Source organism: Psittacula echo (assembly GCF_963264785.1).
Source record: "Psittacula echo genome assembly, chromosome: 10".
NCBI classification, from domain to species: domain Eukaryota; kingdom Metazoa; phylum Chordata; class Aves; order Psittaciformes; family Psittacidae; genus Psittacula; species Psittacula echo.
Window position 1 is genome coordinate 3,348,485 of NC_137741.1, and position 142,273 is coordinate 3,490,757.

Genomic DNA, 142,273 nt, shown 5'->3' on the forward strand with positions numbered 1-142,273 from the left:
AATGGACGGAGAGGTATCCCTTAAGGATGTGATCCATTTAATCTCAAATACGTTCTTCAGGATGGGATGAACCATCCATTCATTTTCCACTGATTACAGAAGCAATGTGGGGAGGCATCTTATACTGCCAGTCAAGACTAGACAGAAACTGAATATCAGGTAATGTGAAACACATTCCAGGTTCTTGGAAGGGGAAGTCTGAGAAGCATTTCTGCTTGCCCACTGTTCATTTCTGCCTATGCATGGCCCTGATGGGTGAGTTGTTGCACATTTCTCTTGGGGAACGTTCAGCGAACAGACTGGGGAAAAATCCTGGGTAAAAATACAACCTTTTTTTTTCTCCTGAGTGGGGTTTTTTTTTTTCACCAGAATCTGCTCCTGCCTCTTGGTCTCCATGGTTACTCAAATACTTATACTGGTAACTTTGTTATTGCCACGGGAAGAAAGGTTAGGGAGAAGCTAGCAGAAGGCTGCTGAAGCTGACAGTGCTGCAGAAAGGGAAATCCCATCAAACTGTGCTCTGAGATTTCACAAACCTTTCCTTTGCAGCAGCTCTGATTTAAGAAGTTCCCATCCCCCAGTCACTTCAGCAGTGCCCAGCTCTTTGTGAGTAAAAAAGCATCACCCTCTCTTCAAACAGGTACACTGGCACAACTGGAAAGGGAGTGGGGCAGGGCGGGGACAGGAGCACACGCCAGCAGGTGCGGAGACAGAAGGGCTTTGTTAGCAGGCTCTGCTGCCAAAGGACAAGTCATGTCACACTGAAGCCATTTTCCAGGATACAGATTCTGAAAAATGAGTCAACTGGAGCTGGCAGAGAGCTCACACAGAAGATGTAATGTTGGGGGAGTGTGGAGGGAGAAAGTGCTATTTGTAGTTTGGTGTTGAAGACTCCGAAGAACAGAATGGACAGTGCTGTGATTTCTCCCTTTTCCACACAGCATGAAATGGATGAACTGCATAGATCCAGTTGCTCTCCAGCATCAGAGAAGACTTTGCAGAAAACCTGTACCTACTTCTTAATATAAACAAAGTTAGTGTGCCTCTGGGGAAGCTGTCAAGAGCAGTGACATGTTTTTAAACGGATTTTTTTCATATCTTGCTTTTTGACTGTATTACTCCATTAGATCTGTATGCAGAATCATTTCAGATTCTCACATCAGGCTTTTAGCTTCAAACTGTAGTGCTTCTCAAACCTGAAAGGTCTCTCTCCAGCATGCCAACACTTCCCATGTCACCACAATGCCTGCTATCAAATGCAAGTTAGGATACACCAGCTTAGAGCATACAAACATTCTGCATGTCATCCAGTGTATTTGAGCAAGAATGTATTATTACACAATTAGTTCATTAAAATTATATTCAAATGATGCATATATATGTGTGTATGTTTTTATTATTGAAAATTATATTTTATGTAGGTCAAGTCAAATGTTAGCTGATATAAAGAAAATAAGCTAATCTCAACCTTCTTTTTCCACTCAGTCTTGAGTGGTGCTCCTGGTTCCTTCTATATCCCTTCTACAGCAATAAAATGGACCTTGCTTCCAACATTTGATCACTACCTGATCATCAATAATAATCGGGTTTACAATACTTTGTCAGATGCAGGCTCTCATTTGCTAACTGTACTTTCAAATGATGAATGAAAAGATTGATTAGAAAAATGTTTTTCAGGTCACTTTACTATACATCCTTCAATGTTCACGGACCTTTCCAGTCTATTACATACTTCAAAGAAGCTTATGATTACCTACTCAGGAGCTGTTGAAAAGCTGGAGGTTCCTCTTTACTACCTGATCCATTCAAATGGAGTTAACTCGTTTCTATTACATTTACTATTGTTTGCCTCAAGAGCAAGCATACAATTTTACTTTTCTAATGCATGCTTGCAAATGGAAATGATCACTGCTGTGCTATTGTCTACAGGCCTGCCTAGATAAGTCATTTATAAGTCTAGACTCAAATGCATCAATACAAAGTGCACTGTGCCCGCAGAATTTAATTCTCAGTGTTTATATAACAAAGAGAGTTGAATCAGGCATAATTAAACTGAAAGGCAAACTACATCATAACTGTATCTGCTGGCACACTTGCTTCTGCACTTCCAAGTATGCAGATCTTCTCAAGCCACTTACCTTAACCAGCCATTCAGTGCAGTCTGTGCCATGATGGTGTCTTAGATTAAATACTAAAGATTGAGCCTCTGAGTCCACAAATGGTGCAGTCAGTATCTTGCTAACACACTTGCATTCTGTATTTGAGAACTTTGGGCCACTCTTGCCCCACACCTGTCCTTAGTGTTCCGATCCTCTTACTCTCTCATAAGAAGTGGAAGTGCAGGATATCCTTGTCTACATTTCTGGTACACATTTCTGAAGATATTGCTATGATGATAGTCACAGGCTAAATGTTGTGAAATGCTGGATAAACACGCTTTGAAGAATTTCAAAGAGGTTTAAACTGTATTAAAGACAAAAGCACATCTCTGCAGTCAAGCTACCTGTCCACATCAAGCAAGGCAGGGAAGATCTAAGCAGCAAAGCTTTGCTAGAGACAGTTTAGTCCAATTCAGCCAAGCCAGCTGTTGAAATCGCAGCCAGTTTTCAAACTACTTGTTAGAACCTGCTTCTAGCATGCCTTGCTCACTGCTCTCCTGGGAACTGCATTGCCTATCCTCAGTTCAGCAAGCCGTCCCTCCTCCTCTACCTGTGCAGGCGGGGAGCTAGAATTTCCTGCCTGTGTTCCCATAAAGGGAGGAGGGACAGTTTCTGATGGCATCTTACTACTTGCCCCATCTTTTCCCTACATGTCACTTGACTGGCATGCCATGCGTGGTATGAGATGACAGCACAAGCTAACACCTTATTCCAGAGAGAGTGTGGATTTGAAGTTACAGGGACTGATAATACTGCATGTGTTCTCCAAAGATCCCAGAACATCTCACTGCACAAAAACCTGACAAATACCCTGACAAAGACCCCACACTGGCACCCAGTATCAGCCAGGTTTCTGTGTATGAGAGCAGCAAGGCAGCACTGCAAAGAAGAATGCCAAGCACTGTTATATTTGCTTTTCTCCAGAAGCCATGCTGAGACGAACACTTGGCATGCATCTTTCCCTTGGTGCTTGATGTTACTATCATGGGAGTCCAAACCACACAATCCCTCCGCCCATTCAAAGGACTGACTGCGGTGTCTCCATTCCTCCTCTCTCCCAGACACCTTTGCCATCCTCCCCATGAGCCCCTGTTGTTCCCGTATGTATAAAGCTCCAACCCCATCCCAGGCCACACGTAACAGCACTTTTTTCCTCTCCAAGCATAAAGTCCTAGCCCTTTATTGCATCCTTTTAATCATTCTCAGTTATCAAAGCTAGATACAAAAAAGAAACCAAAGACTGTTTCGTGAACACCCAATTCCTATGTATCTGTAACAAAATACGTACTGTGTTATGAAAGTAGAGAAAATCATACAGAAAATCAGAGCAGGCTGTTAGGTTTGCCAAGTTCAACACTGAAACTGCACAACAGCATTGTTGTACTAAAATCTAAGAGTTTTTAACTATCATTTTTAATCCTTTTTTTCTATGAAACTCCTCTTAGAAAGCCTTTTTTTCTATCAACACAAAGTGGCATTTTTGATAGTATAATCTATATACACTTAAAAATACCATATGTCACAAATTGTCATATATAAAGCACAAAAAGCACATTAGAAAGCAGAAATTACAAGACATAATCCCACTCTAAATGCCATATATTGAGTGCAAGCCCACATTAATAGTGCAGACAACTTTGAGCGTATCTTCTGGGTACATAAATCCATTTTTGTGACAGAAAATGGCCCGATAACTCTGGCAAGATTGGGAAGTTTCATCCATGAGCATATAAGGCCTTGAAAGCTGAAAAAAGGACTTAGTTATCTCCATGGTACCCAGGAACTGGGTCTGGATATAACTTCCCAAAACTGTAGGAGGGGAAAAAAAACTTTGGTACCATGGAAACAGAGCAGGGGATATAAGTGATTGTTACTTGTCTGCCTTCACAAGCCTGATCCCTGAAACGTTCAGACCCTCAGTAACATGGGTTTATTCCCACCCAAGATGTAAACCTGCTAGAAAAGAAAAAAGGACAAGCTGCTGAGCGAGCTCACCAGGCAGGGCAGCGCAGCTCAGGAATTACAGGTATTCCTAGGAAACGCTGAGGATTAGAATGGAGAAGGAGAATGAAAGAAAGCTCTAGAAGGAAACTACCATGATGCCAGGAGAAGCAGTGAGGAGGGGGTTGGTTTGACCAGCAAGGCAGCAAACAGTGCCTCCACAGTGAAGGGCTGGATGCTGGCTGTACTTAACCAGAACCTGAATAAACAGGGCAGTGGATGCCGGGTGGGTGTTACCTCGCCCTGGCTCCCGGAGCGCACATGCAGCCTCAGCAAAGCACAGCTTGTGGAAGCCATGCACATCCTCTGGTGATTTCTTCAGTTACTTTTCCTTTGCTCTTCATTGGCAAACCACACCCTCTTTGGGTGCATCTAAAGCGTTCTAACAATTAACAGCGCTTGGACTTTCCTCACTGTTTGCTGGGTTGTGCAAACAGAGCCATGCACTTTTACGTCACTGGAAGTGTTCCTTGTTCCTGCTAAATGTCCTGATTGTCAATTGCATATTGTTCCCCTCATCTCACGTTTGCTCTCCCTGCCTGCCATGCCTGGTGCACAAATAACACAGGTTCCTTTTCTCTTTTAAATTCCATCAGCACACCCAGAGATCTCCTCACAGCCCAACACCTTCACACCCTCTGTGGCAGCAGATTAGCTGTGGTTTGGGGAGCTCTGAGGGCAGGAGGACCACTGACCACCCGGAGCTAAGGTGAACGTGTACCGGGGCTCTCATTAACCGTGGCTCCCCTTCCTGAAGTGAGCCCTCAAAGGCACGCTGGGCCTCACAACCGCACCCCTCAGCGCCGCGGCGGTTCCTTTAAGAGAGAGCCCTTCGCCATCTTAGGTTCCTCCGCCCCCCTCCCGCCACGTGACGCGAGCGGCCGCCATCTTAGGCTGGCCGCGCCGCCGCTTCTGCTCGCCTGGGTCACGTGGGGCGGGGCCGGTGGCGGAGCGGAGCTGAGGGGAGCGGCGCGGCTGGAGGCTGAGGGGCGGCAGGCGCCATGGGGCAGTGCGGTATCACCTCATCCAAAACCGTCCTGGTCTTCCTCAACCTTATCTTCTGGGTGAGTCCGTGGGCGGCTGGGGAGGGTCAGGGTCTCCGGTCGCGGGGATGTCTCTTCCTCAGCTGTGAGGGGAGGGCCTGAGTCGCGCCTTCTCGCTGCTGTCCGGTTCTCGTTCACGTACGGAGGCAGCTGGGCGCTCCCTCCCGCGTTCCACCTCGCTATTTCCTTGCGTGTTTAAAAGCTTTATGTTTAAGAAGCGTCCTGAGCCCCTTTGCAGGGCCCCTGCGTTAGCGATGGGCGCAGTGCCTTCCCTCTCAGTCCACCCCCCTGCCAGCTTCGGAGGTGGATGGAGCTGAATCTCTTGTCTGAGTCGTCTGTCAGTAAAGGTTTAACGGGTATTAGAGGTCTTGAGGTAAAGACACTTGTGTAATTGAATGCAGGTTGAGTTAGATTATTGAGATTTTCAGGTCTGTGAAGGTTTAATTTTTGCAGTGCTGTTATGGCCATTTAGGGTTTGGCCACCTACTTTAAGGACGTCCGCCCCAAATACATAGCGGTAAGTGTGGAGCACTGTTTTCTTCCTCGTATTTTTAACACAAAGTGAGGACATGCAGTGGTCAAGGCCAGGTTGGACAGAGCCTTGGGCAACGTGGTCTGGGGTGAGTCCTCCCTGCCCATGGCAGGGGGTTGGAACTGAATGATCTTAAGGTCCTTTCCAACCCTAACTATTCTATAACTTAATAGCCCAAAATCAGGTCTTGCATTCCACTCTTCCAGTAACCACAGCTGCACTGTAGTATTTATGGGTCACTTAAACCTCCCACAACTACAGTCATGCTGACAGCAAGATAGAAGCTTACCTGGGTTGGTGGATCAGAAGGTTGCTCTAAATGACCTTTCTCAGGATCATCATACAGGCCGCAGCATGGCATTGTATTCACTGTAATAATTGGGCTGTCAGAATGACATAACTCTAAATAAATTAAATAATACTTAGTAGACTTTGAGAATTCATTTTCTTCATTTAGCTATTGCATTTCTCATCCTCTAATCCCAGCTACAGGAACAGAAGATCTGTAGTCCCAGCTGTCCAAAGATTTCAGCTTTGAAAAAGTAATAGTGGGTGACAAGATATTAAAGCATAAAAAGGTAGCTATGTATAGCTACTTCATTTAATACTGAAAGCCACGTGAAATCTAACAAGTGTTGCAGGATGGAAGTTTTTGTCTAAATATTTACAAAGGAGTATCTCTCATGAGTGCTTAAAAATTAATTGTGGTCAGGGGAAGCGCATATCTGTGTAGTCTCACCAGTGTTTGTCTATACAGCTCTTCAGAGATGAGCAGTAAATATGAGGCATATTTGACTCTAAGTGGTGTATTATTAGGAGGCTGTAATTTTGACTGAGATGCGTAGGCTCCATTCTTTATCTTTGAAGTATGAGGCAGTTACATCAACCTTTCAGTACAGCTTCTTGTTTGGAATCTGCTTTGTTGGGTGTGGCTTTTTGTTACATGCATAGCTGCAAATGCCATTAAAAAAGCTATTTAATAGCTGCTATGTCATACTTAAAGTTTTGGACTAGACAGTTGTTGCGAGTTGCGTTATTAATGGTGTCTTGAAATAGGTTTTTCTTTAGTTGCTGATGGAAACTAGGCTCTGTTCTGAATAAATGAACACAAATTCTATATGCAGTTTCTCCCTCACTCCAAAAGCTTAGTGATAGTTTTCATAATTGATAGGTTTGAAAGGTAATTTTTCTTGTTTGCTGCATTAGTAATTTAGTAGCATGTTGAAGTTTACAGTTACTCAGCTTAAACAGTGGTGGGTACAAAGTTATTTTGTGTAATGCTGAATCTAGCACTTCAGAGTTGTTAATGACTTTTTTTGTTTGAGACAAACTTGAGTGAATTAAAAATGGACAGATTGTATTTAGGTAGAATGTACTTTGTGTCAGATTAAAATGTCACCAATTTTGTATTCTGTCAACCATCTCCAGCCTAAGAAGTCAACTAGCGCTGATAGCTTTTTGGCAGGGAGGTAAGTGGGTTGCTTGTGCTGGAACAACCTTACGGCTCATCAGCTGCATGTAGAATGAGGCAGGCTTTCTAAAAGTGAGAACTGCAAAAATCAGCATTTTTCTTCTCTTTAGCAAGCTGTAGCATAAAATAAGAAATCTACATGCTTTCATCAAAAGTAGTACATCTTCATTTTTAAATGGCAAGAGACAGAAGAATTTCAACTCTTGATCTAGCACATTTCGTTTTCTGACTTAGTTGACTGTGTATTTAGTAATTTGGTGCCTAACTAATTGACAGTGTGGTTGCTTCTGTGATGTTACAGAAATCTTCTGCTTGATTCATATGAACTTCCAGTTTTGAAACTTCCAGATTTCCACTGAAACTTTGCAATAGATAACTGCCTATAATTGGTCAAATAAATATGAAGTCTCCTATAAATGCTTTTATAAATTAAATGTCTCTATTGGGTGTTGTATGTAAGTCTTGGGTATTATGGTCATGAGCTTCATGGTCAACTGTAGTAATAGCAGAATGCTTCTGCATAGTTTGCTGTTGAAAGCTCTGCAAGAGTGGCTGGTCAAGATGATTTATAACTTTCCTGATCCCCCCCCCCCCACACCTTTCCCCATGGATCTCATATTTGTAGGAAGATGTGGATGTTCAGAGTGCTTTGGTAGGTATCTTATGTGATTTGTTCAGAAAATTGTGTTTACTGCTGAAGAAAAGGCAGAGATATTTTTGTTATGCTCTGCAGTCTAGGATGTAACTTTATTTCTTTCAAGCCTTCTGAAGAAGGAAGATCAGCTGAGGCTTGCTCACAGGTCATACATAGCCATACCCACTCATTTATCATGTATGACTGTTGACTCTAATAACCCATACTCTATTCAGTTTGTCAGTGAATCTACAAGTCCATCTGCTTTTGAGAAGTCCCATGTTACTTAATACATATTCTATTTGACACTATAAAAAAGTCGTCTTGTTTCTGTGTAGTTTTGTGGAAACTTTTTTCACATCTGGTTAAATTCTTATATTAACTGTACATTCCTAAGTATTAATTACTACTACAGGAGGTTTTGGGTTGGTTTTTTTTTAATTAAGAAGATGTGCTGTGGAAACTACCTTCCCCTTGCAGCAGGACAGGTGCTGGCTTATCAGATAGAAAGGCTTTACTCACCTTTCCAAGGTTCTGTTGTGATACTTTGACAGTTCAGCTGAGTTGCGTTTGCAGGGGTGTCAGGCATGGAGTATGTCTATTGTAGACACACATACTGCCTTAAAAACAAAGTTCTGCAGGAAAAGAGCATTATGAGTAATAGTCATCAAGAGTAGCATAATACAGATCTTGCATGAAATATGCATTTGAATTCTGGATAATCTGGCAGAGTCAAAGGTACTTCACAAAGAAATGCATTGATAAGAAACATCAGTTAAAACTTGCCCTTCTTGGAAAGATCAGAGGAATACAGATCAGATTAATAGATTTCTTAGTGTTTTGTTATGAATTAGTTTTGGAGTAGATATGATAAATGGCAAAGAAAAAGCAAACATTCAGTTGACCTTTACCTTGCCTTAAGTTTGCACAAGGTCTATCTGGTCAACTAGTGACTTCATTTTCATTTAGATGGTGCTAAGTCACTTTCTTTAAGGAAGGGTGTTGCATAGGAGGAATTGTAGTGTGAAAGACAATATGACTTTATGAAAATTAGATTATGAAATTGAATTATGAAACTTCTAGTACATGCATTCTCTGACATATTTTTGATGGCGTGGAAATCCCAACATTAATCAATCTGTCAAAAGGTTTAGCATGTGTGGGTTTTCTTCAGTAGGGAAATAAATGGTATGACAGCAAACCATTAAACTGTAGGCTTTAAAAAAAAGTCAAAATAGTTGATAAGAAGAAAGACTTTTGATATCTTGAGAATGGAATGCTGAATATGACCAATTACAAATAATTCAGTTGAAAGCAGTTTTGAAGAAATGAGATGACAAAAGTGCGAGGGAAATGTGTTCAGGCTTATGATTAGGATATAAGATAGAATATAAAAATATTCAAAGATGTTTGTAGTGTTGCTTCAGAAAAGGGAGTCTGTATCTTATGTTCCTGAAGAATGTACTTTGACAGCCTGCTTGGCTAAAACAGCACCTAATACCCTGTGCGTGCTCTGAGGTTTTCTTCACCTCTGTGTCCTCATCCTTGAGAAAAGGAATGAATTCTGCTTCTGTAACACTTTCAACTCAGTAGCTGCAAACTAACAAGTTGCTCTTGCAGTTATTTAACTGAATTGAAATTATTCACTTTAAAATTCTTTTGACTAAGTTATTCTAAAACCTTTGGTATGGTTGTTGAGAGAAATCTTAAGGCTTTAGTTCTGTACAGCAGGAATGTTATCTGTGCTGTCTTTAAAATGAGCTGTTGCTATCAATGTGCATGTAATGTGTTTTGGTTTCTGGTAGAAAAGAAGAAAGAAAATGCAACAATGGGAAAATAGATTAAAATTTAGCAGTAAAAAGCAAAAGTAGAACTGACTTCCCCTTACAAAGGAACAAGCCAGGCAATTTTTCTACTTTACTAGGCACTTGAGAATTGTTTCAGATCAGGACTTTAAAAGATGGGATAATGAAGAAACTTTTTTGAGAGGGTTTTAGTCATCAAAGACTCCAGTTGACAAATGATCCCAAAGGCTGCTGGTCAGGGATTACTTGACCGGAGCCTTTTATGTCTTGAAGGACAGTTACTTCTCAATGTGAAAATTGAATGGTTTTTGTGCTTCAGTAGTGAAGTGAGTGTATTGCAGGATTGTGTTACAGTTTGGAATCCTGTACATTGTATAAACTATTTTTTATAAAGAAATAAGGATTTAAAACTCAGTGTTGTGCCTCTGAGTGTTTTGGGTTGGTGGGGTTTTTTGGTTTTGTTTTTTTGACAATATTTGGACATGAATTTTCAGGTAGCAAACATAGGCCAGGCCCAGATTTTTATGTAGTCTTTGATTAGCTCTTAAGTAGCATATTACTGTCATTTATGTTTCTTTACAGGATAAGTTTCAAGTCTCTGCCTGAGCTTTTACAGGAGTTTCTGAATCTGGTTTTGTGATTAAAGTTAGAGCTAATACCTAACAGAACCAAAATCAGCTTGCAAAGCTAAATGTGATATCTTTTGGTAGTGTATGGAAATTGAAATGCAGCTTTACCTGGTGAAACTTCATAGCATGGATTAGTCACTGGTGTTCTTGTGCAGGGTTTCGCTGTCTGGAAACAGTGGAGCACCAGGCCAAGTTTACAACCCTGGTGACTAAATAGGAGTAAAAGAATGACTACATTGTTCATATCTGGTGCACTGCCTTTTGCAATTAGTGATATTTGGACTGTCAAATGCAAAAGAAGCCTAGCTTAGCCTTTTGGTTTAGCTGCAGAAACACTTGAATTTGAGGGGTTTATGCATAGGGTTACTGAATTGAATTTGCCTAGTATAGACAAATCAGTCTGGCTTACTTGAATTTTACATGGCTTTGTTTTATAAGCCTTTAAACTATTTCTAACTATGTTACAACATTGAATGGAATAGCTAGTTTTTTCTTCCAAAGGATTTTTTAAGACAATTAATAGCTCAGTGTTCCAATTGAATTATTATTAATGAGAACAAAGTAGAAGAGTGTCACGAAACCATTGGTTTCTAAGGTGGATGGGCATTAATTTAAGCAAGTAGAGAAAATAATGTCATGTATGCGTGTGTATTTGTTTCAGATGGAAGGGAAGAGTGAGAGACTGTAGCAAAGTGTTGAAAAGAATGTAAAAGAGAAATAAGCATCAGAGGGCCTTTGAAGTTAAAACTGAGTAACTAGATTTTTGAAGGACAGAAAGCTAAAAGAAAAACTTAAGATAGCAGATCCAGGAAATCTCTTCATCTGACAGTAATTAGGCTACGAATACTCTAGTGTTGGAGAGAACTGAAACTGTCAAAGAAATAGAGTAGAAGTCAAACAATGAAGCGTGAAAAAACACTTTTTAAGATACTGCTCAAAGAAGCCTCAAGACTGGGTAGCAAACCACTATACCAGTGTCCCTTTTTGTAGGTAGGAAACTTTCAGGCATTGGTATGTGTGGAGAAAAGTAACTATTAAAAATGAAACTAATCTAACTGTAGACATGCAAAAATCTCTCCTGGAATGTTTTTGGTTGGTTGGGGTTTTTTTTAATAAAAGAAGCTTGCAGCAGACTAGAAAGACAGTGAGAACAAAGGTACACTGACCTTTAACACAAGGAAAGCAATACATGGGTTTGGAAAAGTGTCTTAGGACAGGATCCAAGCAGAAAAGGTGAGGGACTGTTAGCCAAAATTTTAGCTTTCAAACTGCTGCAGTGTGTTAGCATTACAGAAAACAGGAAAAGAGGTTTTGGTGTTTGCAACCTACTTAAGGAAAAACAGCCAAATAGAAAAAACCCAAGCAAACAAAAAAAACCCCACAATGACACCAAAACCCAAAACTGAAACTGTTTCGAGGTGCATTTAAATAGTGTGTAGCCTTGCCTACCTCAGAGCATTTGAAAGCTGTCATTATGAAATAGGCATGGGCTTAAGAGGCTAATGTTTATCATTGCAGGTATCATTGTGTCATTAGAGCTTTCATCTTTCCCTTCAGTTCTTTGCATACTTTTTTGGCTTTTAATAACTCCTAGAGGCCCATGCCAAAGCAGTAACATCAAGCTGTTTCTGAACTACAAGAGGTCTATGCATTTTTTAAATTTTCCTCTGATGAGAAGGATGTCTGGTTGTTCAGGCCTTTTGCAGCAAGCTGTCTTCATTGACTGGACTTGTCATCTTTTTAAAGGTTAATTTAACATAAAATAAGAGTACACCACTTCAGGTTCACTACTACAGGTTAGATGCAAACAACTCTAAAAAGGATGTGTGAATGCTGAATAACCAGTCATCTCCCTGGAGCACACATGTGACCTGGCACAGATTCAGGAGCTGCTGCTGGCTCTATTCAGAGCCTTGAGCAGATTAAGTTTGAGAATTCTTCCTTCAAGCCTTGTTTATCAAAGACTTATTTGAACTGTGCACAATTCATATATTTAGCTTCCATTTAATGATAGCAGATGCATGACTGCAAATGTGGTAGCTTCTTATTTAAATGTCTTTGACTTGAGTGAGTTCAGACTTCTGCAGATTCACTGTTTACTTCACAGGATAACAAACTTAGAGATTCTTTTTAATTTATTTTTTAATTATCCTTTTCATACAGATTTCAGTTTCTCCAGATGATTCCCGTTTTGGGAAGGAGATTGTTTAAGTTCATGATAATGTTTTGGGGTTCTGATTTTCTTGTTGTGGGTTTTGTTTAAAGCACACATTCAATTTTATTCTGAGTTTGCAACAGGTAATGTGCATAATGGACTGCAGGCTAGTCTGGTCCCATCGACTGAACACATACTAGCCATTAGCACAGTAAATGCCCTTATCTTCTGGTTTAGTTTCTTCCAAAGTGAATCCTGATATACACTCCTAAGAGTATTCAGTGCTGCAAACCAGAAGGTAGTAAGTGAAATTCATCAGAAGATGAGCAGAAAAGATTCCTTCAAAATCACTTTCCGAATCCCAGCTGAAATACTGATTTAGAGACCTCCTCCCTTCCTGGTTTAAAGTAGGCTACAGAAAATATTAAACATCTTGAAGTTGCAATGTGAAAGGAAAACAGCAGGTATTTGAAACTTGTTTTCCTATAAATGAACAGGGTAGTATTGCTAGTTTTGTTGTTCTGTGATAGGCTAGGTAATGTGCCTGTTCAAAAATAGTGTTAAACTGTGCTACACAGGAAAGAAGTTTTAATCTCCATAGCTTTTAGAACTATTGAAAGCTCCAGCAGGTACCTCTGCTTTCAGGAGCTTGTTGAAGAGATTCTGAGGAAGAGTAGTTTTTGAGGATATGCTAACCTCAAGTAGACACAATGTCTTTATCTTTGACTTCCTCGTGATTCTAGTGCAAGGTTTATAGACATGAATGCACACTGCTGTTCCCAGAATTCTGTAGCTTCTTCCACAGAACCACCGGTTCCACAACATTCTTCAGAAGCAAAACTGATGCTGTTGTGGCTAGTTAGTCATTTTAGTATCTCCATGTGTAGAGTGGATTTAGTGAAGTCTTCAGACCAGGCTGCTTGAATCTGAGAAGTCTAAAGAAAAATCTGCCTTTCCAGCTAATTCTTTTAACAGGCACAGAGCGTGGCTTTTCTTAGTTTCCAAGATGATACTTAATCTCTGTACTTGTCAGACTCAGCTTGTCTGGCATAATACCAGAACGGCAAAGTTCTGTAAAAAGTATATGCATCTTAAAGTAAGGAAGGAAAGCTAACACCTGTAGACAGGGTTGTTTTTTTTTTTTAAAGGTTAAACTTTTTATGTTTCAAAAAGATTCATTAAATATATGTGCTCATGCAGTTTATGAGCCAGATTTGGCTTAGAGAAGAAGGAAGCCACTTAATTTTCACACAACAGAGAAGGACAAAGGGGTTCACAAATGGTTCTGATTTCACTTTTGTGGTATATTTTCTAAAGTGCCTGATGCCAGCCACAGCTGTGGGGTTTTTTTATGTGCTGCCTTGCAGTATAGCATGCTTCTGACAGACATGTTAGTTCTTAGAAATGAGAGATTACATCACTGTCCTGTCATTCACACAGTTCATTGCTGGGCAACAGTTAATGTAATTCCATTGTTCAGTGACACTACTTTGAGTCTTTGCTTTGTGTACAGAAATTGTATGTCTGCATTTTGCCATGCATTTCTGTAGCTAGATTAGCATTTCAGCATCTTTTGTTCAATGAGGCGATTTTGTAATAGCTTGTTCACTTCAGATAATCTTGTCTGGAGATGTCTTGCTTTTGGTCTTTGACTGTTACTGAATTTTTGGTGTCTCTACTGTTGTATCTACATAGCACCTTTTGTTGGATGAATGTAAGCTTCCTGAATGCTTTTAAGATTCCTGCAGAGTACACGCTTACCTTCACTGCACAAAGAGAGGGAGAGGGGTGAAGAATATTGCATAAATCCATGCAGAACTGATGATGCTTTTGAGCTGGCTCTTAATACCTTTGTCTTTGACATAGTGTTTCTGTAACAGAGTGTTATGGGAAATATTCAGTATATAAAGTATTATTCTAGTACTGTTTATGCAGTATTGTTTTATGGAAGTAGTTGCAGTAATACTGCAGTGTATCTCATACATAGTAGCAAACAATGCTGAAATCCTAGGAACCAGTCACCTTACAGCTTGTCTTGTTCTGCGCCACACTGAACAGGATGCCCAGAGCTGTGGAAACTCCATCCTTAGATTTTTCTTTTTCTTTTTTTTTTTTTTTTTTTTTTAAGACTTTGGACAAAGCTTTGAGAAACCTGGTCTGAATTCACTGTAGACCCTTCTTTGAGGAGGAGATTGGACTATATCATCCCCTGAGGTCCCTCCTGGCCTTAATTACTTATTGGTTCTTTGTTTCTACAATAGCATAGCCCAGTCTTGTGGTATTGTAGCAATTGGAACCAGCTAGGTGCATGTTTGCCTGCCCTCTTCTTTGCAGCACAAGGATAGGACATTTGTAAAGTAAAAATTGGGAAGGCCCTTTGAAATAAATGTCTGTTAGCTGGCTCCTCAAGCAACAGCTGCCTGTCCTTCACTAGATCTGCTCAGCTTAAAGTTAATGAAGGTATTGATGTGTTGGGATAGCTGTAAGGCGGGAGTAAGGTCACATTGGATTGATGAATGCTTTGTCTTAAGTATTCTAAATCTCTATAGTGGCAGCTCCATCCTAAAGGTCTTATTTGCAGGAACTTTAAGTGGACTTTTTGTATCTTTGTTTAATAAAGATCATTTTGTGATCCTTCTGAAAATCTATCTTTTAAAATTATCTTTTAAAAGTTCTGTGGTATGTGTGTCTGGGTGTTTGGTTCTGTCTTTTAATAACTAGTGTTTCATATTTGTTCGTACTTGCTTTGTTGATTAGAATTAATTTTTACAGTCCTGTGAATGCTTCAGAAATGCTGTTTCTAGCAGTTTATCTTTCCTTAGTAGAGGTTAAAGTCTGCAATGTGTGTTCTGTTCTAATATTAAATCATAGGTAGTAATTAGCGAAATGGAAGAATAGTAGGTAAATAATAGCAGGTAAAATTAACTGCATACCTGTTCTGAAAGCCTGTGGAATAGCAAATAACTTGCTGCTTGGATGGATTGGAATCCTGTTCTCAAAAATATGAGACAGTTTGTGAATGTTAGACTGCGTAGAAAGCTTAGTTCACAGCATGGGAAGGAAGTATTTGAGAGTAGGGGGCAAGATCTTGGTGTTCATAGCATGGTTACCATCATTTCTTGATGATGTGCTGTGACTTCCATATGACTTATATAATGAATGTAATTTGAAAACTACTGGTTGGCCTTCATTTGAGATGTTCCTAGTAAGCATATGCTGTAACTTAGCAAAGATGGCTAAACTTAAATTCTGAGGAAGACTGCTTTATGGAGTTTGATAGAACACTTGTACATCAGCCTTGCTGAAAGGAGGGTTTGGTGTTCAAAGGAACTTAGTGTGTTATTGTCTGTTGTAGGCAGCAGCAGGCATACTGTGCTACGTGGGAGCCTATGTGTTCATCACATATGATGACTATGATCACTTCTTTGAAGATGTCTACACGCTGATTCCAGCAGTTATCATCATAGCTGTGGGAACACTTCTTTTTATCATTGGACTTATTGGGTGCTGTGCCACAATTCGAGAAAGTCGCTGTGGACTTGCTACGGTAAGCTGCAGAGGTTTTATGTGATGGTGTTTGCTCATTGTATTTTTTGCTGCCTTCCCTTCTAATGGACTTCTAAAATATGGGGTTTTAAGCTTGTTCTAATCTTATTTTATGGCCTTAAATGTATTCTCTTTATATTGTGTTACGAACATCTTATTTTGATTTTCTGTTCCAAATACTGGTGTGAAATTAGCCACTCCTGGCAGCAGAAGGCTCTTAGTTGTACCTTTTTTAGAACTGTGGTTATCTCATTAAAAAATAAAGTATAAAGCCGTATAATTAAATCTCATCTTTATCTGTTGTGGTTGAAAAGCTGAAATTGGACAGAGAAAGGTGATCCAGGAGCCTTCTTGTTTTCAGTATTTTGTGTTGAGGTTAACTAAGGGTTGTTATGATTCCTAAATATTTTCCTGTATGGTTCAATATGAACACTTAATTTGTGGTATTTAATGCTATGTGTTTTCATGAATTTTTACTGTAATTTCAGCTTGAGAATTAAGTAGAAGAGAGGCTGATATTTAAACTGTCCCCTTGTTTTGTTTGTTTTTATCTTTGTTGGATGCTGTGTAGACTTCTTTAACAGTTTATTTTAAAAATTATCTTAAATATACCGAGAAAAATGTATAGCTTGCTGTCGCTGCCAGTTGTTACAGGGCTTTATGTCAGGAAACAGTCCTGTTAGTCCATCTACCACTCTTAGTAACAGCCTGGGGAGCTTCTTTGTTGTGGCATTCATGTTTGTCTTACAGAAAGAAGATTGAAAAGAAACGCTTGATGAAAGCACTCCAATATGGTGTTTTTAGCCCTAATGATCAGCACTTGCCTGGCTGGGCAGCTTATTATTCCTTGGTGAAGCTATGAATGCTAGAGATCCTTGATGCAGTTAATTCTGGACTCATTTGGTCAAATTAATTGCCTGCTTTGTTACGTGTTAAAACATTACCTGAAAAATTACTTGAAGTAGCAAAATCTATATGGCAGTTTTCAGAGAGTAAATGGGTAAAATTATTTGCACACTCTTCATTGTATTTTGCAGTTTGTGATCATCCTGCTCTTGGTTTTTATCACTGAAGTTGTGGTCGTTGTCCTTGGATACATTTACAGAGCAAAGGTAATAACTTCCCAATTTCAGCAAGTGCTTTGTTGTGAAACTGTGACCGAAATACAGAGGTGTTGACTTTATTGCATTTGCTTCTGTGGAACTGTTAAGAGGTATTTGTTAAGGGTATAAAACCAAATCTCTACATGGGTTAATTTGAGATGTCAGTATCTTAAAACTTAGAACATCGATATTCCTCAAAGTAAAGCAAAAAGTTTTCCTGTAAGTTAAAATCTAGCTGGAATGTGTCATTAGCAGTTGAATAGTGGAGGGGGTCGTGGTGACTCGATTGGGTACGTTTCCATTTTCCAGATGATCTTCTAATTTATTTATGCTTTGTGAATGATTTAGGTTACACAGTATTTGAACATAGAGCATATTGTTTTGATATGCAGTAACTTAAATGTTGTCTTGTGTTTTGGTATGCAGACTAACACTGCATAATAATAAAATCAAATAGATTGAATGTGTTAATGTATACTGTCTAGCTTTATACAGGTTGTTGACAGGAGGTGTGGCTAAAGAAATGATTTCTCCACTGTTTGTTCAATGAAAGTTAATAAACAGAGCCAGAAAAATTATTCGAATGGTATTTCTACCAGCACAGTATGTGGCAGAAATATACCATGTGCTATTACAGATACCACAGTGTAGCTTGACAATTCTAACTTGCACAGTTTCACTGGCTTTTGTTATATCTATATCTAAATTTTGCCCAAAAACTAGGAGAAAAGGCATTTCTAGCTGTGATATGTAGTATAATTGCAGTATAGGACACTCCAGTGATGGTTTAATAGCGAGCTGGACCACACCACAGTTAACCTTTCTTTGGTCTTCTGCGTTTATATAAACCACCCAGGTCTTCGTAGTTCAGTATTCTCTCCTCCTTGCTTTCTCCTACTATCATGGGAGAAACAGTGAGACAAACATGAAGTAAAACTCTAGAGTGTTTGCTTGGTTTACAAGGGAAGGCTGCCTTGAGTATGCAGTACACAAGAGGACCTTGAGCTAAGCATTAACATTCTAGCTTGGTAACAGGTAGAATGGGTTGTTAAAACAGAAATGCTCTATTAGCAGTGCTTAAATTCAGGATATGTTTTCCTCATGGTCTACATTTGATTTCTGGAATCTTGGCAGTGCACTGAGAAAATCATTTGGGACTCTGAAGCTTGTAGTGGAAGTAGTCCTTAGAAGCAACTGAGGAAGGCAGTGCAGTTCTTGGAGAATGGGAAATACGTTGAGTTCTTATACATTAACTTGAACGGTTGCCCTGTGCTTTTGTATTTAACAAGGATGTACTGTATTACAGTGTAGTTGTTATTCAGGAATTACCATGGACCTGATGTGGACTAAGCTGTGATCATCTTACTCTTTTCTGTGTTTGGTCTTTAAGTAGCTTGCTCTTTTCAGTTAACAGTATTCAAAGCAGATAGAAGTCAATGCACAGGTCTTTCTTTCCTAGCCTGTCTGAAATTGCATACTTCAAACACTTGAAACTTGGATTGGTCACAGCTTGCATGTTGCCTCATTTGTTTTGCTACCATGCAGTTTCACAGCTGTAGGTCAGAGCTTGGGGGAAGAGGGGTTATCTCTTTTTGGTGTCAGCATGGTATTATGTTAAGTCATTTGTGGGAGTCAATGTTTGAAAACAGAATCTTAAGTCTTCTGAAACATCAGACAGGTTTTGTTAGTAAAAAGGCAGTGTTCTATTACCCTATGGTACTTAACATCTTAAACTTGTTTTAGAGTACAGCAGGACTATGAGAAATAACTGAATTTATTACCAGTGAAGTAGGAAGTGAAATCTGCATGTATTTCTCATTGGTTTTGCCAGGATAAAGAAGGACTGAATATAATGTCTCAAAAAAGTGGCATTGTGCCCCTTGAAAATACAATGACTGATCTTGAAATCACTTAATTTTCATTCTGTAAACCTGGTGCCATTCAGACTCCTACTCCTTCAGAACGCTATGGAGCATGTCCAGGTCACGTTGTGATACTGTTGTGACCTGTTGCAGAATCTGCTAGCATTGACTCTTATTGGTAAAAGTAAGGCTTTTTTAAGTGGCAGTAGGGATTAAACAGACTGCCAGTCGGTTGAGGATTTAATGACTTTTTTCCCCCGGGTGGAGTAGTTGATTTCTCATTTTTTGTAAAACTTGGCAGTTAGCTCAAGCTAGTGGCTTCAGTTTGCATTGTATGTAATTTGCATGGTTTTTCAGGCATAATGTTGCCCTAATTGAACCATAAGCCAAATGATATACAAGGAAGCACAGAAATAAATGATTTAAAAACCTATATGACAAATTGAACAGCTGGTTTGTTATATAAATCAGAGTTGTAAATCACAGTAGTTAAATCATCAAACAATTGATTTTAAGCTGGTCTGAAACAAGCTGCCTGTGCAGGCTGAGTTGACTTTTATTCCTATCTATCTTGATACGGATTTACTTGTAAAGATAACCGGCATTCTGGGGTGATTGGGAATGAAGCTTGTGCAACTTCTTGTGTAGAAAATTGTTCCAGTAAAGCATTTAAGGGAATGATGTGTTGACAAGACCCTCCTACTGTAACTTGCAAATCTAAAGAATAGTTAATTATTAGAATTAGTTAATGCTCAGCCTCAAGATTACATTCCTGGGACATAATTCCTGTTGAATGTAATAGGAAAAAAATCAATTCAGAGCCTTACTATTGTACAAATGTTTAGCTACACCACACTTTATGTGCATTTAAATAAGTTTACAGTGAAACATATTATTAAGTGGTTCTAGTCAGATTTCTTCCAAAATGGGCATTTTAAGATACCTTTTTGGGGGATAAGTGATGATACTTGGGTGGCATCCATTTCTAACACATGTACTTGACAGCATCTTTAGCAGCTTGACTCATCTGCGGTAGCTGTAGGAGCTATTCCAGTATGTACACCAGTCATCAACGTTTCTCAGGAGGTGTGGGGGGACTGGCACTGAACAGAGAGCTTGGTAGAATAGTCAGCCAGAAGACCTCATCTTTGGGAATTTACTTGTGCTTCAGTCAGAATGGGAAGAGTAGGTGGTATGACTTACTCATATCCTTGTGGTCCCAAAGGGCATGAGATAGCCCTGGTTGGTATACTGGGTTTGGAGAGTCCTGAAGTTCATGAAATGTCTGCCACACTGTCATAATAAAAGCAATTTCCCTTGAGGTACATGGCAAAGCTGCTTTGTCTAAAATCTTGTGGGAGATAGCTGCTTGGGTTGTTTTCTTACCCATTTGCTGCAAACTAACAACATCTTTGCAGAAGTCAAGTTAGAATTTTAAGAAGCTGTGCCACCCAAATATGCTGATTTCAGATGATAGGGAGTTACCTTGGTTTCCTGCATCGCTATAATGAGCAGTGAAATAACTTTACCTAGCCCTGTACTACTTCTGTTGGTGTGCTAATGCAGATGCTTTCCTACTGCTTCACAGGTAGAGGATGAAGTTGATCACAGCATTCGGAAAGTATACAATGGATACAATGGGACAAATCCTGATGCAGCCAGTCGTGCTATTGACTATGTACAGAGGCAGGTGAGATGGCGAGAATCATGGAAACCTTGCAGTCTTTTCTGTCCTTAAAACATGAATGCGTTGTTGCTCTGCTAGTTGTGTAGCAGTTTTTCTTCCATTCTTACAAATCTAAGGAACAACTGATTGGTCAATAAATAGCTGAACTTGGTTAAAACTAGTGGAATTCTGACACTGTTGCTGCAGAGCTACATTTTGTGTTGTTGGCTGTTGAGTCAGTGTTTGGTTTAAAATACTTAGTACTCACATATTTTTCTGCAGTGGGACATGATCTTAATACACTTGCATATTCTTAATATTAAATAATTGTACATGTTTGGGTAATCTGAATATTTTTGGTATTGCAATTAGAATTACTGTCTCATCCCACTTCTTGACTCATAAACCCATTGGCTTTTTACCTGTGTGAACTTCCAGTTGCGCTGCTGTGGGATCCATAACTACTCAGACTGGGAGAATACCGTCTGGTTCAAACAAACTAAAAATAACAGTGTGCCGCTTAGCTGCTGCAAAGCAGCCCTCAGCAATTGCACTGGCAGCTTGACCCGCCCGATGGACCTTTATTCTGAGGTAAGACACCCAAAGTATGGCTTGTTAGCCACATGCTTTTGCTGGCAGTCATTTAATTTTCTTGTTGGTGGGAGTATGAAGTTTTGGGAATACTTGCTGCTTTAACAGGAAATAAACATCGTTTCTAGGGGAAAAATAAAACCTTTTTTCATCATACTTAGTGATACACTAATTAATGACTTCTTTAGTGTGTGGATTATCTTTCTGACCTTCTTGATGCTTTGGAGGCTTTCTTGGTATGCATGTCTATATGTGGTTGCCTCATGGGTATGTAAGAATTGTACTTTTTTCAGGGATGTGAGGCTCTGGTTGTAAAGAAACTTCAGGAGATCATGATGTATGTCATCTGGGCAGCACTAGCATTTGCTGCTATTCAGGTAAGAGAATATTCTTTATCTGTAAACTTTTTCTCAACTGCTGTCCAGGTTATTACAGGTATGCACAGAATCATGGCAGCTTTAGTCCCTGCTTGGTTTGGGGAGTAAATGGTCATCAGTCAAAAGGACCTAAACACTTTAACACAGAACTTTTCAACCATGCATGGTCTAAAACTACTGCTATGTGGTTGAATATTCTATTAGCTTTGAAGATAGCTGAACAGTCAATGGTATGTGCAGTTACCTGTTAGAGAGTAAGAGGTAAATTATTTCTTGAAAGCTAACTAAGTATCATGAATGTGCTCTGATATTTAACTCTTGAACAATTTGCATACTATTTAATTTCAAACTTTAAAACAGTTCAAACTTCATGCCATTTTAAAGGTAGGTCAGCTTCATTGTGTTTCATGACATACAGATAATGTCAAGCCCACCTAGGAGATACACCAGGGTTTTTGATAGCATGTTCAACAGAGCTTTGCCTTGTGGCTTAAAAATTTCTTGTGTTCTGAACTTTAGCAAAAAATGATGTCCTGAACTGGGAATGCTGCCTGCTTAAAATTGAGCACTGCCTGTCTCCCAAATGAACCTTAATTGTTACAGTTACCCTGCTTGTAAAAAAACTGAGGCAATAAACTAATGTGTATCTCAGTATTTATTTAAATTATTTAAAAAACCCAAGCCTAGGGCTGCCTTCTAAACATACCTGTAAAATTGGAATTTTGAATGCTGATCAATTTGGCAGGCTTAGTGCATTATCTGTATTATTTTCAGCCTATGCCAATGTTACGGCCTCTCAGAAATGTAGTACGTATGATGAATACCAGAGACTTGAAAACTAATTTCGAAGTTACTTTTGTGCCTTTAACAGGAATGATTTGAATCCGGCAAACATTGTATCTGTTGAGTTGAACAGTTTAGGCACTTTTGTTTTCAAAAGCAGCTTTTGAGCTGGAGCATATGTTTGAAGGTAAATCATCTTTGTAAACAGTCATATGAAAACATGGTTAAATTTCTATTTCAATGCTATAAGGATATACTCATAGGTAACACTGTATACAGTAATATTGTAGAACTCTGCAGAACCAGATTACTCCAGGTATGGAGCTTTAAATATGATGAGGTCTGTGCTTAGGCTTCTGAAGGAAGGTATTAATTTTAATTGCCATTCTTAAAACTTTGACTGTTAAAACAATATTTAATCTTCTTGAACACCAAAATGTATTTGTGTAATGTAAATAAAAGTATTTACCACAACCATGGCTACTCTTGCAGATTTTTATGTAGGAAGAAGTGTGTTCTGAGGCTGGGTAAGCTGAATCTCAAGAGAAAACATTATTCCTAGTTTTGGAGTTTGCAGGTTGATTAACAGGTACATCCCAAAATGGAGCACAGTTATAAACCTCCCAATGATTGGGCCACAGATGCTGTGGCTGCTTGTATCCAACTGTTATTCCTGGCTCATCCATTCTAGGCAAGCATGTTAGTTGTATCCTTTCTGCAGTGAGTGCTCTTTGCTTTGTCTCCTTGTGTCAGTAACCAAGCTATCGGCAGGAAGTACATCATTTCTAAATAGTTCATCAAGAAAATAAGAGCATCAGAGAAATGTCTTTGCTAATGCTGCAGTATGGCATTTTGAAATGTTTTGGCTTGAAGGTAAAACAAGCTACATGATACCTGTTTAGAAAATGAATGAAGGTAAGTATAGAATATACAAGGTGTTGGGAATACCCTTGAAATTCCTGTCTAGTAATACTCACTGAGTGGTAATCACATTTAAGTCTACCAGAAGTCATATTATTGTGTCTTTGCTCCACAGTTCAAATGATTGTACATTCACATGTTTTTAAAACAACATTAGTTTCAGTCAAGTTGGTACTAAACACTATTCCAATTGTTCTATTCATCTCCTGAAATGTAAGATGCAAGTTGTGACACCCTCGTGTTTGTAATACAGGATTTAAGTATGTATTTAGCCTGATTCTCAGCAAAATAGCCTGTGTGCTAATTGAACTGGAGGTGAGAATAGACACTTCAGCAAATGATCTGTGACCTACATAGTCATGGCCTGTAAACTTAGAGGAGTAATTACATTTTTCTTACCTTTTGGTGAATTTTACTACCTTTCCTAGACTCACTGCATAGAGTCCATTCTGAACTGATGGTTATTTCGTGTTATGCAAGAAGGCTGTCCAAAGTTCCTCACCTCTGATGGCTAAATTTGTTGACTGTAAGCTTTCAGTACAATCTTTGAAATGGGAAGACTGAGGAGAATTTTTGCAGGGCTTGGGAGTTGTGACAACTTAGTCTTCTCTGCACAGAAGTAATTGATATGCCCATGTCTCAGTTACCATGGGAATCTTCCAGCATCCAATAATTCCTTGGTCTCAACCACAGTGACAGCACAGAACTATTAATAAATAGATGGCAAACTGAAGGGAGCAAAGGCATTGCAGTGCAGTAGAAGTGCTGCTGGATTATCTGCAGAGTTCATCCTTAAAGATAGCTTTTGTAGTCAGTCATCATTTCCAAGATCCTGACCATGCCTGTTGTATATACAACAAGTGATTACAACAGATTAGTTTGGTGAGAGATTGCATCTAATTACTGCTTGCAGACAAATATTATAAAATAATAGAATTTTTAATAAACCCTAAAGAAACCTCCTGACTGTGGAAGATGTCTGAACTGTTCAAGTTGAAGGTAGGATTGTGCATGGATCCTTCCTCAACACAGATTTCTAAAATTCTTCTGTTCACAGTATTAAATAGCAGCTGAAGAGAAGCAGAATCAAATGCCTTAGAAGAGTTTTTAGAGGTGTGAGCATGTTTTTGAAAGTGACAGATTACAGAGGAAGTTGAAATAAAGGAGTTATTTCTGTTTACTTTGAATTCTAAGAGTATGATCAGTGGCCTCCAAAAGAATACAGATGGTTTAAATAATAACTGAAAAGTTGATTGCATGAGCTTTTGTTATAGTACCTGATGGTTTCGGATCTTACACAACTGTATAAATTGAATGTCTTGAGTCATTGAACGGGATTATCTTGTGTGGATAATTGTAAATGTGAATTAATGAATTGGCTAGAATGGATTATAACAAAAGACTAATGATGTTTCTCTGCAGCACACTCTTCATTTTATCCTTGTTTTGAATGGGAAAAAGCTGAAGTTCTTGTACTTGCAGGCTGTGAGCCTTCTTCAGAGTTCTGTAGTCAGTGGCATCTATCAAAACCTCTCCATTTCATAAGTCTAACTTAAGTTTGGGGTTTTTTTTAATTGTGGATGTTGCCTCCTCACTTAGAAGGGCTGTATCCATGAAGAGGACATGCAATTCTGTTTTCTCTGCCTCCAATATGACTATAACAACCTGAGCTAGTTGAAGATGTCCCTGTTCATTGCAGGAGGGTTGAACTAAGTAAACTTTAAAGGCCCCTTCCAACCCAAACCTTTCTGTGATACCATCTTTGGGAGTTAATCTGAACTGGAACCACCCCAGTACTGATGGGAAGTGAAGAAAGATACTGATTTTTACCAGCAGGCCTAAGTGCCACCCACTAGGTTACCCTCCATATACTTCTTTGAATTTGAGCTGGTTTCTGCTATAGATCCAAAGCAGGTGTAATGCACTCCAGACAAAGAATTTTATTAATCTTTGCTGCTTGTCTTTCTCCAGGAAATTGAAAGCTTAAATGAAAATTTTATCGTGCCTCTTTTTAAGTTGCTGCTTATTTAGAGTCAGAGTTCTTAAATTGTTCAGTCTTTGCGCAGACTGAGCTACTGTTACATGTGGCATCATTTAGTTTTAAAACATCTTACACACATGATGCTTGCATCAGACTTGATATTAAAAAGTTAGTAATTCTCCTTTTGTGTCCCAGTGCTGTATTTTCACTGGGTTTTTGCTGTTTTTGTGAAGAAGCTGTATACTTGGTTGTCTGCTCAGCCATTTCATTCTATTTGCTTTCTGTTCAAAGGGGTTTTGGGGTGAGTTTTTTTTTTGGAGGGATGTTTTTAGAAACTTACCTTCTAGGTGATGCTGTGTAATCCAGGGCTATGACAGAAGCCTCTTGAGGTATTTGCATCTGTGAATAAACTTCTATCTATATAACCAAATCAGGATAATATCTTACTTTACTAGAAGATATCGCTGACCACAGGACACAAGATTGTACCTGATCTTTTTTTAGTAGGTACAGTCTTATTTGACCTTCAGTAAATATGCAGCTTCTGAAGAATATCATGCCCTACATCCCTGCTTACATTCATCTGATTTAAGCCTTGTAAATATATACAGGCTGATCATACCATACTGTAAATTCCTGACAAACTTGTCAGCAGAGTCATGGTGCTGTGAATTTTAACAGCAAGAAAATGTCTTCAGAGTGAATAATTCACATTGGACTTAAGCTTTCTAATACGACATTGAGACTGAGCATTTGAAAGAGACTTCAGGGGTTAAGTTGGTTCATAAAACTAAAGTTCTGCTCTTTCTTATCATAGCAGTTGGAGGCTAATGCATTTGAATTTCGCTTGGATTTTTTAGACCAGATAGTGTCTAAAAATCTGTAGCTTTCATAAAGAAAGTCACTTCTTCCGTCTGAATTATAGAGGCAGAATGCAGATGGCTGACCAAAAAGCTTTTGTAAAAGACACAAAGATGATCTTGCAAGAAAATCAGACTGGAGTTTGTGGACCTTGTTTTTCACAGCAGGGCATGAAGCTTGCTCAAGAACAAGGCATTTGTTGCCATTTACCTTCTGGATGTTTAGTCTTGCAATGCATGCTGACAATTTTTGTGCTGAGGTTAAATCTCTTGAAGTACCTTCTTTGCACTCAGCTTGTTTTCTTTTTTCTGTTTTTCTCCATAGCTTCTGGGCATGTTGTGTGCCTGTATAGTACTATGTAGGAGGAGTCGGGATCCTGCCTACGAGCTTCTCATCACTGGTGGAACCTATGCCTAGAAGAGAATGTGAACATGCAGTTCAATCTTATCTCACTCATGTGGAAGGTGAACGGGCCAAGTCTACTGCAATAGCTTTCTTGCCCTAAGCTTAGTCAAAGCACACCTTTCACAGATGAGACAGCTGTACTGTACACTGGTGATGGGCAAAACAACTCAGCTTTACACACACCCATATAATTACCTGTGACTTTCACTGTTTTAGCCAGCTATTCATGTATCTAAATGTTTTAGTATACTAGTAAACTTTCTAATTTCAGAACCATTTGCAAGTTTGGTGTCATTTGGTTGATATGAAAGTCAAAGGATGTGTGCCTACTTTGGTAGATTACCTCTAAGCGTTAACTGGCTGATTCTTGCATACAGAGAGGATGTCTTAAAACCTTTGCTACATGAAACTTTTTCAGCCAAAGTTGTACAAAGGAAGCCAGCTGTATTTAATTGGAGAGAAAAAGATGTGAATCTTGCCCCTCACCAGTGTCACTTTTTAAAGAACACTTAAGTCCAGTACACTTTTATATAAATAAAAGGAAAATAAAAGACTAACCAAACCCCAATACTTTCGGATCATGTGACTGCAGTTTTGACCTTCCAAGAGCAAATCTTTCCGACATTAGTGGTTTAAAATACAAGCTGGCTTTTCAGGAGTATAATGTATGCACTACTGTTCTATAATGAAATATTTCATTTTTCTATGAAGAGCGGTTTTATGTGTTGAGTGAACTGTTAGACTGTAGATCTTCAACTGGTTTGGAAACAATGTAGCCATGTAGAGTAGAAAGTAGTTTGTGAAAGTGATCTCAACTGTAAATAGTAAACCTGATTAAATAAATCTCTGTATATCCTCCCTATGAGCATGTCTTGTTTTTCTGTTTAAGATTCCGGTGTATCTGTTCAAATGGAGTCCTGGTGCGCTAGAAGCGTAAGCTTTAGTACAAAAGCACCAGTTTTGAGTGGCTTCACTTAAATAGGTCTGCATTTAAGGTTTGGTAGAAGCTTGACTGTATCATAATAGCTCTTTTTATTTGAAACGGTGCCAGAGAAAAGCAGCACAACAAACTTGGTTGAACTCGGTGGAAAGTTAACATGTTGTGAATACAATTAAGAAAAAATCTTTTGCCTCTTAACAGTGGAGGATGAGTAGACCTGCTATAACTGCTGTATGTTAATTGTGCATTAATGTGTCTTGCATTATTCGGAAGCTTTGTCACTGCTCTGCTTTCCATGGCTTCAGTTGCCTCAGTCTTTGTGGATGCCAGGAGCATTCAGCATTTCTACCAGTTGTTTGTGTGCTTTATCATGCAAACCAGACAAGCTCAGCCAAACTGATACCAGCATAATCTTCTCAAATACCCAAGAAGCATTGCTCAGGAAAAGAGAATTCTGGTATGTATAGTCTGTTGTTAAGGTCAGCGTATCTTGGGGGGGAATTTAAGTTTCTCAAGAGTAGTTACACTGCTGTAGAAGTATGCTTTTGGAATTCTGTGTTAATTTCCCAAGGGTAAGTTTCAAATGATAGGCTCTTGAGGCTTAGGTTTTCATTCTTACTTTGGTATGTGGCTTAATAATCTGAAAGGCGTCCAGGGACTCTCGCATTAAATTTCCCAGATGTGGTAGCAAGCCTGCAAACTGAATCTACTGTAAGAAACATTGACAAATTTAAGGATTATCTTCACCATGTTGTATTGCAGATTGTAGATATGCTTGGTATTATCCCACACTAATAAGATTAACCTGACCCTGACTTGTAAAACCAGGGCAGGTTTTAAACAGGCTTCTGTGTTGCAAAAAAACAAAGCTAAGGATGCTTCAAAAAGTAGTCAGCTCTCACTAACTATGAGGCAGAAAGAAGCTTTACAGTCAACAGCTTGAACATATCTCTTTGAAGTGAGGATAGTTATGGAAAGATTACAGTGCATGTACTTGTTAATCTTACCAGAAGCCATGGATCTGAAGTAGAGATTACTTGATGGGGCAGCACAAAGTACTTGCATGTAGATCAGGAAAAACTCTGCTTTAGGAAATGCATTGCATGCTGCAATGTGGAAACTTCTGAATCTACTTCATATTTTACAGCATTTTGGCATAAAACACAATCTGGACAAAGCCAAATCAAACTTTTAACTGTTGTGAATTACTGTTTCTGGGAATGAGTGGCCTTCTGGCATTGGATGATGTCTGTTGGGTCTTGGATGTGTAGATAGTTATGGTCATGTGCTTTTAAAACTAAAATGGCAACAAAAAACTTTGCAAGTGTCTGATACAAAATGCAATGTATGATGCACTGAAGTTGGGAACAGGAGAAATAGTCAGACATGATTGCTGCTGTAGTATGATCTGACTGGTTTTGCTCCTTATGGTCTTTGAACCAGAGAATCACAGAATCAATTGGATTGGAAAAGACCCTTAAGATCTTCAAGTTCAACCACTGCCCACCACTGCTAAGGCCACCACTAACCCATGGCACTGAGGCCTCATCTCCACGGTGTGTGAACACTTGCAGGGACGGTGACTCCAGCCCTGCCCTGGGCAGCCTGTTCCAATGCCTGAGCACCCTTTGGGGAAGGAATTGTTCCTCAGCTCCATCTAAACCTGCCCTGGTGCAGCTTGAGGCCGGTTCCTCTTGTCCCATCCCTTGTTCCTTGGGAGCAGAGCCCAGCCCCTCCTGGCTCCATCCTCCTGTCAGGCAGTTGTAGGAAGCGATAAGTTTCCCCCTGAGCCTTCTCTTCTCCAGACTGAAACCCCCAGGTCCCTCAGCCGTTCCCATCACACTGTGCTCCAGGCTCTGCACCAGCTCCATTGCCCTTCTCTGGCCGTGCTCCAGTACCTCAATGTCTCTTTTGTAGTGAGGGGCCTAGAGCTGAACACAGGATTTGAATCATCCCGTACTGTAAATGTGCTTGGGCTGTTGTATGCTACTTACTGAGACAGTGGGATTCATACTCAAAATAGGGAGGCATGCACAAGTTCTTGTGTAGTGTTTGAGTTAATGCTGCCTTACCTTCTGTCTACTTCCAGTTATGTAGACTTCCTGAATTCTGAAGGTGATTGGAAGCCAGACTGCTTAAATATTTGTTACTTGGTTCAGTATACTTGAGCTTGGTTAATGTTGAGTATTACCCTATTACTAAAAGCCTTGGACTGGCTGTAAGTCCATCTTGCTTAGAATTCCAGAGCTGCAAACTGATCTGGCAGGCTTCTGACATTCAGTCTTCGGTCCTAATGTGTGTAACTCTGGAGAAGAATTTCTTAATCTTGAGTCCTGTGGAAAAGGAGGCAGTTTAATTAAAGGCAAATGACAAATGTGAGGCTTATCTAGCTGTAGGTCATGTATCTGTGTCCTGTTGAAAGCTTTAAACAATGAAAGCAAACCAGGCTGTTCTGTTTGTCAGGAGGGCTTTATACATTACCATGCATTATAGATTGTAAAGGTGCAGGTGTAGTGTGTTGCACCCATTCACGGCAGTACTGTTAGGTGTACCTGCTTCAAGGGGAATTGTGGGTTATTTGGCATTTAACTGTGCCTGTAGTAGAACAGCACTGTATTTGGGTAAATATGCAGAGACCTTACTCCGTTGTAAGTATATTAAAATACTAGTATTAAGATGAGTCTTGATATGCTGAGTTTCTTGCTGTCCATGTGAGCACTATTTCTTGGGTTTAGCTAAAGACCTTTGTTTCTCTTAGAACTAAAGTTCATGCATTTCCAAAAACCTGTTCTGTGTCTGAGAAGAGCTTCTTGACTTGTTTTCTGGCTGAATTCCCACGTATTCTGGATCCAGGCTGCCTGCTGCTGTTAATAAAACTCTGCTCTTAGCAAACTATTCATGTGCTAAGAAAAATGAGAGCAGAAGACTGGATTTCTGTCCTGTGGGTGAAAGTGCTATTACAAACAGCTGCTCTTTTTTGAGCTGGTGAAGCCATATGCCTTTCCTTGCCAAACAGTCTGAACAGGGTTTGCACCCCAGCTTTTTCTTCACCTGAATTAGAAGGTCTGCCTCAGCATGAGATTTGGGTTTTCAAGTTTAGGGGGGGTTTTGCTGTTGAGCAAGCAGTCATGTTAGTATTAAGCAGTGGAAAAGTCTAAAACAGTGTGGGCCTGTCTGTCAGGTAATACTCCGATAATCAAGTTTTCTGTTTTAAGTTACCTATATTGGGTTTCCTTCCTCTTAAATGAAGTTAGACCACAATAAAAAATGGGCTCCTGTAAGCATTCAAAGCAATATTTTCCAGTATGGACTTCATTGACATAATGAGCAACACAAAAAAGAAGAAAATACTAAGAACTTGGGTGTGAGCAAGCTGGAGTCTTCCTTTCCTCTAGTACAGTTTCAGTTGCTAGCTGTTTTTCTGGCTGGTACTGTTGAATCCTATTTAGCATACAGCTTTAATCTGCACTGTAGTATAAAGTTACCTCCACTAGCTAGTTTGAGATCAGCTCAGGTCTCAAAAGTAATTGAGCCATGGCAGCATGCAGGTTAGTAGGGACTACTTAACGTTACTGAGAAAAATAAAGATAAATTTAGCATGTGCTGGATTAAAGCTGGGAGTACCACAGGCTCATTTGCTTCCAGTACCAACTAGTCTGGTTTGTTCAATGGTGCTGGAGTTTGCAGTGTAGGCTCTATCCAAGCTACGTGTTAATTTTACTTGGTCTGTATCTCTGGTCTGCACTATGATCCTTTACCTTTTTCACTGCCCCTCTTCCTGTGTTTCCAAGCTAGTTCACAGTCCTGAAACTTAGCTCTGAACATGATTCTCATTAACGCTTTAAACATGAATTGTTAATGTTCTCCAACTTTAGCATCTTTAACTGCCTTTTTCTTTCTTCTGGCACAGAATCTACATGTATTAACTATTTATAAGGTCAGAATTCTAGCACAGGGATTAGTAAGTTTCTTCCCTCCCTCTTTGTGGAAGTCTTTCGTGTATTTGAAGAACATATTTTCTGTGACTGAAAAAACTCAGGGGCTTACATTGCAGCAAATGAAATGAGGTTGTTACATCAGGAAATGCATTTTGTTTTCTTACTGAAAGAATGAATAAGCTTTTGATTCATTAGACAGGAATGTTTGTGTCACTGTAGTTCGGCCTTTCTGTATGCTCGTATCTCCCAGTGCTTTTTAGGGGACAGGGAATGACTTAGTTTCATTTATTTCCTTGTCTCCTGTGTCTGTTGGTTTTAGTTCCTGTTGGATTTCCTTCTGTCTCTTAGCTGGGCATAAGGCAATCCTTGGAAACAAAATGTCACATTTCTTCATTTTCACATGTGACTGACTCTACCCAAGACATTTCTTCTGTGTATTTAACTTTCTTCAATATACAGTATGTAGGATGTTCCTATTCCCCTACTTAATCCGATGCAACTCATGTTCTGTTTGCAGTCTACTGAAATTCAGCTCTATTACAGTAAGAACTTCTAGCATAGGAAATGCAGAACCAATAAATAATCTGTTGATTGGCTTAATAGAAGCTCTGTAGGACTGATTATGCTGTAGTGTATTGATTACATCTTCATGTTTCACTATGCTGTTGAGTGCTGATAATGCTATCTATGAAGTCTAGCCACTTCCTTTCAGCAGTTATTGCTTTCACTGTTACTTCAGACAGTGAAGTTAATACCAGTAACACCAGGAAGGAGAAGGGTTTGTGTTTTCATTTAAGGGGGTAGCTGGATCTGTTCTGTGTTGCTTGGCAGTACTTTGATTCCCAACTTCAAACAGCTAGCAGTATGTGTGCTTTGCCCTAGCTGCACAGCTGAAGTGGCTGCTCATCCAAACCACCTGGGTCTGGTGCCTTCTGCTGAAGAGGCAAAGGAAGTCTCAGTGCAGACTGTGCAGGAAATTACTGAAAGAATGATTGAACATTGTGTATGCTACGTGGAGCACACAAGTATGCAGCTTCCCTGCAGCAATAGGCCTGACATGATCCAGAGCTTTCAAACACATGGGAATAGAATTGCCTTAAGGGTATTTTTGAATTGAGCTTTGTTTCTTGTTGCTACTATTAAAATGACTTTCAAGTACATTGCAGTGCAAGTCTGGTTCTTTGCTGACTTTCAGCAACCTAATAGGAGAGGCTCATGAGAATTCAGGAATCTCACTCAAACTGCAATCTAGGAAGGCATGATCAGTGTGTTTGTCGTGCTAAACACAGGGGAAATAATGGTCCAACAAGCTCAATGGAATGAAGTTAGTTAAAAAAAACCCTGTCTTGATAGCAAGAGGACAGCTCATGAAATATTTCAGTACTTGGAAGAGATGAGATTTGAGATAAGCACTTTTGGTGGTGGTAGCTTCCACAATACGGTGTTAGTGGAGCTTGTAACTGACTTAATCTTAGACTTGAGATAAATCCCACTGAAATGCAATAGAAGTCTAAGTGCAGTGGATCTTAGGTTTTCTTGTGCACCGTGTCCTGCAGCATAGGCACACACTTGGATGAATGCAGCGCTTAGCAGACTGCCCACCTGAGCCTCTACATTGTCAGTTTCTTGCTTTTTGGTGTCACCCTCGCCGATTGAAGCAGCTGCCCTTTCTACATATTAAGAAACCTAATTCCACATCCTTTTTTAAAGCTCATTTTGCTAATCTTTTCTTTGCTGATATCTGCAGTTTCTCATAGCTGATTTGTTTCCTCTGGAGCTGAATTGAGTAGAAGGAAAGGTCTTAATGGGGTCAGCATCTCTTAAACATGAGGTATGCTTGGGTTGTTGCTAAAAGGCAAGATCTGACATCTATACTACATCTAAACTGGTGCTAGCACGAACATTCCACTGTCTGCCAAACTGCTAAACTGGATGCAGTGATCTATGAAGTGGAGCAATATTTGTTGGTTGCTCTAGGCCATGCATGGCTGTTTGGGTGATAAGCTGCTGGCGTTCTTGTCCTGTCTCCCATATCATTCTCATAGCACTGAAGCACACTTGAAATGATATTTCACTTCTGTTGTAGGGCTGTCTTTCTTGGATTTGCTGTTGTCCATCTTGGGTTTGGTGATAATGTTCAGTAGTGGGACTGATTAGAGAGCAAAATCAGTAGCAGTTACCAGGATTGTTGCTGCTGCTGCTTTGGTGGAATTCTAGGTATGATCTGTGTCGTAGTTCTGCCTATGCAAAAAAAAATACCAAGGCAGCCCTGCAACAAGTCATATTTCCTTCTGTATAACATACCACAAGGATTAGTGCTCAAAACTTACACTGAATTACAGGCTACTTGTTAGTAGATGGAGGAGTAAGTGCTAAGGAAGCACATCTATACATCTGCTCCTCAGGCATGTGTTACACCCCAGGCAGGTAATGGCTGGCTGGGGTAGCAGAGGTAAACATCAGGTGTAGCTTTTGCCCACCTCGCTATGGCAGTTGCCTTCATGATACAGGTTTTGTTTTTATGATATATATTGAGCCCAGACACACACCTTTGACTTAGTCCTCACTGTGGCTGCAATGACCTCTGCTGGATCTGTGCCTGGCAGCAGCTGTTGCTTCCCCCCATCTCTAAGACTCCAGGGTTATTGTTCAGCTGTATTTTGTGTGGTGTATTTACATTGCAGATGAACATCAAGTACAGTTTACCCATAACCTGAAAGCATGACCAGATTTTGTAGACCAAACTTGGATGTGAGCTTTAACTACACAAATGAGAGATTATCAAAGCTCAAGTCTGGTGACCTGCTGAGACTCACTTAGTGATCCTGCTAGAGTGCTTCATTGCTGTACTTGAGCACTCCTGCAAAGTTTTAACTTCTTGGTGCTGTGCAGCACTTCTTTTTGCTCTCACCTGCTTCTCTTGACCCTGAATGACCATGCTTCACCTCAGAACTGAGTTAAAGCTTCTGATCTCTTTGCCAGAGGGAAGCCTATAAACATGGGTTACTACTGGTAACTGGTGAGCCACAGCGGTATAGGACCATGGAGCTGATCCTGCTGACACTTCAGGGAACAGACAGCTTTGCTTTCATCTTGGTTGTGTGGTGCTTCAGGCAGCAGCCCTTTTCACCAAATGGCTCCTGCCCCATTTCAAATATTAACATTAGCTTTTCCCAGCATAACAGTGGTGTCAAACCTTTGCTAACATCAGGCTGTGACTGAAGAACTGAAATTCATTTTCTTCATGCTTAAATAAAATGCTTAACCAAACCACTGACACTGGGGGAACTTGGGCGCATCTAGAATGCTTTGCCTGCAAAAGCAGTCTGTTTTGTAGGCCAAAGTAGGAACCTGTCTAGAAATCTGATTCTGAACAGTTGTGAAACTTTTCTCCCACATGGACAGAGGAAGCAGTGAGAGATGAAATGAAGTCGTGCTTGGCACTGAATGAGGCTGCCAGCAAATGAAGTGTTCATACAGTCTCAACTAAGAGAAGGGTAGGTCCTCTTTGGCAAAGACTGCCATGTGTAGTTCTGTGCCAGGCCTCTACCAAACACCTCAGAGGCAATAGGCAAGACTTTATTTCCTAGTACATGGTATAGAAGAGCCAGACACTCTTGGCATTTCGGAGACTTGGAAAATGCCCCGTATTTGGAAGCATGCCTGTTGCTAATAGTCTGCAAAATGCTCTTGTGCTATGAACACAATGTCCATTTAAAAGCATAAAACCACATTTTAGCCTAGCAGTGTTACTATACATGGGTGGGAAACAAAGATGTCTGCATGGAGACTCTGCAAATATATTAGGGCCTATGCTGATAAAGCTGTGGTTAAAAAGGTGGCAATGGACCTTGCTAAGTAGGGCGGATGTATTTCCCCAGATCCCTTCTATCCCTAGAATAAGGGTTTCTCTTGGGTTTTGAATCCCCCGCGTGGCTGCTGAACTGAGCAGTGACCATAGTAAAACCTTTAGCTGCCACTTAGGAGAACAAAGTCACTGTCTCCCCTCCCCAGAAGGGGTTCAGAAACAAGAAGGGCTGTGCAGCCCTTCTCTAAAGACAAAGCATTTCTCACGTCTATCAGTGCATTGAAAGCTTTCCCATTCATACTGATGTTAACATTCTTATCCTGGGAAGGTTAAAGTTCACCAGTTTCCCAAGAAGCTCCTCCATGGACTGCTTTCGGCTTATAATTTCAGAACAATCCTTCCCTGGATGCAGCTGTTGAGCATTTGTGCCCTTGTGAAGTGGAAGGGAACGTACTCAACTCCCCCACACGCTCCCTGCATTGAGTGTGAGTGTTCTGTCATGTCTACAGTCCCCTCCCTGAGAGCCATCCTGTTGTAGTACAAAACAGGCAACGGCACTGTGCACGTAATGCAATTTGTCCTTTTGTATAAGATTTTCCACTGCAGATATTGATCTGACCACCACCCAATGCTGCCTTGGTTAAACTGAGTCTGGAACGGAGCAATCACAAAAATACGTAGAGTGCCAGAAGGATTTTTCAGCTGGTGATGCCAAAGTGCTTTACGAATTCCCCATGATGAATGAGAAGTATGAGGTGTGACTTCTCCAAAGTCATACCTTTGCTTCACAAAGTCAGTCACTGCTTTATTAAAGGGTTTATCCTGGGCTCCTTGAACAATATAAGCACGGAATCCCACACTTGGGACATTTCACTCAAGTTTAGGCTGGAATTTCTTTAGCTGTACTGTGTGGCCATTTTCCCTGGGGCAGGGGTGCCTCAAATGCCAGGATTTCAGTCAAAGAGGATTTAAGTCAAAGCAGCACTGATGCAGTTATAGTTCATTCAGTATTGTACCAGTTAACACGCTGGTTACTTCTCTATATGTCTGCCCTTGGCTTGGGGGATTAGTTGAATTATGGTAAGGGCAGCAAAGCTCGGATTATAAATCCTGGTTTATGTAATCTGTACTACACTGGCTCTTTCAGAGCTGCTAAGTAAAATTCCTTCTGATTCCAAAGAACCTCTTAGTATAGCTGTTTCCTGTTCACCACCACACATGCACGTTCTCCCCCAGTTGTTTTTGTACCCTCCTTACCCTCAAGGTGATATGGGGACACACCTGGCTATAAACCAGTAAACCCAGTTCCATTCATTCAGTGCTTTTGCATGATTTTGTCTTTCCTAGTAGAAGTGTCATGGATGTTGAGTCTGATTTCTCCTGATTTTGCTGGGAGGTCTCATTTCTATTAGAGTTTTATATCTAAAAGCAAGATTTAGTCTGTGCTTTCAGTAGGAATACACCACCACAGTTAAATCTGCCTTTCGGGCCCTTGTGTCAGACAGCATTGCTGCAGCCACATGGCACACAGCAGTGAAAGGCTGTAAATGTGCTCTTAATGTTGCTCCAAGCAGCTTTGTGCCAGATCAGGTGTCAGCTGCCCTTTAGCAGCTGGTAGAAGTACACTGTACCATGTGCACTGGCTAATTTGATGGAAATACTATCTGGCCATTCTAGAAACAGATCAAATAAGTACTGTGAATGGTCCAGGAGTGCACAAACCTGGAGGTTGAGTGTGGCTCTGAGCTTCCCTCATCCAAAATGTAAGCTCCCACTGAAATTAGGTAATTGCTAACAAAGAGTAAGTAATGACTAACAGTTTGACTAAAACTTCTTTGCCCTCTCCACTTTCTTGCAGTAGATGGGGTGTTGCTGTGTTGTTAATAACCTAGTCACGGGTAGGATGCTAATTCCTCTTCCTCTTCAAAGTCTAATTACTCCACACAAGTATCCTTTCCTCTACAAAAACCAATCCATAAGGCTCTGCAAGCCCCTGGCAGCTGTTTGCTTTCCAGAAGCCCAGTGTGACCTAGCATCAGCCCTTGATCTCTTTCCTATTATCTAATAGCTCTTCTATTTCCTTTAAACCTCAGCTACAGTGAGCATGCCCAACACGTCACAGCTGCACTATAGGAACACCTGTGATGCATACTGTCATTAATTTAGGAAGCTGGTGAATGGTAGTGACTGATCCTAATGCAGGCTTTTAGGTTTGTCTTTTAACAGCCAGCTCTGCTTTACTTTCTGAGCTTGAGCACTTGATTGTGCCCACAGCCCCGTGGCAGCAAGGAGACATGAAGGCCAAGCTAAGGGCACCTTCCTGTTCTCCTTGCTCGCTAGTAATTGAGGACAAATGAAGCTGTGTGGCTGGTAACTGTCCTTGCTTTCAAGGCCCCAGCCTTTGCAAGTTGGAGAACAAAGCAAGGGAAAAGAGGTGGTGTTGAGCAGCAGAGGTTGCTGTTCAGGCCTTCGCAGTTTGTCGTGTACTGTGCAGGGTTGTTGCTAGTTCATATTGAAGGTTAACAGTGACCTTTCTGTGCAGCAGACTCTGTATAGTACTGATGTAGAGTCCCCTGGGTTCTCTGAGCCTGCACAGTTAAGCCAGCTAGCAATGATACAGCCAAGAGGTTACATAGTTCCAGAGGAAAAGGGGTGTTTGTTATCCACCAGTTTTTAGGTTAGGTGTTTCTTAATGCACAACCAGGCTTCAACCTGATGTTGGCTTGTAATGAATGTCCTCTTGGCATCCATGTGCTTCCACTTAACTGCACTCAGTAATCAGTGAGGTCTGAGCTGCAGCTGGGAATCTTTGCCTAGAAAATGACCTCTGGAAAGAAGATTCAGACATCGAATGTGCCTCTTGAAGAAACGGGATGCGAAGGAATCCAAGGTAAGACTTGCTGCTGTTTATGGCTTGTGTATGTGATCTGTCAACACTTTGGCTGAAGTATGTCTGGGTTGTTTGTAACGCAGAGTTCAAGCCAGGGTCCTCAAGGAGATAGCAAGCACTTCAGACCTTGAACAGCCACTGTGCTCCTGCTGTTGCTGACTGCTCAGCTGGAAAGGGATTGATTTCTTTGTTTTAGGTGACTAGTTGTAACAAATGCTAGAAGGAAGCTTGCTGTCTGTAGCAGTGGACCTGTGAGCTTGGCTGGAGGTCCATTCTTTGTAGTAAAGCACTGTCTGCATTGGCTGGCCTCAAGCTGGGTCTCCTGGATCTCTCTGTTTCTGGTCTGACACTACTTTGACCAAATTTTACTACTGGCTTGTGGGATCTTAATGCCATATACAGGAGCTGAAATGTGTTCTGGGCCTCATGCTGCACTTGCAGACATTTCCTAAGTACATATGGTTGTCTTTGGTTAAATGTTGTTTTTAAGAAGGTTTTCCTGTTCTGCTTTATATGGTAAAGGAGAATAATATACATATCTGTGTTGGGCAGATTGCCTACTTCCAACCTTTGAATTCTTGTTGTGGTTAAAGAAATAGTAGAACAGATTACCACTACACTTTTTCATATCAATCTTATGGTCATGTTCCTCCAATCCAAAATCCACCTCAAAGAACAGCAGGTGTCAACCCGAGTTCCTTCCTATTCTGTTGTTATTCGTGAGGGAAATGAGTCCAAATCTTTCTTGCCACTCACATGTAATGGACAGATGATGCCTAGTCTGGGAAGAGCTTGTGTGTGATCCCACCCAGAGCCAGAGCACTGGCAGTGTCAGTTAAAAGGTAGTTTGCTTATTGTGAATGGGCACTGAAATAAGAGTTAACTTGACAAACACACAACTTTGCCACTGTTGTTTTGTTCCCGTGTGTTGACTGGCACCACCTTGCCAAAAACTGGTAGTCACAATCAAAGGGGAGGCTCACCAGAAGTGTTATCCAAAAAGAATTTCAACCAAAAATGTTACACTTCAGCTTAAGAATGCCTCCTGCTGGAAAGGGCCCATTTCAGTTTCCCATTTCAGCTAAAAATTAAATGAGTACTCGAAGGGGTCAGTTTTGTTGCCCACGTGTGACCAAGCTGGAGAGGAAACACTGAAGGCGAGATTATGAGGGCAGTAACCTACATTTGACCTTCGTGCTTTTTCGTACTGATGGGGAGGGTGGGTGACACCTAAAATGTGGGTGTGCTCAGTGGGTGGGGTATTTCTTGGTATCTCTGTTCTATTTCTGACAAGTGCTGCCACACTGATAGGGCTAACTGCGTAGCTATGGCTTGGTAATTACTTACCAGCCACACTATGCAGCGTAAGGCAGAGGAATAATGAGAAGATATTGCTCCTGCTTTTCCTTTTCCGGAACAGCGTGGAGTTAGCATGTGGGACCCAAATGCTATGATCCTGGGTAGGTTTTGAAGAATCTATAGCCTTTTGCACTTACAACAGTATTTACTTGACAGAAGAGATAGGTAGAAAGGAAACCAGGTTCCTGAGTTTAACAGCAAAAAAAGAGAAAGATTTGATGGGGTAGAAGCAGCAGGCACCATCACACTGTCTGTCGGGGATGTAGACCGTATGGTACATGTTAGCAAAGACGATCTGTAGCAGGATTTCAGGGTAACCAGATCTGGGCATTGCAGTGGCTTGTGTGAGGCTGTCAGGGCCCCCAGAGTCTTAGCAAAACCCCTGTGTCATACATAAATTAGAGGAGATGCATCTCATAATCTGCAAAATATCCACCTAAATTTATTTCAGTATTCATTGGTTTATTACAGTTCTCTGGAAGGCTGAGTGTTGAAGAAGCCAGTATGTTACATCCCATGCTTTAGGTTTTCTCTCATGCTGTACACAAGGAGCAATGTGGTAGTTGTCTCTGATAGCAGCATTTACACTGTGGTGGCCTAGCTGCAGGTTATTGTGGTCCATCTTTTCATTACTGTTCAGTTCAGATGTGGTCCCAGAAATCTGTCATTAACACCTTCAGCCTGAAAGGAGCACTACTGTTCATACATCCTAGTGCCTTAAATGCCATTCAAATTCCTGCAGTTCCTCTGAGCCTCTGCTAATGTGAGGTACTAAGAGCCCTTCAGTACTGATGCATGATGACTTGGGGAACTGTGGGAAGGACAAGTGTGCCTGTGCAAAGGACGGAACTAAAGAAAAAGGGCTTGCAGGAACTTGAATTCCATTCTTGAAACAAGAAATTAGACCAAGGTACTGCAAGTACCTCTGACCTTCATTCTGTCTCATTCAAGGAATAAGTGCACTGACCATTATGGCTTTTTCTTCTGTGTAGCGTTCCCTTTGTTTTTCCTGCTGTGTCTTAGCTAACAGTTCCTCCCTGCTCCGTGCCTTTGCGTAGCAATTTGATTAATCTTCATTGCCTTGGTTCAGTTTTGAGAGCTGAAACCTTGGCAAACAAGGTCATTCTGCCCCAGAAACAGTGTGCTCTGCTTCAGATTACATCTTCTATTTTATTTTTTTCATTCTAACCATCTCGGAATACTGAAGAGGGAGAAGTGGCAGAAACTGCCTATCGATCCCTTGGGAAGTACAGCAGCAACTGGAACCATTCTTAAGTACTGAACTAGAAAAACTGATAGAGCTGAAATCTGTGCAAGACAGTTAACCTGCGCAGTGTGGCTCCTCTGAAGAGGGTTTGTTGAAGACCTAGCACATTAAAAGTGCCTGGAAAGGAACCAGAGCATGTCTGCACCAGCAATCCCAGAGGCTGGAGATAGACAGAGAAGCTGAAGGAGAAGCATCAGCCAGGTGGTCAGAGGCATTGAAAGGAGAATGCATTGATGACATGGGTATGCAGATTGCATGAGGAGGTGATTGGTGCTTCTTTCTGGTGCTCAGAGGAGAGGGATCAGCACTGCTGGAGTCTTTGCTTGTTTATTGTTTTTCTTGCTGTTCTTTTAAACGTGAAAAATCCCAGGGAAAGTGTCAGGGAAACCATCCAGCCGAGGCAAAAGCAAGCCTTGAACTCGTAATCTGCCCTTATTTTGCTGCCCCAGAATCCAGTGCAAAGCAGAGGCATGGGTAGCATGGATTTCATTGTATTAGGAGATGGTCGTGATCGGGAGTGCCTTGTGTAGTACTGGTACTGATGTGTGTAGGCTGTGCAGTGGTAGGAAGGGATCCATGACAGAGAACGTGGCTGCTGTGACTGTGAGGGTGGCTCACAGGCTGGCTGGAGGTAATCCTCCATCCAGGACTTGTAGCACTTGCTTCCTGGGTCTTTTTCCTTTAGTGCAGTTCAGTTCTGGGCAGGATTTTCCTCCCAGATTCATGAAGCTTTGCAACGCTGATGGCAGCACAGTGTGCTGAGGGGAGGAAGAGCCGTGGTAACGACCAAAATTCCTAATTGGGTTTTGCAGACAGTGTAGGCCAAGAGGCGCTGGGATGGAGCAGGAGGAAGGAAGAGGAAAGCGCGGTCAGTTGGCTATTATTTCCTGACTGGTAATTGTAGAAGACAGTATTATGAGTTGTCCTTGGTCAGCTGGAGTGACCTTGTGTGCTGTTTGTTTTCAGTAATAGAGTATTTTTGAAGTATGAGGACTGGGGCTTCTTTTCATCAAAGCTTTTCCAGATAAGAGCCTGGCACAAAGCCTCGCTGCCCATTCCGTTCTGCTGTCCACCAACCGTCCTCATTTTCTTCAATGACAACTACGATGTCTCCTTCACTGATGTCCAGCTCATCCATGTTCTGAAAGGAGACCAGAACGGCAATGTGGTTATTAGCCTGAGAGCACAGGAGGGACCAAACATGTGCCTGCTCATTTGGGTTTGGGTTTTTTTACCCTGCCTTTCGTCAAAAGTCTGCCAGTGCCCTTCTGGTTGGGAAAGAGCCTGAAATACTGGGCAGTGAGGGGATTAAGCACTTACTGAGATGGTTGTTTCCTTACTCTCCTCAAATTTTCCCAGCCTCCTTGGGAGCAGCTTGACTGGTGTATCATTGGGGAAGGCTGGAAGGGGTTAAATACAACTGTCCTGAGCCAGCTAACCCTGACCCTTGTGTAGTCTGCAGGTGTTGCTAAATAAAACAGTGCACAGCTTAATTCCCAAGGGAGATGATAACAGTGTCTCTGCTAATCCAGGCCTTAAATAGGTCTCTCAGTTCTTTTAATACAGAACAGCAGTGACCAGAGGAGGTGCAGCGACTTTTCCTAAGCTAGGTAACTTTTATCTCCAAGACCAATGGAGGAAGCTGTTGCTGAGCTCTCAGGCAGCTCGCAGTCCCTTCAGTGGGGCTGTCCTATTTTCCATAGGAAACCACTTTGCTACCCGCAGTGTAGTAAGATAGAAAACAGAGTAAGAGAGGCTTCCAGATACATTTATCACATCAGCTAAATCTAAATTTAATGTACCTGAGTAGGTACGAACGGACTCAAAACTGAGAGGCCTCTGTATACATTATACCGAAAGTAGTAACAGGCACTTTTCTCAGCAGGGAAAATCTGTGTGTGTCATATTTTTAAGGCAACTCCTGGAGTAAGGATCTGACAGAGATGCAGCAGTCTCCTCGGGAGGTACTTTCAGCTGTGCTTGCATGACATTTCAGGAAAATAGTAAAAGAGTGTTTAAAACAAAGCAAAGCAAACCAAAGACTAAATCATAAAGGGTGTCAGAGTGCTGCTGTACCCAAGAGAAAGCTCTCCTTTCCAGCCCTTTTACTGTTTCCATAATTCACCTGGCTGCCTATTTTTGTCACATGCCAGCATTTCTTCCATGTTGGCTATTGATGGCAGGTCCCTTTTAGTGAGGGTCTCCCTGAAGACCTCCTGGCTGCTGCTCCTTCTGCTGATCTAAAGCCAATAAAATGAACCTTTAAACTGACAAGTAATTAAACTGTCAAAGTCCCATTGGGGGATAATGATTTAACAAGAGTCCGAGAGTTTCTGGAGTCCATCTGAATGAAAAAATACTCATCACCAGTCCATTTATAGCCTTTTACTAACAGTATTATGCCTAGATAGGTCTGGAGCCAGTGTGAGTTCAATATCCCCATTAATGATGCAGGTTGCTCTATATAATAACCTTCTGGTACATGGACCACGTCCACTCTGATTCTGCAAAGTGCAACATGGATGTACAGGGAAAGAATGTCCTTTATGGGGATTCAGTCCTCTCCAGCATGGAGAGCCAGTGTGTTAACCTGGAGCAGGACTCTCCAGGTGATAAGTGAGATCAAATGGAGTTACTAGATAAGCATCTCTCACATATTCTTACATGAGGAATCTGTAGCCGTTTTCCCTAGGAAAACATTTCACAAGAGATGGAAGTTCTGAATGCACAGTACTGCGTACTTAGTCATCATTCCCAGAAAAATAACATTTTCCTTGTGTTTGTGGTCTCCTGTATCTCTAGAAGGAGGTTGTAACAGCTCAGCATTAATTTAGGGGTGATTGCACTAATGTGTAATCAAAAAATCTTATAGTTTCATCTTGAGGCGGCATCATCTAGTGATGTGTGCCAGGAACTGGCACTTGGGTTTCCTGGCTTCTGCGTGTGACCTTGACCAATAATCCTGTAAGTGTCCCTGGCTGCAAAGTGAAGATAACGCCTCCTAAACAGAATCAACACTTTCAAGATGTTCCACATCAGATCAACATCATCTATTTGAAATGTGATGCTGCGAGATATGCATTTTGAAGCCTTTCATTACCTGGGCTGTGTAGTCATAAAGTACTCTGTACTCCTGTGATGCTGTGATTCTAGCTTTTTGATTTTCAAAAATGGATGCATAGACCCCGTCTGGTTTCTCTGCTAGAGGAAAGAAAAAAAAAACAAAAGTAAAACCCACCACAGAAACAAAGAGTTCAGTTGCTTATAAATGCATGGGATCATATGCAAGAGTTCACAAATACAAGGATGTCTGTTCTCTCTCTCTCTGGAGATGTACATGTATAGAAAAGCTGCTGTGAACTGTACTTAAAGTCCTAGACACAAACTGTGTCCCATTGATTAGATGACAGTACACCCTTCGGATTTAGTGGGAGGTCGGACACTAGCTTTAGCCTCATCCAGGTTGGGAAAAATGTTTATCCTGCGGAAGCACAATGTCCAGAGAGGGAACTGCTGTGATTAAAGTGGTTTAAAATGGTTGCAGCTGGTGGGATCAAATTTTGGCAGTTCAGTGACTCACACAGGGCTTTTCTTTTTCCCTTGAGATAAATGGCAAGCACTGTGCCGATGGGTCGGCGACATTTGCTGGTAGCTTACATAGCTCCCAGATAGCTATTTGTCACTGACGTCACTTTCTTGGCAGATGTTGCTTTAATCCAGCTTGTCATAATTAGGGCAACCTCTTATTTCCTCCCAGCATCTGCCTGGGAGCCTCCCCTGCCACTGGGGTGAGCACAGTTTCCCCACAGCGATTCCTTTGTGGGATGATAACACTCTGACAGTGCATGGAGCATGCAAGGTGCTTGTACTTTCCCCCTTTCTATCTCTGGGTTAGTTGTCCTTCTCTAAGGAGCACTGTCAGCTCCTGCACTTCCCAGATATTGAAAGGCAAGCATGGGAGCAGCTGAAAAAGTTGAACACAGAGAGAGTTTTCCATTCCTGAGGGCCTTGCCCTGGGAACGCTCTCCCCTCATGTCCTTAGCCTAAGGGAATTCAGGAGTGACTACCCTCAACTGCTCAGCACAGCATTGCTCTGCATGTGCAGGTCCAGCTGGCGTTTGGTAGCACTGGAGCGTCTCCCCTGGCTGAGCACCAAATGCAACAAGTTAAGATGGTCTGGGCTTCATTTCTGCATGCCCAAGCAGGCAGGCCTGACAAAGGAAATGGATACAGGGTGTTTGTAAAACTGTTCTAAACCAGCTTTTTGTTTTCTTTAAGCAAGAATCACAGTTAAAATGGTTTTGGTTTAAATGGAACCATTCAAAGTGTCTTCAGCTGTTACTTTCTGCATAGTGAAAGTACCATGTTTTAAGTGTCATGTTAAATGCCTGGTTGCAATGGTTACAATAAGACTGTGTAATTGTGAAACAAGGTGGATATTTGCCTTCCTAAGGCATGAACCTGGTCTGTTAAAAACTATGTATTCTCATGGGCTTTTTAGAGGTAGTGTATTTTACTTTAGGAGAAAACTGTTGCCTAAGATGGATTGTGGTGTTCTGAATGTACAGTTCCCCTTTGCCTAGACAGTGGTTTTGAAGATCATATGGATTATTTGGCACTTTAAACTGGGAACTTTGTTTAATACACATCCAAGCTAGATTCCTTTCCAGACTTCTCTTACTCTTGACTGCTGACATGTGAGTATCTGCTGTGCCATTTCTGCTCCCTGTCAAAGCTTGATTTAGCAATGTGATCTAAAACAAACACATCTGGTAGACCTATTTCCTGAAGAGGCATACCAAGAGGAGGGGCTGAAGGAGTGGCACTTTCCGTGTTGTGTTTGCTGCTTCCATGCAGTAGTCCAGAGAATCTGCAGAGCCAAGAGAAACCAATGACAGAATGAGTGAAGAGGACTGGGTATGAGCATTCCTTTGTCTCAGCTGTCTGACTCAACCTTCCTTCCATCTGCTGCAGCACTGGGTAGATGTCACCTCTTCCTGTGGCTGTCTGTTTTCATTTCTGCTGCAGATAAATTTATCTTCAGTTAAAAATACACTTTAAAAATGCAGCAGAATACTGAACCGTCAGCTATCACCAAACTATGCATAAACTGTATCAGATAGTATTTTATTGTTGATCTGAAGGCACCAAAGTGCAAAACTCCTATTATTTCACAACATTAATATGGTGAGAATTATCAGTTATTTAGAAGAGATTACCATTTTTAAGGAAGACTGGTGCAATTTAAAATCCAAAGCTTGCCTAACAGCCTTTCTGAAAACTGAGTCTAAGGAGGGAAAAAAAAGATATTTATCTTTAATCTGTCCCTAGTTCTATATCACTGCTGAGTACTGGAGACTAAGTGAGGAAATGGGTTAGGATTCTCAACCATAGGTAGAAATAGCATTGCTCGCTTTAGGCATATTTAAGGGGTCTGATTTTTCAGTTGATAATTTCAGTGTTAATGGAAAATGGACATCCAAGCTCAACAGTTTCTGCAAACCTCGGGCTGAGCCTCTCTTGGCTACTTGCCCATGCAGAGCACTTATATTCTACACAGCAGTACAATTGTCTTCTGTGACTGTATAGGATGCAACATTAGAACTCATTGTTATAGAAGATCCGGTTTCCAGCTGTAAAACAGAGCATTGTGTATAAACCTTATCAGCTCCCTAACAAGCCTGAACCACACTTTAAATGGGACATCACAGCCTGCTTCTTGTCTTTGCTGTGTAATAAGGCTTGTCAAAATATAAAGCTCTTCTACTTTAAATGTGATGCCATTCCCACTGTGAATTAGTCATTTTGGTATAAAATATTTAAACCCAGAGATCGACCATGCTCTTCTGCTGATATAACTGCGTCCATGTGACAGCATTTACCAGCATAAATGGATCAGAAAAAGAGAAATTGCCTCCCTAATCATCACAGTTATTCCACTCAGTGCTTTTCCCTTTGGTCTAGCTACAGAGAACAGCTCTTTGTTCTGCTCAGCTGGGCGGTGCAGTAAGCCAGGAGGTATTGCTGAAAAAGACAGCTCTCCCCAGCCCTTGCTCCCAGCAAGATTCACCTTTACCCTCCCTTGAACAAAGTGGTTTTGTTGCTATGTGCTATGACTCAATAGGAAAGAGGAAATAAGTGACTGCTATCCGCTGCTGGCCAACTAATTGTTTTATGAACACATCCCCTGATTCTCTTCCCACTAGGCTATGACAAAATTACTCTCACTCTGTTTTTAATGGGTTTACTTCTTCTGTCAAGTTATATTTATTGATATGTGTTGCCACAGTAAAGGAAGTAATAACTTTGCAGGTCCTGTTTCCTGTCATCATACATTGCTGTTCATACAGAGAAATACCTGTTCTGGGAACTGAAGTTTGCCACTCACCTCTTCATCATCCCACAAGACTGGGTTGGACTGCTGTTGTTTCTGTTTGGTTCTTTGCTGTAGTAGTTCTCATATCCTATTGCATCTGCAACAGGGTGATAAAAATGAGATGTACACATGGGCAGAACTTTTTCTCGCCCCCAAGAATGCAACCCACCGTTGCAACCATTGGGCTGCTGGAGCAAGCTGCAATACAGCACCTATCTGCACTAGCCTATAATGTGGCTGGAGCAGGTCAGGGGGACCTGAGGACTTGATAGAAGCCATTCAAGTGATTGTAAGCGGATATGTCTGTGGTAGAAGGGCATGCTTGATATGAGATGAGCACAGTCAAGGTCCTGAAGAACCATTCTAATAGCTGTGCCTAACCCTAATGCAGAAGGCAGTTTCCTCCATGGCTGTTCCTTCTGTTGCCTTAAAGCTCAGGATTTAAGGGAGCAGAGCATGACCTGAGACCATGTTCATGAGACAATTGGCTGCAGTGTGTTTTGTTTCTTTTTCTCAATGTAGTGAGGCAGGAATTTTTGTCAGAGCTGGGAGATTTCTGAATCTTATTGGCAGCAGCAGTAATGAGCAATTTTCTGGTCTGTGCTTGATCTTGAGTGTCTTTACCTTTCATATCTCCCTTGTCAGCCTTCTGAGAGCTGATTTGCCATTTACCCAGAGATATTTGGGTTTTGTTCTTAAACACAGTTATGTTACAGTTCCTTCACTCTCCCCCATGGTGGTGTTAAGGGTGAAATTGCGACCATTTCCAAGTCTAGCTTTACAGATAAAATAGTTACACATGGATTTATTTCTTTTTCATCTCATGGCTCCCAGTGTGGTTGCTTAGAGCTGCTGGCCACATGCCCTTTCTGCCTTCTCTGTGTTAAAGCCAAACAAACATGAGTGAAGTCTGTGATACCGTATTATCTCAGTTCTGATACCAGCAATTAAGACTTTGGCATTGGACTTGGGCTAAAGGTTATGTTGACATTCTCCCATTGGGTCAGCCAAGATCATAAGTTGAGCAGGCACGTACGACTAGTGTGAAGAATCCCTGCAAATAAGACTGAGGGTAATTAGACCCTTAAAATGCTCAGAAAGCTCACTCCTGTTGCCCTTCCTGATTGTTACCTTGGTAGTTCCTACTCTATAATGATTGTAAGATGAGGTAGAAGAGGGGAATGAACAATCACATCAAGAAACTGAAAGACTGATGAAGGTCTGCTACACAATGCAAACCACACATGGGCTTTCTCCTGCATTCTGCAAATAATAAAACAGATCAACGGGTCACCATGTGCTACTGTGCAAACTCATTAGCCAGAGCTATGGAGAGACGAGGATGTTACTTCCAGAGCATGACACCTTCTAGGTGGCAAAAATAAAAAAGCAACCCCAAAACCCATCAAAAAAGCAAGACAGTTCTTTCTTTGCTTTTCAGAAAGCTCACAAGGGTTTTTCCCACCTATTTCTTATTAGAAATGAGTCCTGACAAAGCCAAGAGCTGTTTGCAGAAAATTGCCTAGGCAACTGAAGAATGAGAAATCTCAAATAGGAAAAAAGCCAACTAGCTGAGAATTACAGATTTCTTAGTATACAGAAGTTGTTTCACACTGTTGCAAGGCACAGTCCTCCCTTCTGCTAGTGCAAATGTAGTTTTTCCTTGGTAAGTGCTCCTATATCAGTGAATTTAAATCCCCTATGTGAAAAGGAATAAACTATAGCAGCAAAATGGCGTCCAGTGCACCACTATCAATATATTCATTTAAAATATTTCTCCCAATCGCAATTCTTAATCGTTGCAGGTGTAATGATGGAAAAGGCTGAGTGAAAACCAGGCTCAGTGCTCAGTTAGTGGCAGCATCCAGCTCTGCTGGAGAAGTTTCTGGGGTGCAGTTGCTGCCAGCTCCAAGCTCTGTGATGAAATCAAAGGGGTCTAAGCTGCTCCTGTGTGAGATAGCTATCCCCTGGGTCAGGGGTGTCAAACACCCTGCTGATGTTTGTACCTATACAACTCCTGGCATGCACGGGTTTTATCAGTATAAAATTTTCTTATGCCTGCATAGCTTATTCCCCACTCCGAATGGGAGTAAGCTCTGTTGATACTGTTGAGGGCATACTAAGGGCATTTCCTGTTTGACCTAGCAGTGTGGTGTTAGAGCAGATAGTGGAAGTGAACCACTATCTGTGCACAGATGAAAAACAATGGAGGAAGAGATCTTTTCAGCATAGATATGTGTCATCAACTGATGAAGAGATGAAATACGGCCTTTTCTTCTCCTTTTACAAAGGCTGTGAATCTTTGTTTACTGCAGCAGCTGCACAGAAGTGCAAGCACCACTCAGTCTGCGAGTATCTTGTATTGCTTGTTGAAATCAGAGGCTGTGGTTTGTACTTGGCCATGTGAAACATTAGATAGCCTCCTTTCTCATGATGTGTGTGGAGAACTACCCTGGAGCAGCATGTGTTCATTTTACAACTGCTCTTAGCTCTTGGTATCTCAATCTCCATTTCAGCCCAGAGGTTTTCGTCATTCAAGTCAATGAAAAGGCTGTTTTGGCTTGAATGGGCAGTTTGTGAGCCTTGCATTACTTCTGCATGCAAATGTTTGTTCAACATTTCCCCCAACTGGAGTCTTGCCTTTCTATGAACAACTTCCTGAGGGGACAAAAGATGTTATTGCCCATTGGGCAGGTGGAACAAAACAAAATAGAAAGTCTGGTCTTTTCTGTGCTGCAAATGAAGAGGCAGCATCTCTGTCAAGGGGATACCATGGTGCAGTTACATGGTAAGTTGGCTCTGACTTGTCACCACTGCAGGAAATTGAGGTTGCCATCTCTGCAAGGCAGTTTGCCACCTCCTTAACGGCGTCAGCTCAGCTGTACTGTGAAATGAGACTGGTTGCAAAGCCAGAAGAACTTCTCTTTCATTTTTTTCCAGTTTTGGAGGGTTATTTTTGAGTGGCTCATCCATCTATGCCACTTACCATGCTACACAGGGAGCGGTGGAAGCACGGTGAGCAGGAAGTGAGCCATGGGCGGGTGGCAATGAATAGCGGGAGCACAAGCTCCAAAGGGCATGTACTGCACAACTGCAGCCTCAGCCTCCCGGGTGACTCATCAGACAAGTCCAATAGGAATAATTACCTGGAGGTTGTGTTCCTGTCATTTTAGTCTTAATGAAGTAGTCTATGTCTGACTCTACAACGCAGTTCTCCAGGCTCAACCGAACCTCTTCATACAGCTACAAAACAGAACCCAAGAATTGAATTTAATTTGTAGCATTTCACATTCAATCAGTGGGTAATGCTCTTCTAAACATTTTCCCCTTAAGAGACACTTTATACTTGGTACATGTCAGACCTGGGTGGATCTTCAGCCTGTCCCCCATACAGACATTCTTGTAAACACAGTTGTTTATTTGGGCTCTGGATATTCTTTTAAGAGAGGATGCTGAAAGCAGTCCAAGGCTTTTCAATGCAAGAAGGAAATCAATAGCAGGAAACAACCATTCAAAGTCAAAACTAGTGTGTTCTTTGTCTTCCAATTTTGAGACCATGAGTGGATGCCTTTCTGAAAGTTGTGCTTCAGCCCAAATATACTCGACTGAGCATTCTGGTAGCTGAAAGCACACCCAGCAAACTGAGGGGAGGAGACATGTAAGTATCTATATCCAGGCATATATCTGGTTTACATCTAGAAGGGAACAAGCTAGATTGAGAATACTCCCCCCTCACTGAAATGGCACAACAGCCAGTTTGCTGTCAGCAGGCACAGAGAAGGGCAAGTTAGTGCTATACTGCTAGAGCACTCTTTTCCTCCTCTTCCTCCTCTGCATGTAAAGTTACTTGGCAGGTGCCCCTACCTCATCATCCTTCACACACTGCATGGAGAGCTGGTTGCAGTGAACCCACAGCGAGTTGCGGAGGATGGTGATGCGGTCACACTCCTGGAGCTGGAAGACCTAAAGCCAAAGAGAGGATGTGATGTAGCCTCATGGTAGTTAGTTATTTGCATTGCAGGCAGCAACAGGGTCAAGTTGGTGAGTCTGCAAACTGTTCTGAAGGATCCTTTGTAAAGGATGTCTTTGCAGCTACTGGAGAAGCTGCGTCTACTTGCTTGTGCTCAAGAAGTTGTTTTAATTGATTGCACCAAATTAAAGTTATGTATTATAGACAAAATCAAAGCAGGGGAGAGGAATCAGAATCTGGATTTGACTGCCAAGGATTTCAGAGTTGAGGTCCAGTCTGCTTTGAAATCTTGATGTTTAGCAGATCAGTAGAGTACTAGCATGAAAAGGTTGTATTTATGTTAGAGGAAGAGCCAAAACTATCCATCTCTGCCTTCTAAAATGGCTTTCCATACTTTTCTCTTTTGAAACTATGAAAGACTCTCTGGAGTTGCCTCTCTTCATTTCTAACGTTCTTTTCATGGTAAAGAGAAGGTATTTTTCGTTCTTCAGAGTTTAGTCCCTGCCTTCATCTGACTGATTTTTTCTGCTGTTGTTGCACAGCTTGGGAAGAATGAAGGGGGAAGAGAGAGAAGTGTGAACTGAGCTGGGGGAAGAGGCAGATCAACTCTTACTTGAAGAACTTAGATCAGGGTGGTTTGATATTTTTTAAGTTATACTTCTATAAGTAGAACATAAATTTTTGGTTTCCTAAGAGGTGTGAAACGCTCAGATGCTTCCAGCCATCTGTTTCCATCACCATTTGCTAGTAATTATGTCCAGAACACCACAAATGTGTACAGTATTCAGCAGAACATTTAGTTGGGTGTGCTGCCTGCCATGTAATATCTTGCCATCTAAAAACTAAACAGCAAAAAAGGAGGCCATCAGGGGAATAAGCTGGCCTTGGGATCAGTTTTGAGAGAAAACAGAAAAAGCTTTTACCTAGAGGGTGGAGAATGAGTATTTCAATATCCATTCTGAACACAAAAAGACAATTTCTGCAGCCTGGCCCTGCAGGGGCTGCTGAAATAGTATGAGAGCTCACTGGGAATTCTCCAGGTAAACGATGTCCTGTCAGGAAATGCAGCTCAGCAAAGAGGGAAGCATAGTGACTCTGGGCTTGTCGGGTCCTTAGCAAAGCAGAGCTGGGTGTTGTGTTAGACACATCCCTCGTGCTTGTGCAATAGACTGACAGTGAACCCGGACATCTTGCTCCAAGGATTGTGGCACTGGCCCTCTCTGTTCCATTGCTGCCACTTGCTAGCCAATAATTTGGGCTACGGGTGTGCAGCACTCAGCTGGAGACCTAAGCAACTTCAGCACTTCCACATTCTCCACTATGAAGCCAGAAGCTGGGGATCTTAAGCTGCTTTTTGTGCTAGTTACTAGTTTTAAATGCCTCAAAAGATCTCTCAGTTCTTGTATCTACAAGCACTTTTAAAAGATGTCCAAGATGCCCTTCCTTTCTGAATGAGTTCAGCAGCAGGCAGGCCACAAGCTCTGTGGGCTTTTCAGAATTTAGCCATGTGGGAGAAATGAAGTGTGTTTGATTGTGGAACACCTTACTTGTTCGTTGGCTTTTTAAGAAGGGGGAAAATTAAGGCTTGGCAAAATTTCTATGGAAAGTCTGCTGTGCCAGCCATGGGACTTTCCAGTCCTCCCAGATAGGGTATATTTAAGAGGAAGCAGAGAACTGACAAGCTATGCTGCTGGCATTTTATTTTATGTGGAAATAAAGCCTGCAACAAGTAAACATAGCAAAATCATACTTTAGCAGATGGGCAAATGTACTTGAAGGATTAATATGACCAAATATGTGGCTGATTTGGATCTCAGCCAGTTCCTGTAAATTGTTGTGCAAAGCTTACTAGGCAAGCACAGATCTCCTCACCCATCCTCAGCATAATAGAAACAGAGACTTCTCCACCACCACCTTTCAACTGAAAGATTAGTCCATGGCAGAGGGCAGGTGAATATAAAGTGCTGTGCAAAATCAAGATTCTGAAAGGAATCTGTTAATTTTTAATTAATTAATTAAATTCTTGTTTCTCTTTTGAAATTCACTTTTCAAACTGAAAATGAATTTTCCTGTCTACATTTCTGTGCACTTTCTATTGATGCTACATTTTGTCACAAAGCAATTACTCGGGAAACAGCCTTGTCTTGGCTGTGATGGATCATTGCTAAAGCTACTGTAGTCTTATGTTTAGTTTTGAGTGAAAACTGGCACCAGTAGATTGTACCAGGTCATATATTGCTCTGCTTCTCACACCTCTGCACTGATTCCCCTCCTTTGTATTTACATACATAAGCTGGAGCAAGCAAGGAGAGTGCAAGCAGGACAGCTAGCAGCTATGTCTAAATCAACTCCAGCTTTTGCAGTATTTTCGCAAAGACATCTACTGAGACTTCACATAGAGCAAACAGCAAAACCCTTGGGGCGAAATCCAGGTCTAAGCCTGATACCTGCAAGTAGGATCAAATACAGAGCACACAAATATATCGCTGCAAAAGTCAATGTTTACCTGGCAGGTTTTGATATGTTCCTGTTCCCACTCTGTCCTGACCTTATCCAGCTGCTCAATGTTCTGTTTGTACACATTCTCTGTAAACACACACACACATAATAGAAATCCAACAGTTAGGGGAAAAAATAATACAGCCTTTTTCTTTTTCCTGCTGTTGGGACTTTGCTGTGGTTCTTGCACTTTAGGCCTGTGGTTTGCTAGAGTATTGCAAGAATGTGCTAGTTTGAAACTGGTGGGCCACAGGGTATTTGCAGGTTTCTTCTTTGCAACTTTATACAAGAGTGAGGAGGATTCTCTCTGTGAGGTTTGCAGATCATCTGTAAACTTTAGAGTGGGGATAATGCAAATTGGAGATGAAGAGCCTCAGTGCTTGAGCACTGAGCATCCTTAGGCTTGCTCTGTGCTGAGCCAGCCAGGTAAAACATGCTTTAGTGTCAACTCTTACATGAGCAGTGAGGGACAAGTCTGAACTCATGAACCATCTCAGGTGACTGCTGGCCTGTCCTTCTGGACATACACTGTGTTCCTGCCTGGAGGATGCTACCATGCTCCTGCACAGGGAACCTGGGGACTGTGTATCTGGTTTGGGCTGGCTGACGGCAATTTGAGTATCATTCGTCTGTGCTTTCAAACTTGTTTTAAGGGAGCTTTTATTTCTTGTGTGAAGTCTCTAAAGGAGATCTATGAATTCTGTAATGAAAGCAGGAGACTTGCATTCCCCCAAAGGAAAGGGAATGCAGAGGACTATCAGGTTGCTGTTCTTTAGAAGCTGCCTCATTAATCTTTGGGTGTAGGTGCCTTTGGGAAACCTGACTTCAAACAGAGGCAGCCGGGATGCTTTGGATGGTGCTGTGTTGAAATCAGCGTGCTGGCAGATCTTTGCTGAGAGAAATTTTAGTTCAGTTGCAAAGAGAGCATCACCTGCTTCATTTGCTGCGTCTCTGCATTGCTTGGCTTTGTTCTGACTCTGAAACAGGAAAAGAAAGACCCCAAATTAATTTCTGACCATATGGTTTGCTTCTGGCCCAGTTTTTGCTGCCTGCTGTCATTCACCTTCTCAAACTTGCAAACACTGTCCTGCCTTTATGTGTGGTTCTGTTGAATGTGTGTTATGGAGAGGCAGGGACCAGAATTTCACAGATGCAGCTACAGGTCCACTGACTTCAAGGGAAGTCTGGCAATTTACATCTTTCCATGCAGACATCCCTGCCATAGGAGCTTGGTGCCAGCATGATCCAGCCTTAATCTTGTGTCTGTTGGCTGAATTGGTTTTTCTTGAGTATTTGATGTGCTTTTCTAATAGATACTTACAAGCAGAAATAAATGGCAGTTGAAATTCTTCATCTTCCAAAGCTACTTATTTAACACGAATGAAAAGAATACAGCCTTTAAAATACTTTGCAAATACCAAAGCATTTCCCAGGCCAACTCAGAAGCCTAAAAGCAAAATTCACACTAAGTAGAACTTTTCCTTTTTAAAACCCTGCAGCTTTTAGCAAACAGGACTACAGCTATTATTGACAGCTCTGTACTCCCAGCTCTTTCTGCACAGATGGTGATGACAGTACATTAACACACAACTCTAGACATCAGTGTAATACATTCTTCCATTCTGTCCTTCAAGACAAGGCTCAGGTAGGGGTTCTTATGACCGTATTCCTCATCACAGCTGGTTGGAAAATGTGTAGTAAGCTGGGAACATAAGCTTCATTCTTACCTGCTTCCTGGCCCAAACCGTTTGCGAGTGCTGCACAGAATTAAACAGCCCACAGTGTTTCTTGTGGGATGCCTCTGCACATTTCAAATGTGCTGGCATGTGTGTGGTAGTTATGGCAAGGAAGCACCCTGGGATCCTTCTGCATGACAGGAGCTGGGTCAGGTTTGGATGCCATTGAAGCTGCTAAGTGTTCTGGTGTCATTTCAGTAGGGCCAGGATTTCATCCCCTCTCCGCAGCTAAGCTGGAGGGTTTTGTTCATCAAAGATTAGCAAATGCTGGAAATAAAATGCGAAGTTGTGATGCTGTTTTTAGAGCCTCCATCCCCCTGCTCCTTGAGATGATTTTTGATCCTTTTTGCTTACACTGCACTGATTTTTATTGAGCCAAAGGGAGTTCATTTATTTTGTTTTCTCCATCTGTTCCGCTGTAAAATGTTCCCATTAAAAGTTAGTGAATTGTCAGCTACAAGTATCAAGACGATGCAATGAAGGACTGCAGTGCCTTAATTTCCAGTGATTTATTTTTGAGTTTGTAAATTTCATCGAAATTAAACTAACCATAAGGAGAAAAATGTTGAGGAAAAATATGCATTTTAATGTAAGATCCTCTGCCTACTAAATGTAAGCAGCTAAAAGGCAAATCCTACCGCATGACACCCTTCTGACTTGTTCCTTCTTTATTAGAATTTCCAAGAAAAATCTCCTTCAGTTTCCCTTCGGGATCCATAGAGCAACTGGATTATAGTCTGGGATAAATTAATTGGATAACTTAATTCCTCCCCAGCCCTTTTGAAAACCCATGGCCTATTGCAGAACAAGGTTGGGGTTACCAAAGCTTGTGAAGGAAGACCTCCTTGGGAAGGGGCTTTGTTTTCATTTTGATTCAAAGGGCTAATGAGAAGGGAATGAAGTCCCTGGCAGCCCACAGAATGGGTTGTTCAATAGGATTCTGTTGTACCTTGAAAAGATAAACCCCAAATAGCACTGTCCTGTAAAGTACCTTTTCTGTTTGCTTCTGGTTGCCTGAAGCACTTGTCCGTTCAAAGGACTGCTCGGCCTCATCCGCCTCCTTACACTTCTGTTCATAGGTCTTCTTTGACTGTATGGAAATGAAACCGAATGTGAGGGTCTGGGTTAGGGACTGTCTCCAATGATATTCTAGGCATTTTCTGGTTTGCAGTCTGAGGGGAAAATCAGTGCCAAAGTTGGAGCAACAGAAAAATAGAACTGAAGAACTGGGCTAGGAATTGGGTCCTTTTCCTGCAGCCCTGGGTTGTTTGATTTACAGAGTTGCAGCCAGCTCCCTGCAGGGGTGCTCACGAACACACAGGCAGCTCTAGCACCATCAGGCATCTGTCCGAGCTACAGTGCAGAGACAAACTTAGGAGCACACATTCCCATGGTGCCAGTGGGGATGGACTGTCATTACTGTAGTGTGATTTGGAGCATCAGGTGCTGGTCAGTGTGTTGCCTTGCCCATTGCTCCAAGCTATGAGACCGAGCCACCACCCCATAATCTTGGAAACAAAAGAAATCCTTCTTTACACAAGAAGACATATGCGTCTTAGAGATTCACTTAGAATCTCAAACTGTTTAAATTAAAATTTTTAGTACAGTTCCAGCTGTAGCACTGGCAGATCTGCAACTACTTTTCTTTAGAGGCAATTGCCCATTGGAAACCAAACCCAGCTGCCTGCAGTTCCAGTTGGAGAGGTTTCCTCCTGTTTACAAGACTCCCTCACTGGTTTTAAAATTGTATTTACACAGACTGAAAAATTCCATGCACTTCTGTAAGTATCCTTGCCTAGGAAGAATGAAATCCTGTATGACCTGGGGTGTTGCTCATTCCAGTTGACTTTCTGAATACTTACTTTGGAGACTCTTCAGTGAGTACAGCAGAGATCAGCTTTCTCCTTGGAGCAGGAATCACAGCCTCTCTCTCACATGCTCTTGCACACTCACACACTCTTGACCTTTCTTTAATTATAGGTACATGTGATACAGAATTCACCCTGCCTCAAACCAGGGCCTGTTTGCATTGAGAAACCTGCACAAAACCTCCTTGCTTACCTCCATTGTTTTCTTATAATGGGACAATTTGCTCTTTTGCATGCGCTCCATTGCAGACTCGTACTGTAAGAAACACATAGAATTTAGCATTTCTTGCCTCAGACTTCCCCCCCCCCCCGCCTCTTCTAGTGGCAGGATGAGGAAAATGACTTCGCCCTGCTTTTACTCAGGACAGTTTCTAAGTGATACTGAGAGCATCAGAGTGACAGGTAAAAACAATAATCCAAGATAATTCTGCTTCAGTGATTGCCATTAATAGCAGAGAGGATGGAGATCTCAATTTTCTCTGTCTCCCCCCCCCCTTTTATTTTCTTAAGGAGATTAAACAGTGTAACACCCAGTCACAGTGCCCATCAGCTTTTCCAGCAGAGTTCCTTTGCTGTCGCAAGAGCTTGATCCCACATCTTTGCAGACCAAACCACTGTCTCACCCACAAGAGCAAGGGTGCTTATTCATTTTAAACACAAACAATCCCTGTGTAATTTGCATTCCAATGCTTCTGGCAAAGTTATGCTCAATGCAGTTTGATTTCCATACCGTCATCTGGTCAGTTGTCCCCAAAGAACAGCACTGAATTCTCCTTTATGGCTTTAGTTGTGATATGCCCAGCCTTATGTGGCAGTGAGATATGCTTGTACTTGGCAGGGTATGTGTTTCCTCAGTGGGACTTTTGGTCCTTTATATTCTGCTCAAGCAAAACTCTCTGGGGCTACCCAGAGGCTTGCTTCGTTGGGCCAAATAGCACAGTCCTGAGAGCAGTTCCAGTGAAACACAAATCACAGGATTTTGGGAGCTTACCAAGAATGCTGACTATCCTATCTAATGTTGACTCCCCCACAGCCACATGCTGGACGAAGCAAAAAGCTTGCCTAAGATTCCAAAGCATTTTTTTCCAGGTCTCTCTGTTTCCAGTTGTTAATGTTTTCAATAGGAGAGAGAACCTCTGTCTTTGGAAATCCTATGGCAAAGTGGTGGGGATACAAATGGTGATGAGCTAGGTGTTTGCTGTCTGTCTTTGCATGCTTTATTTGCTTCATCAGATCACAGTGGACCTCAAATCTCAGTAGCAGCGCTGGTTTTACACGCTTTAATATTTGGAGCCCCTTGCTATTCCAAGTTCCTGTGTGTCAGGGTTTTTACACAAGACTTTTATGCCGTTGGATATTGGTCATGTGCATTTTCATTTGTTTAGAATTAGCACAGAACTGAACATTTTACTCCTCCATCAGTGCTTTCAATGTTAAGTGACTGTCCCATCTTTGTCTTCAATCCCATGGAACCAGAGAAGGTGTTACGTGATCACTGTTGTCTCTATTGGGAGCTACTCTTTCAAGGGACTTAGAGCTGGATACGGTCATAAGGAATGAAATGGCCTTAAAGGTACTGAAATTTTTGTTATACAACATCAACTAGATGCTGTTTATTCCACATATTTGTAATAGAGCATATATTGGTGTTGCATTCAGCATGATAGTAATTTGCTTTTATGTTTCTAAATGTTTGCATTACCCCTTCATCATAGTGCGTGTTAGAGATGATGCAGGATCATACCAAAGAAACCCAATTAGCAAGGGTATTAAAAAGAGCAAAGGAGGAATTACGGTCTTGCAGGAATAATAATAGTATCTGCAGTTGCACCCAAGAGAGTAAAAGTGAGTAAAGCCTCTGTCTCCTGAGTTCAGAGCACTGCTTTATTTCCAACTGGGAACAGAAAGAGATTTTCTGCCACAGGCTGGTGTATGGAGTGAGCAGGGCACACTGGACACGTTTCATCCTCTTGGGCAGTATTCACAGCCCCTGGCTGGAGACAGGCCATCAGCATGGACTATTGACCCAATCTATTTCAACATTTCTCTAGTTCCTCACCTTTTTCCTTTGTTCCTTCTGTCTTTCTCGGAACTCCTCTATTCCTTTCAGTTCATCCTTCAGCATTACTGCTAGCTGGAGATGAGAGTTTCCAACACTTTCAGTTTCTAAAGCAAATCAGAATTCACATACAGTCAGTGGACAGGTTTTGAAATCTGACGCCATGTTTTTCAGGAGATGTTTCTGGGATGTGGCTACTGCATGACTTGTTAATGTACGAAGCAGCCATAACAAAAGGCTTCCCTATGTTTCTGCATGCACTGACATTGCCCAGGGCTCCCACAGTCTCAATAAGGCTTACTGCAGGTCCTCTCAGGGCTGCACAATGCATGGGCAACACTCCTTGTTGCAGAGGAGGAACACACACTCAGAGCAGCCTTGGCCAGTGCAGAGCCCTGTTTACCCCAGGCACCTTTTGGGGCTGGAAGACAGACGTTGTGGGGCAGAGGGAGGGAAGGAGCTGGTGGCCTGTACCACCACCCCCTTGCGTCTGCCTTCCTTCTACCGCACTGCTGGATTGTCATTGCCTCTGCTTCCAGTTGCACCCAGCCTTGTCCAAGTGTCATTAGACAAGGTTGCAAGCTGAGAATTCCACAGGGTTGGCAGGGATTGATTGAATGTCAGAGCACCTGGCTGATGCTGTTTGAAGTGGCCGGTAACTCCTCTCCATTTGTCAGCATTGGTGCCTCTGAAATGGAACCCCACATTTCCAGCAGTATTGAGCTCCCCCACCCAGGCTCTAAAAATACCTTCATTCACCAGCTGCCTTTCAAAGGGTGTTTTTATCTAAGCAGCAGGTGCCAGTAGCCCGGTCGCTGTGATGGTGCTGCATTTTCTGTGTGTGAAAGGGTTTTGTTCAGCCTTGGGTACGTTTAGAGAACGTGCTGGTTTGAGGCTGGGGGCTTCAGCAGGGGGAACAGAGCTGGTATCTTGTGACCTCATCCAGACAAAAGTAATTTGAGGAACAAGCCATTTTCTTTGCCACCAGAGAGTGGATTGAGTCCCCGGCCTTGGAGGATTTCCAGTGAGTGCTTTCCCTCCACTCTCCACACTGCAGACCGGGATAGAAAAGTTGGAAATGGAGGGGGAAAGAGGATGAAAGACCCCCGAGGAGGTGAGCACATTGGGTGTCTGTCTTACCCAGGTCAGAAAGGAAGCTGTAAATACTTACGTTGCTTGAGCCTCTCAAATGCTGCCTTCAGTGTGCTGTGAAGCAGAAACAAGTGCACTTTATTAGTACAGGCTTCTAAGGACTGTGAATCTAGAGAAAAAGCTTTCCCTCAGAAGAGGGGATAAAACTCTTAATAGTCTTGTAATAAAAGTTGACCACGCTAACAAGCACAACAGCATCAATCTGTTCCCATCAGGAAATGCAATAAAATGCTCCATGAAGCAAGGAATTGTGCTACTCCTCATGTGCACCCTCTTTTTGAATCCCACTCTATTTGTGGCTGTGAACGTTAACAGGCAAACTCTCTGTTCTTGCACCTTGCCAATGGTTACGAGTCGACTGCATGAAATAAAGACGGTCAAGGGGAACTGGGGTTTGGAGCACTAGTCTGAAGGGCAGAGCGAAACCAGCTCCACCCTCTGTGTTGAATGCGACACCAGCAAATTTCTCCTCCTCGGTGACCCTTGAAGCTAGAGCAGCTCCTCTCTGCAGCATCCTCGGTACCGTGCTTCCCGAGCACCCCCGTGTGGCACAGCTCGCTCTCCTTTAACACACACAAATGGTGCGGAGAACCTAGGGAAGCTTTGAAACCCTGCTGCTCCCGGGGATTTGCGGCATCCCAGAAGCACAGCATGAATAAACCATGCCGTGAAATCAGGCCTCGGTGCTGGGCTGTGAAGTACAGAAGATGAGCAAAAAGAGATGTTATGCTGCTCGTCCAGATGGACCTACATAAATATGTGGTCCTACAATGTAGAGCTGCAGAAGGGCATGAAAGGGCAACAACAGATTGCTTGATGTCCTGGTCTTTTCACAGTCCAGGGCCCATTTTAAGCAAGCATCAGAGATACCAGAGAGAAGTGGTGGGAAAGAGCATAGTCTGTAAGAGCATTTTCAACCTAACCTCCTCTAGCTCCGAGCCTGCAGGCTGGCAGAGCATTTCTATACACAGAAGCCAGGGCTGTGGTGCGAGCTGGAGGTTTTCTGGGTTAGAAAGCGTGTCTTCAAGCCCCAGAGTGTTCCCTGAAGGAAACAGGTCTGGGGTCTCCATGGAGCCCTGATCTACGCCAGGCGGGCGCCCAGGGAACAGCCTGTTAATGAAGCCCCTGCAGTCTTCCTGGCTGCAGCCTGGCTACTAGGAGAGCTCAGAAGAGGATACATATCACTTCCCAGCCATGTGCAGCTGCAGATGGGTAGGGAAATTGTGTATCTCTTGGGCCATTTCAGGCGTCTTAAGAGACACATGAAGGATCCTAATTGCCCTGTGTTAATTTAGGCTGGACATCTGTTTCCTAATCAAAGCTTGCTCTCCCAGTAGCAGGGCTGCCTTGCCAGGCGTAACTAAAATGCACAGGAGATGGGAAAGGCTGGACCCCTCCTCAGTGATACTGCTTTGCAGTCCACTGCCAAATCCACATTGATATAAATGTATGAGGAAAAGACTTTCAGGCAGAGAAGATGAGTATTGAGCTAACTGCTTGATTCTTTCAGCTTTCAACTGGATTGGTTGAGGTGAATCTCCTGAGACAAGATGGGAAATGTGCTGGGTCAAGTACTTTTCAGTATTGTCCTAATAATGCTTAAACATTTTGAAGGCTCATTTTAGAGGGGAAAAGAAACAAAACCCTGATATGAAATATTGATGGAAACAAAATTTTCAGCACACAAAGGAAACAAGCTAAGCTGGTTAAAAGCTTGCAATTTAAAGGCAGGTTGAATATGCAGCAGAGAGAGCTTTTGCTCATCCAAAAGCTCTAATGGATTATTTTGAAAAAATATGTATATTCAAGGAATAATAAATTGCTTTTTTAGAGTGGATTTTCCAATAGGAGGTGGAGAATATGCCAACAGCTTCATGCCTGAAATGGGTAAATGCTGCCATTTAAAAAGTAGAGGACACCCGCAAACTGCACATACTGTTTGCATGCTGTGTTGATCTCTTGTGCCCAAAGACTGCTTTTTTCCACTTGCTGCTGGTGATTCAGGCTATACAGAGACTGGCAGAATTGCCATAGTGGATACTCAGTACATATCAAGGACAAAAGCAACTCCCTGCTTTTTTGTTTTCCAGGCATCGGAGCTACCAGAGCAGCTCATGATCCATAAGCCATACATGAAGCTTTTCTCCTTTTTGCTGGCTCTCTGTAAGGACAAGTGTGTCTTCTGGTGTAATAACACATCTGGCTCTGACCTGGAGAGAGACCAGTTTGCTGCCTGCATGGTCTCAAATGGTCTTTCCAGAAAGCTCTGGCCTTTTGCTCCTTGCACAGAAGATTTGTCCAGCCAGTTTGCTAGCTGCTGACTGGGACAAGGCCACAGTCCATAAGTAGATTGAAAAAGACTTCAGCCATTTCCTTCCTTATTTCTGTAATAACCTTCTATAATCATTGGCTCAGATCCCTCATCCTTACGGGGCTCAAGGGAGTACCAAATGTGTCATTGTGCCAAGTGATGTGTGGGAGAGAAAAAATAAATCCAATTTTGATCCATGGATCCATCAGGTATTCCCTTAGGATTTAGGGCTGCCGCAGCAGCACTATAGATTAGCTCCTTATTGCTTCTAGGGGTTCTGATTAGATCAGTGAAATGCAGCATTCCAGTGCTTTGGAGGGGTTAATAGAAGCAACTCACGTAGCTGACATCCGAGTGGACTTAGTTGTGGCTGTGCTGGGTTGTATGTACAATATCTGTTATCCATTTCTCATGGGTGGATCTGACTTTCTAACGGGATTAATAAGGGCTTTATTCTGAAGTAACAGAAGTGAGGGTGTTTCACCTTCCTGGACACTTTCAGAGTTCTATCTTCCGTACCTGGAGCTCTCTGCAGATACCTCCTTGAAAACAGCGTTGGACACAAATTTACTGTGGTGTTTGTTCAAGGACTCCCCCTTGGACATCTAAAGATTGGATTTGTCACAGTGAATTTCTGGCACAAACACGATTGACCCTGACTCCGGAGTAAAGGGAACAACAGATAGAACTTGTGCAACAGGAGCTCTGCAGCAACTCCGGGTGATCTTTGCCATCTAGCGGCTAAAATACTCTTACCGTCTTCGGGAGCACCCACCCTGGCTGCTGCCTTCTGGTACTGTACTCTCCTGCTACTCCACTGCAGCGGCATTGAGCTGCTCTTGTAAAAGCTACAGTTCCCAGTGCTTGTTTTTTCGGTTGGAGAAGGAGAAGGACAATAGCAGAGCTTTTAGAGGAACTGGGAAACCAAGGGGGGAAGCTCATTACAACAAAGCTCACCCATTGTTCAGCATTCTTGTTCTGTAGATTGCAAAATGCTTTCCAAAATGAACTTACCCAGATTTACCCAGCACACCAAAGCTGGAAAGGCAACCCTGTCTCCAGGGCACTGACTGCTAGTCCCTGTGGCTCTCCTCTGACAGGATAAACATTACACAATGCATCATTTGAGAGCTTGGCTTGATTTCTCTCCCAGCAGAACCTGTCCCCTGCTTCTCAGGCAGCAAATGCTTCCTGTATTTGAGTGCTTTGTTTGGCACTTGCCCACTGTTTACAGTCCAGGTATGAGGAGCAGTGCATCTGATCATAATCCTTTCTATTCATGCACTGTGCAGAATTAGGTTGTACTTGGTTCAGGAGACTCAATCGGAACAGCATGGGATGCCTGCACTTCCAAGTGGACTTGTCCTGGCTGCTCTGTTTGCTTTCTCTCTGGTTTTGGACCTGGTTTTTGCTAGAGACCTGGGCTGTTGCTGGACAGCAGGCCTATGTGACACGAGGACCACCAGGAAGTGGACTGTAGGAAGGCCCTGGTATCTTCCCAGTCGTCCAAAGCTGAGTTTCATGACAGAGCTGTCTCGGTGGCAGTGCAGGTACTCAGTGGCAGGCTCACTCACCACGTACATGGTTGTACCACACCTTTTTGTTTTCAGCTTTAGCCTTGATGTTTTGGGCATTTTTATATATACACTCGCCTTTAGAGACTGGTTTGAGTAATTCAGAGACTCCCTTTACAGGAAGGTAAAACGGGCCCTTCTAACCGGAAAACCACAGGTCTTTTTTAATTTTCTTTCTATCTTTGCTTGGTGAAGAGGAGCCTGAAATAACCTCACCTCCCTGAACTGGTAGGTTTCAGTTTGAACAGCAACGTGATCTACAATGTTCTGTTCTTATTGTAATTGTTAAAAACACTCTTTCTGAAATGTAGAGAATTCTCTGCCACATGAACTCTACAGACCACTTCCCAGCAGACCTCTTCACCCTCTGTCTCCAGTAACTTATATCCTGATAACGTGGTTACGAAACCAACCCAGTGCCAGTCTCCTCTGAGGCCATGGTTAGCATCTCTCTTCCTGCCACACAGGGAAGACCTGGTGTAGTTTAAGCAACATTTCTTTGTGTACAGCCCAGTGACAGCAGCAAAGTGTGGGGACCCAAGGTCAGAAGCATCTGGTCTCAAATAATTTGCCCTTGGGATTCTGTCTGCATTGCAAAAAGGAAAAGAAGGGGGAGGTGGTGTCCTCTGTGAACAGGGTGGTACCCGAGTCACTACCAGACACACAGCAGAGTGCTTCATAGAAGAATTGCATCTAACATTGTTTAGCAGGGATGTGGTGAAAACATCAAAGACTTAATTTAGCCAGGGTGTTTTCTTCTGGCTCTCAGAGGAGCTATAAACAGAAAGGCAAAACTGCTCAGTGGTGCAACTCGAAAGATTTCTGCACAGGTCCCAGCTATGATGTCATGTTGAAGCCACCTGTAGTGCACAAAAGGCATGAGGAGCACCCCTTCTCTGAGCAGGGCATCCGAGTTTCTGACTGTCTGTAAGTTTATGCTAGCAAGGCACTGGCCAGCATGAGCAGTCATGAAAGCAGCAACCAATGTGGAGGGCTGCTGTAGTGCTGCAGTGTGTCTGCACCGTGTTTTGCTCCTGGTGCTTAGGTATTTTCAGATAAGGGTCAGAAGGAAACAGCCCCAGACTGAATGGGGGATGTATCATCACTCCCAGGGTGGGTTACTGGGAGCATGGATGCATCGCCCCAGACTTTGCTGGGGCAAAGGGGTAAACAGGATGAGATTTCCATGTACCTTCTCTTCCCTATGGATCTGTGCCCAAAGACTACAAGACCCCTTGTGACTCCAGAATGACCTCTGCTATTCAAATCAAAGGATAAAACCATCCAAACATCTTTTGGGCCTTTAACATAAAAATAAACTTCCTCACGTCTCTTGGAAAGAGAGCAGCACTGCTCAAAAGTGCCTGTCCCCATCACTAGAGAGCTTACCTAGGCTGGACATAACAAGAACTGAGCAGGGCCTTAGCTCTTTCAAACTATGTGTTTGGGTCCATTTTCCATAGTCCTGAAAGTTCAAAGCACAAGTTTATATGCTCTGTGTGGGTTCAGAACATTTGAGTGGAGAATAACTAATTATGGAAGGATGTGACCTTCCCAAATGCCTTTTAGCTTCAGTTCACAAATGCCTGCTTTGTGTGAATAATACAGAGAGTTCTGTATGTTAAGTGACAGTTGCCCTATATTTATACACAGGAAGCAGCAATTGGCATTTTGTTACAGATGCCCTCACCTCACGCTCACTGAAATATTCTATTTCAGGCATTGCAGAGAAGGGCAGAGTAGACATAGGCTTAATGGAACAGCCCTATCCCAAGGTCTGAAGGAGATGGCAGTGGAAAAGAGGGAAGGAAAACAGTAGGAAATCATATACATGAGAAGAGACAGGCAGAGCAAATGACAGAAATAGCTGTTGTCAGAATAGGCAGAATTTAACCAGTGACTGTTTACATCAGTTATTGTATGAAAGAACAGAGTTCCCAGAGGCTCTATTTCAACTGAAGCTGGGGATGTATCTGAAAACTGGGCTCTGTTTTCATGTTGTGCTGCTGAAGAGGTGCCCAAAGCTACTGCATGGAAATTCCCAGTCACCTTGCAGCCGGAAAGGTGTTTCCTCTTAAAGGCATGAGGTGTGCTGAGAATCATCTATAGTGTGTGGAGACATCACTACTGTGTGCACTACCAGCAAACACTTGCAAACTTGATCTCAAATACCAAGTTTCTGTGCATCCTCTCCCATGTGAGCAGCACAGAATATGGAGAGTGCAAACCAGCACTGCAGTTTGAACTTAGAATCATAGAATCACAGAATGCTTTGGGTTGGAAAGGACCTTAAGATCATCCAGTTCCAACCCCCTGCCACAGGCAGGGATGCCTTGTATTAGAGCAGGTTGATCCAAGCCTCATCCAACCTGGCCTTGAACACTGCCAGGGATGGGGCAGCCACAGTTTCTCTGGGCACCCTGTGCCAGCGCCTCAGCACCCTCAGAGGGAAGAGCTTCTTCCTTATATCTGACCTGAACTTCCCCTCTTTAAGTTTGAACTCATCACTCCTTGTCCTATGAAGCCCCTGATGAAGGGTCCCTCTCCAGCATCCTTGTAGCCCCCTTCAGTTTATTTAGGAGATAGGACCTCATATGCTTGCCCTGTTATTCCACTCCTCTCCTGAGACCTAGTTTTTGGGAAAGCATATTAAGCTGAAGGGCTTTTGGTCTGAGCCTCTGTGACCCTCTTGCAGTCTTGCATTTAGATTCAAGTTGTGTGCATCCTTCTGTACACTAGAATGAACTTGCCAAGACCTATAGCACTGCTCAGGGAGATCTGTGTCATGGCTTGGGAAGAGGATCTCTCTCCCTTCCCTATAGGAAGTAGTTTCTAGCAGCTGCAGTGCTCAAGGCAAGGGCAAGCAGCCCGAATTTGCTTGAATCAGTCTGGACTATTGAACGATTGTGCCCTGTGGCTGTTAGGCAGCACTTAAAGGGAACTTCTGTTTCTTGGGCTGGAAGCTGGAGTGTTTGTTTGCTATGCCCATGGTAACCAGCACCAGCTTCTTTCAGAAACCCTCTCCTTGCTTTTCTGTTGTTTCATTTTTTCTTTTTAAATAAAAGATAAAGGTTTTCTACACCCTAAGGCTCACCATGGCCATTTCCAATACTGGTTTAAAAAGGAGCAGTGAGGATCTCGCTGAAGTCAGCTGCACCTCCCGTAGCAGTGCTAAAAACTCGTCCCCTGCTAGCTCTCAGGTCAAAGTGATTCCTTGTATTTCTGGTGCTGAGGAGTCTGCAGATGGAGACACAACACTGCCCTCTTTTCCCAGGTCATGATGTTATATCACTGCTGATACTCAGTAGTGAAGTGTCCTAGAACAGTCTTGGCTTGTCTCTGCCAAGTACAAGCACCCCCAGAGGTCAGATCTCCAGCAGAGGAGCTGTAAGGATGCTGAGGGAACAAGCACTAGACAGCATATAGGATGGAAACCTGATGGCTGCTGTCACCTACATTTTCCTCAAAGCAATGGAGAGTGGTCCCACAGTTGCTGTTACGTTTCAGCAAGCCTTCTCTACTATCCTGCTGTGAGGCAGCAGCATATTTCTTCGTCTGTGTCTTTCAGTGAATCATAATGGGCAGTTGGATCTATTTATACCTTTAGCTGAGTTCAGCAGTTTGCTCCAGCTGAAGCAAAAGCCTGGGGGAGAAGGAAATCTTCTCTTTGATTCACTGGGGTAGAAGGGAATCTTTTTTTCTCTACATATTTCAGTTTCCAAATGTTTGAGATGGGAAGAACTGGGCAGCCATCAGGGATTGTGTTTCTGGAGTTGGAAAGAGCTGTTCACACTGGTATTGGGAGGACATGAGCACATGAATGGGCTCTCCATGACATGGAGCAGTGCCACCACATCCAGTTGGGCAGATCTGGTGTTGGCTGAGGGGGGAGATGGGTTTCCCAGAAGGCCCCTGCATAGAGACTGCTGCTCAGTCCAGCTTCCCGCCACCTCTCTCCTGCTCTGCCTTCCATAGCTGCTACAGAGCATCACTTGGATGCTCCACCGCTGGTGGAGGGATAGGAGGTTTCTGCAGCCAATTCATTCATTTCAGAAGTTGTGCTAAATGGAATTAATCGGCCTTGCAGTTGTTTCTCTTAAGGTCTTCTGGGTATTTTCTGATACTGGAAGTTTTTAGGTGGTGGTTGTGGATGGATTTTCTATGTTCTTTTTATTGAGTTTTTGAAAGGGTATTGGGGACCTTCCTGCTATTGAGAACTACTGGGGTGTGAAATGATTTCCCAGGAGAAGTGACAGAAAGCCTTAGTATCTGAAATGTTTAAAAGATGACTGAAATTAAGACTACAGGATAATAATTTTGCACTAGCAAGAAAATGAGTGATCTAAAATCAGTAATTCCTGCTCCTCTGCAATACAGAGCATGGAGTCAGTAATTCCTGCTCCTCTGCAATACAGAGCATGGAGTCAGTAATTCCTGCTCCTCTGCAATACAGAGCATGGAGTCAGTAATTCCTGCCTTCTGCAATACAGAGCATGGCTCAGGAAGCGCTGTGAAATGTCCTGCTAAAACCGTTGCCAAATGTCAAATGCAATTGTCCAGTGCAAGTTTTAGGTATAAACACATGCACACACCTTCACTAGACTTTATTTGCTCCCAAAAGCTGCATTTCAAGATGTGTACAGTCCTGTTCAGCCTGTCAGTCACTTATAATACTATTAGGACTCAGTGTGCCAATAGGGAGTCCTTTAAAGAGGAAGCACTTGGAATAATGCACGGGGATATTTGTAGCATAGTTCTTTCAAGCTTTTCTTGTTATAGGTATTGCAGAGGTTCCCTCCCACTGGTCTCCCTGAAGGACTGTGTTTGGGAGCAGAGCTGCTGCCAGCAATCAGTGCCACACAAACAAACACAAGCTTCACAAGATATCACAAATCTTAAGGCATTAAACCCAAATACTTCCCTTTGTGAGTTGTTCCAGCCTTTGGATAGACCCCAGTTTTCTCTGATTTTAAAGTGCCCTTCACTGCCCATCTGTGTAATCCCTTAAACACCCAGAGAATGCTGGATGGCAGAAAGCAAAGTGTCCCCTCTCTGCTTCGGCACAGAGACAGAGAGACATTTGCTCTGATAAAAACATCAGCACGAAGCTGGTCACTACCAGCTCTGAAGCATGTTCTGTTGCGATATTCAGCCTTCTTTCTCTACGTCAAGCTATAAAATTGCTGGATCAAAGTAGAGCTGGACCTGAGTCCAAACTTCCCACAACTTGACGGGGAACTTGGATCCATGTCCCAACTCTGGGGCTTGGCTCTGCCTCTGAATCAAGCTCTTATAATCTCTTAGGAAGAGTCAGAACCATGAATTACCCACTAAGTCACTGAAGGGCACCCAGAGCTGGCTGTTTCTGCACACGTTTGCTCTGCCTGCCTTGTGTTGCCAGTAAAGAAATCTAGGTTACTAATCTTTGGTTAATCCTGGAAATCTTTGCTTTTACTTTGGGAAGAAGCTGTGCATCATTCATGTGCTATTTTAACTTCAAAATGATTTTTCTTCTCCTTCCTTTCCTCCGATCAGGTCAGTGAATTGAGACACCAGGAGATGGTAGAAGCCATCTCCAGCAGCCTTTGCAAGGAGCCTTGCTACACCTTACTGCATCACTCAGAAGCAAGGGAGAGGCAGGGGGCACTGGGGGAGGAAAGGCTTGCATGTTCTCTGGAGTCATCCTCAGTGCTCTCTGCACAAGTTTCCCTGTTAGCCTGGGTGTGCCACCACCAAATGGATAGCAAGTGCTATGGGGATTGCCTTGCATTTCCATGCCATGGTGGTGCAGGGGTTTGAGGTCAAGCTTTCCCATAAGCTCTGAGCAGGAAACCACCCTCACACTGAGAGTGGTGAATTAACATGAAAAGGAGACTGCAGTTAAGAAATGAGATACGGGATGGATGAGGGTAGCGGGCCCCAGGGATCAATAGAGCTGTTCCGTGTTTGATTGAGGTCTTCTCTTTCAGACTTGTCTTCTGTGACCCCAAATCTTCATCCTCTGCCACCTTATTACTGTATTATTACTTGTTGCAATAATGACGGAATGTCTCATTATTGCTGCTACCATCAATAATAGCAGCAGTTTATCAGCAGTGTTTATTAAGTTAAATTCCATGCCAACATATATCTTCCCCTCACAACACAATTTATATGTGATCTCAGATAGTAGTGGTAGAAGACAGAGAAAAATCTATGTCATTTTAGTGTATTTCAGTAGTTCATTGATTTGTTTCAAATTAAGTCCCTTCAAAGAGGTTTAAAGTTTGTGTTCCTAAACTGAGCCTTTTTCCTGCTGCAGAAAACTGATTTTTGGTGTCTTTACACTTTGCATTTGTTCTGTCACAGTTTGTTTGTGTCCACCAGCTTCCCAGAATTGCCAAGCCAGCATCCTAAACACTCCACAACCTTTTCCCTTCCCTTTTTCCCACATTGCTTAGTTTGGTTTTGGAAGCATTTTTAGGAATCCTGAAATGAAAAAAATTCCCAGTGAAGACCTACTGGGAATTCCCAAAGAGAGACTTTGTGAATCCTGCTTTGAAAGGACTGTGGTGTTTCCCCCTTTCTTCCTGTATGCTGCTCACAGCTTATGGCCCCATTCATAGGCAAAACACAGGAGTCTGATATTGTTTCCAAAATGCTTTTGTGTGCACTAATAAGGACAGAATTCCTTACTTGATTTCCGTTTGTCCTCCTGCTTTTCGGGCGATTTGGATCAGCTCTTTTCCATATCTCTCTTCTGCTTGTGCTCTGTTAAGAGAAAAACTTCACTCAGTTTCTCCTAATGGTACCAGGGTCACATTCACATAAACCTTGTAATTGCATCTGAGGTACAGAATGTGAGAAATACAGTTTCTTTACTTTCTCTATCTCCTCAATTCTCGTGCTATTATTTACCTCTCAAATATCTGGAGTGAGCTATTTCTAGAAGAAATGAGGGAAAAGGAAGCCCATCTCCATGGCATTGGTTACTGTGGAGTGCTATGGACAACTCTGTCCCCAAAACGTTGGATTCCATTAGAAGAAGGGGTACTGAAGTGTAGTGAAGATGCTGTTTTGCAACAGAAGCCAAAAAGAAGAGAGCTGACTTGACCCATCAAAAAGAAGGCTGGGAGGGGAGGGAAGAGTAGCTTCTGAAGGACACATTTGAGAGGTTGTGAATAAGTGAGAGCAGGGAGTAGCAGTAGAAACATGAGGTGCAGCTTGAAAGAGCTGCGGTGGAGGCAGAGGGGGAAGGTGAGTCTGTGATAGTTTTGTGGAGGGCACAATATGATGCGGTCTCACCTAATGGGGAACCGGAACTGGTGACTCAGGGAAGTGGTTCTGTTTCTATGGGTAATAAAGAAATACAAGTATTTCTTTGCTGTTTCCCACTGCCCCAGCTCTGGAAGAAATTTCTCTTCTCTGTTATTGCTTTTCTCCTGGGTGCAAGACCAGGGTGGCACTAAGTTTTCAGTCTTTGAGTAGCTGCTAAAATCTATTGAATGGATAATGAACAGAGAGCCTGGTGCTAGGATTTGAGGGGGGAGGGGGGTGTTTAGCGTAATTCCACTTCTCAAAAGTGGTTTCAAAGCATTTCAAACAGTTTTGAGCCTGAAACTTGGCATCTTAGAGAAACACGCTCTTTGTTCAGAGAAGGCATTTCGATGTGAGTGCGAGGCCATGCAACCCCACTGGCTTGTTCTTCCACCCTTCCTCCTGCTCGGCCATGCTGTGCTTTATTATCACTATTTGCTGATTTCCAGTGTTTTGGGGGCAGGTTTTGCAGTGTTCAACATGGCAGCTGTAGGACACATCTCTTTGAGAACACGCGACCATGCATTCGACTGCTCCTCTGCGCCTGATGGCTGGGAGCACCTTGTATTGTAGGCAGCTCTACTGGTGGCTCTGGTGCAATTTCACTGGTTTGCAACCATCTTCCATGGTTGTAACCATCTTCCTGACCTGTGGCAGGCTCATCCTGGGGACTTCCCCCAGGCCCAGGTATCTGTCAGGCTGGCGGAGTAGCAGTGTTGGTCATACAGCAGCCTATGGTCACTGTAACCTGGAGCAGAGGCTGCTCTTGGCCTCTGTCTATGGCTCCCATGCATCCAACACTGCATGTGCAGTTAGTTAATTGCTGTCATCCTGTACTAGAAATGGCTGAGTTTTAGTGGGTTATTCCTATGTCACTGCTTTGGGATTCCTCCTAGAAGAACAGGGTGCAAAGTATATTGACAGGCCACACTGAAGTACCTCTTTATTTTCACATTAGATGGATGAAATTTCATTGAAATGGAAATATACCCCAGAGACACAATGCTGCAGAAGTAAAATAGGTTAATTTTCTTCTGATTTTGATAACAAGAAACACAAGTGGCAGAGCCAGTAGTGTGGCAGAGCCACTTAGTGCCAGCGGATGTACAGCAATTAGAATAACTCCAGTGCTACAGTCCCACTTGGCTTGCTTGATACACATAGGCTTGCTTGGTATATCACAGGGAAAAAGCCTGGCCAGCTCTTAAGCCAGTCCCAGCTCCTGCAAAACCCTTGGATCACATCTTCCTGAAACCTCAGGCATGGGACTAGACTAGCCCAGGATCAGAGGAGGTTGGCAGGGGGCTGGCACCATCACTTCACATCTTGGTGCTGCCTTTCCTAATTCCAGTACTCTTGCACACAGCTTCTAGGTTTCCCTGTCCCATGAATGACATGAGAACAAGCTGAAGCAAGCATCCTGCAGGGATAAATTGGAGGTGACACCTTTCTGCAAGTCAGTGCCCACTATCTCTTCTCCTTTTCCTCCTCTCCCAGCATGCACATACACATTTGCACACTCACTGAAATGTTTTGTGGGTGTGCAAAAGTTCATGGAAACATTCGTTCTTGTGGCTTTCAGATCTGCAAGATGACCGTACATTTATTTTTCTTTGTGGGAAGTCTTTTGTGCCTCCACCACAAGCCAGGAAGAACCTTATCCTGTAACTTGCAGAAACCTCTAGAGTGCTGTGTTAAAAAGTATGGGCGTATGTGGCATCAGATGTATGCTGCCATGCAGAGCCTTCCTGAAGCCTGCAGTGAGTTCTGATCTCAGTAAGTTATGAGTCACAAAGGAGCTGTTTTAAACAGTTGAAGCTAAGCTACCATCGGACAGATGTGTCTTCAGGACTTGTGACACAAAATAGGTTTCCACTGGTGGTCAAGAAAAGCAATTCAAATAGGTTCAGATTTTGATGGGAGGCTCTTCACACCCTGTGAAATGGTCAACTTTCAGTTTGACAGTCACATCCCCTCGAAAGTCCCTGTGTTTGAAAAGTAGCCTTCAGAAAACCAGCCTACAACCAGATGGGGACAGCCTGGGAAGAGAAAGCAGGCTGTGACTGAGGAAGCCTGAGCAATAGCTGGAAGGAGACAGTTCTGAAATGGACTGCTCTAGGACTACCTGCTGACTACATAATCCGTATGGTGTGGTCTTCCTCCAGGTCACGCATGAGCATGTATGTGCCCCGTGCTACATGCTGGAACTGTTAAAACCCAGCCACTTAAACCAGAAATACATTTCAGGTTTATTTTTCCAAGTGAGAAGTACAAAACTGAATGGCAAAGGAGTCAGAGCAGCTGTGTAATATGTATTTTCTCACCCACAAAAGTGTCAGCAGCCTACAGCAGCTGTTGAGAGGCACCCAAGCAGCATGTAAAGGATGGACATAAAGTACAAGGTTGTTATTCAAAGTCTGGTAGTGTTGGTGAACGATGGAGGTTGTCTGGGGAAAGGCTTCTGTTAGCATCTTCTATAGGTTTGTATTTGAAAAACGGGCTGTTGTTGGTAGCTCCAGAAAACTGAAACAGTGCCTGTGGCAACAGTGAGTTCATAGAGAAAGAAAAATGTGCAAGTGGTTTGCTCCCTGCAAAAGGGGAAACTCAGCAGTGCTGCCTGGGGACGTGTGTGCTACTGTGTGATTCTGGACTGATAAGACCTGGTCTTGAAGGAGCTCTGAGTTTCTTGCTTTTTCAACCTTCTTGAGTCTCTGGGATTCCTGTTTGCTGTCTACATCACAAGGTTTGGCCTCAAATCACTCAGCTTTTCCTATGTAAACTGGTATCATTACCAAGTTCAGAGCCAGCCTGCTATTCCTTTCCAGATGCCAAATAGGACAGAAAACAGAGGCTGTTCAGACTTCTTTCACTCTGATTCTCTTACCTCTGCTTGAGCAAATCCTCCACATCTTTGCACATCTTCCTCCCATCCAACAGCCGCTGTACAAGCGCCTCGTAGCCAGTGTGGAGGGTGAACTCCTTGCACTAAAGACAGAAAGATAAAGAGTTGAGCTGATTTGTGCACTAAGTTTGCAGATTTACCAGACACCTACTGTCAGTCATATGGAGCAAACTGGGAAATCCCAATGGATTTAGATTTGCCCAGAGCAATGGTCACTGGGACAGGGCTAAGGGCTCAGATAGGGATGAGGTTCCTCCAAAGTGAAAATCTGTAAAAGTTTTTATTAAACCAAGTTTGGTTTTTAATACTGAAAAAGTGAAGTGGATTGCACATTTTGCTGTGTGGAAAGCAGCACTTGCTGTCTTCTTGGGGAAGTCATGTTTAGCTTTGGGTGTGGGTTCTTTGCAGAGCAGAGATGTATTAGCAGCTCTTAAGGACAACAGCTCCTCTTATCATATGTTTTCTACAACGAATGGTCAGAGTCAGCTCAGTGGCACAGGACTCTCAGTAGGACAGTGACCTGCTGTGGAGGTGCAAGTGGAGAAGAGAAGGATGAACACTGATCACAGGGCAGTGGCACAGCCACCCTGTTACTGGTGGGGTTTTTAATGGGAGGATGCGAGAAAGTAGGCATGTGGAGAGCTTAGGAATGTGGATGTGGGATCTGCAGGAGATTGGAAGTGTGTATTTCTGAGATGCTTGCCCATAAGTGCTGCTTCCCTTGCTTTGGCATTTACCACCCCATCTCCTGTGTAATACATGGGATTTGCTTGTGCTTTTGGGTCCTTTTGCAGCCTGTCCTGATCTGTGACCCCACATGGCAACTGGAGCCAGCCAAGGTGATCCATGGTTTCCAGCCAGCCACACCAGACAGGCAAGGTTACGGAGCTGGGAGGTGTTTGCTGCCCCAGAGCCAGGGCTCTTATCTTTTCCCAGGGCCCCGTTCCTCTGCTGTGCTCTAGGCCTGCAGTCCCTCCCCATCACACTAGTCCATGCATCAGGCTTGTCCCTGTCCATGTGATCTATCAAAGCACACCCCAGTGCATCTCAGACAAAAACATCCGAGTAATGAGAAGAAAAACAATTAGTTTTGTACTTCTTTTGTCATTTTCCCAACTTCCAGATTGCACTGCAGCAATGGTAAATCAGAGCTGCAGCACAGCCAGTGCTGCTGAGGCAATAGTGGGAGCACAGAAAGGGAAGGGAGTAAAGTTGCAACATCCTCCGAACATGGCACTGGAAGAGGATTTCTGTGTTGTGCTCCTGGTCCTCCCACTGACTCACAACAGGGTTAGGACAAGCCATTTTTACTTTGAGAGCCCCAGTTAACCAGTACATAGTGATGATGTTACTGAAAATGTAGTGGGGAATGTTATCTGGGCTTTATGTTAGAGCATTATGGCAAAATCATGGACTGTGTAACCATAAAGAGAATGAGTATGTTCCTTCACTCAGGCAGTTTATGTACAACGTAAGTGCTTATATATGAACTGAATACAGTTTATACATCCATCCACTGTCCCCTAAGCAGTTATCATTTAATAAATGCACTAGTTTATTGCTTCCCACAATGACTGTGAAGGAAAGAGCTGTTTGAGTTTTGGGACTTGGGACAGATCCTCTGTCAAGCAGCGGTTGGACACTTTTGCTTGTGGCTTTGCTTCCTTATTGCTGGGACTAAGAGGAATAGGACAAGCTCTGGGGATGAATGGCAGTGGCTGATGGCAGCCTCAGTGCTGCCCACCCAGGCCCTAGGGCTTTTGTGGAGATTTGCAGCCCTGGGCTGCTTCAAGAGCCAGGGTCCATTTCTGCAGAACATCTTTGCAAACCTGCAGGTTGTAGTAACATTTCCAGTGCTACCATTCTTGAAACAGTAATTCCTGCTTCCCTAATGGACATTTTTATCACAAGCAGGGGGAGAAAGGAAAGACAGTAGGATAATGGTTCACAAGAGACATAGACAAATGCCTCTACCAGCAAAGTGTCTGCACTGCAGAGCCAGACAAGATAATAATGTAGATAAAAGTATACAGAAACAGTGCAATGGATCCACTGGTACCACTGTTGCCACTGCAAGAAAATAATAGGATGACATATGCTCATGTGATGCATATGATCACCCCTTAAGAAACAGGATCTCAAAACCAAAACATCAGCTTTCCTAATGTTTCCGAGAGCAGGTTACACACACATCCCAGGGAGACATCCTGCTTTGAAATAAAGGAGAAGCAGCAAGGGTTTGCCATCCATACAGCAAAGTAGGAAAGGTTCTTGATAATATCCTGGCAGTGGGCATGTCAGTTCCCCCCCTTCCTTTTTCTTTCTTTAAGGACATCACAATGGCAGAAGGCACTGCTGCTGTAAAACACCCTCGCACATTGCTTCCTCTGCCTGGCAGAAACCGCTCTGGTCACATTCTCCACAACCATCTCACAGCCCAGACATTTGGATGGTGTATTTCCAGATGCAATTCACTACATCCCATAGCTGTGCACACAGCTTCCTTGTCCCAGAAACGCTTCCCAGAAGTAAGTGAAATATCATATGGGCTTGTATGACCCCAGCAGTCAGGCACACTGCCACGAGCAACAACCGAGAGTATGAGCACACTGTAAAGTTACTCTGCCATTTCTGTTCAACATCTCTCTTTGTTTAGTAAATGTTAACTCCCTTGCAGCACATCTGAGTTAAAGGATCCTTTGTAAGCTATGCTGCCCTGGGTAGCACAGCAGTGCAGTCTTCTTGAAGCTCTGCAAACAGGCTTGCCTCCAGGACGTGCACCGGCACAAATACTAGCACGAATGCAAAGGGAACAGGTTATTGCTGCTCCCCACTGCCCACAACAGATTCTCTGCTCCATCTTTTTGCCTTCCTACTTCCTTACTTCAATGAATTTAGAAATGCAAGAGCCATATTTTACTTATGATTACTATAGGAATATTTTAGCCCTTTAATGTACACAGAAAGATACTTGTTTGAATGTGAAATCTGTAATAGCGCTTGCTCATTCCTAGATCGCAGGCTTTCTACCAAGCAGGGGATGGAAGTAGTGTTCTCACTGCTCATTCTGTGGCCTTGTGTGCACATATGTATGCCAACTGCAAACAGGCAGTGCCTTACTCAAGAGTTTTGCTTTGCCTGTTGCCTGCTAACGTAAGACTTGAACTTGTTAAAAATGGAGCCACTGCAGCTGCATCTAAAGGAGAGCTGAAATTTCCTCTTACGGAGACATCAGTTCCTGCTTGTGAGATTCATCTGGGTTTTGTCCCTACAGCTGATCCCTGTAAAGGGATTTGGCTCTAGACAGGTCTTAAAAGGACTTTGTACTCATTTACTCTTTCTTCAGTTTGGGGGGATCCATCTTAAATTTGCTTTATTGTCCTCACTGTGTGTTCCTGAAAAATATGTAAGCCCTATCTCAGCAACCACAGCATCTACACACTAAACCAGGACTGCCTCAGCCTCCCAGGCAGCAGATCTGCCTGTGATCTAACTAGCATGTGCAACTGGCACCTCGCAGGCTACAGCAAGGAGGGAGAGGAAACACAGACAGTTGACAGCCCCAGGATTAGATAAGTTTAAGCTGCTGTGGTCACTAACCCTGCAACATTGCTGCTTAATTCCCAACCACAATGCAGCCATAAATCATTGAGGCCTCAGTTTACTTACACAAATATTTCCCTTTTATTGCAACAGCTTTTTTTGTTCTTTTTCCATGTGTTGTACATCTACATCCTCTCTCAACCTCTCCTTGAATCCAAACTAACCTCCTTTGCCTTTTCCTGAGATACTGGTTCTTCATGCCATCAATTCCCTTGTGTTCTTATAGTACCTGTTCAAGGCTGAGTAAGTCTCTGCTGGACAAGGATGATACTCTATTCCAGAGAAGGCTAACTGATGCTTCATACCATGGCATTAACATCTGCTGCCTAAAAAACACTTCTGGTCCATCAGGGGATTGTATTTGCCTTCTTCCACTATCAAATCATACCCGTGGCACCTAACTGAGCTATGATCTATTGATGTACCTCAATTTTCTCCTCTCCTGCAATTTTACTTGCTGAGGTCCCAGAAGGTATTGGACCTTTTTGCTACTGATTCTTACTCTCACTTTGCACTTTGAAACTTGAATTTTATCTGCTTTCTGTTACCCCAGGCTTGAAGGTTATCAGCAACCTCCTGTACAATATTTCATCCTACCTATTTGTTTCAACAACAGCTATTTCCAGCCCATTCTTTATGTCTTATGCCAGTACCTCCAATGAATATATTGAATGAAATTAACCCTGAGACCATCCCTCAAGATCCCTTCCTTCAGCTCAGGCATATCCATTTCAGCACAAGCCACCAGTGTCTCATCCAGAATAGTGTCTGTTCTGCTGTGTCTGTTCAGTCCTATTGTTTTTCCTCTCTAGTTTCTTAAGGATTTCCTGTATAGCACCATAACAGACACATATTTTCTTTGTCAGGACAATCAAGACAGCAAGGTTGTATCACATTGAACAACTGTCTACCCTTGCTAAGCTGTCTTTCCTTCATTCTATTTTCAATTTACCATTAGGCTGTTAAAACTGCGGTCTTGGACACCTCTCAGCTGGGACTTCATGGTGATTGGAACTAATGAGTAGTAAAAGAACTACCTTTTTATTAGAAATTAGAAAAATACTTTAGTTAGGTAATAAATGTATTCATTAAATGTGTAAACATCATTTGCTTACAGCAAAAACAAGGTAGTTGCTTGGAGGGAGGTGATTTGAATCACCACCACTCATTCGTTTCATTGCCAAGAAAGTGATTCTGCTTCGTCAAAGCGTGTGCGGTTGTGAAAGAGGATTTACTCATTGTTATTTGACTAAAAAAGATTAGTTCATCTGCATTGTCCAACAGACCTATAATCACTTGTAAGCAAGCGCTTGACAAAGGGATTTCAGTGTTACAGGGAGATTTGTATTGTTCTGAGATTCTTCCATGGGGAAAATCACAGCTAACGCAGAGGCAGCATCTCTTCTCCTCATTTACAAAGGTTGCCTGGCTCGAGTGCAATGAGCAACACTGTTCCTTCAGAGATGAAAGGAATGTGAAAGGGAATATATGACTGAAACCCACAAATGTTATGCTCTAGTTTAACCAGAATAGCTTTTCCTTGAACACTTGAAAGGAGGCATGGAAGACTGCAAGCAGAGGTGTTGACAGTAAGGACACTGGGATACGCTTTCTTCTTTCCATTTCTTTCTTCCTCTGGGGCTTAACACTGCTGCTCCCTCACAGTAGCACTTTTCAACAGAGATAGGTGCCTTGGGACTGTGTCATCCCATCTGGCAGAAGTTTCTCCATAGGCAATTGCGCAGGTAAACATCAGAAGTTAATTGTGGGAGAGATCATTCACTGCAGCCAAACTCTGAGGAGTTTGGTTTCCAAGGCTGCAAGCGGGAAGGCCGATGGTGTCAGTTCCTGCCCAGAGGGTAGAAAGTTCAGTATGCAGATAGCTGGGAGGTGACAGTTTCTTCTTACCTCCTGGTGGCACAAAGCTGAGTAACCTTCGCCAAGCCTTGTGTCTTCAGCTGAGAATCTCCCTTACAGCACATCACACATCGCTTCTCTGAGCCGTGTGCTGCGGGTGCTCAGAGGGCACTGCAAGGCTTTTCGAAGAGCAAGCATCTATGGTTTGAAGTCACGAGGGTACTGCTGCAGTAATATCAAGTAGGAAAGACTAAAATGCTTTACTGGTTGCTGAGGCATAGTTTTGGTAAATAGCTATTACAATGGACTGAACTGAGGGAAAATATCCAGGCTTGTGTGTGCAGCATGTGCTAAACCGTACATCCTTACGTGTCCAACTGCTAATATTCAGAAAGTGACACGAATTGATCAGGGCATGGTTGTGCTGTAGGAACTGTGAGCTCTTCTGTTGTGGCTGGTTTTCTTGGAGCGTTTCTGACACCATCCTGGGACCCAGAACCCCTTTTAGAGGTGTTTCCATTCCAGTTTGTACCTCTGCCCACTCCTGCAGGATAAGCTGGCTTGTCAGCAGCTTAGCATCTCCCCCAGGGAAGTGCTTTGCACCTGAAACTGTAGGTCCTGTTTGGTAAGTGCCACTGCAGCTCCACCTCAGCTTCTGCATTGCTCAGGGGAGCTGCAGTCAGCAAAATAGGTTCTTTTTCTGAGCACCTCCAGCTGCAAAGCCTGCTCCCTTGCTCTTTGCAAGGAACTAGGTCCTCAGTGATACACAGGAAGAGTAACCCCAGGATATAGCATGGCAGTATCACCACCCTGATGGAGAAATAGGGCTGGGAAAGAAATAACTATGCAGCAGACACTGAGTGCATTGTTTGGTGCGTGGCAGGATGGTGCTGAGCTCCTGTGATGGTACAGATAGTATCAAAATCTGCATGTTGACTGGTTTGCACACCTAAGGTGTGCCTGACTGCAAGCGGTAGTGATACGAGCACCAGCAGTTACAGCACAGCTACCGTATGAGCCTGATGAGCCTTCATTCAGGAATTAGTTGAAACGTGTTACCTGCAAATACTCAAAAGTATTCCAAAAGCATTCTCTCAAGTCTGAAAATATTGAGCTCTGATAGTGCATTCCTTGTCCTTGTTCTTAATGGTATTTGCCCAAGGCTGTTATCAGGAGTATTATCACGGTGGGGTTTGGACTGAAAATGATAAATGTTGTGAACTCACCTAAATAAAGTCTTCATAGAGATCTTCAAGAGAAAAAGAAAATGAAACCGAATCCGTTAGGGATATCTTTGTAATTTTTGGAAAATCAAACTTCTTTTGCCTCACAGCTCACCTGTGTAGTTATGGGAAATTCCTGACTATTTTAGTAAAACAGAAGCTTCAGATTCCTTTTTCCAGGCTCAAACATTAACAAAGCACTGGTGTGAGGAGAAGGTTTAGAGAGAGCAGGGGACAGTGAGTTTTGAACAAGCATCATTCTGCCAACACCTTTTTCAGCTGTCAGAAAGAAATCCTTTCTATCCACAATTGCATCACTCCTGATATCTCAGTCCTGGATTGAAAGTAAGTTGTACCGACTGGGTTATATCAATGAACTGTATCACTGCACTATGCCACTGTGTACTGGCACTGCTTAAAAAGAGTGTTTCTAGATGCTGATCTCTTGATCTGCTAGTCTCCTTGTCAAGAGCTCTGTCAAGGGCTTAGTATTTACTGGTGAGCAGCAAACAGATCTAATAGCCAGCAGTCAAACATGATTTATAATCTCAAAGTACATTGGAGTGGGCTGGATGTTTGCTAGCGTGTCCTGGGTTTTCACTGTCATTGAATCACTTTATGGTGTTTTGTTTTTTTCCCCAGGATACTTTAAATTTTCCCAGTATCTCTATGAATATATTCAGATGATACCAAGAGTTTTGGGGAAGTTTATTGCTCTTTTTCTGCCACACTCAAGCTATCCTGAAATAAACAGCAAACCAAAATGGGGTAGCAGCCACTGATTTGTGTATCAGCAGTGTTGCAGCAGAAACCTCTAACCAAAACAGTCTCCTGTGCTTGGTGTGAGATGAGCCCTTTTGATGTGATAACAAAGTGGCTGAGGAGTTCAAAAGTGTATGTCCATGCTGCATGCAGCTGTACCATGTGAGAGCTCCTTTCTCTTACTGGACACAATGGGTTGGGATGTACAGGAATGCTGTGACTGCTCCTGCTTCCCAGCACTGAACTGACAACAGAATTCATACAAGAGTGATTTTTCCACATAAGCAGAAAAAAGCAGGGATGTACAGGTGGGCTGGGACTGGCTGTAAATTCACTCTTTGCACACTAGAAACGTAGATGGTTGCTAAAGATGTAGATGGCTCTCTTGGGACTTCTTGTGATAATTTTGGGAGTTGACTCGGGCATTTTCAGCATGGGGCTTAGTTTGCAGTTTCACTGTGATGCAGTACTTTTCATTGGGAGTCAGCAGGATTTACTGCCAGACACAGCACAGATGTGAACCTTGCATGGAACCTTCAATAACCATTTGCATGTGTAGCATTCCAGTGGCTGAGCTGCTAGATTGCTAGATTTGCTACCTACCTCGCTGCAGCATGGCGTGGAAACAGAATCAGGAAAAAAGGTCTTTTTGAGCCCAAAGGAGCTGAATAATAATAGTGAAAAACCTGTTCATGAAGCAGCCTCGTTTGCCTTCCCCACAAGCATGCAATGGGTGGAACTGAGTTGAAATTCAGAGCAGAGCAAGGTCAGTGTCCCCAGTCGGTGACAGTCAGCTTTGCAGAAACAGAAGTGGTGCAAGCCCGTGCTGCTGCCCTGAGGGAGTGCAGGCCTTGTGGGAGGAAAGGGATGGGCCATGAATCACCAGCCCTGCGGGGAAAAACCATGTTGAAATGAGATTCACAGGGAGAGTCTGAGATTCACCATGGAAAGGCTGTGGTGGGAGGAGAGGCGGGGAGCTGGGATGGCTCAGCCTGCAGGAGAGGTGGCTTAAGGTCTAAATTCCTGGTGCCAGGAGTAGGGGAGATGGAGGCAGGACTTGTCAGTGGTACCCAGTGACAGGGTACTGGGTACATCTCTGACCGTTGCATCAGGCACTGTTACAGGACCCGTTCAAAGCCCTGTGTGACAAACAATTGTTTAACTCCAGGTGGTGTTCACTAAATATATCGGTGTATGTGTGGGTGAATCGAGAGTTGATGGCTCAGCTCTCCCATATTTAAAATGCAGACTCATGGCACAGTTGAAGTTGGCATAAATAAGAACCCTCTGTTTCTCTGAACTGAAACAAACCCGATTTCTGCAGAGCAGGACAGATCAGAAAGAACAGATCTAACTGTGTTAAAAATGTTAACAAAACTGGTACAGTGATTTCATCAATCCACCAATTTAAGCAGTCACAGCCCCAAGATAAGGCATTTGTTTGCATATGGTCACCAGGACTTTTAATAAAACATAATTTAGCTGTCTAATTATTTCAATCACTGGCCTAAAATGAGCTTTCCATAAACCCATTAATCTACCTGGTCGGGAAAGCCTTCTGCAGCCTTAGGACAAGCTCACTGCTGGTCTTCCACTCTTCCTCCTCATAAGGAAGATGCTCAGCCTGGTGTGCCATATGCAGGACATAACCAAGCAGATAACCAGAAGCTGCAAACATAAAACTCTAGTCCTTCCAATTGAGCTCATCACCAAGGAAATGAACCTCCTGAATGTGCTGTAGTTGGTTCCTGACAGACCCTCCTAGCGCTGTTTTAGGAATACAGGGGTGGAAGTAGACACTGACCTGTTTGTCTCACTATTGATACCTATGCTGGGAGTGTTAATTCATTTGAGCTGTTGTGCTCTGCTCAGAAGGGATTTGTGAAGCACAAGTGTTCCCACAGCCGTGACAACTGATCAGGTTTTCTACTTGTGAGATTGCACCCACTTCACCAGTGCTTCTCGTTGCCCCAGTGAGCCAGGAGCTTTCCCAGGTCAGCTAGGGGAATGCAGGAAGAAATCACATGTGAAAAAGAAGAGAGCAGCCTCTTCCATGGAGATGAAGCTGATCCAGCAAACACACATCAGCTGGGCAATCGGGTCAACTTTCACCAGTTGGTTCCCCCTCTATTCCCCATTTCAGTTTGTGGAGTTCAGAGGGATGCAGTACGTACTGACAGCAGATCCTGACTTCAGGGGATGCAGTACGTACTGACAGCAGATCCTGACTTCAGGGGATGCAGTACGTACTGACAGCAGATCCTGACTTCAGGGGATGCAGTATGTACTGACAGCAGATCCTGACTTCAGGGGATGCAGTATGTACTGACAGCAGATCCTGGCCTGCCTGTGTGCCAGTGAGCGCTGAGATTGATTGTTTTAATTTGCCTTGTGTCAGTTGATACAGATGCAACTGATGCAGTCCCATTCACTTGAATTTTGGTGCAGAACTGCTTGCAAAGCTGAGGTGCCAGGGTGAAAGTTTTGGCAGCCACGTCCTTCCCTGCCTGATCCCAGCTCTGCTTTTTGTGCCAGGGGCTGGCAGGAGCCCTCATTAGCCCCTGTTCCTCCCTCCCAACGAACCTGCCCTGTCTTACTTCCTCCTGCTTCGGAAGAAGGGGCCCTGTGAAACAACCTCTACAGGAAAGCAGCTCCTGGTACAAAAAAGACTTCGTTTTCTGAGCAAACCACTTGACATTATATTTCTTCAGTACATCACCTAGTAGGTCTATAAAATAGTTTTACTGTGAGTTTTACCATCATCTCTGCACTCTTATTCCACAGTTAAGAGTCTCATTAGAAGTTAAATTATTCATGAAAATAATTACATCTTTTCCTGGCATATATTATAGACTGTTGTGTGAAAAAGCTACAGTAACAGTTGAGAGGTTCACCTACAAACTCAACTTTGCATTGGACCTGATGTAGAATATAGCCTAGAGTCAAAACAAGAAAGGTGAAGCAAGCATCTTTGTAACAGGCTCTTTATCTTCATCACTTTCATATCTCCCACTGCTGTAGCATCTGACCACAGGTACTGCACTGGCAGGAAGGTGGTAAGGAGAAGTCTAGAGCAGGGCAGGGAGGCAAATCTTGCTATCTCGTGTTCAAAGCCTGCATCGTGTTTGCTGGCCCATCTCTCCAGCTTAATTGTTCTTTTAAAGGAAAGCTGTGAGAATGCACAAGCTCTGAGCTAATCCCACAGCTGAGAACAGAGAGCACTTCACACACCTAATTCCAAGCACCTTAGGAGCCAATTTCCAGAACTGACTTGGCCACTTGAGTTTGATTCAAAGCTGCACAAGGGAATAGATTTGCTCTCATTCAACCCTGGGCACTTTGGAGCCTGCCCCAAAATCAAACACCCCCTTTAGAAGTCTTCCTCATACCTCCTTCCCGGGTGGGTGAGGCCAGTAAGCACCTGCCTTCCCCTTGAGTAGAAATAGCTGCATTTCACAGGGTTGCAGCTGGAGTGCTAAGCAGCGTGTTGGAGAAAAGCACAATAGAAGGAATAGAAGAGAAGGAAAAGGCAGCGACAAGAATTTCAGAGGAAAAGCAAATAAGTACAGGAACACAGAATAAGAGAGAGACTCAATCTTTGTGACAAGGGGAAAGACTTTCTTGGTCAGTGGGTTTTGCTCAGCTCTCTGCCTATTAACATAACACTGTTAACATGAAACTCAGCAGACGTTCTCCCCATTAACATGGGAATGTGCCTACCTGGCTGATGTGATCCTGGAGAAGACAGGTAGCATCTGTTACATTTATATAGCAGCCCAGCAGAGTATGAATCTGTTAGCAAGTGCCCTGCACCAGCTATCAAAACTGATTTGTGTTTCCATCTCACTAATGTTTTCCAAAAGCTATTAACAGAGGTCAGGAACCTTGTGCTGAGAAGCACATTTTGGTGGAGGCTTTGAGCAAGTTTGACTTAAACCATCACAGGGTGTGTGGAAGATACAAAAACAAATTGAAATGAAGAAATATACTGGTTTGAGCCCAGGCCATGCTCCAAAGCAAGTGTGAAAGCTGTAGTGTAGGACTATGATTGAGTCATGGCTATATGTAATAGGAGAAAAGAGAGGTTAAAACTTACCCCTATTATGAGGAACAATTTGCATTTTCCTGCAATACAGCACACCTTGTTCTTAGGAAGTTTGAGGGACTTTGGGGAGGAATGAATGGGGCTCTTTCTCTGCTAGTTGGGAAGATCTGCAGCTTTTAGGGTTTCTTTACGTATTTCACACTGCTATAGATGCCAAAGAAACTTCCTCCTATCCACAAGTTCAGCGATGGTGAGAGCAGGGAGTTCTTGCTCTGATGTGCCTTGTCGGGGGGAATGACAGGGAGGGTGCAGCAGTGTCCTCAGACAGGTCTTAGAGATCAGGAATCTGTACTGAGCAATCTACTATGGTGCAAATATGCTTTTTGGGGTTTAATCATAAAGACAGTTTCCATTCATGGTACAAATCAAATGCAGGAGATAACTGCTCACTGAAGCAAACCATGCAAATACATTTCCCTCTCACTTAATGGGCATAAAACCTTTTGAATGCAAAAAATAATTGCTGATCTTGTGATTTGGGGGGCAAGCTGCATGCCTCTGCCACACTGTGCAATATCCTGGGAGTTTTCATTTTAAAAGACTTATTATTGCATAGCTGAAACTGCCATCCTGCAACCAGATATATTCCTGCCCTCTTAATGGAGCTTGGTAAGACAATGCTCTCAGCCAAACAATATTAAAGACAAAGATGCTTTTCTTTAAGGAAAGTGTTAGCTTCAAAGCTAAGCAAGGATTATAGTCATGGTAACGTGACTAAGCACAGGAGAGAAGTTGAGGGAAGAAGATCCAGCAAGAACTGGCCTGGCCAGATTGCCAACTGGTGCTCATCACCCTAACCCTGCTCCAGTCCCTGCAGGACGCCTCACTGAAACTCCACTGATTTATTCTCACTGAAGTCCAAGATCTTGAAAGTAAATACACCAAATGTGGCAGTTCTAAGGGTCAGATGGCACATTCCCAAAGGCAGTTCAGGAATGCCAGAGCTGCAGCTCCTGGGGTAGCACTGGCTTGTGGTCACATCCTGCCCCATGCTCTGCACTGTGCAGGCGGTAGCTGTGCAGCAGAGGAGGCGCGGAGCATCTCGTGTGGATGTGGTTGGGTGCGGTGAGGGTTAACATCAAAATGAGCTTGTGTATTTCCTCATTGCATTTGATGTAACTGCTCAAATGTGGTGCTGGGGGTGGGGAGGGCTTCCCGGAGGTGGTGGGAGGAAGGGGGTTCACCGAAATGTGTTCCTGCTTCTGCCCTGCTGGTTTGTACCAACAGAGGGTTTACCCTGAGGGGTGGGTGGATAGAGAGAAAACACAAGCAGCAAACACAGTAAAGGGACTTTTCTACTCGCCCTGATAGGGAAATGGCAGGAAGAATTCATAAGCCTTCATGTCTTTCTCTAAGTCAGTCCTAGATGCTGGAAAATGACTGCTCAGACAAGAGGCAACCACGCAACATCCTGTTTACCCAACTCTGCAGTGTTAGAACTTGTTGATGCAGCTGCTTTTTTCCCTAAAACCCCCACACCAGAGGCAATTGCAAGAGAACTTCAGATTGCCCTGGAGAGAAAACTGATGAGGGCCTTCTTACCTTGTAACTGCAGAGAAGGAGCTTGAAAACAAGACACAAAAAGGTTCTTCAACCAGAGGTCAAGCAAGAACAGAGCGTATCTGCATGGTTTAGTATCCACTGGTTTTAAGGGAGTGCTGGGCTTGGTTCTTGAGTGTCATTGCTGGCTCTTCCTCCCGGTGCTCTGCCTGAGCCCTGGGCACCTGCACACCCTGTGCATGCCCTTCTGCACCTAGAAGCAGGCATGGGCTGCAGAGGTGGCTGAGCAGCAGCATTTGCACGCAGCCAGAGCAGCAAGCATGAGCGAATCCAGCCTGTCATAAGTAACAGTTCACCTGCGCTGGGAGACACTCCTGAAGTGGGGACACTGTCCTAAGAGACACACAAACCTTTCACAGGCGGTTTCTGGACCTAGCTCAGGAACTGGGAATGCTGGTCGGTTTATGTGGACTGGATGTGTTCTTACAGTGCAGCCTTCTGCCAAGGACCTAGCACTTGTACTACCAAACAAGTAGGTTTTCAGTTGGAGTCTAATCTGGGCTTTTACTAAACTAAATTTAAAACACAGAACAGGATTTAAATTAGTTTTGAGCTATATAGAGAGCCAAGCTGTATTTTAAGAGGCTTTTAAATGCAGATATGTTGAATGTAGGAAATACTCACCCAAAATGCATCTTTAAACTGCAGCTGTGTCATTATTACCGCTCTGTGGAGGGTGAGGAATCCTTCAGCCAGTTCTCTCTTGGGTGAAAGCAGCAGCAGCCACAGCTCTGAGCCCTGTTGCTTTACCCCAGCCAAAGCAGAGAGTGAAGCACATCCACAGACCTGTCTCTTCTGAAGTCAGGCTGGTGAAAACAGCATTGGGCAGTTTCAGGCAGCTCCACGTGATGACCTATGGCTGGGACAGGACAGGGGGGAAAAAAGCCGTGGCTCACACAGAGAGACATGCACACGCTCAGCACCCTAACCCCAAACCTGTTTCTCTGCTGGTAAACAGTTCATATTGAAATGAGGAAGCAGGGAGATGTCAAGTGATGTCAGTCTGCTCCGTGCTGTGTGTGTGCGTGTGAGAGGCTCGCAAGCTGAAAACCAAAGAGGTAAAATTCAGCTCTATGATTTGATCAGCTACAGGAGAGGGAGCAATTGAAGTGCAAAGGAAACCAGCACAATACAAAGAGATAAGCTGTGAGGGAAATTAGTGCCAAACTGTCACAGAGTGCTGTGGGCTTACAGGGAAAAAGATGTAAAAGAAGCCTATGAGCCACGTTTCTCCTGGGGTTGGAGGGGCCCATGTGTCTGCACACGGGAAGTGTAGCTCGATGTTGCATTTCTGCAACTGAAAAGGCTTTTCAAGACTGGTTAAATTAAGAACACTGAAGTGTGCAGGTGTCGGCACGCTTTTAGATACCTGTATGTCTATATAGAGAACATTCTGATTTGCATGCCCTCATGTAAATGTTGCTGTGAATAGCCAAGAGATGGGAAATTTAGAAGTTAAATCCAAACTCTTGAAGAAAGGAGTGCGATGAGAGAGCTGAGTTTGTTAGCACCGGGCCCTGAAGCGATGCTTCACAGACATTGTCCGGGTACCAGCGGTCCCTCCATGAGCAATCGGTAGCTGTGTTCCAGAGAGCTTCTTTCCTTGTGGTCTGAAGAAGGCAGGGAACATGCAGAGACTTTGAGAGGGAAAATGAGGAGTGCAGAGGACAGAAGGGAGGTGTGAAATTGCTTTGATCGTCATAAGCAGTAGGAAAAAAGTATTTTTGCAGGAGAGGGGGAGCAGGAGAAACGTGAGGATTCACTTGTGGAGGGTGATGAGGGAGGAGTGATGCTTCCTTCCACGGGGAGAATTCCCTGAAATGTGTATTCTGAGGGCCTGGGCACTGCTCATGACACCCGATCTGTAAGCAGAAAAAGAGCCTTTTAAAGGGTATTTTATCTCAGTCTGTCTAAAACTGAATGTTTCCTTTCACTATTTCCACATCTCAGCTGTTTCAATAGCTTTGCTCCTGTTGGGTCTCACAACAATGCCCGGATACTTCTGTGCCAAACAGGAGTATTTCCGGTGGGCAAGAGGTTTAGATTACGGCATTAAAGGGAATGGGATGAAGGTGGCAATGAGAAGTGATCAGCCACTTGTTTGTTTGGTTATTGCCAGGCTGGATGCTTCAGAAACCTTCAGGGCCTTTCATCTCCCCTTCCTCCCCCTATTAACATGGCTTTTCATGTAAGCTTTGTGTACAGCTCCACTCAGAAGTTCAGAGGTGTCAGTGACACCTGAAGTGGAACGTGCTCCCCAACAGCCACTGCAGCTCCCTTCCCACCGCTGCTCTGAAAGGTCACAAATCAGGTTTGCTGTCTCGTAAGGCCAAGAATCAGTCTCCAGGACAGAGTATTGGTGGTTTATTCTGATAATGATATTGTTTGGCAGGCGAATGCACCATTTGAATCTGTTCTGTAGTGGAAAGTGATGAAAAGTCTATTGTTCTTATAAAAATCATGTTAGAACTTTGATGTGCATCTGAATGGAAGTTTAATGTTCTTTTTATTAACTATACACTGCTTTGCACAAAGCTTTTTATTGGGGATTTGGGTGGCAGGTTTGTACCTGATAGAAGTTACAATACAAAACCAGCATCTACAAGCAGGGCTGTGCTCATCCAGGGCTTCAAGCAAAACATCCTTCACAGTTCATGCTTCTGATTTTGGGAAGGAGTCAGTAAACCTTTGATTCTACACAGAAACAGGATGAGAGAGTCTATGAAAAGCATTAAGGCAGTACATAAGGAGATGCATCTGAATGCAGATAATTCAGGTACTAGGATGGTTGTATTTTTCAAACCTCTTCAGGTATATTGTGGTCCCTTGGATCATTGTGAGATGGAAATGGAGAACAGAAGGCACATGTAGAGTACTTCAAAGCCTCTGTAACAATTACATCTAGGAGCTATGGCTTCACAACGCTCGCTGTAGTACAGCTGTGTTCCACATTAAAACAGCCCAGCCCCTGGTGTCTGAGTCCTAAAGCCTAGAGACACCAGCAGCAATGAAATCGCTTCCAGAGGAAAGCCACTGCTCAACTAGACAAGCCTTGTAGCTGGTTTGCTGCGCCTCCATTCCCATACAGATGGCCACTGAATTTCAATGTGAGAATGTTGGGGGCTTCCAAATGATCCACAATTGTGCCAATTTAAACACTCGGCAATCACCTGGCCTTCTACGAGGAGCAGCCTCTGTTTCCATGGAAACAGAAGCAGCAGCCTCCGAGCATCCGCCTGGATCAGTTACTGCTCCTCTGAACCCACCTACAGCTGCTGGCTGAAAGCTGGTTCAGTGTTCTTCAGATCCTGTGATACCGGTTCTGAAGCACACTCCCTTTGCTTCTCTTAGAAGGAGCTATTTGAACATCCTCCCAAAAGCACTGTTCCACAGTGCCAGGCACTCCTGCTGGCATTTTGCTTCAGCAGAATTGACAACTCACATCAAGATTAATTGCATAGACTGTGCTCTTCTCTAGTGTTTTATATCAGCTTCCAAATGAAAGCCTTTCACTGAAAGGTAGACCCAGTCCCTGATGTTTTACCCAAGAGAAAGATAATCACAGTCTTTGTCATAATTATGAAGAACATGAATAGATTTCCTCTAAAATCATCATGTTACTCTGTATACCCTAAAATTACTGTTCCTATCACAGAAATGCGGGATCATTTTGTGCTTGGTACGTGTTTGAACCAGGTTAGCTCCCATCCTTACCCCGGAGGTGTTTCAAAGACAAAAACAGGAGAAGAGAAACTGTGGGCAAGTGCAATGTCACAGGAGGCTTGATTAACACAGGCAGTATCTGGTAGTTCTTTGGAGAGAAGTAAAACCACTTTGTGAGAGAGAAAAAGAAGAGCTGTGTTTCTACCTTCCCTTGTCATAATTTCAGGTACCTGCAGAAAGATGGTTCTTCTTTCTCTGGCATCTTTTGCATGTTTTAGCAATGTAATGGCTTTCTCCATGCCATTAATTCAAAGGAAATAACTACTCATTTGCAAGTAGTGCATATTAATTAGCCAAATAAGCAACACTTGCAGAGATGAAGGCAGCTCAAGTTTTTTGCCCTGGCTCTTCGGCTGTGGGAGCAGAGGCCAACCATTCGTGCTCTACTCCCTGGGATGCTGGGCAGCCGAGAAGGGGTGCCAAAGAGGTTCCATTGTAAAGAACTTTGAGTTGGGAAATCGAGGAGCGACAGCAATGAGAATGGCACCGTTGCAAAGCTGACTTTCTGCAGAAGAGGCAGAGCTCAAGTTTTTTGCCCTGGCTCTTTGGCTGTGGGAGCAGAGGCCAACCATTCGTGCTCTACTCCCTGGGATGCTGGGCAGCCGGTAACGGGTGCCAAAGAGGAGGTTCCATTGTAATGGACTTTGAGTTGGGAAATCGAGGAGCGACAGTGATGCGGATGGCACCATTGCAAAGCTGACTTTCTGCAGAAGAGGCACAGCTCAAGTTTTTTGCCCTGGCTCTTTGGCTGTGGGAGCAGAGGCCAACCATTTGTGCTCTACTCCCTGGGATGCTGGGCAGCCGAGAAGGGGTGCCAAAGAGGTTCCATTGTAATGGACTTTGAGTTGGGAAATCGAGGAGCGACAGCAATGCGGATGGCACCGTTGCAAAGCTGACTTTCTGCAGAAGAGTCCCAGCTCAAGTTTTTTGCCCTGGCTCTTCGACTGTGGGAGCAGAGGCCAAACATTAGTGCTCTACTCCCTGGGATGCTGGGCAGCCGAGAAGGGGTGCCAAAGAGGTTCCATTGTAATGGACTTTGAGTTGGGAAATCGAGGAGCGACATCAATGCGGATGGCACCGTTGCAAAGCTGACTTCCTAAAGAAGAGACACAGCTCAAGATTTTTTGCCCTGGCTCTTTGGCTGTGGGAGCAGAGGCCAACCATTCGTGCTCTACTCCCTGGGATGCTGGGCAGCCGAGAAGGGGTGCCAAAGAGGTTCCATTGTAATGGACTTTGAGTTGGGAAATTGAGGAGCGACAGCCATGTGGATGGCACCGTTGCAAAGCTGACTTTCTGCAGAAGAGGCCCAGCTCAAGTTTTTTGCCCTGGCTGTTTGGCTTTGGGAGCAGAGGCCAACCATTCGTGCTCTACTCCCTGGGATGCTGGGCAGCCGAGAAGGGGTGCCAAAGAGGTTCCATTGTAATGGACTTTGAGTTGGGAAATCGAGGAGCGACAGCCATGCGGATGGCACCGTTGCAAAGCTGACTTTCTGCAGAAGAGGCACAGCTCAAGTTTTTTGCCCTGGCTCTTTGGCTGTGGGAGCAGAGGCCAACCATTCGTGCTCTACTTCCTGGGTTGCTGGGCAGCCGAGAAGGGGTGCCAAAGAGCTTCCATTGTAATGGACTTTGAGTTGGGAAATCGAGGAGCGACAGCAATGCGGATGGCACCGTTCCAAAGCTGACTTTCTGCAGAAGAGGCACAGCTCAAGTTTTTTGCCCTGGCTCTTTGGCTGTGGGAGCAGAGGCCAACCATTCATGCTCTACTCCCTGGGATGCTGGGAGCCGAGAAGGGGTGCCAAAGAGGTTCCATTGTAATGGACTTTGAGTTGGGAAATCGAGGAGCGACAGCCATGCGGATGGCACCGTTGCAAAGCTGACTTTCTGCAGAAGAGGCAGAGCTCAAGTTTTTTGCCCTGGCTCTTTGGCTGTGGGAGCAGAGGCCAACCATTCGTGCTCTACTCCCTGGGATGCTGGGCAGCCGAGAAGGGGTGCGAAAGAGCTTCAATTGTAATGGACTTTGAGTTGGGAAATCGAGGAGCGACAGCAATGCGGATGGCACCGTTGCAAAGCTGACTTTCTGCAGAAGAGGCACAGCTCAAGTTTTTTGCCCTGGCTCTTCGGCTGTGGGAGCAGAGGCCAACCGTTCGTGCTCTACTCCCTGGGATGCTGGGCAGCAGAGAAGGGGTGCCAAAGAGCTTCCATTGTAATGGACTTTGAGTTGGGAAATCGAGGAGCGACAGCCATGCGGATGGCACCGTTGCAAAGCTGACTTTCTGCAGAAGAGGCACAGCTCAAGTTTTTTGCCCTGGCTCTTTGGCTGTGGGAGCAGAGGCCAACCATTCGTGCTCTACTTCCTGGGTTGCTGGGCAGCCGAGAAGGGGTGCGAAAGAGCTTCCATTGTAATGGACTTTGAGTTGGGAAATCGAGGAGCGACAGCAATGCGGATGGCACCGTTGCAAAGCTGACTTTCTGCAGAAGAGGCAGAGCTCAAGTTTTTTGCCCTGGCTGTTTGGCTGTGGGAGCAGAGGCCAACCGTTCGTGCTCTACTGCCTGGGATGCTGGGCAGCCGAGAAGGGGTGCCAAAGGGGTTCCATTGTAATGGACTTTGAGTTGGGAAATCGAGGAGCGACAGCCATGCGGATGGCACCGTTGCAAAGCTGACTTTCTGCAGAAGAGGCACAGCTCAAGTTTTTTGCCCTGGCTCTTTGGCTGTGGGAGCAGAGGCCAACCATTCGTGCTCTACTCCCTCGGTTGCTGGGCTGCCGAAAAGGGGTGCCAAAGAGGTTCCATTGTAATGGACTTTGAGTTGGGAAATCGAGGAGCGACAGCAATGCGGATGGCACCCTTGCAAAGCTGACTTTCTGCAGAGGAGGCACAGCTCAAGTTTTTTGCCCTGGCTCTTCGGCTGTGGGAGCAGAGGCCAACCATTCGTGCTCTGCTCCCTGGGATGCTGGGAGCCGAGAAGGGGTGCCAAAGAGGTTCCATTGTAATGGACTTTGAGTTTGGAAATCGAGGAGCGACAGCAATGCGGATGGCACCGTTGCAAAGCTGACTTTCTGCAGAAGAGGCACAGCTCATGTTTTTTGCCCTGGCTCTTCGGCTGTGGGAGCAGAGGCCAACCATTCGTGCTCTACTCCCTGGGATGCTGGGCAGCCGAGAAGGGGTGCCAAAGAGGTTCCATTGTAATGGACTTTGAGTTGGGAAATCGAGGAGCGACAGCCATGCGGATGGCACCGTTGCAAAGCTGACTTTCTGCAGAAGAGGCACAGCTCAAGTTTTTTGCCCTGGCTCTTCGGCTGTGGGAGCAGAGGCCAACCATTCGTGCTCTACTCCCTGGAATGCTGGGCAGCCGAGAAGGGGTGCCAAAGAGGTTCCATTGTAATGGACTTTGAGTTGGGAAATCGAGGAGCCACAGTGATGCGGATGGCACCATTGCAAAGCTGACTTTCTGCAGAAGAGGCACAGCTCAAGTTTTTTGCCCTGGCTCTTTGGCTGTGGGAGCAGAGGCCAACCACACATGCTCTACTCCCTGGGATGCTGGGCAGCCGAGAAGGGGTGCCAAAGATGATCCATTGTAATGGACTTTGAGTTGGGAAATCGAGGAGCGACAGCAATGCGGATGGCACCGTTGCAAAGCTGACTTTCTGCAGAAGAGGCACAGCTCAAGTTTTTTGCCCTGGCTGTTTGGCTGTGGGAGCAGAGGCCAACCATTCGTGCTCTACTCCCTGGGATGCTGGGCAGCCGAGAAGGGGTGCCAAAGAGGTTCCATTGTAATGGACTTTGAGTTGGGAAATCGAGGAGCGACAGCAATGCGGATGGCACCGTTGCAAAGCTGACTTTCTGCAGAAGAGGCAGAGCTCAAGTTTTTTGCCCTGGCTCTTTGGCTGTGGGAGCAGAGGCCAACCGTTCGTGCTCTACTCCCTGGGATGCTGGGCAGCCGAGAAGGGGTGCCAAAGAGGTTCCATTGTAATGGACTTTGAGTTGGGAAATCGAGGAGCGACAGCCATGCGGATGGCACCGTAGCAAAGCTGACTTTCTGCAGAGGAGGCACAGCTCAAGTTTTTTGCCCTGGCTGTTTGGCTGTGGGAGCAGAGGCCAACCGTTCGTGCTCTACTCCCTGGGATGCTGGGCAGCCGAGAAGGGGTGCCAAAGAGGTTCCATTGTAATGGACTTTGAGTTGGGAAATCGAGGAGCGACAGCAATGCGGATGGCACTGTTTCAAAGCTGACTTTCTGCAGAAGATCCCCAGCTCAAGTTTTTTGCCCTGGCTGTTTTGCTGTGGGAGCAGAGGCCAACCATTCGTGCTCTACTCCCTGGGATGCTGGGCAGCCGAGAAGGGGTGCCAAAGAGGATCCATTGTAATGGACTTTGAGTTGGGAAATCGAGGAGCCACAGAGATGCGGATGGCACCGTTGCAAAGCTGACTTTCTGCAGAAGAGTCCCAGCTCAAGTTTTTTGCCCTGGCTGTTTGGCTGTGGGAGCAGAGGCCAACCATTCGTGCTCTACTCCCTGGGATGCTGGGCAGCCGAGAAGGGGTGCCAAAGAGGTTCCATTGTAATGGACTTTGAGTTGGGAAATCGAGGAGCGACAGCAATGCGGATGGCACCGTTGCAAAGCTGACTTTCTGCAGAAGAGGCACAGCTCATTTTTTTTGCCCTGGCTCTTTGGCTGTGGGAGCAGAGGCCAACCATTCGTGCTCTACTCCCTGGGATGCTGGGCAGCCGAGAACGTGTGCCAAAGAGGTTCCATTGTAATATACTTTGAGTTGGGAAATCGAGGAGCCACAGTGATGCGGATGGCACCATTGCAAAGCTGACTTTCTGCAGAAGAGGCACAGCTCAAGTTTTTTGCCCTGGCTCTTTGGCTGTGGGAGCAGAGGCCAACCATTCATGCTCTACTCCCTGGGATGCTGGGCAGCCGAGAAGGGGTGCCAAAGAGGTTCCATTGTAATGGTCTTTGAGTTGGGAAATTGAGGAGCGACAGCGATGCGAATGGCACCGTTATAAAGCTGACTTTCTGCAGAAGAGGCACAGCTCAAGTTTTTTGCCCTGGCTCTTCGGCTGTGGGAGCAGAGGCCAACCATTCGTGCTCTACTCCCTGGGATGCTGGGCAGGCGAGAAGGGGTGCCAAAGAGGTTCCATTGTAATGGACTTTGAGTTGGGAAATCGAGGAGCGACAGCAATGCGGATGGCACCATTGCAAAGCTGACTTTCTGCAGAAGAGCCCCAGCTCAAGTTTTTTGCCCTGGCTCTTTGGCTGTGGGAGCAGAGGCCAACCATTCGTGCTCTACTCCCTGGGATGCTGGGCAGCCGAGAAGGGGTGCCAAAGAGGTTCCATTGTAATGGACTTTGAGTTGGGAAATCGAGGACCGACAGCCATGCGGATGGCACCGTTGCAAAGCTGACTTTCTGCAGAAGAGGCACAGCTCAAGTTTTTTGCCCTGGCTCTTTGGCTGTGGGAGCAGAGGCCAACTGTTCGTGCTCTACTCCCTGGGATGCTGGGCAGCCGAGAAGGGGTGCCAAAGAGGTTCCATTGTAATGGACTTTGACTTGGGAAATCGAGGAGCGACAGCCATGCGGATGGCACCGTTGCAAAGCTGACTTTCTGCAGAAGAGGCACAGCTCAAGTTTTTTGCCCTGGCTCTTCGGCTGTGGGAGCAGAGGCCAACCATTTGTGCTCTACTCCCTGGGATGCTGGGCAGCCGAGAAGGGGTGCCAAAGAGGTTCCATTGTAATGGACTTTTTAGTTGGGAAATCGAGGAGCGACAGCCATGCGGATGGCACCGTTGCAAAGCTGACTTTCTGCAGAAGAGGCACAGCTCAAGTTTTTTGCCCTGGCTCTTTGGCTGTGGGAGCAGAGGCCAACCATTCGTGCTCTACTGCCTGGGATGCTGGGCAGGCGAGAAGGGGTGCCAAAGAGGTTCCATTGTAATGGACTTTGATTTGGGAAATCGAGGAGCGATAACATTGAGGATGGCACCGTTGCAAAGCTGACTTTCTGCAGAAGAGGCACAGCTCAAGTTTTTTGCCCTGGCTCTTTGGCTGTGGGAGCAGAGGCCAACCATTCGTGCTCTACTCCCTGGGATTCTGGGCAGCCGAGAAGGGGTGCCAAAGAGGTTCCATTGTAATGGACTTTGAGTTGGGAAATCGAGGAGCGACAGCAATGCGGATGGCACCGTTGCAAAGCTGACTTTCTGCAGAAGAGCCCCAGCTCAAGTTTTTTGCCCTGGCTCTTTGGCTGTGGGAGCAGAGGCCAACCATTCGTGCTCTACTCCCTGGGATGCTGGGCAGCCGAGAAGGGGTGCCAAAGAGGTTCCATTGTAATGGACTTTGAGTTGGGAAATCGAGGAGCCACAGTGATGCGGATGGCACCGTTGCAAAGCTGACTTTCTGCAGAAGACGCACAGCTCAAGTTTTTTGCCCTGGCTCTTCGGCTGTGGGAGCAGAGGCCAACCATTCGTGCTCTACTCCCTGGGATGCTGGGCAGCCGAGAAGGGGTGCCAAAGAGGTTCCATTGTAATGGACTTTGAGTTGGGAAATCGAGGAGCGACAGCAATGCGGATGGCACCATTGCAAATCTGACTTTCTGCAGAAGAGGCACAGCTCAAGTTTTTTGCCCTGGCTCTTTGGCTGTGGGAGCAGAGGCCAACCATTCGTGCTCTACTCCCTGGGATGCTGGGCAGCCGAGAAGGGGTGCCAAAGAGGTTCCATTGTAATGGACTTTGAGTTGGGAAATCGAGGACCGACAGCCATGCGGATGGCACCGTTGCAAAGCTGACTTTCTGCAGAAGAGGCACAGCTCAAGTTTTTTGCCCTGGCTCTTTGGCTGTGGGAGCAGAGGCCAACTGTTCGTGCTCTACTCCCTGGGATGCTGGGCAGCCGAGAAGGGGTGCCAAAGAGGTTCCATTGTAATGGACTTTGACTTGGGAAATCGAGGAGCGACAGCCATGCGGATGGCACCGTTGCAAAGCTGACTTTCTGCAGAAGAGGCACAGCTCAAGTTTTTTGCCCTGGCTCTTCGGCTGTGGGAGCAGAGGCCAACCATTTGTGCTCTACTGCCTGGGATGCTGGGTAGCCGAGAAGGGGTGCCAAAGAGGTTCCATTGTAATGGACTTTTTAGTTGGGAAATCGAGGAGCGACAGCCATGCGGATGGCACCGTTGCAAAGCTGACTTTCTGCAGAAGAGTCCCAGCTCAAGTTTTTTGCCCTGGCTCTTTGGCTGTGGGAGCAGAGGCCAACCATTCGTGCTCTACTGCCTGGGATGCTGGGCAGGCGAGAAGGGGTGCCAAAGAGGTTCCATTGTAATGGACTTTGATTTGGGAAATCGAGGAGCGATAACATTGAGGATGGCACCGTTGCAAAGCTGACTTTCTGCAGAAGAGGCACAGCTCAAGTTTTTTGCCCTGGCTCTTTGGCTGTGGGAGCAGAGGCCAACCATTCGTGCTCTACTCCCTGGGATTCTGGGCAGCCGAGAAGGGGTGCCAAAGAGGTTCCATTGTAATGGACTTTGAGTTGGGAAATCGAGGAGCGACAGCAATGCGGATGGCACCATTGCAAAGCTGACTTTCTGCAGAAGAGGCACAGCTCAATTTTTTTGCCCTGGCTCTTTGGCTGTGGGAGCAGAGGCCAACCATTCGTGCTCTACTCCCTGGGATTCTGGGCAGCCGAGAAGGGGTGCCAAAGAGGTTCCATTGTAATGGACTTTGAGTTGGGAAATCGAGGAGCGACAACGATGCGGATGGCACCGTTGCAAAGCTGACTTTCTGCAGAAGAGCCCCAGCTCAAGTTTTTTGCCCTGGCTCTTCGGCTGTGGGAGCAGAGGCCAACCATTCGTGCTCTACTCCCTGGGATGCTGGGCAGCCGAGAAGGGGTGCCAAAGAGGTTCCATTGTAATGGACTTTGAGTTGGGAAATCGAGGAGCCACAGTGATGCGGATGGCACCGTTGCAAAGCTGACTTTCTGCAGAAGACGCACAGCTCAAGTTTTTTGCCCTGGCTCTTCGGCTGTGGGAGCAGAGGCCAACCATTCGTGCTCTACTCCCTGGGATGCTGGGCAGGCGAGAAGGGGTGCCAAAGAGGTTCCATTGTAATGGACTTTGAGTTGGGAAATCGAGGAGCGACAGCAATGTGAATGGCACCGTTGCAAAGCTGACTTTCTGCAAAAGAGGCACAGCTCAAGTTTTTTGCCCTGGCTGTTTGGCTGTGGGAGCAGAGGCCAACCATTCGTGCTCTACTCCCTGGGATGCTGGGCAGCCGAGAAGGGGTGCCAAAGAGGTTCCATTGTAATGGACTTTTTAGTTGGGAAATCGAGGAGCGACAGCCATGCGGATGGCACCGTTGCAAAGCTGACTTTCTGCAGAAGAGGCACAGCTCAAGTTTTTTGCCCTGGCTCTTTGGCTGTGGGAGCAGAGGCCAACCATTCGTGCTCTACTGCCTGGGATGCTGGGCTGGCGAGAAGGGGTGCCAAAGAGGTTCCATTGTAATGGACTTTGAGTTGGGAAATTGAGGAGCGACAGCCATGCGGATGGCACCGTTGCAAAGCTGACTTTCTGCAGAAGAGGCACAGCTCAAGTTTTTTGCCCTGGCTGTTTGGCTGTGGGAGCAGAGGCCAACCACTCGTGCTCTACTCCCTGGGATGCTGGGCAGACGAGAAGGGGTGCCAAAGAGGTTCCATTGTAATGGACTTTGAGTTGGGATATCGAGGAGCGACAGCAATGTGAATGGCACCGTTGCAAAGCTGACTTTCTGCAGAAGAGTCCCAGCTCAAGTTTTTTGCCCTGGCTCTTTGGCTGTGGGAGCAGAGGCCAACCACACATGCTCTACTCCCTGGGATGCTGGGCAGCCGAGAAGGGGTGCCAAAGATGATCCATTGTAATGGACTTTGAGTTGGGAAATCGAGGAGCGACAGCAATGCGGATGGCACCGTTGCAAAGCTGACTTTCTGCAGAAGAGGCACAGCTCAAGTTTTTTGCCCTGGCTCTTTGGCTGTGGGAGCAGAGGCCAACCATTCGTGCTCTACTCCCTGGGATGCTGGGCAGCCGAGAAGGGGTGCCAAAGAGGTTCCATTGTAATGGACTTTGAGTTGGGAAATCGAGGAGCGACAACGATGCGGATGGCACCGTTGCAAAGCTGACTTTCTGCAGAAGAGGCACAGCTCAAGTTTTTTGCCCTGGCTCTTTGGCTGTGGGAGCAGAGGCCAACCATTCGTGCTCTACTCCCTGGGATGCTGGGCAGCCGAGAAGGGGTGCCAAAGAGGTTCCATTGTAATGGACTTTGACTTGGGAAATCGAGGAGCCACAGTGATGCGGATGGCACCGTTGCAAAGCTGACTTTCTGCAGAAGAGGCACAGCTCAAGTTTTTTGCCCTGGCTGTTTGGCTGTGGGAGCAGAGGCCAACCATTCGTGCTCTACTCCCTGGGATGCTGGGCAGCCGAGAAGGGGTGCCAAAGAGGTTCCATTGTAATGGACTTTGAGTTGGGAAATCGAGGAGCGACAGCAATGTGAATGGCACCGTTGCAAAGCTGACTTTCTGCAGAAGAGGCACAGCTCAAGTTTTTTGCCCTGGCTGTTTGGCTGTGGGAGCAGAGGCCAACCATTCGTGCTCTACTCCCTGGGATGCTGGGCTGGCGAGAAGGGGTGCCAAAGAGGTTCCATTGTAATGGACTTTGAGTTGGGAAATCGAGGAGCGACAGCAATGCGGATGGCACCGTTGCAAAGCTGACTTTCTGCAGAAGAGTCCCAGCTCAAGTTTTTTGCCCTGGCTGTTTGGCCGTGGGAGCAGAGGCCAACCACTCGTGCTCTACTCCCTGGGATGCTGGGCAGCCGAGAAGGGGTGCCAAAGAGGTTCCATTGTAATGGACTTTGAGTTGGGAAATCGAGGAGCGACAGCAATGTGAATGGCACCGTTGCAAAGCTGACTTTCTGCAGAAGAGGCACAGCTCAAGTTTTTTGCCCTGGCTCTTTGCCTGTGGGAGCAGAGGCCAACCGTTCGTGCTCTACTCCCTGCGATGCTGGGCAGCCGAGAAGGGGTGCCAAAGAGGTTCCATTGTAATGGACTTTGAGTTGGGAAATCGAGGAGCGACAGCCATGCGGATGGCACCGTTGCAAAGCTGACTTTCTGCAGAGGAGGCACAGCTCAAGTTTTTTGCCCTGGCTCTTTGGCTGTGGGAGCAGAGGCCAACCATTCGTGCTCTACTCCCTGCGATGCTGGGCAGCCGAGAAGGGGTGCCAAAGAGGTTCCATTGTAATGGACTTTGAGTTTGGAAATCGAGGAGCGACAGCAATGCGGATGGCACCGTTGCAAAGCTGACTTTCTGCAGAGGAGGCCCAGCTCAAGTTTTTTGCCCTGGCTCTTCGACTGTGGGAGCAGAGGCCAACCATTCGTGCTCTACTCCCTGGGATGCTGGGCAGCCGAGAAGGGGTGCCAAAGAGGTTCCATTGTAATGGACTTTGAGTTGGGAAATCAAGGAGCGACAGCAATGCGGATGGCACCGTTGCAAAGCTGACTTTCTGCAGAAGAGGCAGACCTCAAGTTTTTTGCCCTGGCTCTTTGGCTGTGGGAGCAGAGGCCAACCATTCGTGCTCTACTCCCTGGGAAGCTGGGCAGGCGAGAAGGGGTGCCAAAGAGGTTCCATTGTAATGGACTTTGAGTTGGGAAATCGAGGAGCGACAGCGATGTGGATGGCACCGTTGCAAAGCTGACTTTCTGCAGAAGAGGCACAGCTCAAGTTTTTTGCCCTGGCTGTTTGGCTGTGGGAGCAGAGGCCAAGCATTCGTGCTCTACTCCCTCGAATGCTGAGGAACCGAGAAGGGGTGCCAAAAAGGTTCCATTGTAATGGACTTTGAGTTGGGAAATCGAGGAGCCACAGTGATGCGCATGGCACCATTGCAAAGATGACTTTCTGCAGAAGAGGCACAGCTCAAGTTTTTTGCCCTGGCTCTTTGGCTGTGGGAGCAGAGGCCAACCACTCGTGCTCTACTCCCTGGGATGCTGGGCAGCCGAGAAGGGGTGCCAAAGAGGATCCATTGTAATGGACTTTGAGTCGGGAAATCGAGGAGCCACAGTGATGCGGATGGCACCGTTGCAAAGCTGACTTTCTGCAGAAGAGGCACAGCTCAAGTTTTTTGCCCTGGCTCTTTGGCTGTGGGAGCAGAGGCCAACCGTTCGTGCTCTACTCCCTGGGATGCTGGGCAGGCGAGAAGGGGTGCCAAAGAGGTTCCATTGTAATGGACTTTGAGTTGGGAAATCGAGGAGCGACAGCCATGCGGATGGCACCGTTGCAAAGCTGACTTTCTGCAGAAGAGACCCAGCTCAAGTTTTTTGCCCTGGCTGTTTGGCTTTGGGAGCAGAGGCGAACCATTCGTGCTCTACTCCCTGGGATGCTGGGCAGGCGAGAAGGGGTGCCAAAGAGGTTCCATTGTAATGGACTTTGAGTTGGGAAATCGAGGAGCGACAGCCATGCGGATGGCACCGTTGCAAAGCTGACTTTCTGCAGAAGAGACCCAGCTCAAGTTTTTTGCCCTGGCTCTTCGGCTGTGGGAGCAGAGGCCAACCATTCGTGCTCTACTCCCTGGAATGCTGGGCAGCCGAGAACGGGTGCCAAAGAGGTTCCATTGTAATGGACTTTGAGTTGGGAAATCGAGGAGCTACAGTGATGCGGATGGCACCATTGCAAAGCTGACTTTCTGCAGAAGAGGCACGGCTCAAGTTTTTTGCCCTGGCTCTTTGGCTGTGGGATCAGAGGAAAACCACTCGTGCTCTACTCCCTGGGATGCTGGGCAGCCGAGAAGGGGTGCCAAAGAGGTTCCATTGTAATGGACTTTGAGTTGGGAAATCGAGGAGCGACAGCAATGCGGATGGCACCGTTGCAAAGCTGACTTTCTGCAGAAGAGGCACAGCTCAAGTTTTTTGCCCTGGCTCTTTGGCTGTGGGAGCAGAGGCCAACCATTCGTGCTCTACTCCCTGGGATGCTGGGCAGCCGAGAAGGGGTGCCAAAGAGGTTCCATTGTAATGGACTTTGAGTTGGGAAATCGAGGAGCGACAGCAATGCGGATGGCACCGTTGCAAAGCTGACTTTCTGCAGAGGAGGCCCAGCTCAAGTTTTTTGCCCTGGCTCTTCGACTGTGGGAGCAGAGGCCAACCATTCGTGCTCTACTCCCTGGGATGCTGGGCAGCCGAGAAGGGGTGCCAAAGAAGTTACATTGTAATGGACTTTGAGTTGGGAAATCGATGAGCGACAGCGATGCAGATGGCACCGTTGCAAAGCTGACTTTCTGCAGAAGAGGCACAGCTCAAGTTTTTTGCCCTGGCTCTTTGGCTGTGGGAGCAGAGGCCAACCATTCGTGCTCTACTCCCTGGGATGCTGGGCAGCCTAGAAGGGGTGCGAAAGAGCTTCCATTGTAATGGACTTTGAGTTGGGAAATCGAGGAGCGACAGCCATGCGGATGGCACCGTTGCAAAGCTGACTTTCTGCAGAAGAGGCACAGCTCAAGTTTTTTGCCCTGGCTCTTCGGCTGTGGGAGCAGAGGCCAACCATTCGTGCTCTACTGCCTGGGATGCTGGGCAGCCGAGAAGGGGTGCCAAAGAGGTTCCATTGTAATGGACTTTGAGTTGGGAAATCGAGGAACGACAGCGATGCGAATGGCACTGTTATAAAGCTGACTTTCTGCAGAAGAGGCACAGCTCAAGTTTTTTGCCCTGGCTGTTTGGTTGTGGGAGCAGAGGCCAAGCATTCGTGCTCTACTCCCTGGGATGCTGGGCAGCCGAGAACGTGTGCCAAAGAGGTTCCGTTGTAATGGACTTTGAGTTGGGAAATCGAGGAGCGACAGCAATGCGGATGGCACCGTTGCAAAGCTGACTTTCTGCAGAAGAGGCACAGCTCAAGTTTTTTGCCCTGGCTCTTCGGCTGTGGGAGCAGAGGCCAACCATTCGTGCTCTACTCCCTCGAATGCTGAGGAACCGAGAAGGGGTGCCAAAGAGGTTCCATTGTAATGGACTTTGAGTTGGGAAATCGAGGAGCCACAGTGATGCGCATGGCACCATTGCAAAGCTGACTTTCTGCAGAAGAGGCACAGCTCAAGTTTTTTGCCCTGGCTCTTTGGCTGTGGGAGCAGAGGCCAACCACTCGTGCTCTACTCCCTGGGATGCTGGGCAGCCGAGAAGGGGTGCCAAAGAGGATCCATTGTAATGGACTTTGAGTCGGGAAATCGAGGAGCCACAGTGATGCGGATGGCACCGTTGCAAAGCTGACTTTCTGCAGAAGAGGCACAGCTCAAGTTTTTTGCCCTGGCTCTTCGGCTGTGGGAGCAGAGGCCAACCGTTCGTGCTCTACTCCCTGGGATGCTGGGCAGGCGAGAAGGGGTGCCAAAGAGGTTCCATTGTAATGGACTTTGAGTTGGGAAATCGAGGAGCGACAGCCATGCGGATGGCACCGTTGCAAAGCTGACTTTCTGCAGAAGTTCCCCAGCTCAAGTTTTTTGCCCTGGCTCTTTGGCTGTGGGAGCAGAGGCGAACCATTCGTGCTCTACTCCCTGGGATGCTGGGCAGGCGAGAAGGGGTGCCAAAGAGGTTCCATTGTAATGGACTTTGAGTTGGGAAATCGAGGAGCGACAGCCATGCGGATGGCACCGTTGCAAAGCTGACTTTCTGCAGAAGAGACCCAGCTCAAGTTTTTTGCCCTGGCTCTTCGGCTGTGGGAGCAGAGGCCAAGCATTCGTGCTCTACTCCCTGGAATGCTGGGCAGGCGAGAAGGGGTGCCAAAGAGGTTCCATTGTAATGGACTTTGAGTTGGGAAATCGAGGAGCTACAGTGATGCGGATGGCACCATTGCAAAGCTGACTTTCTGCAGAAGAGGCACAGCTCAAGTTTTTTGCCCTGGCTCTTTGGCTGTGGGATCAGAGGAAAACCACTCGTGCTCTACTCCCTGGGATGCTGGGCAGCCGAGAAGGGGTGCCAAAGAGGTTCCATTGTAATGGACTTTGAGTTGGGAAATCGAGGAGCGACAGCAATGCGGATGGCACCGTTGCAAAACTGACTTTCTGCAGAAGAGGCACAGCTCAAGTTTTTTGCCCTGGCTCTTTGGCTGTGGGAGCAGAGGCCAACCATTCGTGCTCTACTCCCTGGGATGCTGGGCAGCCGAGAAGGGGTGCCAAAGAGGTTCCATTGTAATGGACTTTGAGTTGGGAAATCGAGGAGCGACAGCAATGCGGATGGCACCGTTGCAAAGCTGACTTTCTGCAGAGGAGGCCCAGCTCAAGTTTTTTGCCCTGGCTCTTCGACTGTGGGAGCAGAGGCCAACCATTCGTGCTCTACTCCCTGGGATGCTGGGCAGCCGAGAAGGGGTGCCAAAGAAGTTACATTGTAATGGACTTTGAGTTGGGAAATCGATGAGCGACAGCGATGCAGATGGCACCGTTGCAAAGCTGACTTTCTGCAGAAGAGGCACAGCTCAAGTTTTTTGCCCTGGCTCTTTGGCTGTGGGAGCAGAGGCCAACCATTCGTGCTCTACTCCCTGGGATGCTGGGCAGCCTAGAAGGGGTGCGAAAGAGCTTCCATTGTAATGGACTTTGAGTTGGGAAATCGAGGAGCGACAGCCATGCGGATGGCACCGTTGCAAAGCTGACTTTCTGCAGAAGAGGCACAGCTCAAGTTTTTTGCCCTGGCTGTTTGGCTGTGGGAGCAGAGGCCAACCATTCGTGCTCTACTGCCTGGGATGCTGGGCAGCCGAGAAGGGGTGCCAAAGAGGTTCCATTGTAATGGACTTTGAGTTGGGAAATCGAGGAACGACAGCGATGCGAATGGCACTGTTATAAAGCTGACTTTCTGCAGAAGAGGCACAGCTCAAGTTTTTTGCCCTGGCTGTTTGGTTGTGGGAGCAGGCGCCAACCATTCATGCTCTACTCCCTGGGATGCTGGGCAGCCGAGAACGTGTGCCAAAGAGGTTCCGTTGTAATGGACTTTGAGTTGGGAAATCGAGGAGCGACAGCAATGCGGATGGCACCGTTGCAAAGCTGAGTTTCTGCAGAAGAGGCACAGCTCAAGTTTTTTGCCCTGGCTCTTCGGCTGTGGGAGCAGAGGCCAACCATTCGTGCTCTACTCCCTGGGATGCTGGGCAGGCGAGAACGGGTGCCAAAGAGGTTTCATTGTAATGGACTTTGAGTTGGGAAATCGAGGAGCGACAGCGATGCGAATGGCACTGTTATAAAGCTGACTTTCTGCAGAAGAGGCACAGCTCAAGTTTTTTGCCCTGGCTGTTTGGTTGTGGGAGCAGGCGCCAACCATTCATGCTCTACTCCCTGGGATGCTGGGCAGCCGAGAACGTGTGCCAAAGAGGTTCCATTGTAATGGACTTTGAGTTGGGAAATCGAGGAGCGACAGCAATGCGGATGGCACCATTGCAAAGCTGACTTTCTGCAGAAGAGGCTCAGCTCAAGTTTTTTGCCCTGGCTCTTCGGCTGTGGGAGCAGAGGCCAACCATTCGTGCTCTACTCCCTGGGATGCTGGGCAGCCGAGAAGGGGTGCCAAAGAGGTTCCATTGTAATGGACTTTGATTTGGGAAATCGAGGAGCGACAGCGATGCGGATGGCACCGTTGCAAAGCTGACTTTCTGCAGAAGAGGCACAGCTCAAGTTTTTTGCCCTGGCTCTTCGGCTGTTGGAGCAGAGGCCAACCATTCGTGCTCTACTCCCTGGGATGCTGGGCAGGCGAGAACGGGTGCCAAAGAGGTTCCATTGTAATGGACTTTGAGTTGGGAAATCAAGGAGCGACAGCAATGCGGATGGCGCCATTGCAAAGCTGACTTTCTGCAGAAGAGGCAGACCTCAAGTTTTTTGCCCTGGCTCTTTGGCTGTGGGATCAGAGGCCAACCATTCGTGCTCTACACCCTGGGATGCTGGGCAGGCGAGAACGGGTGCCAAAGAGGTTCCATTGTAATGGACTTTGAGTTGGGAAATCGAGGAGCGACAGCAATGCGGATGGCACGGTTATAAAGCTGACTTTCTGCAGAAGAGGCCCAGCTCAAATTTTTTGCCCTGGCTCTTTGGCTGTGGGAGCAGAGGCCAACCATTCGTGCTCTACTCCCTGGGATGCTGGGCAGCCGAGAAGGGGTGCCAAAGAGCTTCCATTGTAATGGACTTTGAGTTGGGAAATCGAGGAGCGACAGCGATGTGGATGGCACCATTGCAAAGCTGACATTCTGCAGAAGAGGCACAGCTCAAGTTTTTTGCCCTGGCTGTTTGGCTGTGGGAGCAGAGGCCAACCATTCGTGCTCTACTCCCTGGGATGCTGGGCAGGCGAGAAGGGGTGCCAAAGAGGTTCCATTTTAATGGACTTTGAGTTGGGAAATCGAGGAGCGACAGCAATGCGGATGGCACCGTTGCAAAGCTGACTTTCTGCAGAAGAAGCACAGCTCAAGTTTTTTGCCCTGGCTCTTCGGCTGTGGGAGCAGAGGCCAACCATTCGTGCTCTACTCCCTGGGATGCTGGGCAGCCGAGAAGGGGTGCCAAAGAGGTTCCATTGTAATGGACTTTGAGTTGGGAAATCGAGGAGCGACAGCAATGCGGATGGCACCGTTGCAAAGCTGACTTTCTGCAGAAGAGGCACAGATCAAGTTTTTTGCCCTGGCTGTTTGGCTGTGGGAGCAGAGGCCAACCATTCGTGCTCTACTGCCTGGGATGCTGGGCAGCCGAGAAGTGGTGCCAAAGAGGTTCCATTGTAATGGACTTTGAGTTGGGAAATCGAGGAGCGACAGTGATGTGAATGGCACGGTTATAAAGCTGACTTTCTGCAGAAGAGGCCCAGCTCAAATTTTTTGCCCTGGCTGTTTGACTGTGGGAGCAGAGGCCAACCATTCGTGCTCTACTCCCTGGGATGCTGGGCAGCCGAGAAGGGGTGCCAAAGAGCTTCCATTGTAATGGGCTTTGAGTTGGGAAGTCGAGGAGCGACAGTAATGCGGATGGCACCATTACAAAGCTGACTTTCTGCAGAAGAGTCCCAGCTCAAGTTTTTTGCCCTGGCTCTTCGGCTGTGGGAGCAGAGGCCAACCATTCGTGCTCTACTCCCTGGGATGCTGGGCAGCCGAGAAGGGGTGCCAAAGAGGTTCCATTGTAATGGACTTTGAGTTGGGAAATCGAGGAGCGACAGCTATGCGGATGGCACTGTTGCAAAGCTGACTTTCTGCAGAAGAGGCACAGCTCAAGTTTTTTGCCCTGGCTCTTTGGCTGTGGGAGCAGAGGCCAACCATTCGTGCTCTACTCCCTGGGATGCTGGGCAGCCGAGAAGGGGTGCCAAAGAGGTTCCATTGTAATGGACTTTGAGTTGGGAAATCGAGGAGCGACAGCAATGCGGATGGCACCGTTGCAAAGCTGACTTTCTGCAGAAGAAGCACAGCTCAAGTTTTTTGCCCTGGCTCTTCGGCTGTGGGAGCAGAGGCCAACCATTCGTGCTCTACTCCCTGGGATGCTGGGCAGGCGAGAAGGGGTGCCAAAGAGGTTCCATTGTAATGGACTTTGATTTGGGAAATCGAGGAGCGACAGCAATGCGGATGGCACCGTTGCAAAGCTGACTTTCTGCAGAAGAGGCACAGCTCAAGTTTTTTGCCCTGGCTCTTTGGCTGTGGGAGCAGAGGCCAACCATTCGTGCTCTACTCCCTGGGATGCTGGGCAGCCGAGAAGTGGTGCCAAAGAGGTTCCATTGTAATGGACTTTGAGTTGGGAAATCGAGGAGCGACAGTGATGTGAATGGCACGGTTATAAAGCTGACTTTCTGCAGAAGAGGCCCAGCTCAAATTTTTTGCCCTGGCTGTTTGACTGTGGGAGCAGAGGCCAACCATTCGTGCTCTACTCCCTGGGATGCTGGGCAGCCGAGAAGGGGTGCCAAAGAGCTTCCATTGTAATGGGCTTTGAGTTGGGAAGTCGAGGAGCGACAGTAATGCGGATGGCACCATTGCAAAGCTGACTTTCTGCAGAAGAGTCCCAGCTCAAGTTTTTTGCCCTGGCTCTTCGGCTGTGGGAGCAGAGGCCAACCATTCGTGCTCTACTCCCTGGGATGCTGGGCAGCCGAGAAGGGGTGCCAAAGAGGTTCCATTGTAATGGACTTTGAGTTGGGAAATCGAGGAGCGACAGCAATGCGAATGGCACTGTTGCAAAGCTGACTTTCTGCAGAAGAGGCACAGCTCAAGTTTTTTGCCCTGGCTCTTTGGCTGTGTGAGCAGAGGCCAACCATTCGTGCTCTACTCCCTGGGATGCTGGGCAGCCGAGAAGGGGTGCCAAAGAGGTTCCATTGTAATGGACTTTGAGTTGGGAAATCGAGGAGCGACAGCAATGCGGATGGCACCATTGCAAAGCTGACTTTCTGCAGAAGAGGCACAGCTCAAGTTTTTTGCCCTGGCTGTTTGGCTGTGGGAGCAGAGGCCAACCATTCGTGCTCTACTCCCTGGGATGCTGGGCAGCCGAGAAGGGGTGCCAAAGAGGTTCCATTGTAATGGACTTTGAGTTGGGAAATCGAGGAGCGACAGCAATGCGGATGGCACCATTGCAAAGCTGACTTTCTGCAGAAGAGGCACAGCTCAAGTTTTTTGCCCTGGCTCTTTGGCTGTGGGAGCAGAGGCCAACCATTCGTGCTCTACTCCCTGGGATGCTGGGCAGGCGAGAAGTGGTGTCAAAGAGGTTCCATTGTAATGGACTTTGAGTTGGGAAATCGAGGAGCGACAGCAATGCGGATGGTACCGTTGCAAAGCTGACTTTCTGCAGAAGAGGCACAGCTCAAGTTTTTTTCCCTGGCTCTTTGGCTGTGGGAGCAGAGGCCAACCATTCGTGCTCTACTCCCTGGGATGCTGGGCAGCCGAGAAGGGGTGCCAAAGAGGTTCCATTGTAATGGACTTTGAGTTGGGAAATCGAGGAGCGACAGTGATGCGGATGGCACCATTGCAAAGCTGACTTTCTGCAGAAGAGGCACAGCTCAAGTTTTTTGCCCTGGCTCTTTGGCTGTGGGAGCAGAGGCCAAGCATTCGTGCTCTACTCCCTGGGATGCTGGGGAGCCGAAAAGGGGTGCCAAAGAGGTTCCATTGTAATGGACTTTGAGTTGGGAAATCGAGGAGCGACAGTGATGTGAATGGCACGGTTATAAAGCTGACTTTCTGCAGAAGAGGCCCAGCTCAAATTTTTTGCCCTGGCTGTTTGACTGTGGGAGCAGAGGCCAACCATTCGTGCTCTACTCCCTGGGATGCTGGGCAGCCGAGAAGGGGTGCCAAAGAGCTTCCATTGTAATGGACTTTGAGTTGGGAAGTCGAGGAGCGACAGTAATGCGGATGGCACCATTGCAAAGCTGACTTTCTGCAGAAGAGTCCCAGCTCAAGTTTTTTGCCCTGGCTCTTCGGCTGTGGGAGCAGAGGCCAACCATTCGTGCTCTACTCCCTGGGATGCTGGGCAGACGAGAAGGGGTGCCAAAGAGGTTCCATTGTAATGGACTTTGAGTTGGGAAATCGAGGAGCGACAGCAATGCGGATGGCACTGTTGCAAAGCTGAATTTCTGCAGAAGAGGCACAGCTCAAGTTTTTTGCCCTGGCTGTTTGGCTGTGGGAGCAGAGGCCAACCATTCGTGCTCTACTCCCTGGGATGCTGGGCACGCGAGAAGGGGTGCCAAAGAGGTTCCATTGTAATGGACTTTGAGTTGGGAAATCGAGGAGCGACAGCAATGCGGATGGCACAATTGCAAAGCTGAATTTCTGCAGAAGAGGCACAGCTCAAGTTTTTTGCCCTTGGCTTTTTGGCTGTGGGAGCAGAGGCCAACCACACATGCTCTACTCCCTGGGATGCTGGGCACGCGAGAACGGGTGCCAAAGAGGATCCATTGTAATGGACTTTGAGTTGGGAAATCGAGGAGCGACAGCAATGTGGATGGCACCGTTGCAAAGCTGACTTTCTGCAGAAGAGGCACAGCTCAAGTTTTTTGCCCTGGCTCTTTGGCTGTGGGAGTAGAGGCCAACCATTCGTGCTCTACTCCCTGGGATGCTGGGCTGGCGAGGACGGGTGCCAAAGACGTTCCATTGTAATGGACTTTGAGTTGGGAAATCGAGGAGCCACATTGATGCGGATGGCACTGTTTCAAAGCTGACTTTCTGCAGAAGAGGCACAGCTCAAGTTTTTTGCCCTGGCTCTTCGGCTGTGGGAGCAGAGGCCAACCATTCATGCTCTACTCCCTGGGATGCTGGGCAGCCGAGAAGGGGTGCCAAAGAGGTTCCATTGTAATGGACTTTGAGTTGGGAAATCGAGGAGCGACAGCAATGCGGATGGCACCATTGCAAAGCTGACTTTCTGCAGAAGAGGCACAGCTCAAGTTTTTTGCCCTGGCTCTTTGGCTGTGGGAGCAGAGGCCAACCATTCGTGCTCTACTCCCTGGGATGCTGGGCAGCCGAGAAGGGGTGCCAAAGAGGTTCCATTGTAATGGACTTTGAGTTGGGAAGTCGAGGAGCGACAGCAATGCGGATGGCACCATTGCAAAGCTGACTTTCTGCAGAAGAGGCACAGCTCAAGTTTTTTGCCCTGGCTGTTTGGCTGTGGGAGCAGAGGCCAACCATTCGTGCTCTACTCCCTGGGATGCTGGGCAGCCGAGAAGGGGTGCCAAAGAGGTTCCATTGTAATGGACTTTGAGTTGGGAAATCGAGGAGCGACAGCAATGCGGATGGCACCGTTGCAAAGCTGACTTTCTGCAGAAGAGGCACACCTCTAGTTTTTTGCCCTGGCTCTTTGGCTGTGGGAGCAGAGGCCAACCATTCGTGCTCTACTCCCTGGGAAGCTGGGCAGGCGAGAACGGGTGCCAAAGAGGATCCATTGTAATGGACTTTGAGTTGGGAAATCGAAGAGCGACAGCAATGCGGATGGCACCGTTGCAAAGCTGACTTTCTGCAGAAGAGGCACAGCTCAAGTTTTTTGCCCTGGCTCTTTGGCTGTGGGAGCAGAGGCCAACCATTCGTGCTCTACTCCCTGGGATGCTGGGCAGCCGAGAAGGGGTGCCAAAGAGGTTCCATTGTAATGGACTTTGAGTTGGGAAATCGAGGAGCGACAGCCATGCGGATGGCACCGTTGCAAAGCTGACTTTCTGCAGAGGAGGCACAGCTCAAGTTTTTTGCCCTGGCTGTTTGGCTGTGCGAGCAGAGGCCAACCATTCGTGCTCTACTCCCTGGGATGCTGGGCAGGCGAGAAGGGGTGCCAAAGAGGTTCCATTGTAATGGACTTTGAGTTGGGAAATCGAGGAGCGACAGCAATGTGGATGGCACCGTTGCAAAGCTGTCTTTCTGCAGAAGAGGCAGACCTCAAGTTTTTTGCCCTGGCTCTTTGGCTGTGGAAGCAGAGGCCAACCATTCGTGCTCTACTGCCTGGGATGCTGGGCAGGCGAGAACGGGTGCCAAAGAGGATCCATTGTAATGGACTTTGAGTTGGGAAACCGGGTAGCCACAGTGATGCGGATGGAACCGTTGCAAAGCTGACTTTCTGCAGAAGTGTCCCAGCTCAAGTTTTTTGCCCTGGCTGTTTGGCTGTGGGAGCAGAGGCCAACCATTCGTGCTCTACTGCCTGGGATGCTGGGCAGCCAAGAAGGGGTGCCAAAGAGGATCCATTGTAATGGACTTTGAGTTGGGAAATCGAGGAGCGACAGCAATGCGGATGGCACCGTTGCAATGCTGACTTTCTGCAGAATAGGCACAGCTCAAGTTTTTTGCCCTGGCTCTTCGGCTGTGGGAGCAGAGGCCAACCATTCGTGCTCTACTCCCTGGGATGCTGGGCAGCCGAGAAGGGTTGCCAAAGAGGTTCCATTGTAATGGACTTTGAGTTGGGAAATCGAGGAGCGACAGCAATGCAGATGGCACCATTGCAAAGCTGACTTTCTGCAGAAGAGGCACAGCTCAAGTTTTTTGCCCTGGCTCTTTGGCTGTGGGAGCAGAGGCCAACCATTCGTGCTCTACTCCCTGGGATGCTGGGCAGCCGAGAAGGGGTGCCAAAGAGGTTCCATTGTAATGGACTTTGAGTTGGGAAATCGAGGAGCGACAGCAATGCGGATGGCACCGTTGCAAAGCTGACTTTCTGCAGAAGAGGCACACCTCTAGTTTTTTGGCCTGGCTGTTTGGCTGTGGTACCAGAGGCCAACCATTCGTGCTCTACTCCCTGGGAAGCTGGGCAGGCGAGAATGGGTGCCAAAGAGGATCCATTGTAATGGACTTTGAGTTGGGAAATCGAGGAGCGACAGTGATGCGGATGGCACCATTGCAAAGCTGACTTTCTGCAGAAGAGCCCCAGCTGAAGTTTTTTGCCCTGGCTCTTTGGCTGTGGGAGCAGAGGCCAACCATTCGTGCTCTACTCCCTGGGATGCTGGGCAGGCGAGAACGGGTGCCAAAGAGGTTCCATTGTAATGGACTTTGAGTTGGGAAATTGAGGAGCGACAGCAATGCGGATGGCACCGTTGCAAAGCTGACTTTCTGCAGAGGAGGCACAGCTCAAGTTTTTTGCCCTGGCTGTTTGGCTGTGGGAGCAGAGGCCAACCATTCGTGCTCTACTCCCTGGGATGCTGGGCAGCCGAGAAGTGGTGCCAAAGAGGTTCCATTGTAATGGACTTTGAGTTGGGAAATCGAGGAGCCACAGTCATGCGAATGGCACCGTTATAAAGCTGACTTTCTGCAGAAGAGGCACAGCTCAAGTTTTTTGCCCTGGCTGTTTGGCTGTGCGAGCAGAGGCCAACCATTCGTGCTCTACTCCCTGGGATGCTGGGCAGCCGAGAAGGGGTGCCAAAGAAGTTCCATTGTAATGGACTTTGAGTAGGGAAATCGAGGAGCAACAGCAATGCGGATGGCACCGTTGCAAAACTGACTTTCTGCAGAAGAGGCCCAGCTCAAGTTTCTGGCCCTGGCTGTTTGGCTGTGGGAGCAGAGGCCAACCATTCGTGCTCTACTCCCTGGGATGCTGGGCAGCCGAGAAGGGGTGCCAAAGAGGTTCCATTGTAATGGACTTTGAGTTGGGAAATCGAGGAGCGACAGTGATGCGAATGGCACCGTTATAAAGCTGACTTTCTGCAGAAGAGGCCCAGCTCAAGTTTTTTGCCCTGGCTCTTTGGCTGTGGGAGCAGATGCCAACCATTCGTGCTCTATTCCCTGGGATGCTGGGCAGCCGAGAAGGGGTGCCAAAGAGGTTCCATTGTAATGGACTTTGAGTTGGGAAATCGAGGAGCCACAGTGATGCGAATGGCACCGTTATAAAGCTGACTTTCTGCAGAAGAGGCCCAGCTCAAGTTTTTTGCCCTGGCTCTTTGGCTGTGGGAGCAGAGGCCAACCATTCGTGCTCTACTGCCTGGGATGCTGGGCAGCCGAGAAGGGGTGCCAAAGAGGTTCCAATGTAATGGACTTTGAGTTGGGAAATCGAGGAGCGACAGCAATGCGGATGGCACCGTTGCAAAGCTGACTTTCTGCAGAAGAGGCACAGCTCAAGTTTTTTGCCCTGGCTGTTTGGCTGTGGGAGCAGAGGCCAACCATTCGTGCTCTACTCCCTGGGATGCTGGGCAGGCGAGAAGGGGTGCCAAAGAGGTTCCATTGTAATGGACTTTGAGTTGGGAAATCGAGGAGCGACAGCAATGCGGATGGCACCGTTGCGAAGCTGACTTTCTGCAGAAGAGGCACAGCTCAAGTTTTTTGCCCTGGCTGTTTGGCTGTGAGAGCAGAGGCCAACCATTCGTGCTCTACTCCCTGGGATGCTGGGCAGGCGAGAACGGGTGCCAAAGAGGATCCATTGTAATGGACTTTGAGTTGGGAAATCGAGGAGCCACAGTGATGCGGATGGCACCGTTGCAAAGCTGACTTTCTGCAGAAGAGGCACAGCTCAAGTTTTTTGCCCTGGCTGTTTGGCTGTGGGAGCAGAGGCCAACCATTCGTGCTCTACTCCCTGGGATGCTGGGCAGCCGAGAAGGGGTGCCAAAGAGGTTCCATTGTAATGGACTTTGAGTTGGGAAATCGAGGAGCGACAGCAATGCGGATGGCACCGTTGCAAAACTGACTTTCTGCAGAAGAGGCACAGCTCAAGTTTCTTGCCCTGGCTCTTTGGCTTTGGGAGCAGAGGCCAACCATTCGTGCTCTACTTCCTGGGATGCTGGGCAGCCGAGAAGGGGTGCCAAAGAGGTTCCATTGTAATGGACTTTGAGTTGGGAAATCGAGGAGCGACAGCAATGCGGATGGCACCGTTGCAAAGCTGACTTTCTGCAGAGGAGTCCCAGCTCAAGTTTTTTGCCCTGGCACTTCGGCTGTGGGAGCAGACGCAACCATTTGTGCTCTACTCCCTGGGATGCTGAGGAACCGAGAAGGGGTGCCAAAGAGGTTCCATTGTAATGGACTTTGAGTTGGGAAATCGAGGAGCGACAGTGATGCGAATGGCACCGTTATAAATCTGACTTTCTGCAGAAGAGGCACAGCTCAAGTTTTTTGCCCTGGCTGTTTGGCTGTGCGAGCAGAGGCCAACCATTCGTGCTCTACTCCCTGGGATGTTGAGAAGCCGAGAAGGGGTGCCAAAGAGGTTCCATTGTAATGGACTTTGAGTAGGGAAATCGAGAAGCGACAGCAATGCGGATGGCACCGTTGCAAAACTGACTTTCTGCAGAAGAGGCACAGCTCAAGTTTCTTGCCCTGGCTCTTTGGCTGTGGGAGCAGAGGCCAACCATTCGTGCTCTACTCCCTGGGATGCTGGGCAGGCGAGAACGGATGCCAAAGAGGATCCATTGTAATGGACTTTGAGTTGGGAAATCGAGGAGCCACAGTGATGCGGATGGCACCGTTGCAAAGCTGACTTTCTGCAGAAGAGGCACAGCTCAAGTTTTTTGCCCTGGCTGTTTGGCTGTGGGAGCAGAGGCCAACCATTCGTGCTCTACTGCCTGGGATGCTGAGAAGCCGAGAAGGGGTGCCAAAGACGTTCCATTGTAATGGACTTTGAGTTGGGAAATCGAGGAGCGACAGCAATGTGGATGGCACCGTTGCAAAACTGACTTTCTGCAGAAGAGGCACAGCTCAAGTTTCTTGCCCTGGCTCTTTGGCTTTGGGAGCAGAGGCCAACCATTCGTGCTCTACTGCCTGGGATGCTGGGCAGCCGAGAAGGGGTGCCAAAGAGGTTCCATTGTAATGGACTTTGAGTTGGGAAATCGAGGAGCAACAGCAATGCGGATGGCACCGTTGCAAAACTGACTTTCTGCAGAAGAGGCCCAGCTCAAGTTTCTGGCCCTGGCTCTTCGGCTGTGGGAGCAGAGGCCAACCATTCGTGCTCTACTCCCTGGGATGCTGGGCAGCCGAGAAGGGGTGCCAAAGAGGTTCCATTTTAATGGACTTTGAGTTGGGAAATCGAGGAGCGACAGTGATGCGAATGGCACCGTTATAAAGCTGACTTTCTGCAGAAGAGGCCCAGCTCAAGTTTTTTGCCCTGGCTCTTTGGCTGTGGGAGCAGAGGCCAACCATTCGTGCTCTACTGCCTGGGATGCTGGGCAGGCGAGAACGGGTGCCAAAGAGGTTCCAATGTAATGGACTTTGAGTTGGGAAATCGAGGAGCGACAGCAATGCGGATGGCACCGTTGCAAAGCTGACTTTCTGCAGAAGAGGCACAGCTCAAGTTTTTTGCCCTGGCTCTTCGGCTGTGGGAGCAGAGGCCAACCATTCGTGCTCTACTCCCTGGGATGCTGGGCAGCCGAGAAGGGGTGCCAAAGAGGTTCCATTGTAATGGACTTTGAGTTGGGAAATCGAGGAGCGACAGCAATGCGGATGGGACCGTTGCAAAGCTGACTTTCTGCAGAAGAGGCACAGCTCAAGTTTTTTGCCCTGGCTGTTTGGCTGTGAGAGCAGAGGCCAACCATTCGTGCTCTACTCCCTGGGATGCTGGGCAGGCGAGAAGGGGTGCCAAAGAGGTTCCATTGTAATGGACTTTGAGTTGGGAAATCGAGGAGCGACAGCAATGCGGATGGCACCGTTGCAAAACTGACTTTCTGCAGAAGAGGCACAGCTCAAGTTTCTTGCCCTGGCTCTTTGGCTTTGGGAGCAGAGGCCAACCATTCGTGCTCTACTTCCTGGGATGCTGGGCAGCCGAGAAGGGGTGCCAAAGAGGTTCCATTGTAATGGACTTTGAGTTTGGAAATCGAGGAGCGACAGCAATGCGGATGGCACCGTTGCAAAGCTGACTTTCTGCAGAGGAGTCCCAGCTCAAGTTTTTTGCCCTGGCACTTCGGCTGTGGGAGCAGACGCAACCATTCGTGCTCTACTCCCTGGGATGCTGAGGAACCGAGAAGGGGTGCCAAAGAGGTTCCATTGTAATGGACTTTGAGTTGGGAAATCGAGGAGCGACAGTGATGCGAATGGCACCGTTATAAATCTGACTTTCTGCAGAAGAGGCACAGCTCAAGTTTTTTGCCCTGGCTGTTTGGCTGTGCGAGCAGAGGCCAACCATTCGTGCTCTACTCCCTGGGATGTTGAGAAGCCGAGAACGGGTGCCAAAGAGGTTCCATTGTAATGGACTTTGAGTAGGGAAATCGAGAAGAGACAGCAATGCGGATGACACCGTTGCAAAACTGACTTTCTGCAGAAGAGGCACAGCTCAAGTTTTTTGCCCTGGCTCTTTGGCTGTGGGAGCAGAGGCCAACCATTCGTGCTCTACTCCCTGGGATGCTGGGCAGGCGAGAACGGGTGCCAAAGGGGATCCATTGTAATGGACTTTGAGTTGGGAAATCGAGGAGCCACAGTGATGCGGATGGCACCGTTGCAAAGCTGACTTTCTGCAGAAGAGGCACAGCTCAAGTTTTTTGCCCTGGCTGTTTGGCTGTGGGAGCAGAGGCCAACCATTCGTGCTCTACTGCCTGGGATGCTGGGCAGCCGAGAAGGGGTGCCAAAGACGTTCCATTGTAATGGACTTTGAGTTGGGAAATCGAGGAGCGACAGCAATGCGGATGGCACCGTTGCAAAACTGACTTTCTGCAGAAGAGGCACAGCTCAAGTTTCTTGCCCTGGCTCTTTGGCTTTGGGAGCAGAGGCCAACCATTCGTGCTCTACTGCCTGGGATGCTGGGCAGCCGAGAAGGGGTGCCAAAGAGGTTCCATTGTAATGGACTTTGAGTTGGGAAATCGAGGAGCAACAGCAATGCGGATGGCACCGTTGCAAAACTGACTTTCTGCAGAAGAGGCCCAGCTCAAGTTTCTGGCCCTGGCTCTTCGGCTGTGGGAGCAGAGGCCAACCATTCGTGCTCTACTCCCTGGGATGCTGGGCAGCCGAGAAGGGGTGCCAAAGAGGTTCCATTTTAATGGACTTTGAGTTGGGAAATCGAGGAGCGACAGTGATGCGAATGGCACCGTTATAAAGCTGACTTTCTGCAGAAGAGGCCCAGCTCAAGTTTTTTGCCCTGGCTCTTTGGCTGTGGGAGCAGAGGCCAACCATTCGTGCTCTACTCCCTGGGATGCTGGGCAGGCGAGAAGGGGTGTCAAAGAGGTTCCATTGTAATGGACTTTGAGTTGGGAAATCGAGGAGCGACAGCAATGCGGATGGCACCGTTGCAAAGCTGACTTTCTGCAGAAGAGGCACAGCTCAAGTTTTTTGACCTGGCTCTTCGGCTGTGGGAGCAGAGGCCAACCATTCGTGCTCTACTCCCTGGGATGCTGGGCAGCCGAGAAGGGGTGCCAAAGAGGTTCCATTGTAATGGACTTTGTGTTGGGAAATCGAGGAGCGACAGCAATGCGGATGGCACCATTGCAAAGCTGACTTTCTGCAGAAGAGGCCCAGCTCAAGTTTTTTGCCCTGGCTCTTTGGCTGTGGGAGCAGAGGCCAACCATTCGTGCTCTACTCCCTGGGATGCTGGGCAGGCGAGAAGGGGTGCCAAAGAGGTTCCATTGTAATGGACTTTGAGTTGGGAAATCGAGGAGCGACAGCAATGCGGATGGCACCGTTGCAAAACTGACTTTCTGCAGAAGAGGCCCAGCTCAAGTTTCTTGCCCTGGCTGTTTGGCTGTGGGAGCAGATGCCAACCATTCGTGCTCTATTCCCTGGGATGCTGGGCAGGCGAGAAGGGGTGCCAAAGAGGTTCCATTGTAATGGACTTTGAGTTGGGAAATCGAGGAGCCACAGTGATGCGAATGGCACCGTTATAAAGCTGACTTTCTGCAGAAGAGGCCCAGCTCAAGTTTTTTGCCCTGGCTCTTTGGCTGTGGGAGCAGAGGCCAACCATTCGTGCTCTACTGCCTGGGATGCTGGGCAGCCGTGAAGGGGTGCCAAAGAGGTTCCAATGTAATGGACTTTGAGTTGGGAAATCGAGGAGCGACAGCAATGCGGATGGCACCGTTGCAAAGCTGACTTTCTGCAGAAGAGGCACAGCTCAAGTTTTTTGCCCTGGCTCTTCGGCTGTGGGAGCAGAGGCCAACCATTCGTGCTCTACTCCCTGGGATGCTGGGCAGCCGTGAAGGGGTGCCAAAGAGGTTCCAATGTAATGGACTTTGAGTTGGGAAATCGAGGAGCGACAGCAATGCGGATGGCACCGTTGCAAAGCTGACTTTCTGCAGAAGAGGCACAGCTCAAGTTTTTTGCCCTGGCTCTTCGGCTGTGGGAGCAGAGGCCAACCATTCGTGCTCTACTCCCTGGGATGCTGGGCAGCCGAGAAGGGGTGCCAAAGAGGTTCCATTGTAATGGACTTTGAGTTGGGAAATCGAGGAGCGACAGCAATGCGGATGGCACCGTTGCGAAGCTGACTTTCTGCAGAAGAGGCCCAGCTCAAGTTTTTTGCCCTGGCTGTTTGGCTGTGAGAGCAGAGGCCAACCATTCGTGCTCTACTCCCTGGGATGCTGGGCAGGCGAGAACGGGTGCCAAAGAGGTTCCATTGTAATGGACTTTGAGTTGGGAAATCGAGGAGCGACAGCGATGCGGATGGCACCGTTGCAAAGCTGACTTTCTGCAGAAGAGGCACAGCTCAAGTTTTTTGCCCTGGCTGTTTGGCTGTGAGAGCAGAGGCCAACCATTCGTGATCTACTCCCTGGGATGCTGGGCAGGCGAGAAGGGGTGCCAAAGAGGTTCCATTGTAATGGACTTTGAGTTGGGAAATCGAGGAGCGACAGCAATGCGGATGGCACCGTTGCAAAACTGACTTTCTGCAGAAGAGGCACAGCTCAAGTTTCTTGCCCTGGCTCTTTGGCTTTGGGAGCAGAGGCCAACCATTCGTGCTCTACTTCCTGGGATGCTGGGCAGCCGAGAAGGGGTGCCAAAGAGGTTCCATTGTAATGGACTTTGAGTTGGGAAATCGAGGAGCGACAGCAATGCGGATGGCACCGTTGCAAAGCTGACTTTCTGCAGAGGAGTCCCAGCTCAAGTTTTTTGCCCTGGCACTTCGGCTGTGGGAGCAGACGCAACCATTCGTGCTCTACTCCCTGGGATGCTGAGGAACCGAGAAGGGGTGCCAAAGAGGTTCCATTGTAATGGACTTTGAGTTGGGAAATCGAGGAGCGACAGTGATGCGAATGGCACCGTTATAAATCTGACTTTCTGCAGAAGAGGCACAGCTCAAGTTTTTTGCCCTGGCTGTTTGGCTGTGGGAGCAGAGGCCAACCATTCGTGCTCTACTCCCTGGGATGTTGAGAAGCCGAGAAGGGGTGCCAAAGAGGTTCCATTGTAATGGACTTTGAGTAGGGAAATCGAGGAGCGACAGCAATGCGGATGGCACCGTTGCAAAACTGACTTTCTGCAGAAGAGGCACAGCTCAAGTTTTTTGCCCTGGCTCTTTGGCTGTGGGAGCAGAGGCCAACCATTCGTGCTCTACTCCCTGGGATGCTGGGCAGGCGAGAACGGGTGCCAAAGAGGATCCATTGTAATGGACTTTGAGTTGGGAAATCGAGGAGCCACAGTGATGCGGATGGCACCGTTGCAAAGCTGACTTTCTGCAGAAGAGGCACAGCTCAAGTTTTTTGCCCTGGCTGTTTGGCTGTGGGAGCAGAGGCCAACCATTCGTGCTCTACTGCCTGGGATGCTGGGCAGCCGAGAAGGGGTGCCAAAGACGTTCCATTGTAATGGACTTTGAGTTGGGAAATCGAGGAGCGACAGCAATGCGGATGGCACCGTTGCAAAACTGACTTTCTGCAGAAGAGGCACAGCTCAAGTTTCTTGCCCTGGCTCTTTGGCTTTGGGAGCAGAGGCCAACCATTCGTGCTCTACTGCCTGGGATGCTGGGCAGCCGAGAAGGGGTGCCAAAGAGGTTCCATTGTAATGGACTTTGAGTTGGGAAATCGAGGAGCAACAGCAATGCGGATGGCACCGTTGCAAAACTGACTTTCTGCAGAAGAGGCCCAGCTCAAGTTTCTGGCCCTGGCTCTTCGGCTGTGGGAGCAGAGGCCAACCATTCGTGCTCTACTCCCTGGGATGCTGGGCAGCCGAGAAGGGGTGCCAAAGAGGTTCCATTTTAATGGACTTTGAGTTGGGAAATCGAGGAGCGACAGTGATGCGAATGGCACCGTTATAAAGCTGACTTTCTGCAGAAGAGGCCCAGCTCAAGTTTTTTGCCCTGGCTCTTTGGCTGTGGGAGCAGAGGCCAACCATTCGTGCTCTACTCCCTGGGATGCTGGGCAGGCGAGAAGGGGTGTCAAAGAGGTTCCATTGTAATGGACTTTGAGTTGGGAAATCGAGGAGCGACAGCAATGCGGATGGCACCGTTGCAAAGCTGAGTTTCTGCAGAAGAGGCACAGCTCAAGTTTTTTGCCCTGGCTGTTTGGCTGTGGGAGCAGAGGCCAACCATTCGTGCTCTACTCCCTGGGATGCTGGGCAGCCGAGAAGGGGTGCCAAAGAGGTTCCATTGTAATGGACTTTGTGTTGGGAAATCGAGGAGCGACAGCAATGCGGATGGCACCATTGCAAAGCTGACTTTCTGCAGAAGAGGCCCAGCTCAAGTTTTTTGCCCTGGCTCTTTGGCTGTGGGAGCAGAGGCCAACCATTCGTGCTCTACTCCCTGGGATGCTGGGCAGCCGAGAAGGGGTGCCAAAGAGGTTCCATTGTAATGGACTTTGAGTTGGGAAATCGAGGAGCGACAGCAATGCGGATGGCACCGTTGCAAAACTGACTTTCTGCAGAAGAGGCCCAGCTCAAGTTTTTTGCCCTGGCTGTTTGGCTGTGGGAGCAGATGCCAACCATTCGTGCTCTATTCCCTGGGATGCTGGGCAGGCGAGAAGGGGTGCCAAAGAGGTTCCATTGTAATGGACTTTGAGTTGGGAAATCGAGGAGCCACAGTGATGCGAATGGCACCGTTATAAAGCTGACTTTCTGCAGAAGAGGCACAGCTAAAGTTTTTTGCCCTGGCTCTTTGGCTGTGGGAGCAGATGTCAACCATTCGTGCTCTACTCCCTGGGATGCTGAGAAGCCTAGAAGGGGTGCTAAAGATGTTCCATTGTAATGGACTTTGAGTTGGGAAATTGAGGAGCGACAGCAATGCGGATGGCACCGTTGCAAATCTGACTTTCTGCAGAAGAGGCACAGCTCAAGTTTTTTGCCCTGGCTGTTTGGCTGTGGGAGCAGATGCCAACCATTCGTGCTCTATTCCCTGGGATGCTGGGCAGGCGAGAAGGGGTGCCAAAGAGGTTCCATTGTAATGGACTTTGAGTTGGGAAATCGAGGAGCCACAGTGATGCGAATGGCACCGTTATAAAGCTGACTTTCTGCAGAAGAGGCCCAGCTCAAGTTTTTTGCCCTGGCTCTTTGGCTGTGGGAGCAGAGGCCAACCATTCGTGCTCTACTGCCTGGGATGCTGGGCAGCCGTGAAGGGGTGCCAAAGAGGTTCCAATGTAATGGACTTTGAGTTGGGAAATCGAGGAGCGACAGCAATGCGGATGGCACCGTTGCAAAGCTGACTTTCTGCAGAAGAGGCACAGCTCAAGTTTTTTGCCCTGGCTCTTCGGCTGTGGGAGCAGAGGCCAACCATTCGTGCTCTACTCCCTGGGATGCTGGGCAGCCGAGAAGGGGTGCCAAAGAGGTTCCATTGTAATGGACTTTGAGTTGGGAAATCGAGGAGCGACAGCAATGCGGATGGCACCGTTGCGAAGCTGACTTTCTGCAGAAGAGGCCCAGCTCAAGTTTTTTGCCCTGGCTGTTTGGCTGTGAGAGCAGAGGCCAACCATTCGTGCTCTACTCCCTGGGATGCTGGGCAGGCGAGAACGGGTGCCAAAGAGGTTCCATTGTAATGGACTTTGAGTTGGGAAATCGAGGAGCGACAGCGATGCGGATGGCACCGTTGCAAAGCTGACTTTCTGCAGAAGAGGCACAGCTCAAGTTTTTTGCCCTGGCTGTTTGGCTGTGAGAGCAGAGGCCAACCATTCGTGCTCTACTCCCTGGGATGCTGGGCAGGCGAGAAGGGGTGCCAAAGAGGTTCCATTGTAATGGACTTTGAGTTGGGAAATCGAGGAGCGACAGCAATGCGGATGGCACCGTTGCAAAACTGACTTTCTGCAGAAGAGGCACAGCTCAAGTTTCTTGCCCTGGCTCTTTGGCTTTGGGAGCAGAGGCCAACCATTCGTGCTCTACTTCCTGGGATGCTGGGCAGCCGAGAAGGGGTGCCAAAGAGGTTCCATTGTAATGGACTTTGAGTTGGGAAATCGAGGAGCGACAGCAATGCGGATGGCACCGTTGCAAAGCTGACTTTCTGCAGAGGAGTCCCAGCTCAAGTTTTTTGCCCTGGCACTTCGGCTGTGGGAGCAGACGCAACCATTCGTGCTCTACTCCCTGGGATGCTGAGGAACCGAGAAGGGGTGCCAAAGAGGTTCCATTGTAATGGACTTTGAGTTGGGAAATCGAGGAGCGACAGTGATGCGAATGGCACCGTTATAAATCTGACTTTCTGCAGAAGAGGCACAGCTCAAGTTTTTTGCCCTGGCTGTTTGGCTGTGCGAGCAGAGGCCAACCATTCGTGCTCTACTCCCTGGGATGTTGAGAAGCCGAGAAGGGGTGCCAAAGAGGTTCCATTGTAATGGACTTTGAGTAGGGAAATCGAGAAGCGACAGCAATGCGGATGGCACCGTTGCAAAACTGACTTTCTGCAGAAGAGGCACAGCTCAAGTTTTTTGCCCTGGCTCTTTGGCTGTGGGAGCAGAGGCCAACCATTCGTGCTCTACTCCCTGGGATGCTGGGCAGGCGAGAACGGGTGCCAAAGAGGATCCATTGTAATGGACTTTGAGTTGGGAAATCGAGGAGCCACAGTGATGCGGATGGCACCGTTGCAAAGCTGACTTTCTGCAGAAGAGGCACAGCTCAAGTTTTTTGCCCTGGCTGTTTGGCTGTGGGAGCAGAGGCCAACCATTCGTGCTCTACTGCCTGGGATGCTGGGCAGCCGAGAAGGGGTGCCAAAGACGTTCCATTGTAATGGACTTTGAGTTGGGAAATCGAGGAGCGACAGCAATGCGGATGGCACCGTTGCAAAACTGACTTTCTGCAGAAGAGGCACAGCTCAAGTTTCTTGCCCTGGCTCTTTGGCTTTGGGAGCAGAGGCCAACCATTCGTGCTCTACTCCCTGGGATGCTGGGCAGCCGAGAAGGGGTGCCAAAGAGGTTCCATTGTAATGGACTTTGAGTTGGGAAATCGAGGAGCAACAGCAATGCGGATGGCACCGTTGCAAAACTGACTTTCTGCAGAAGAGGCCCAGCTCAAGTTTCTGGCCCTGGCTCTTCGGCTGTGGGAGCAGAGGCCAACCATTCGTGCTCTACTCCCTGGGATGCTGGGCAGCCGAGAAGGGGTGCCAAAGAGGTTCCATTTTAATGGACTTTGAGTTGGGAAATCGAGGAGCGACAGTGATGCGAATGGCACCGTTATAAAGCTGACTTTCTGCAGAAGAGGCCCAGCTCAAGTTTTTTGCCCTGGCTCTTTGGCTGTGGGAGCAGAGGCCAACCATTCGTGCTCTACTCCCTGGGATGCTGGGCAGGCGAGAAGGGGTGTCAAAGAGGTTCCATTGTAATGGACTTTGAGTTGGGAAATCGAGGAGCGACAGCAATGCGGATGGCACCGTTGCAAAGCTGAGTTTCTGCAGAAGAGGCACAGCTCAAGTTTTTTGACCTGGCTGTTTGGCTGTGGGAGCAGAGGCCAACCATTCGTGCTCTACTCCCTGGGATGCTGGGCAGCCGAGAAGGGGTGCCAAAGAGGTTCCATTGTAATGGACTTTGTGTTGGGAAATCGAGGAGCGACAGCAATGCGGATGGCACCATTGCAAAGCTGACTTTCTGCAGAAGAGGCCCAGCTCAAGTTTTTTGCCCTGGCTCTTTGGCTGTGGGAGCAGAGGCCAACCATTCGTGCTCTACTCCCTGGGATGCTGGGCAGCCGAGAAGGGGTGCCAAAGAGGTTCCATTGTAATGGACTTTGAGTTGGGAAATCGAGGAGCGACAGCAATGCGGATGGCACCGTTGCAAAACTGACTTTCTGCAGAAGAGGCCCAGCTCAAGTTTTTTGCCCTGGCTGTTTGGCTGTGGGAGCAGATGCCAACCATTCGTGCTCTATTCCCTGGGATGCTGGGCAGGCGAGAAGGGGTGCCAAAGAGGTTCCATTGTAATGGACTTTGAGTTGGGAAATCGAGGAGCCACAGTGATGCGAATGGCACCGTTATAAAGCTGACTTTCTGCAGAAGAGGCACAGCTAAAGTTTTTTGCCCTGGCTCTTTGGCTGTGGGAGCAGATGTCAACCATTCGTGCTCTACTCCCTGGGATGCTGAGAAGCCTAGAAGGGGTGCTAAAGATGTTCCATTGTAATGGACTTTGAGTTGGGAAATTGAGGAGCGACAGCAATGCTGATGGCACCGTTGCAAATCTGACTTTCTGCAGAAGAGGCACAGCTCAAGTTTTTTGCCCTGGCTCTTCGGCTGTGGGAGCAGAGGCCAACCATTCGTGCTCTGCTCCCTGGGATGCTGAGGAACCGAGAAGGGGTGCCAAAGAAGTTCCATTGTAATGGACTTTGAGTTGGGAAATTGAGGAGCCACAGTGATGCGGATGGCACCGTTGCAAAGCTGACTTTCTGCAGAAGAGGCACGGCTCAAGTTTTTTGCCCTGGCTGTTTGGCTGTGGGAGCAGAGGCCAACCATTCGTGCTCTACTCCCTGGGATGCTGAGAAGCCGAGAAGGGGTGCCAAAGAGGTTCCATTGTAATGGACTTCGAGTTGGGAAATCGAGGAGCGACAGCAATGCGGATGGCACCGTTGCAAAACTGACTTTCTGCAGAAGAGGCACAGCTCAAGTTTCTTGCCCTGGCTCTTTGGCTGTGGGAGCAGAGGCCAACCATTCGTGCTCTACTCCCTGGGATGCTGGGCAGCCTAGAAGGGGTGCCAAAGAGGTTCCATTGTAATGGACTTTGAGTTGGGAAATCGAGGAGCCACAGCGATGTGGATGGCACCGTTGCAAAGCTGACTTTCTGCAGAAGAGGCAGACCTCAAGTTTTTTGCCCTGGCTCTTTGGCTGTGGAAGCAGAGGCCAACCATTCGTGCTCTACTGCCTAGGATGCTGAGAAGCCGAGAAGGGGTGCTAAAGATGTTGAATTGTAATGGACATTGAGTTGGGAAATTGAGGAGCGACAGCAATGCGGATGGCACCGTTGCAAATCTGACTTTCTGCAGAAGAGGCACAGCTCAAGTTTTTTGCCCTGGCTCTTAGGCTGTGGGAGCAGAGGCCAACCATTCGTGCTCTACTCCCTGGGATTCTGGGCAGCCGAGAAGGGGTGCCAAAGAGGTTCCATTGTAATGGACTTTGAGTTGGGAAATCGAGGAGCGACAGCAATGCGGATGGCACCGTTGCAAAACTGACTTTCTGCAGAAGAGGCAGAGCTCAAGTTTTTTGCCCTGGCTCTTTGGCTGTGGGAGCAGAGGCCAACCATTCGTGCTCTACTCCCTGGGATGCTGGGCAGGCGAGAAGGGGTGCCAAAGAGGTTCCATTGTAATGGACTTTGAGTTGGGAAATCGAGGAGCCACAGTGATGCGGATGGCACCGTTGCAAAGCTGACTTTCTGCAGAAGAGGCACAGCTCAAGTTTTTTGCCCTGGCTGTTTGGCTGTGGGAGCAGACGCCAACCATTCGTGCTCTACTCCCTGAGATGCTGGGCAGCCGAGAAGGGGTGCCAAAGAGGTTCCATTGTAATGGACTTTGAGTTGGGAAATCGAGGAGCGACAGCAATGCGGATGGCACCGTTGCAAAACTGACTTTCTGCAGAAGAGGCCCAGCTCAAGTTTTTTGCCCTGGCTGTTTGGCTGTGGGAGCAGAGGCCAACCATTCGTGCTCTACTCCCTGGGATGCTGGGCAGCCGAGAAGTGGTGCCAAAGAGGTTCCATTGTAATGGACTTTGAGTTGCGAAACTTAGGAGCCACAGTGATGCGGATGGCACCGTTGCAAAGCTGACTTTCTGCAGAAGAGGCCCAGCTCAAGTTTTTTGCCCTGGCTGTTTGGCTGTGGGAGCAGAGGCCAACCATTCGTGCTCTGCTCCCTGGGATGCTGAGAAGACGAGAAGGGGTGCCAAAGAGGTTCCATTGTAATGGACTTTGAGTTGGGAAATCGAGGAGCGACAGCCATGCGGATGGCACCGTTGCAAAACTGACTTTCTGCAGAAGAGGCACAGCTCAAGTTTCTTGCCCTGGCTCTTTGGCTGTGGGAGCAGAGGCCAACCATTCGTGCTCTACTCCCTGGGATGCTGGGCAGCCTAGAAGGGGTGCCAAAGAGGTTCCATTGTAATGGACTTTGAGTTGGGAAATCGAGGAGCGACAGCAATGCGGATGGCACCGTTGCAAAGCTGACTTTCTGCAGAAGAGTCCCAGCTCAAGTTTTTTGCCCTGGCTCTTTGGCTGTGGGAGCAGATGTCAACCATTCGTGCTCTACTCCCTGGGATGCTGAGAAGCCTAGAAGGGGTGCTAAAGATGTTCCATTGTAATGGACTTTGAGTTGGGAAATTGAGGAGCGACAGCAATGCTGATGGCACCGTTGCAAATCTGACTTTCTGCAGAAGAGGCACAGCTCAAGTTTTTTGCCCTGGCTCTTCGGCTGTGGGAGCAGAGGCCAACCATTCGTGCTCTGCTCCCTGGGATGCTGAGGAACCGAGAAGGGGTGCCAAAGAAGTTCCATTGTAATGGACTTTGAGTTGGGAAATTGAGGAGCCACAGTGATGCGGATGGCACCGTTGCAAAGCTGACTTTCTGCAGAAGAGGCACGGCTCAAGTTTTTTGCCCTAGCTCTTCGGCTGTGGGAGCAGAGGCCAACCATTCGTGCTCTACTCCCTGGGATGCTGGGCAGCCGAGAAGGGGTGCCAAAGAGGTTCCATTGTAATGGACTTTGAGTTGGGAAGTCGAGGAGCGACAGCAATGCGGATGGCACCATTGCAAAGCTGACTTTCTGCAGAAGAGGCACAGCTCAAGTTTTTTGCCCTGGCTGTTTGGCTGTGGGAGCAGAGGCCAACCATTCGTGCTCTACTCCCTGGGATGCTGGGCAGGCGAGAAGGGGTGCCAAAGAGGTTCCATTGTAATGGACTTTGAGTTGGGAAATCGAGGAGCGACAGCAATGCGGATGGCACCGTTGCATAGCTGACTTTCTGCAGAAGAGGCAGACCTCAAGTTTTTTGCCCTGCCTCTTTGGCTGTGGAAGAAGAGGCCAACCATTCGTGCTCTACTCCCTGGGAAGCTGGGCAGGCGAGAACGGGTGCCAAAGAGGATCCATTGTAATGGACTTTGAGTTGGGAAGTCGAGGAGCGACAGCAATGCGGATGGCACCGTTGCAAAGCTGACTTTCTGCAGAAGAGGCAGACCTCAAGTTTTTTGCCCTGGCTCTTTGGCTGTGGGAGCAGAGGCCAACCATTCGTGCTCTACTCCCTGCGATGCTGGGCAGCCGAGAACGGGTGCCAAAGGGTTTCCATTGTAATGGACTTTGAGTTGGGAAATCGAGGAGCGACAGCAATGCGGATGGCACCGTTGCAAAGCTGACTTTCTGCAGAAGAGGCACAGCTCAAGTTTTTTGCCCTGGCTGTTTGGCTGTGGGAGCAGAGGCCAACCATTCGTGCTCTACTCCCTGGGATGCTGGGCAGCCGAGAAGGGGTGCCAAAGAGGTTCCATTGTAATGGACTTTGAGTTGGGAAATCGAGGAGCGACAGTGATGCGGATGGCACCATTGCAAAGCTGACTTTCTGCAGAAGAGGCACAGCTCAAGTTTTTTGCCCTGGCTGTTTGGCTGTGGGAGCAGAGGCCAACCATTCGTGCTCTACTGCCTGGGATGCTGGGCAGCCGAGAAGGGGTGCCAAAGAGGTTCCATTGTAATGGACTTTGAGTTGGGAAATCGAGGAGCGACAGCAATGCGGATGGCACCGTTGCAAAGCTGACTTTCTGCAGAGGAGGCACAGCTCAAGTTTTTTGCCCTGGCTGTTTGGCTGTGGGAGCAGAGGCCAACCATTTGTGCTCTACACCCTGGGATGCTGGGCAGCCGAGAAGGGGTGCCAAAGAGGTTCCATTGTAATGGACTTTGAGTTGGGAAATCGAGGAGCGACAGCAATGCGGATGGCACCGTTGCAAAGCTGACTTTCTGCAGAAGAGGCACAGCTCAAGTTTTTTGCCCTGGCTGTTTGGCTCTGGGAGCAGAGGCCAACCATTCGTGCTCTACTCCCTGGGATGCTGGGCAGCCGAGAAGGGGTGCCAAAGAGGTTCCATTGTAATGGACTTTGAGTTGGGAAACTTAGGAGCCACAGTGATGCGGATGGCACCGTTGCAAAACTGACTTTCTGCAGAGGAGGCACAGCTCAAGTTTTTTGCCCTGGCTCTTCGGTTGTGGGAGCAGATGCCAACCATTCGTGCTCTACTCCCTGGGATGCTGGGCAGCAGAGAAGGTTTGCCAAAGAGGTTCCATTGTAATGGACTTTGAGTTGGGAAATCGAGGAGCGACAGCAATGCGGATGGCACCATTGCAAAGCTGACTTTCTGCAGAAGAGCCCCAGCTGAAGTTTTTTGCCCTGGCTCTTCGGCTGTGGGAGCAGAAGCCAACCATTCGTGCTCTACTCCCTGGGATGCTGGGCAGCCGAGAAGGGGTGCCAAAGAGGTTCCATTGTAATGGACTTTGAGTTGGGAAATCGAGGAGCGACAGCAATGCGGATGGCACCGTTGCAAAACTGACTTTCTGCAGAAGAGGCCCAGCTCAAGTTTCCTGCCCTGGCTGTTTGGCTGTGGGAGCAGATGCCAACCATTCGTGCTCTACTCCCTGGGATGCTGGGCAGCCGAGAAGGGGTGCCAAAGAGGTTCCATTTTAATGGACTTTGAGTTGGGAAGTCGAGGAGCGACAGCAATGCGGATGGCACCATTGCAAAGCTGACTTTCTGCAGAAGAGGCACAGCTCAAGTTTTTTGCCCTGGCTGCTTGGCTGTGGGAGCAGAGGCCAACCATTCGTGCTCTACTCCCTGGGATGCTGGGCAGCCGAGAAGGGGTGCCAAAGAGGTTCCATTGTAATGGACTTTGAGTTGGGAAATCGAGAAGCGACAGCCATGCGGATGGCACCGTTGCAAAGCTGTCTTTCTGCAGAAGAGGCAGACCTCAAGTTTTTTGCCCTGGCTCTTTGGCTGTGGAAGCAGAGGCCAACAATTCGTGCTCTACTCCCTGGGATGCTGTGCAGGCGAGAAGGGGTGCCAAAGAGGATCCATTGTAATGGACTTTGAGTTGGGAAACCGGGGAGCCACAGTGATGCGGATGGAACCGTTGCAAAGCTGACTTTCTGCAGAAGAGGCACAGCTCAAGTTTTTTGCACTGGCTGTTTGGCTGTGGGAGCAGAGGCCAACCATTCGTGCTCTACTCCCTGGGATGCTGGGCAGCCGAGAAGGGGTGCCAAAGAGGTTCCATTGTAATGGACTTTGAGTTGGGAAGTCGAGGAGCGACAGCAATGCGGATGGCACCATTGCAAAGCTGACTTTCTGCAGAAGAGGCACAGCTCAAGTTTTTTGCCCTGGCTGTTTGGCTGTGGGAGCAGAGGCCAACCATTCGTGCTCTACTCCCTGGGATGCTGGGCAGCCAAGAAGGGGTGCCAAAGAGGTTCCATTGTAATGGACTTTGAGTTGGGAAATCGAGGAGCGACAGCAATGCGGATGGCACCGTTGCATAGCTGACTTTCTGCAGAAGAGGCAGACCTCAAGTTTTTTGCCCTGCCTCTTTGGCTGTGGAAGAAGAGGCCAACCATTCGTGCTCTACTCCCTGGGAAGCTGGGCAGGCGAGAACGGGTGCCAAAGAGGATCCATTGTAATGGACTTTGAGTTGGGAAATCGAGGAGCGACAGCAATGCGGATGGCACCGTTGCAAAGCTGACTTTCTGCAGAAGAGGCACAGCTCAAGTTTTTTGCCCTGGCTCTTTGGCTGTGGGAGCAGAGGCCAACCATTCGTGCTCTACTCCCTGGGATGCTGGGCAGCCGAGAACGGGTGCCAAAGGGTTTCCATTGTAATGGACTTTGAGTTGGGAAATCGAGGAGCGACAGCAATGCGGATGGCACCGTTGCAAAGCTGACTTTCTGCAGAAGAGGCACAGCTCAAGTTTTTTGCCCTGGCTGTTTGGCTGTGGGAGCAGAGGCCAACCATTCGTGCTCTACTCCCTGGGATGCTGGGCAGCCGAGAAGGGGTGCCAAAGAGGTTCCATTGTAATGGACTTTGAGTTGGGAAATCGAGGAGCGACAGTGATGCGGATGGCACCATTGCAAAGCTGACTTTCTGCAGAAGAGGCACAGCTCAAGTTTTTTGCCCTGGCTGTTTGGCTGTGGGAGCAGAGGCCAACCATTCGTGCTCTACTCCCTGGGATGCTGGGCAGCCGAGAAGGGGTGCCAAAGAGGTTCCATTGTAATGGACTTTGAGTTGGGAAATCGAGGAGCGACAGTGATGCGGATGGCACCATTGCAAAGCTGACTTTCTGCAGAAGAGGCACAGCTCAAGTTTTTTGCCCTGGCTGTTTGGCTGTGGGAGCAGAGGCCAACCATTCGTGCTCTACTGCCTGGGATGCTGGGCAGCCGAGAAGGGGTGCCAAAGAGGTTCCATTGTAATGGACTTTGAGTTGGGAAATCGAGGAGCGACAGCCATGCGGATGGCACCGTTGCAAAGCTGACTTTCTGCAGAGGAGGCACAGCTCAAGTTTTTTGCCCTGGCTGTTTGGCTGTGGGAGCAGAGGCCAACCATTTGTGCTCTACACCCTGGGATGCTGGGCAGCCGAGAAGGGGTGCCAAAGAGGTTCCATTGTAATGGACTTTGAGTTGGGAAATCGAGGAGCGACAGCAATGCGGATGGCACCGTTGCAAAGCTGACTTTCTGCAGAAGAGGCACAGCTCAAGTTTTTTGCCCTGGCTGTTTGGCTCTGGGAGCAGAGGCCAACCATTCGTGCTCTACTCCCTGGGATGCTGGGCAGCCGAGAAGGGGTGCCAAAGAGGTTCCATTGTAATGGACTTTGAGTTGGGAAACTTAGGAGCCACAGTGATGCGGATGGCACCGTTGCAAAACTGACTTTCTGCAGAGGAGGCACAGCTCAAGTTTTTTGCCCTGGCTCTTCGGTTGTGGGAGCAGATGCCAACCATTCGTGCTCTACTCCCTGGGATGCTGGGCAGCAGAGAAGGTTTGCCAAAGAGGTTCCATTGTAATGGACTTTGGGTTGGGAAATCGAGGAGCGACAGCAATGCGGATGGCACCATTGCAAAGCTGACTTTCTGCAGAAGAGCCCCAGCTGAAGTTTTTTGCCCTGGCTCTTCGACTGTGGGAGCAGAAGCCAACCATTCGTGCTCTACTCCCTGGGATGCTGGGCAGCCGAGAAGGGGTGCCAAAGAGGTTCCATTGTAATGGACTTTGAGTTGGGAAATCGAGGAGCGACAGCAATGCGGATGGCACCGTTGCAAAGCTGACTTTCTGCAGAAGAGGCCCAGCTCAAGTTTCCTGCCCTGGCTGTTTGGCTGTGGGAGCAGATGCCAACCATTCGTGCTCTACTCCCTGGGATGCTGGGCAGCCGAGAAGGGGTGCCAAAGAGGTTCCATTGTAATGGACTTTGAGTTGGGAAGTCGAGGAGCGACAGCAATGCGGATGGCACCATTGCAAAGCTGACTTTCTGCAGAAGAGGCACAGCTCAAGTTTTTTGCCCTGGCTGCTTGGCTGTGGGAGCAGAGGCCAACCATTCGTGCTCTACTCCCTGGGATGCTGGGCAGCCGAGAAGGGGTGCCAAAGAGGTTCCATTGTAATGGACTTTGAGTTGGGAAATCGAGAAGCGACAGCCATGCGGATGGCACCGTTGCAAAGCTGTCTTTCTGCAGAAGAGGCAGACCTCAAGTTTTTTGCCCTGGCTCTTTGGCTGTGGAAGCAGAGGCCAACAATTCGTGCTCTACTCCCTGGGATGCTGGGCAGCCGAGAAGGGGTGCCAAAGAGGATCCATTGTAATGGACTTTGAGTTGGGAAACCGGGGAGCCACAGTGATGCGGATGGAACCGTTGCAAAGCTGACTTTCTGCAGAAGAGGCACAGCTCAAGTTTTTTGCACTGGCTGTTTGGCTGTGGGAGCAGAGGCCAACCATTCGTGCTCTACTCCCTGGGATGCTGGGCAGCCGAGAAGGGGTGCCAAAGAGGTTCCATTGTAATGGACTTTGAGTTGGGAAGTCGAGGAGCGACAGCAATGCGGATGGCACCATTGCAAAGCTGACTTTCTGCAGAAGAGGCACAGCTCAAGTTTTTTGCCCTGGCTGTTTGGCTGTGGGAGCAGAGGCCAACCATTCGTGCTCTACTCCCTGGGATGCTGGGCAGCCAAGAAGGGGTGCCAAAGAGGTTCCATTGTAATGGACTTTGAGTTGGGAAATCGAGGAGCGACAGCAATGCTGATGGCACCGTTGCATAGCTGACTTTCTGCAGAAGAGGCAGACCTCAAGTTTTTTGCCCTGCCTCTTTGGCTGTGGAAGAAGAGGCCAACCATTCGTGCTCTACTCCCTGGGAAGCTGGGCAGGCGAGAACGGGTGCCAAAGAGGTTCCATTGTAATGGACTTTGAGTTGGGAAATCGAGGAGCGACAGTGATGCGGATGGCACCATTGCAAAGCTGACTTTCTGCAGAAGAGGCACAGCTCAAGTTTTTTGCCCTGGCTATTCGGCTGTGGGAGCAGAGGCCAACCATTCGTGCTCTACTCCCTGGGATGCTGGGCAGCCGAGAAGGGGTGCCAAAGAGGTTCCATTGTAATGGACTTTGAGTTGGGAAATCGAGGAGCGACAGTGATGCGGATGGCACCATTGCAAAGCTGACTTTCTGCAGAAGAGGCACAGCTCAAGTTTTTTGCCCTGGCTGTTTGGCTGTGGGAGCAGAGGCCAACCATTCGTGCTCTACTGCCTGGGATGCTGGGCAGCCGAGAAGGGGTGCCAAAGAGGTTCCATTGTAATGGACTTTGAGTTGGGAAATCGAGGAGCGACAGCCATGCGGATGGCACCGTTGCAAAGCTGACTTTCTGCAGAGGAGGCACAGCTCAAGTTTTTTGCCCTGGCTGTTTGGCTGTGGGAGCAGAGGCCAACCATTTGTGCTCTACACCCTGGGATGCTGGGCAGCCGAGAAGGGGTGCCAAAGAGGTTCCATTGTAATGGACTTTGAGTTGGGAAATCGAGGAGCGACAGCAATGCGGATGGCACCGTTGCAAAGCTGACTTTCTGCAGAAGAGGCACAGCTCAAGTTTTTTGCCCTGGCTGTTTGGCTCTGGGAGCAGAGGCCAACCATTCGTGCTCTACTCCCTGGGATGCTGGGCAGCCGAGAAGGGGTGCCAAAGAGGTTCCATTGTAATGGACTTTGAGTTGGGAAACTTAGGAGCCACAGTGATGCGGATGGCACCGTTGCAAAACTGACTTTCTGCAGAGGAGGCACAGCTCAAGTTTTTTGCCCTGGCTCTTCGGTTGTGGGAGCAGATGCCAACCATTCGTGCTCTACTCCCTGGGATGCTGGGCAGCAGAGAAGGTTTGCCAAAGAGGTTCCATTGTAATGGACTTTGGGTTGGGAAATCGAGGAGCGACAGCAATGCGGATGGCACCATTGCAAAGCTGACTTTCTGCAGAAGAGCCCCAGCTGAAGTTTTTTGCCCTGGCTCTTCGGCTGTGGGAGCAGAAGCCAACCATTCGTGCTCTACTCCCTGGGATGCTGGGCAGCCGAGAAGGGGTGCCAAAGAGGTTCCATTGTAATGGACTTTGAGTTGGGAAATCGAGGAGCGACAGCAATGCGGATGGCACCGTTGCAAAGCTGACTTTCTGCAGAAGAGGCCCAGCTCAAGTTTCCTGCCCTGGCTGTTTGGCTGTGGGAGCAGATGCCAACCATTCGTGCTCTACTCCCTGGGATGCTGGGCAGCCGAGAAGGGGTGCCAAAGAGGTTCCATTGTAATGGACTTTGAGTTGGGAAGTCGAGGAGCGACAGCAATGCGGATGGCACCATTGCAAAGCTGACTTTCTGCAGAAGAGGCACAGCTCAAGTTTTTTGCCCTGGCTGCTTGGCTGTGGGAGCAGAGGCCAACCATTCGTGCTCTACTCCCTGGGATGCTGGGAGCCGAGAAGGGGTGCCAAAGAGGTTCCATTGTAATGGACTTTGAGTTGGGAAATCGAGAAGCGACAGCCATGCGGATGGCACCGTTGCAAAGCTGTCTTTCTGCAGAAGAGGCAGACCTCAAGTTTTTTGCCCTGGCTCTTTGGCTGTGGAAGCAGAGGCCAACAATTCGTGCTCTACTCCCTGGGATGCTGGGCAGCCGAGAAGGGGTGCCAAAGAGGATCCATTGTAATGGACTTTGAGTTGGGAAACCGGGGAGCCACAGTGATGCGGATGGAACCGTTGCAAAGCTGACTTTCTGCAGAAGAGGCACAGCTCAAGTTTTTTGCACTGGCTGTTTGGCTGTGGGAGCAGAGGCCAACCATTCGTGCTCTACTCCCTGGGATGCTGGGCAGCCGAGAAGGGGTGCCAAAGAGGTTCCATTGTAATGGACTTTGAGTTGGGAAGTCGAGGAGCGACAGCAATGCGGATGGCACCATTGCAAAGCTGACTTTCTGCAGAAGAGGCACAGCTCAAGTTTTTTGCCCTGGCTGTTTGGCTGTGGGAGCAGAGGCCAACCATTCGTGCTCTACTCCCTGGGATGCTGGGCAGCCAAGAAGGGGTGCCAAAGAGGTTCCATTGTAATGGACTTTGAGTTGGGAAATCGAGGAGCGACAGCAATGCTGATGGCACCGTTGCATAGCTGACTTTCTGCAGAAGAGGCAGACCTCAAGTTTTTTGCCCTGCCTCTTTGGCTGTGGAAGAAGAGGCCAACCATTCGTGCTCTACTCCCTGGGAAGCTGGGCAGGCGAGAACGGGTGCCAAAGAGGATCCATTGTAATGGACTTTGAGTTGGGAAATCGAGGAGCGACAGCAATGCGGATGGCACCGTTGCAAAGCTGACTTTCTGCAGAAGAGGCAGACCTCAAGTTTTTTGCCCTGGCTCTTTGGCTGTGGGAGCAGAGGCCAACCATTCGTGCTCTACTCCCTGGGATGCTGGGCAGCCGAGAACGGGTGCCAAAGGGTTTCCATTGTAATGGACTTTGAGTTGGGAAATCGAGGAGCGACAGCAATGCGGATGGCACCGTTGCAAAGCTGACTTTCTGCAGAAGAGGCACAGCTCAAGTTTTTTGCCCTGGCTGTTTGGCTGTGGGAGCAGAGGCCAACCATTCGTGCTCTACTCCCTGGGATGCTGGGCAGCCGAGAAGGGGTGCCAAAGAGGTTCCATTGTAATGGACTTTGAGTTGGGAAATCGAGGAGCGACAGTGATGCGGATGGCACCATTGCAAAGCTGACTTTCTGCAGAAGAGGCACAGCTCAAGTTTTTTGCACTGGCTGTTTGGCTGTGGGAGCAGAGGCCAACCATTCGTGCTCTACTCCCTGGGATGCTGGGCAGCCGAGAAGGGGTGCCAAAGAGGTTCCATTGTAATGGACTTTGAGTTGGGAAATCGAGGAGCGACAGCAATGCGGATGGCACCGTTGCAAAGCTGACTTTCTGCAGAGGAGGCACAGCTCAAGTTTTTTGCCCTGGCTGTTTGGCTGTGGGAGCAGAGGCCAACCATTTGTGCTCTACACCCTGGGATGCTGGGCAGCCGAGAAGGGGTGCCAAAGAGGTTCCATTGTAATGGACTTTGAGTTGGGAAATCGAGGAGCGACAGCAATGCGGATGGCACCGTTGCAAAGCTGACTTTCTGCAGAAGAGGCACAGCTCAAGTTTTTTGCCCTGGCTCTTTGGCTGTGGGAGCAGAGGCCAACCATTCGTGCTCTACTCCCTGGGATGCTGGGCAGCCGAGAAGGGGTGCCAAAGAGGTTCCATTGTAATGGACTTTGAGTTGGGAAACTTAGGAGCCACAGTGATGCGGATGGCACCGTTGCAAAACTGACTTTCTGCAGAGGAGGCACAGCTCAAGTTTTTTGCCCTGGCTCTTCGGTTGTGGGAGCAGATGCCAACCATTCGTGCTCTACTCCCTGGGATGCTGGGCAGCAGAGAAGGTTTGCCAAAGAGGTTCCATTGTAATGGAATTTGAGTTGGGAAATCGAGGAGCGACAGCAATGCGGATGGCACCATTGCAAAGCTGACTTTCTGCAGAAGAGCCCCAGCTTAAGTTTTTTGCCCTGGCTCTTCGGCTGTGGGTGCAGAAGCCAACCATTCGTGCTCTACTCCCTGGGATGCTGGGCAGCCGAGAAGGGGTGCCAAAGAGGTTCCATTGTAATGGACTTTGAGTTGGGAAATCGAGGAGCGACAGCAATGCGGATGGCACCGTTGCAAAACTGACTTCCTGCAGAAGAGGCCCAGCTCAAGTTTCCTGCCCTGGCTGTTTGGCTGTGGGAGCAGATGCCAACCATTCGTGCTCTACTCCCTGGGATGCTGGGCAGGCGAGAAGGGGTGCCAAAGAGGTTCCATTGTAATGGACTTTGAGTTGGGAAGTCGAGGAGCGACAGCAATGCGGATGGCACCATTGCAAAGCTGACTTTCTGCAGAAGAGGCACAGCTCAAGTTTTTTGCCCTGGCTGCTTGGCTGTGGGAGCAGAGGCCAACCATTCGTGCTCTACTCCCTGGGATGCTGGGCAGCCGAGAAGGGGTGCCAAAGAGGTTCCATTGTAATGGACTTTGAGTTGGGAAATCGAGGCGCGACAGCCATGCGGATGGCACCGTTGCAAAGCTGTCTTTCTGCAGAAGAGGCAGACCTCAAGTTTTTTGCCCTGGCTCTTTGGCTGTGGAAGCAGAGGCCAACAATTCGTGCTCTACTCCCTGGGATGCTGTGCAGGCGAGAACGGGTGCCAAAGAGGATCCATTGTAATGGACTTTGAGTTGGGAAACCGGGGAGCCACAGTGATGCGGATGGAACCGTTGCAAAGCTGACTTTCTGCAGAAGAGGCACAGCTCAAGTTTCTTGCCCTGGCTCTTTGGCTGTGGGAGCAGAGGCCAACCATTCATGCTCTACTCCCTGGGATGCTGGGCAGGCGAGAAGGGGTGCCAAAGAGGTTCCATTGTAATGGACTTTGAGTTGGGAAATCGAGGAGCGACAGTGATGCGGATGGCACCATTGCAAAGCTGACTTTCTGCAGAAGAGGCACAGCTCAAGTTTTTTGCCCTGGCTGTTTGGCTGTGGGAGCAGAGGCCAACCATTCGTGCTCTACTCCCTGGGATGCTGGGCAGCCGAGAAGGGGTGCCAAAGAGGTTCCATTGTAATGGACTTTGAGTTGGGAAATCGAGGAGCGACAGCAATGCGGATGGCACCGTTGCAAAGCTGACTTTCTGCAGAGGAGGCACAGCTCAAGTTTTTTGCCCTGGCTCTTTGGCTGTGGGAGCAGAGGCCAACCATTCGTGCTCTACTCCCTGGGATGCTGGGCAGCCGAGAAGGGGTGCCCAAGAGGTTCCATTGTAATGGACTTTGAGTTGGGAAATCGAGGAGCGACAGCAATGCGGATGGCACCGTTGCAAAGCTGACTTTCTGCAGAAGAGGCACAGCTCAAGTTTTTTGCCCTGGCTGTTTGGCTCTGGGAGCAGAGACCAACCATTCGTGCTCTACTCCCTAGGATGCTGGGCAGCCGAGAAGGGGTGCCAAAGAGGTTCCATTGTAATGGACTTTGAGTTGGGAAACTTAGGAGCCACAGTGATGCGGATGGCACCGTTGCAAAACTGACTTTCTGCAGAGGAGGCACAGCTCAAGTTTTTTGCCCTGGCTCTTCGGTTGTGGGAGCAGATGCCAACCATTCGTGCTCTACTGCCTGGGATGCTGGGCAGCAGAGAAGGTTTGCCAAAGAGGTTCCATTGTAATGGACTTTGAGTTGGGAAATCGAGGAGCGACAGCAATGCGGATGGCACCATTGCAAAGCTGACTTTCTGCAGAAGAGCCCCAGCTCAAGTTTCCTGCCCTGGCTGTTTGGCTGTGGGAGCAGATGCCAATCATTCGTGCTCTACTCCCTGGGATGCTGGGCAGCCGAGAAGGGGTGCCAAAGAGGTTCCATTGTAATGGACTTTGAGTTGGGAAATCGAGGAGCGACAGCAATGCGGATGGCACCGTTGCAAAGCTGTCTTTCTGCAGAAGAGGCAGACCTCAAGTTTTTTGCCCTGGCTCTTTGGCTGTGGAAGCAGAGGCCAACCATTCGTGCTCTACTCCCTGGGATGCTGTCCAGGCGAGAACGGGTGCCAAAGAGGATCCATTGTAATGGACTTTGAGTTGGGAAATCGAGGAGCGACAGCAATGCGGATGGCACCGTTGCAAAGCTGACTTTCTGCAGAAGAGGCACAGCTCAAGTTTTTTGCCCTGGCTCTTTGGCTGTGGGAGCAGAGGCCAACCATTCGTGCTCTACTCCCTGGGATGCTGAGCAGCCGAGAAGGGGTGCCAAAGAGGTTCCATTGTAATGGACTTTGAGTTGGGAAATCGAGGAGCGACAGCAATGCGGATGGCACCGTTGCAAAGCTGAATTTCTGCAGAAGAGGCACAGCTCAAGTTTCTTGCCCTGGCTCTTTGGCTGTGGGAGCAGAGGCCAACCATTCGTGCTCTACTCCCTGGGATGCTGGGCAGCCGAGAAGGGGTGCCAAAGAGGTTCCATTGTAATGGACTTTGAGTTGGGAAATCGAGGAGCGACAGTGATGCGGATGGCACCATTGCAAAGCTGACTTTCTGCAGAAGAGCCCCAGCTCAAGTTTTTTGCCCTGGCTCTTTGGCTGTGGGAGCAGAGGCCAACCATTCGTGCTCTACTCCCTGGGATGCTGGGCAGCCGAGAAGGGGTGCCAAAGAGGTTCCATTGTAATGGACTTTGAGTTGGGAAATTGAGGAGCGACAGCAATGCGGATGGCACCGTTGCAAAGCTCACTTTCTGCAGAAGAGGCACAGCTCAAGTTTTTTGCCCTGGCTCTTCGGCTGTGGGAGCAGAGGCCAACCATTCGTGCTCTACTCCCTGGGATGCTGGGCAGCCGAGAAGGGGTGCCAAAGAGGTTCCATTGTAATGGACTTTGAGTTGGGAAATCGAGGAGCGACAGCAATGCGAATGGCACCGTTATAAAGCTGACTTTCTGCAGAAGAGGCCCAGCTCAAGTTTTTTGCCCTGGCTCTTTGGCTGTGGGAGCAGAGGCCAACCATTCGTGCTCTACTCCCTGGGATGCTGGGCAGGCGAGAAGGGGTGTCAAAGAGGTTCCATTGTAATGGACTTTGAGTTGGGAAATCGAGGAGCGACAGCAATGCGGATGGCACCGTTGCAAAGCTGACTTTCTGCAGAAGAGGCACAGCTCAAGTTTCTTGCCCTGGCTCTTTGGCTGTGGGAGCAGAGGCCAACCATTCGTGCTCTACTCCCTGGGATGCTGGGCAGCCGAGAAGGGGTGCCAAAGAGGTTCCATTGTAATGGACTTTGAGTTGGGAAATCGAGGAGCGACAGCAATGCGGATGGCACCGTTGCAAAGCTGACTTTCTGCAGAGGAGTCCCAGCTCAAGTTTTTTGCCCTGGCTCTTTGGCTGTGGGAGCAGAGGCCAACCATTCGTGCTCTACTCCCTGGGATGCTGAGAAGCCGAGAAGGGGTGCCAAAGAGGTTCCATTGTAATGGACTTCGAGTTGGGAAATCGAGGAGCGACAGCAATGCGGATGGCACCGTTGCAAAACTGACTTTCTGCAGAAGAGGCACAGCTCAAGTTTCTTGCCCTGGCTGTTTGGCTGTGGGAGCAGAGGCCAACCATTCGTGCTCTACTCCCTGGGATGCTGGGCAGCCGAGAAGGGGTGCCAAAGAGGTTCCATTGTAATGGACTTTGAGTTGGGAAATCGAGGAGCCACAGCAATGTGGATGGCACCGTTGCAAAGCTGACTTTCTGCAGAAGAGTCCCAGCTCAAGTTTTTTGCCCTGGCTCTTTGGCTGTGGGAGCAGAGGTCAACCATTCGTGCTCTACTCCCTGGGATGCTGAGAAGCCGAGAAGGGGTGCTAAAGATGTTCCATTGTAATGGACATTGAGTTGGGAAATTGAGGAGCGACAGCAATGCGGATGGCACCGTTGCAAATCTGACTTTCTGCAGAAGAGGCAGAGCTCAAGTTTTTTGCCCTGGCTCTTTGACTGTGGGAGCAGAGGCTAACCATTCGTGCTCTACTCCCTGGGATGCTGGGCAGGCGAGAAGGGGTGCCAAAGAGGATCCATTGTAATGGACTTTGAGTTGGGAAATCGAGGAGCCACAGTGATGCGGATGGCACCGTTGCAAAGCTGACTTTCTGCAGAAGAGCCCCAGCTCAAGTTTTTTGCCCTGGCTGTTTGGCTGTGGGAGCAGAGGCCAACCATTCGTGCTCTACTCCCTGGGATGCTGGGCAGCCGAGAAGGGGTGCCAAAGAGGTTCCATTGTAATGGACTTTGAGTTGGGAAATCGAGGAGTGACAGTGATCCGAATGGCACCGTTTTACAGTTGACTTTCTGCAGAGGAGGCCCAGCTCAAGTTTTTTGCCCTGGCTGTTTGGCTGTGGGAGCAGAGGCCAACCATTCGTGCTCTACTCCCTGGGATGCTG

At 46.9% G+C, this 142,273-nt stretch overlaps 2 protein-coding genes across 2 annotated transcripts; one reads left to right on the forward strand and one right to left on the reverse strand.

Moving 5' to 3' along the window:
* The first annotated feature begins 5,088 nt into the window (after positions 1–5,088).
* TSPAN3 (tetraspanin 3) lies at positions 5,089–27,387 on the forward strand. The gene is made up of 7 exons (XM_080626496.1): positions 5,089–5,224; positions 15,785–15,976; positions 17,013–17,087; positions 20,529–20,630; positions 21,045–21,197; positions 21,491–21,574; positions 26,445–27,387. Exons 1-7 carry the CDS (start codon positions 5,162–5,164, stop codon positions 26,535–26,537), a joined length of 762 nt encoding a protein of 253 aa, XP_080482622.1. The 5' UTR covers positions 5,089–5,161; the 3' UTR covers positions 26,538–27,387.
* A 13,816-nt stretch (positions 27,388–41,203) lies between these two features.
* Positions 41,204–88,237, reverse strand: PSTPIP1 (proline-serine-threonine phosphatase interacting protein 1; the record flags this gene model as incomplete). The annotated part of the gene is made up of 15 exons (XM_080626367.1): positions 41,204–41,868; positions 43,828–43,928; positions 45,527–45,597; positions 47,116–47,200; positions 50,250–50,346; positions 50,968–51,066; positions 53,580–53,659; positions 54,504–54,549; positions 56,300–56,398; positions 57,370–57,432; positions 59,236–59,342; positions 60,407–60,441; positions 70,948–71,022; positions 74,453–74,553; positions 88,205–88,237. 15 exons carry the CDS (start codon positions 88,235–88,237, stop codon positions 41,737–41,739), a joined length of 1,224 nt encoding a protein of 407 aa, XP_080482493.1. The 3' UTR covers positions 41,204–41,736.
* Positions 88,238–142,273: the final 54,036 nt, after the last annotated feature.

Bases quoted from the DNA above. Each gene is read 5' to 3' on its own strand.
- TSPAN3 (XM_080626496.1), top strand. From the start codon at position 5,162: ATGGGGCAGTGCGGTATCACCTCATCCAAAACCGTCCTGGTCTTCCTC. The intron at 15,977-17,012 runs GTAAGCTGCAGA...TGTATTTTGCAG, and splicing joins GTCGCTGTGGACTTGCTACG to TTTGTGATCATCCTGCTCTT. The intron at 20,631-21,044 runs GTGAGATGGCGA...GTGAACTTCCAG, and splicing joins TTGACTATGTACAGAGGCAG to TTGCGCTGCTGTGGGATCCA.